The 144179-nt window shown below is 38.7% G+C and overlaps 1 protein-coding gene across 2 annotated transcripts; it reads right to left on the reverse strand.

Moving 5' to 3' along the window:
• Window positions 1-23820: 23820 nt before the first annotated feature.
• On the reverse strand, window positions 23821-110889 carry RDX (radixin). 2 transcript variants are annotated; one of them, XM_010595444.3, is made up of 15 exons: window positions 110778-110889; window positions 92631-92706; window positions 86322-86405; window positions 85228-85314; window positions 81325-81420; window positions 80576-80850; window positions 58229-58312; window positions 57872-58018; window positions 55442-55538; window positions 49819-49982; window positions 42902-43032; window positions 32092-32252; window positions 30570-30662; window positions 28009-28251; window positions 23821-26732 (listed from the first exon to the last, which is right to left on the reverse strand). In XM_010595444.3, exons 2-15 carry the CDS (start codon window positions 92640-92642, stop codon window positions 26568-26570), a joined length of 1839 nt encoding a protein of 612 aa, XP_010593746.1. In that variant the 5' UTR covers window positions 92643-92706; window positions 110778-110889; the 3' UTR covers window positions 23821-26567. The 2 variants fall into 2 exon arrangements, with proteins under 2 accessions (XP_010593746.1, XP_003415669.1); XM_003415621.3 differs by lacking the exon at window positions 85228-85314 and having other exon boundaries at window positions 23822-26732.
• Between the last annotated feature and the right edge of the window lie 33290 nt (window positions 110890-144179).

Here is a 144179-nt window from a genome sequence, read left to right on the forward strand (position 1 = left end):
AGAAGGGGAACGGAATGTTACTGAGGAAAAGCAATGATAGATTGTACAAAAAAAAAAAAGTGGGTCTACAAACTCAACACTCCGACCTCAGCCCACCTATAATTACTTTTGGCCTCAAAAAGAATCTAACATGGTAAACCTTACAATATTCAGATCCAGAAATATGACGTAGACATAAGGTCATGGTATCATGACATAGTCATATATACCTTTGTGACATGAATCACAAAAGAAATAACAAGTTGAGCAGCCCGTGGGGCTTATGTGCCCAAGGAATGAGTTTGCCTCATTTATAGCAGCTCCATAATCTGCTCAGGCCACTTCCCACCCCAAAGATCAGGGGGTACAGCGTGGGGGGTGGAAAAGAGGTCTTCAGATCAGGGCTAACACAGCCTCCTAAACTAAAATCACTGAGAGCCTCAGGGAAGGGGCCAAGCCTGCAAGGTTAAGGGCAAGAAGCCTGTGGGTATGCACACACCATCTTGTGCCAGAGACCTTTGTGGCCGACGAGTATTTTGGATACAGACAGGCACCTGAGGCCTAAATTCTATCCCTGACAAAACTAATCAGCTTCATCTCATCCTTGGCAATCTCTAATTCCTCACCACCATAATCCCATAGAAGTCCCTGCATGGTACAAGCTGCTAGTGTGCTTAGCTGCTAACTGAGAGGTTGGAGGATTCGAATCTACCCAGAGGCTCCTCGGAAGAAATCCTGGTGATCCGTTTTCAAAAAATCAGCCATTGAAAGCCCTATGGAGCACAGTTCTACTCTGACACACATGGGCTCACCGTGAGTTAGGCACTGATGAAGAATCCCTAAGGACAGTGGGAGAAGGACTGGGGACCCACTCAGAAGTCCCTGCCCTTTCTGTTAGGTCAACAACCTTATAATCAGTTATGGAGGCCCCAGCAGTTCTTCCAAGGCTGCCAAACAAGTGGCATTTCAAGGTGAAGGATGTGGCAATTGCCAGTGCCCTCGATCCCTTTAACAAATTCATCTCTGGATAGTTCAATCTTTTCTGTCACTTGATCTTGACTTTTCTGGTGAGTCATGCAGAAACTTTCTTCTTCCTTCTTATGACAACAATAGCACAAAGTCAAATTGGTTCCAAGGATTCATCTTAAAAAGCAAATGAAAATCGATGAAAAATTGTAAAACATCAGGCAAATTCTGATTTGGGAAATCTTACCAATTAGCAAACAAAATGGAAAGAATTACATAAGCGGATTCCTTTGCTGGAAAAGACAATTTAAAGATGAAGACCTCAGAAAAATACTGTTTGTGACAATATATGGGATATTAAGAACATGTTTTAACCAAGGATTTTTGCTCAAATGCCGGGAATCAGACCAGCTGGAGTCTATGAATTCGCAATCAGCTCACGGGTGTGTCACAGGCGCTTCAACTAGATTTGGAAACAACGAACCTGTCTTGGTGGTGGCATGGAATGTCACCATCTTGCCTGAAATTGAACTCACTTCAGAACAACCCAAAACTCAAGGCCAACCAAGGAAATCGTCTCTAAATATTCTTTACCTGAAATGAACACATATGACCACTTTTTGATGTCACAGGAAAAAATCTAAAAACAAACATTTGTTAGAATGAACATTTATTACACATGTTAAAGTATTGTCTCAGATGTATTCACATATAGCTAGAGTTATGTTTACAGAACTTTGGGAGGCTTAGTCAACAAGTCGGGGGAACTCAAACGTACATTTAAGATCTACAAGATAAACTGCATTGCTGTGGTTCTATTTAGAAATGCTGTTAGTCGCCACCAAGTCGATTCTGACTCATGGCGACCCTAAGTGTGCAAAGTAGAACTGCTCCACAGGGTTTGCAGGGCTGTGACCTTTTGGAAGCCGATCATCAGGCCTGTCTTCCCAGGTGCCTCTGAGTGGGTTCGAACGGACAAACTTTCGGCCAGTAGTCCAATGTTAAATGTTTACACCACCCAGAACATCTTTTATTTGGAAATAGGATGGATCAAGCTGTGTCTGCCAAAGAAGTTAAAGAAGTTAAAAACAACACATTATCATGGCGAGTCATGTTGCTCAGGGATTTTTAAATCTTACCAAATTGATGCCAATGCATACAACTATGTTAACCTGACTTATGAACCGATTCTGGAATTATTCCTCTCAATATATATGCATGGCATTTCACTGTTAAGTACATCTGAATTTGGAAACAAGAAAAGGACTTGTACTGAAATACCTTGATTCTCACTCCACATCAGCAGAGTTCTTTCACTAAGGACAGCACGTTCTAAAGTGGCGGGTCCAATCAGCTCATTGAGATGAACGATAGGACCTTATTTTCATAAACTCTAACTGACCTCTAAATTATTAAATTGGAGGAAGATGCTCTTGGTTGGCAAAGAGCCCAAGAAATGCCAACTACTGAGACAGAAGCTGGGGGCAGGGGGTGGAATTAGAGGGTGTCATGGTTGGGGCTGCTCTCAGTCGGCTCCTTTGCCTCAGAATCCACTACTAGATTAAGGTTCCTGGGCTGTGGGTGGACAAATCCAGGCGTGATGTGGTCTGAGCAGCATCCTGGCAGTGGAAAGCGTGGGCAGGTCTAACGCGAAGGTGAGCTGGCCCTGGCCGTGGCTGCCAGTTGTACTTACCTAGCAGTGAGGGAGGGAGCCTTCGTCCTAGCTGTCACATTTGCTTTATGCTGCTTTGGCAAGAGCGTATCTGGAACAATGCATACAGTTTTGGTCCCCACCTTTCAAAAGAGACATTCAAGAGGTTAGAACGCATTCAGCAACAGAACACAGGAAGGAGCCAAAAGGGAGAGAGGTAGGCTGCCTTCCTAGCCATTCAGCATGCCAGGAACACCTTTGTCACCCTGGATAATGTAGGGCCTGTTGGGTGACCAAATTCCCAAACCAGTCTCCTTCCTAATCTTTAAACTCTATTTTTTTTTAATTGGCCTTTAAAACTCCATTATTAGAATGTAGAAATAAGAATAACTTTAAATCTCCCTTTTAAATAAACGCTAGAATTCTAATATTTGCAGCAGCTCTGCACAAATTAATCCATTTCACAAGTCACCGAAGCCAAAAGCATCAGAGCTTTGCGTCTGAATAAGCTGAAGACTAAGTTTGTACTTTATTTGAAGTACTCTCTTGATTAATCTACAAAAACAAACCAAACCTATTGCTGTCGAGTAGATTCCAACTCATAGCGACCCTGTAGGACCCAGTAGAACTGCCCCATAGGGTCTCCAGGGAGCAGCTGGTGGATTCCAACTGCCGACCCTTTGGTTAGCAGCCAAGCTCTTAACCACAGTGCCACCAGGGCTCCTTGATTAATCCAGGCTCTTTTAAATTTCTTTCAGGCACCAGCCAGATTTATGGACTCAAAATACTTTGTAATGCCTACTTGAAATCAATAGTTTCTAACTTTGAACGAGCAACTTATCAATATATTGTACCTGCCTATGAATGACTGGGGTGGGTTAAGACAAACAAACAATGAAAACTACCTCTCCTGTAACCATGTTGTCATTGTCATGGCTAAAGAGACCAATGTTAGCCCTACTTTCTCTGACCTGTTTTCTTCAGCTGACTCACCTGTCATTCTCTGAGGTAGCCCTTAGCCCCATTGCCTTCGAGTCATTTCATACTCATGGTGATCCTACAGAACAGAGTAGAACTTCCCTATAGGGTATCCAGCGCTGTAGTCTTTACAGAAGCAAACTGCCACATCCTTCTCCCAAGAGTGGCTGGTGGATTAGAACCACTGACCTTTTGGTTAGAAGCCAAGCCCCTTAACCACTGTTCCACCAAGGCTCCTCGAGGTAGCCCATAAAAAAAGAGATATCAAAAACAAAGTCAGGATTAACTCAACAAAGCAATGGCTGAGGTGGCCAAGCTTATTTATATATCAGTTCCCTGACTGAGGGGAATACTGCCTACAGTATTTTCTATACTAGTTGGTTAAGCAATTAAGATGCAGTCACAGGCAGTCCCTAGTGTACAGACAGGTTATGCACCAAAAGAGCACCTGCAGTGGGCTGTTTCCCATAGAAACCATGTTACGGAAGGTGGTTCAGTTTCCGGGCCGTTTAGCCCATAATGAAAAATTGAGCCTTTCCAGTAAAATATAGTAGAAACCCAAAATTTGGCAAATCTAACAACAAATGAACTCAGGAACAATGAGATTTATTAACCATTTTTTAATTTTTTGTTAGTACTTGAGCTTCACGTTAAACTGGGCAGAACGAACTAGAAGATGATTAAGTGGTACTTGAAATTTAAGAACATTTTAAAGGGAATTTCAAGTATTCTTGTCCAAGGACAAGAAAAAAATGGCACTTTATTGTATCAAATTTCATGGCCAAACCCATAGCTTTTGCTTTCCTTAGTCACCAGCACCGCTCTCACCATGCTTAATCATGATTGCGGTAGACTTACGCTTGTAAAGGGACGAAGGGACAAAGAGAAAAGGAGGGAAAAGACAATGATTTTCATTAGCATACCGGGAACATTTAGAAGAGCAAGAAAAAAGATAATGGGGGAATAAAAAGGACAAATGTAAAGTACAAGGAAGAAAACATTGAAACGAGGGGTTGACGGTGATAACAGAGGAAACCACATGGATACACGTTTCTCTACGAGGGAGGAAGATAGCAAGTCAGATTTGTCACCAGGTGGCGCTATCAGATCAGAACACTTTGAAGCCCAAAACGACAATTGAAGGGGACGGAGGGGAGAGACACTGTACATACCAGTGGGATATTCCCAGTACAGGTGGCTCAGGATTTGTGGAATGCCACGCCCTAGGTTAGGACATATATCAATTATCCCAGGAATGAAAACTTTGTTTAACATTAGAAAATTGCTTTATCTAATTCAATGTATTTACAAATTTTTTCAAAAGCACACACACGATTATTTCAATATATACAGAAAATGCATTTGATAAATTTTAAGCTTTATGCATATATATATTTATTAAATATATTTATATATATATTTAACATGAAAAAGAACACATACCAAACATATTTAGTGAACCCACAGCAAACATACTTAGCGACAAAATATTAGAAGCATTCTTCTGAAATCAGAAATGTCCTTTATCACCACTTAGGTTAAACATGGCATTGAAAGTTCCAGCCAAGTCAACTAAAGAAGATAGGAAAAGGAAGAAAAACTTCGATAGATTCGGAAGAAAAACAAACTGTCATAATTTGCAGAAGATGATTATCTATGCAGAAAGCCCAAAAGATTTCACAAATTATTAGAAACAAGGGAGGAAAGAATTTCTTAAGCAAGATACAAAACAAATCCACAAATAATAATGGAATAGATTTATAAATTAATCTATAATAAAATTTAACACTTCATCAAAAATCATAAAATGGGAACTGAAAGAAAATACCTGTAAAACATTTCAATGTCAAAGGAAACGGGCAAAAAATAAAACCATCATTTCAAGGAAGAGTAGGCATGAAAGGTCAATAAAACCCAGTCAAAACCGCACTAGTAGTCAAGAAAACGCAAATTGGATGCGCGATAAGATGTCATTTGAAACCTATGGAATTGGCAGACGCTTAGAAGCCTGGTGGCATCAAGAGTGGTGAAGATGCGGGATGACAGAATCTTCGGCCTGCTGATGGGAAACGAGGACTTTGGAAAACACTCCGGTGGTTACACAGCCAAGTGGAAGATGTGTGTGCCCTGTGACTCAGCAATGCCCCCCTCCCCGCAGCACCAGGTCCCTGCACTGGAGATACCACTGATCATATTCCCTGCGAGACACATACAAGAATATTTATGGCTGTGTTGTTTGCAAATTTAAAAATACTGAAAACAATCCATCAAGACAGGATGGGTAAACAAATTACAGTGCGTTCATAAGATGGACACACCCAGAGCAGTGAAAATAAATGAACCACAGCTATATTCATCAAAACGGATGTGTGTGTGCAGGTGTGCAGGTGTGCAGGTGTGATGAAACCATTCATATAAAGTTCATATCGACACAAAGCTAAACATTCTATTGCCTAATGTATTGCCAAGGATAACACGATAGAGGAGGAATCTGCATGTCAAAATTACCGGCAATGCAGTATTTTTTAAACCGATACGTGGGTATCTATTCTACACATACAACGAAAACAACAAACCCTTTGCCATCGAGTTGATTCCATCTCATAGCGATCCTCCAGGACAAATTTCCCCCGGGCGGATTTCCTCCCCAAACATCGCTGCAAAACAATCTCTAGTTTTCACCTGTTTAAACCAGCCAGAGTGTGAGGGGGCATAAATGCTACAGCGGATGGGGAAGGTGTAAACTTGGCTTCAATTATCTTTGCTCTTTGAACCATTATAATTTCAAAGGCGTCAAGAGAACCATCGCTGTGGAAAAGTCAACAGTTACTCTAAGGCCACTGAGTAAAAGAAGACACTGTTACTCTCACAGTGCTGGGCAGCACACCTCCTGTAATCCGTGTTACTTATTAAAATACTTGAAGAGAGAGAAGCATAATTAATAACATTTCCCAGATGTTCTGCTTGCGTTATTTACTTTGTAGAAAAAAAAAAAAAAAAGAATCTGATTTAACTTTCCTTAGGATTCTTTAAACTATTAGATTTTTGACTGGGGGATTAAAATGAAAATTGCCTTCTTAAGAGTAGAAAATCATAATGATTGTCTATGCTTTTGGGTTGGTAGACTCTAATTATCAAATTAAAGTAGGGGTTAGCCAACCTTTTCTTTAAAGGTCCAGGTATTAAATATTTAAGGTTTCATGGGCCAGGCTGTCTGTCACAACTGCTCTGCTTTTGTAACCCAACCCAGCCACAGTCAATATATAAACTCGAGAGCGTGGCCGTGTTCTGATAATACTGTATTTATAGACACTGAATTCTGAATTTCATTTAATTTGCATGTGTCACAATTTATTATCCTTCTTCTGATTTTGTTTCAACCATTAAAAATGTAAAAACCATTCTTAGATCACAACCTGTATAAAAAAACGTGGCAAGTTGTTTTTGGTCCCAGGCTTTAGTTTGCTGACTCCTGAATTAAAGGATTTAGAGGAAAGAAAAAAAAGTCACATTCTTCCAAGGGCCGGTAGTATGATGCTGTCAGATGTCTAGAATTTTGATGTGACCATAAAAGAGTTTTTCATTTGTTGTAGTGAAGAGGTCTCCTTAAACATTTGAAAAACTTCGAGCAGTGGTTCTCCAGCTAGCGTGGATCGGGATCACATGGAGGCGCGTCCCTGAAAACACAGATCGCTGGGCTCCTCCCTGCGTTTGGTAGGTCACTGTGGGCCGAGAATTATAATCAAACATTCTAGTACATTCAATTCTGAAAACTAATTTATCCTTCTCCTCCAGAGACATTTACTCCGTGGTTAACAAATGACCAAGACTGTCTTGAAGGCTGCTGTGCAACTCATTCCCAGCCCTCTCGCTGTGGCCACCCTCCTCGACCCTCCTTCCTGTTCAGGCTGAAATTCACCAAGCAAGAACCTTCTCGGATCCTCAGCGTCTCGATTTTTTGGCCAGACTGAGTTCAGTTAAGATCACTGAAGTCCTGCTCACTGAGTTCCTGAAGTGCTTTAACACCTACTCTGCGGCCCGAAGAGGCTGTTTTCTATCCACATTCACCTTCACATCTCCAATTTCATTTCCTCCCCAGATTTCTAAGATCTCGTGAGCCCAGACCCTTCTTTTGACTTCAAGGGGTTCCAATCAGTGAAAAGAAAAGGACGTGCTCTTACTCTCACTACAGTCAGTCACGTATTTCACACTTCAGTCTTTAAGCCGTATTCGCCTCACCCTGGAAACAGGAGCGCCGCACTCTGACGGGCTGCAGCTACTATCGTTGTTCACTGCTGCAGAGTTGGCTCTGACTCGTGGTGTGAGCTTGTGTGTAGAAACCAAACCAAACTCATTGATTCCAACTCATAGCTACTCTGTAGGAGAGTCGAACTGCCCCACAGCATTTCCATGACCTTTTGGTTAGTATCTGAGCTGTTAACCACTGTGCCACCAGGGCTCCTACTTTATGTATAAAAGTACAAAATGCTGTCCGGTCCTGCACCAACTTCATGATCAATGGTATGTCTGAGTCCATTGTTGCAGCTATTTAATGCAGTGTTCAACCGACAGGGCTCATCGCCCAGCACTACATCATAATATTCTGTTGTCATCTATAAAGCTTTCATTGGCTAAGTTTTCAAAGTAGGTTGCCAGGCCTTTCTTCCCAGTTTGTCTTCGTCTACAAACGCTGCTGAGACCTGTCCACCATCGGTGATCCTGCTGTTATTTGATGGGGGCTGGTGGAGTTTTTTTTGTGGAGTTACCAACTCACACAAACAAGTTGCATGAGCCTGGTCTTCAATTTGATCTCTAGTTCGCTGCCACTGCCTATTCACAACTTACATTTAATATTTAAACCATTCTTCTTTGGCCTCTAAATTCATGGATACTTTCATTTGGAGTTATGCAGACAAGAAAATCTTCCAAAGAACACAGTCACATAAAAATGTCTCACTGGCTTTAAACTGGAAAGGCAGTGGTGGTTGAAAGGCCATGTGGTGAGTGGTTGAAAGGATATGGGCTTCCAGTTCAAAGAAAGCCAAAATTCAAATGCAGATTCACCAACATGGTTGCTTTTGAGCAGGTTACTAAGCATGTTTTCTTAACTGTGAAATAGAGAATTCACCTACCTACAAGGCCACCTGCAGCCATAGACACCTTTGTGTGGATTAGGAAAATGTGCCCCTTGCTCAGGGTAGGTGCACCCTATGCAGCACCAGGGTACACGGTTCTTTGGAATGCAAACTAAATTTCAACCGCTGCAGTGGTTAAGTGCCCAGCCACTAAACAAAAGGTTGGCAGTTCAAGCCCACCCAGCAGCTCTGCAGAAGAAAGAACTGGCAGCCTACTTTCGTAAATATTACAACCAAGAAAACCCTAAGGGACAGTTCTGCTCTGTCATATGGGGTCACTATGAGTCGCAATCAAGAGCACCCGACGCTACCGCCACATACTCTCACGTCAACCTTCTATCCCTCAATCTTCTACTGTGTTTATCTTTTTCTAACTTAATTCTAGTGTCAATGCTTCTGTCCTCCAGGGTCAAACTTCTCCGTGGACATTTGAACTAGACCCTCCAGGCTTCTTAGGACGCCTTAGGCCACCCCTTGTGATCTGGCTCCTGCAACCCTTTCCAACTTCATCTCACACATCACTCTCCTCTGAGTTCATGCAGCTCTGGACACATGGCCCTTTTTCTATTTCTTGAACAGGTTAAACCCGTTGCCACAAGGCCTTTGCATATGCTGTTCCATCTACCTGGAATACTTTAAAGCAAAGACTGTAAATTGGTAGTCAGTGGGCCATTTCTAGCCAATAGACATAATATGTTTGGCTGCATTTTCTAAAAGTTATTAAATAACCAGTACGTAAAATTTGGGAGATTTCACATAAAAAATTTATTTCAACTTATCTACAGCATTATTGTGTGACTACTTTAAAAAAAAAAAACAACAACCATTTTCTGGCTTATCAGATAAGATGGCAACACTAGGCCGATTGCAGCGGAGCTGGCGTCCTCTTTAGTCAAGTATGAGCTTCCCAGTCAGTTACAGACAGTGCCCGCCAGGCCCAGTGCACTCATAGGATCCCTTTGCTGTTTGCATTTACCTTCTCAATTCAAATAAAAGGGAGAGGACATAAAGGAAGCTAGCCTTCTTTTCCTTTAGGTGACAACTTGTATGTTACCTTCTCAGAGGGACTTTTTCTGACCTTTATCCCCAATTATCATCCCAGTATTTTTTCCCAACTTTGTCCTTTGTTTCTTTCATATTATTAAGTTGATATGAAATGGCTAATTTTACAGGTCAAAGGTGGTTGAATTTCAACTTCACACAATTCAACCTAATACTATATAACTTTTTATCGAGTCTGTTAACTTGTATTTTGTATCTTTCCTACGGAAACTAAGTCCAGAAGGCAAGAGCCTAAATCTTGTTCACTGCTTTATTCTCAATGCCTAATACAGTGCCTGGCAGGTACTAACCAAAAAACCCCAAACTCATTGCCATCAGGTCGACTCTGACTCACAGCAACCCTATAGGACAGAGTAGAACTGCCCCGTAGGTTTTCCAAGGAGCACTTGGTGGATTCAAACTGCTGACCTCTTGGTTAGCAGCCGGCCTTCTGGTTAGAAGCCACAGCTCTTAACCACTACTCGACCAAGGATCTTGGCAGGTACTAAGCACTAAAATATTTGGATGAATAAAGGGAAGGGCTTGTCCCATCAAAAGCTCCCTTGCAGCTCCAGAACACAAACAAAATCCATCTTAACCTCTCCTGAGGCCTCTGCAAGCAGCCCAGGTTATAAGTGGACGTTCCTAGCTCACAGCCCAGGGCAGTATTGCCAGTGTGTAGCACTATCTTGTATTCAGCTCTGGAGCTGGCTTTAGTCCCAGGCTCACAGAGCTGATGCCCCAGTTTTAACATGGGAAATCACTCCCACAGTGTGAATTTTTCTGGAACCCCTGTGCAAACCAGCACTGAGACAAATAATGAGGTATTCCTTGGGCCCTAAAGATAAAAAAAAAGTTTAAGCCAGAAGGAAATCCTTTTTGTTCCTCAAGAAACTGCTGACAATTACAAAAACTTCTATAGCCTTAGAGGTTGGTTACAGCTTGGTTGCTCCCAGCTCTTTGTATGCATCTTGTTTGCTTGTTTCATTGTCATGTAGTTATTTCTTAACTCTGTTTTCCCCTCTAGACCGTAGATGATGTTTTAAACTATCTTTGAATTCTTGGAACCTCAGACACTTAATGAATGAATGGATTAAATTACTGAAGCGACACATGAAGTGTCCCTCATGGAGCTTACATTCTAGTGGGAGGACACAGCCAATAAATAACATAAATAGGTGAAACATACAGTATGTTAGATAGAGCTACAGAGAAAAACAACAAAGAGAAATTGGTAGGGAACGCCAGGGAGGGCACAGCAAGGGAAGGCCGTATTGGGGTGACATTTAAGCACAATTCTGGAGATGACAAAGGAGCGAATCATGAAAATACTTGGGGGAAAAAAACACATCCCAGGCTGAGGTAACAGCAGTAGGAATGACAGGTTTAAAGAGTAACACAGAAGCCAGGATGACTGCACTTTAGCGAGAGGAGAAAGGAGCAGATATGGTCCTACAGCTACAGGGGAACCAGACTGTCCTGGGCTCTGGGTGGGTGGGAAACCACTGGACTTTGAGCAGAAGTGACATGATCTGACTTACCTTTTTAAAGCATCACCCAGGCTGCTGTCTTAAGAACAGACTGTAGAACAGCAAGAGAGGAATCAAACTGATTGGGAGACTCTTGCAATAACCCAGGAATCCTGGTGTGTAGCCAGGGTGATAGCCATGGAGGACGTATGAAATGGTCATGTTCTGGATATATATTTTGAGTGTTGAGCCAACATATTTATGGTTGGACTGAATGTGGGCTATGAGAGAAAAAGAGGAATCAACGTTACTGTCAAGGTTGTGGCCTGATCCCCTGGAAGAATGGAGCTGCCATTCATTACCTGACAAGAGGAAGACTGAGGCAGGTGCAAGCATGAGGGGATAAAATCTCTGACATAAGTTTGATATGCTTATTAGGTATCAACGTGGAAATGTCATGCAGACAATTAGATACATACGTCCTGAAGTTCAGGGGAGAGGTTTTGGTTGGAGATTTGAAAGTTTTCAGCATCAAGTATTTAAAGCAATGACACTAGATAAGATCACTAAAAGAGCAAGAGCAGATGGAGAAGGCCTAAGTCTTGGGACACTCCAGTTTTAAAGAGGTTGAGGAGAAAGCCTCATTTACTCATAAGACACAAACACATAAATTATTTGCCTACCGGGAGTAAACTGTAAACTATTTGCTGCTCAGGACAGACCATGTCTTTTTTTTTTTTTTTTTTTTTAATCTCTATATACTTAGCACAGGGCCAGGTACACACTCAATAAACATATACTGAGCAATACCTTCTAGGAGAGTCACAAGTAAAATCCTTAAAAGGCAAACAGAAGACAATAAAAATGGATTCCAAAGGACTTGGATACATATACCAATACCCATACCTCAGACAGATGAACAAAAGTACTATGAAAAAACAAAATGGTAGGAGTTGCTATTTATTAACATCTTCAATATGCCGAGCTATAAACCAAGTATTCCATATGTACTGTTATAATCAAGATCACAAGATCAGTAGTGTTACCTCGGTTTTTTTCAATACGCTGAGCTATAAACCAAGTATTCCATACATACTGTTATAATCAAGATCACAAGATCAGTAGTGTTACCTCTGTTTACCAGATGAGGAAACTTGAGCTCCGAATGGCTGAGTGGCTTCCCAAGGTCACAAAGCAGTTAAGTTGGAGAGCCAGGATTCAAGCCAAATCTGGAACTCCCAGACCCATGCAATTAGCACCACGTTAGGCTGCCTCCCACATATCCAGAAGACCCTCTGAATGCCAGAGTGGCTGTGAATCTAATGCGCTCTGAATTGATAAAAGTTCTGTAAAAACCCAACATTTGCTGCAGCAGGAGGAGCATCTGGGAAAGGATCTCTATGCTCCCAGCCTGCGGAGAACCCTGGGCCATGGAGCCTGGGATTTGACAACTGTCAGTCTCTGAGCAAGCCCAGAGTAACTATGCAGAGACACACGGCAGGGATCCGAACACAGCAGCACTGGGTAGCCGAAACACCAATGCAAAGATGGGGACCACTAATAGGCCTGGCCCCTTCTGAGCCTCGCCGGCACACAAGCTTAGATTTTATTGTGAAACACGTGAGAGCAAGAGGGGCAGACCACCAACCACTAAGACTGACATTCTTTCTATCTGATTAACATGAAATATCATTAGCACTTTTGAAACAAATCTAGGCTATAGCCCTAAAAGTATTTGTGGTCCAAGAAAATCATTTAAGAACCAGGCCAAAGTTCATAAGCGCAAGAACAGTATTTGACCTAAGCACTAAATTCTGAAATAAAACATCTTAACATCAGAAAGTTACATTAATAATACTTTCAATTAAAATAAAAGTATGTATATATCCTAACTTTAGTTTCAGTGAAAGTAAACATTACTTGGAAGAGGCTATGTTTAAAAAAGTGTAAGTTGAACTGCCTCCTTCAAATCAAATTTACACAATCAAATTTCTTTGAAATACTGTTGCTGTTGGGTGTCTTGGTAAAGCGCCTTATATTGTTAAATTGTTCTGCAATCACCTGAGCTTGTCACTTGCCATTTTAACAAAAATAGACAAATGAAAACTAAGCACTGAGGAATTGGTGACCAAAGAAAACTAAAACCCCAAAGGACCAAATTACACTTAAAAAACCCTATCCTATTGATTTACTTCTTTTAAAAATAGCATTTTCTGATTATGGAATTTGCAAATTCTAGAAGTTTTAAACATTGGCAGATCATTTTTACTTGGGCCCTCAAAAAGGAAGAAGACTACTATAGCTACACCACCTTTTAAGTAAACCTGATGGCAATCTGATTTATAAAAAGAAGTGTCTACTTTTCTTAGAAAGGTGCTTCACAACTGGACTAAACCAAAAGCAAAGAAGTTTCCTAAATAAACCGATGCTTCGAAGGCCAGAGTAGCAAAGGTGGGGGTTTGGGGACCATGGTTTCAGGGGACATCTAGGTCAACTGGCATAATAAAATCTATTAAGAAAACATTCTGCATCCCACTTTGGTGAGTGGCATCTGGGGTCTTAAACGTGAGCAAGCAACCATCTAAAATGCGTCAATTGGTCTCAATGCACCTGGAGCAAAAGAGAATGAAGAACACCAGAGACACAAGGTAATTATGAGCCCGAGAGAGAGAAAGGGCCACATAAATCAGAGACTGCATCAGCCTGAGACCAGAACTAGATGGTGCCCGGCTACAACCGATGGCTGCCCTGACAGGCAACACAACTGAGAATCCCTGATGGAGCAGGAGAGCAGTGGGATGCAGACCCCAAATTCTCCTAAAAAGACCAGACTTAATGGTCTGAGATTGGAAGGACCCCGGCGGTCATGGTCCCCAAACCTTCTGTTGGCCCAGGACAGGAACCAATCCCAAAGCCAACTCTTCAGCTAGGATTGGACTGGGCTATAAGACAGAAAATGATACTGGTGAGAAGTGAGCTTCTTTCCTCAAGTAGACACATGAGACTATGTGGGCAGTTCCTGTCTGGAGGGGAGATGAGAAGTTAGAGGGGGACAGAATCTGACTGAATGGACACAAGAATACAGGGTGGAGAGGAGTGTGCTGTCTCATTAGGGGGAGAACAACTAGGAGTATATAAAAAAAACAAACCAAACCCAGTGCTGTCGAGTCGATTCTGACTCATAGCGACCCTATAGCACAGAGTAGAACTGCCCCATAGAGTTTCCAGGGAGCGCCTGGGGGATTCGAACTGCCGATCCTTTGGTTAGCAGCCGTAGCACTTAACCACTACACCACCAGGGTTTCCAGGAGTATATAGCAAGGTGTATATAAATTTTTGTATGAGAGGCTGACTTAATTTGTAAAATTTCACTTAATGCACAAAAGCGTTTCAATAAGCATATTACTATTTAAATTAAAAAAAAATATGTAAAAGGGTACACCTACATCATTTAAGTAACAAATAGTTTGGAAACCTACATAGGAAATCTTACATAAACTGCACTCATCCACTTAACTATGACACAATTTCTTAAAGAGAATAAATACAAGCAGCATTTGTACAAGAATATTCATGACAGTGTTGTTTATAGTAACAAAGCCTGATAAAACTGCAAATGTTCATCAGAAGTTACAGGGCATCCACACCATTAAGCATGAGAGTACTTTTGTACTGCTGTAGAATGATATCCAAAATATCCTATCCAGTGAAAGAAGCGAAGTGCAAAGCAGAGGATACAGAAGGCTGTAACTTATGGAAACAACACAGGTGTGCCTGTAGTGGCTGAGCTGATCTCCAGAAGGATGCGCTAGTTGAAAGCAATAGCTACCTCTAGGGAAAGCTGAATGACCAAGGAAAAAGAAGGAAGACTTACTTTTCTTAGTACTTTATTGATCTACTGAATTTTGTTCCATGTTCATGTATTACCTATTTTTAAAAGAATTTAACGGCTTAATCAAGTTTTTTAAAATGAAGCTGAACAACTGGCTGGCTCATAAAATGAAGATTACCAGTGAGTACTGTACACCTTTAAAACATCATCTATATGAGACCAAATGGTCACCAATTACTCTAAAGCAAAGATGAAAGAGTAATTTGGTAGGGAAACCGGATTACTGGAAATGAAAACATCCAGAATGGAATGAGAATGCTGACACGCTGTGAAATATATAACCAGTCACTGAACAATTTGTGTAGTAATTGTTAAACGGGAACCTAATTTGCTGTATAAACTTTCACTGAAAACACAGTATTTTTAAAACAATGAGGCCTGTGGCTGCTAACCAAAAGGTCGGCAGTTCAAATCCACCAGGCGCTCCTTGGAAACCCTATAGGGCAATTGTACTCTGTCCTATAGGGTAGCTATGAGTCGGAATCAGCTCAACAGCAATGGGTTTGGTTTTAGCTATAAAACAGCTAAACACAAACTAACTCATCCTTGTTTTTGTTGCTAGGTACTGTCAAGTCAGTTCTGACTCACAGCAACCCTGTATTCAACAGAATGAAACACTACCCAGTCTGGTGCCATCCCCATCGCAATTGCTATGTTTGAGCCCACTGTTGCAGCCACTGTGTCAATCCACCTCGTTAAGGGCCTTCCTTTTTCACTGACCCTCTACGTTACCAAGCATGATGTCCTTCTCCAGGGACTGGTCCCTTCTGATAACTTGTCCAAAGTGAGACGAAGTCTCGCCATCCTCGCTTCTAAGGAACATTCTGGCTGTACTTTCAAGATAGATTTGTTCGTTCTTCTGGCAGTCCATGGTACAGTCGATACTCTTCGCCAACACCATAAGGCAAATGCATCAACTCTGCTTTGGTCTTCCTTACTCGCTGTCCAGCTTTCACACGCATATGAAGGGACTGAAGATACTTTGGCTTGGGTCAGGCAAATCTTAGTCCTCAAGGTGACATCTTCGCTTTTTAACACTTTAAAGAGGTCTTTTGCAACAGATTTACCCAATGCAACGCGTCTTTTGATTTTTCGACTGTTACTTCTAAAAGGGCGTTGACTGTTGACCCAAGTACAATGAAATCCTTGACTACTTCAATATTTTTCCCATTTATCATAAAGTTGCTTATTGGTCCAGTTGTGAGGATTTTTACTTCCTTTATGTTGAGGTGTAATTCACATTGAAAGCTGTAGACTTTGACCTTCACTCTCAGCAAGCAAGGCTGTGTCATCTGCCTATCTCAGGTTGTTAACGAGTCTTCCTGGAATGCCGATGCTGTGTCCAGCTCCTCAGATTGTTCGCTCAGTATACAGACCTGAATAAGTATGTTGAAAGGATGCAACCCTGACGCCCACCTTTCCTGACCTTAAACCGTGCAGTATGCACTTGTTCTGATCGCACGGCTGTAGCTGGGCATTCTGCGTGCCTTCCGGCCTGAGGGGCTCATCTTCCAGCGCTCTATCAGACAGTGTTCTGCGGCCATTCTTAAGGTTCTCGCCGGCCGATTTTTTTAGAAGTAGATCTCCAGGTCCTTCTTCTTAGGCTGGAAGCTCCACTGAAACCTGTCCACCACGGGTGACACTGCCAGTAAGTGAAATACTGGTGGCAGAGCTTCCAGCATCACAGCAACACGTACGCCACCACCGTTCAACAAGCTGACTGATGAGTGGTGGAAATCATCCTTCGTATTTGGTAAATTCAACACATAATCCATGAATACTGGAAGTTGACAAAAAATACACTTTTCCTTAAAAATTTTATAGTACATACTTTCCCAGTTATCTAAAAAAGTATCTTCTTTAAGCATAGCTGAAGATTATTTTCTTTAAACAAAAAAAAAAAAGGAGGGGATTTGGCAGCTACTTTCTGTAATTATTTTAATGCTTAAAAAATTCCTAATAAAAAGAAAACAACAAAAATGGAATATTCCAATTTCCTGATGTGCAGCTATGATACAAGATATTCCTTATATAAATGTACAAAAATCAACACGATCAACCTTTATTTGAGATTAATTAATTAGGCACAATTAATTACTGCCTAAGGTAACAGATTTTCTGATAGGTATTTGTATCTAAAGTAGAAAAATGATTGCGGTAAAAACTGGGTAACTCAATGGCAAGTCAGATAGTTAAAAAAGGTTCAAAGAAAACTTTCATATCCAGTCACATTTCAGTACTTGCTATTCTAATATGAATCATTATTAATAAGGTGGCTTGTGTTTAACAGACTTTATTATAAGAGCATTAGACACTTACGATACTTGATATTAAAGAATATTCCTTAGGGGTAGAGAACCAAGTTAACAACTCTAAAATACTGGCTGGCCTACCTACTGACGAATATATGTAACTTTCAGTACTCCCCAGCCGCTGTAATTTTACAAATCAAGCAAATATTTCCCAGTCTTATTAGTCATTATCATATTCTTGTTTGCTAAATAATAAAACCAAACCCATTGCCCTCGACTCTATTCTGACTCATAGTGACCCTATAGGATAAAACAGAGCTGCCCCACGGGATTTCCAAGGAGCAGCTGGTAGATTTGAACTGTGAACCTTTTGGTCAGCAGATGAACTCTTAACCATTGTTAAATAGCAAATACTAAACGATCTCTCCTTTCTAACTCCTGCATGTTTTATCTCTTTTTCTGGGGCTTGGTTGTGTCCATGTCTCAACTCCTTGACTTAACTACAATTTCCTTGACATAGTCAAAGGTTCTCATCTACCTCCCATAACTCTAGCAGTGCTTTGTTAATAACAGCAAACCTATTATCCATTAAGAAGCCCTGATGGTGCAGTGGTTAAGTGCTTGGGAGCTAACCAAAAGGTCAGCAGTTCAAACCCACCAGCCACTCTGCAAGATGCGGCAGTCTGTCTTGGAAACTCCGTCCTACAGGGTCACTTAGTTGGAATCAACTAAGTAGTAAGGGTTCGGGTTTATTATCTAACGATTGCACTGTAAAACACTGAAATAGTGAATGGCTCCATGAATGCATATGTATATGCATTATACCAAACCAAACCCATTGCCATCAAGTTGATTCCAACTCATAGCGACCCTATAGGACACAGAAGAACTGCCCATAGGGTTTCCAAGGAGAGGCTGGTGGATTTGAACTCCTGACTTTTGGTTAGCAGCCAAGCTCTTAATGACTGCGCCACCAGGGCTCCATATGCATTATATATTAGTCTTATTATTTTATGGAAAGGGGAATAAAAGCCATGTCTCCTTGCCTCAGATTCCAGCACTCCTTTTGTAATATCATGAAATTGAAAGCCTTTTAAATTTCTAATGTCTAAGAACTAAAGCAGAATGGCTTAAAGAGGTGGCAAAGAATATTTTCCTACCTCTAAAAAAAAAATTTTTTTTTTTTTATACATCACATGCAGACATCTAGAAGACTTACTTCTGTCTTCTGAATGTTTGAGAACATTCTAAAAAGTTTAATACCAGTAACCTCTAAAGAGACAGTTACTTTTCCAATGGGTACATTTTGTATACATTTTTTTTGGATAAAGACTTTGAGATATAGTCTACAGCTCCCGAATTCATTGTAAATATCCTTAAAATATCAGCTTACAGGAACACAATACAGCCCAATTTCAGATCTTATACCATCTTGTACTTAGGTTTTTACAAAACGGAGAAATCCTTTCAGGCTATTTTAACAATGCATATAAATTACTAGATAGCAGTGATTTTACTTTTGCATCTGCCAACGAAAACATTTTTACGTATTTATGACAAACTACTTTTTAATGAGGAGCCCTGGTGGCACAGTGGTTAAGCGCTTGGCTGCTAACCGAAAGAAGAGCAGAATGAAACCACCAGCTGCTCCACAGAAGACGTAGCAGTCTGCTTTTATAAAGATTACAGCCTTGGAAACCCTGTGGGGCAGTTCCACTCTGTCCTATAAAAAAGTCCTATATAAAAGTCCTATAGGGGCTTTTAAATGATGTTAATATTTCTTAGAAAAAAATAGTAAGTAATTTAACTTTTTTTTTTTTTAAAGGCTCCTAGGTGGTGGAAATGGTTAACACACTCGGTTGATAACCAAAAGGTTGGCGGTTCGAGTCATCCAGAGGCACCCTGGAAGAAAGGCTGGGCAATCTATTTCTTAAATATCTGCCATTGAAGACCCTATGGAGCACAGTCCTACTCTGACACACATCGGGTGGCCATAAGCCAGAGCCAACTTGACGGCACCTGGTTAAAAGTTCTCAGAAATGAAAATGAGCTATTATTAAGTATTGTATGTACAAATACTCATTAAATAATTAAAAAGAAAATAAACAGACCACTGAATTATGATTTCCTTTTGCATACATTGAAAGGTTTTATGTCTTTTGGTATAAAGTGCTTTTAAAACACACAAATTAAAAAGTCACAAAATTCCACGTTTAATCACTATCCAAAAGTAAATCATTATATTTCAAAGTTAATGAGGAAAAATCATCAGCCTATAACTTAGATTACCAAGATATTATAACTACCTATAATTAAAAACTTCTATGGCCTAATGGCACTAGTATATATGTATATGGCCTAAAAACTGAGAACTAGATTATATTAGGAATCTGGAGAGAACTAGCAAAAATAAGGAAAAATTTCTGAGATGTCATTTGGGCATAAGCAAATGTATCAAATCACACCTCTAACAAAAGTCAAGTTGGCGCAGCATAATCACATACGGTTCTCAACTTAAAAAAAAACAACTAGGAAAGTTTCTGGTCAACATGAGTAGTTCAGAGGCGTCACAGCCAGTCAATAATTGTACGTGTTTGTCCTAAGATAATCTTCCAGTTGTGTTTTGGTGCCTATAACCCCTTCATAATGATCTGAAAGAATTCTTTTTCAGGTTTCTTCCAGTCAGTACGTTATCACCATCTGGAAGCAGAAAAGAGACTGACAGAGCTGTTGGGTAACAGCTGTCGTAACTACCACAAGTGTCGTAAGTGATACTTTTCCAACTATATACAAGCATTAATAATTCAAAAGTACATGGATATAATCCTTGGTCAGACATTACATTTTAAAAAGATAACACTTGTGGAATAACAGTATCCATATCTGGTTCTGGAAAAATGCTCTTAGACAGTCTGATTGAGAACTACGAAAGCAACTGTAAAAACTAGAGTACAAGACAGTTTAAGACCTGGAATTAGAACCCAGAACCTAATCGAGTTATTCTTGGATGTCTTTAATTTCCAGTTCTCTTCTTGTGACACTAAAAAACCCACTCCCAAAAGGTCACAGATAAATGGAAATGGAAGTCTTAAGCATCCCAAAAGAGGTCATTAGGAAAATAAGCAGAAGAAAAAAAAATATTGCTACATACAGCAACCATGAGAGCAAATTACATCTACACGTTTCCTTTAAATTCTCAGAAGGCAGTAATATAATTCATTCCCATGGTCCCAGACCTTCTCTTGGCTACGTTATATGTAGTATGCTTCCTTTATCTTCTGTGCTTTCTAGTATACTTTACACACTGCTGTTGATGTTGTGTGCCACCAAGTCGATTTCCAAAACATAGTGACCCTATGTGATAGAGCTGAACTGCCCCACAGGGTTTCCTAGGCTGAAACCTTTACGGAAGCAGATCTTCAGGTCTTTTCTCCCATGGAGCCACTGGTGCATTCAGACTATTGATCTTTCGGTTAGCAGCAAGAGCTTTACCCGTTGTACCACCAGGGCTCCTTATACTTTACATAGCTACATGAAATTTTCAGGCAAGGTTTAGTTATTCTCTTTTTTAACTGTCCATTCCCAAAGCCACTGGGTGGGTTCAAAAAAAACTAAACCAACTCACGCAGAGAATTCAAGACTCCATAAACGCCTGGCCCAACTTACTCTAGCTTTACCAACTGACAGTACACAGTGACTCACACTGACTCTAACCTCAGTATGTAACAGTTCTGCTCTGCCTTTCTTTTTAGTGATACTGTCCTCATCAACAACTATTTTCCCCCTTTAAAAAAACATCAAGATTCAACTTCTAACTCCATTAAACTTTTCAACCTTTAATACCAAGAAAAATTAAACCAAACCTGCTGCTGTCGAGTTGATTCTGACTCATAGTGACCCTACAGGACAGAGGAGAACTGCCCCATAAGGTTGCCAAGGAGAGACTGGTGGATTCGATCTGCCGACCTTTTGGTTAGCAGGCGAGCTCTTAACCACTGTGCCACCAGAGCTCCATGTTTAATACAGAATTACCAATTACTATATTTGACTGGTTTGTCAGTTAGGTGTGAGTCCTTACTAAAGGTTAGAAAAACTTTTATAATTATCTTTTAGGATATCTTTAAATATTGACCAAACTTGTTGCCGCTGCGTCAGTTCCAGCTCACGGTGACCCTACAGGACAGGGTACAACTGCCCCATAGGGTTTCCAAGGGGCAGCTGGTGGATTTGAACTGCCGACATTTTGGTTAACAGCCAAGCTCTTAACCACTGGGCCACCAAGGCTCCTAAATATTGACCAGTGTTTAAAATTTGACCTATCAAATGTAAATTAATTTGGCAGAGAACAAGCATACCTGAGAAACCTATACTGAGTTTTCTTATTCCCTATCAGTCCGTAATTTTCCTGCTATTGCTCTTCCTTGTGTTTGTCGTAGTTTCCCTTATCACACAACTCTATCTTTTAGCAAAAACAGCTGATATTTAAAAGCAAGCAAATAATTATATAACTATAACAGCAACATACAGAATTGGAAAGCTAGACTTGAAACAAAAGGTATGGGTAAAGCCTTAGGAGTCTAAGACATGCATTACTGGGTCTAGAAGATAAAACATCATATTTAAGTTGAAAAAACTAAAAGGAATATCATGGCATATACTGTAACATAGCGCAAGAAGAATTTCATATAATAAATCCCGGTTTTATCAAAAGGATTTTTTCCAGTGACAGTCAAATAATCTCAGAAACTATATAACCCCAAATACCATTAAAAGGTGGACACTTGGCTATATACTTAGTAAAGATAAAAAGCTAGAAACAGTATCACTATTTTTGGGAGCAAACTGAATGACATGCATAAATACTGAAGTGAATCCAAGTTTTAAAGACAACCACTAAATAAAAGCAAAGAACAATTACAACAGGGTAATAAAAAATAAAAAAAATGAAATTCCACAGATGGAAGCAACTGGATAGATACAAGCACGGAGGAATCTGGGCATACAAATAACATGATCATTAATACGGTGGTGCTATTTTAAAAGAATCTGATATAGCAATAGATTTATGCAAATGATCTAAGAGCTAAGATAAACTAGTATTACCATCATCAGTATTGGCAAGTCCTTCTTAAACTATCTCCATAGTTATCATAGAGCAAAACAAAGGGTCACAGTTGTTCTAGTCTTGCTTCTGAGTCCTAGGACATAAAGCACTTAATAAAAAAGTACTGACTATACAAATGCCATGAAATAAGCAGCTGGAACCATTTAGTAGCTCAGGACTTCAGAACCAAACCATAAACCTGAATTTAAAGAATGTGCCCTGGGTTATGTCAGTCATGTCTTTTCCTTAAAAATATGTGGGAAACAATGACAGATCCTTCAACTCCTCAAGCAGTATATGCAGCCCCAAATCAGAAAGCTCTTGTATCAGAGAGCTGAAGGGAGCTCAAAGTTCCTGAGAGACAAAGCAGGGAGTCATGACCTTTTCAAAGGGGAAATGGAAGCTTTAAAAATCTTGAAAGATTGGGCATAGAGAAATTAGAAGAGATACGGGTATTAAGAAGTCAGTCCATTAAGGAAAAATTGGGAATTAGGATTATTTAATTGGAAAAGCCAATGATGAAACGTAATCTTTGAACACTACTGTGAGTCAATTTTTTCTAGCTACCAGTGTAGGGCAAGGAGTCAGACTGGTTTCCTATTTTATGAAGTTATCGAACCATCTGGAGAATTCAGCAAGCTTCTGAAATGTACTAGAGATTACCGTCATTCTACATGATGGACCACATCAGAATATGATATTATTCTCTAGTTAAAAAGAATGAAGAAATAAGGTACAGAATGTTTTTCTTTCTTATTAGTCAAACTTTGGTTTATTAAACATTTCAGTAAATTAATGCTAACGGCAGTAATTATATTTTAGTTTTAACTTTTAAAAAGACTAATTTTTTTAACCCTGAATACATGGAATGGGATGCTTTTGGATTTAAAAAGTTTATCTTACCATTTTCATTTCTAAAAACATCACCAATCAACAAGGTGATTAAAAGTGGGACAGAAAGTGATGGGAATTATTTTTTTAAACACAACATTAATACAGAAACACTTTTCTAAAGACAAGCAAAGTGAGTTCCAATAAAGTCTCAGATAACTGCAAATGGTAACTCTAGTCATTGAGGGGGAAAAAACCCTGATTAGAAAAGAAAACAAAATATTATTATATAAAATTCCCTTTTCTGACAGGAATAAAGAGGTTCCTACCTGGCCTTGAGAAAAGAAATAATAAAGTGAGAGTTAAACTTTATTATAAACTGAGATGATATCTGGCTTTTAAATTATTCATAAAATAGATTTATCACTTGTTTACTTAAGAATCTTCATTTTAAAAATTAATAAAAAGCTTTTAAAAAGGCAATTAACTTTTAGATTTATGGTAACTACCCTGTAATGTTGCTTTAAAATAAAAATATGCATTTAAATAAATGCACTTAGCACAAGGTTCTTTAAAGAACATGAGCATTTTGGTAGTGAGATGAATCAATGACAATGAAATTTTAACGTCCTCGGGAAAAAGAAGCAAAGAACTATACAATAAAAACAATGACTGGAAACCCTAAATTATTTTCTATTGTCAAGACAGTCTGTTTAATTTTTCCACAGAATTAGCAATCACTAGGACTCCCATGGAGCCCTGATGGCAGAGTGAAAGAGTTAAGTCTATGAAGACTGTGAAATTACTTGAAATTTTTCCGATCCATTTCTCATTTTTAAGACGTGATGATTCATGGCTCTAACAAAGACTACAATTTTCAGGAAATCTGCAAGAAATCCATGTTAAATAACAACAGTGGACCTTGAAGGCATGAGCTTTTGTCACTTTATTGTTAACCAATGACTGTTATCCAAAATTATAGATGTAATTATAATTTAATTGTACAGCACAAAATTATGCTAATGGTAAAAAGCCTGTTGGAATTTACCAAATGGTCAAGAACACATTTTTACATTGCTATATGAACATGTGCTCTCACTGCTAATGATAAAGTTATAATTGGTTTAATCACTATGAAAACCCATATTACAAATGGTTGTTCTGGTTTAGAAAAATTCACACAGGTTTAAAAATGGATTAAATCCATTTTAATTCTAATCTACAAATAGATTATAAACAGTAAATATAACTGATAGTTTTTCAACACTGATATCAAACTGAGGTAGCAATGATGGCGCACACAATTCAAAATCAGGGAAGTTAATACAAATCCGATGGAAACCTAGGTTTTCACCTTTAATGGCAATTGCTTCAGTGCTCTGGGAAAGTGAACAGTTACGTCTCAAAGCTCAAATCACAAGGTCACCATCTAGGGTTTGAAGCATGTGCGCAACCACTGCACAACAGTTACTCAAGGTTATCTTCTGTCCTACGAAGTTCAAAAAATATATTAAACGCAACCTTTCCTTTTCATAATGTCTGCCCAGATTAATCCTTTTAAAGTAAGCAAAATAAAAAGAAGCGCAAGAAATACTTTGACATAATTTGAACCTACTGTGCATGACAATGTTTAATAAAATGGCAATTTTAATAGATAAATGTAATTTGAATGCATAATACCAAATGGAAAGTAGCTGAACCACACAGAGAAAACAAGGCTTTCCTTATCTTCAAATCTAGGTGTTTTAAAATAAAGAAAATATTAGAACATGTTAACTGGAAAGATTTTTTCAGTAAGACAGACATAATTGAAATTAACATAACCTAAAATTAAAGAATTCTAAAACAGGACTAACAAACCAAATTTAAGTATTCTTACAGACTGAAAAAAAAAATGCACAATGATTTATAAACCAAATATGCTAAAATGATTATGTAATAATTATATCAAGAAATGAAGGTACAGACATCCTTCATATGCCGCAAGGGCAACGTCTCTTTCATCCTCTCTCTCTCACACACGCTCACACACACGCCCTCAGACATGCAACACCCCTCCAGGAAGACAGTATACCAGGAGAGTTTACAATTTTAGTACATATCAGAGTTCCACAATTCAACTCAACACAAAAGGGCAGTTAAAAATTTTAGCACTCTAAGATATTCTGAAGGAAAATGAAATTGCAAAAATATTCCTTCATGACAAAGTATTATTATTATGTACTATAAAACATATAGCTTACACACTCCATTGTGTTTGAACAACCAGTCATCGCAGGTGTAGTAATGAGGTAGTATACTCTGTCCCCTCCTTGGGACTACTGTTTTCATATGCTGTCCTTCCGTAAAGATCCAGGTTTTTCTTAATGATTAACATTAACTCCCAACAAATGTTTATTTTCTTTTATTAAAGCAACTGTTTTTCTGAATTAATCTGTGAAAGAACAGCACTATTCAAATCTTTCAGAGACAACTGTTATTTGCAGTAGTATTTTTATCAATAAATTTTCTCCTATGGAACTGCTACCTGCTGTCTACATCTTTTTATGAATCAGCCAAGAAAACCATCAAAAGATGGCAGGAGATGAAAGACCAAATGACCCAGCTGTCAAAGATGACTGTAGTAAAGTAAGCAAGCATCAAATTTCCAATAATATCATTGGAATTAAAAAAAAATTAACCACCAGCTGCATACTACACTATTAAAATGTTCTAATCCTTTTCATGACTCATAGCCACCTTCTACGCAATGATCAAAGACTGCCCACTCTTCCACCTACCCTCGTTTTAAACAATGCCAATGATCCGCATGATGGGCACGGCAGGATATGAGAAGGCACAGTCAGAAAATGTGGCTGAGTGAGAATACGGAAGGGGCAAGGGAAAAGAGAGTCCTCTATCTAAACACTTGTTAAGTCACCATTACCCTTCAAAAATGTTCTAAGTGCTCAAACCACACATACACAGTTGTCAGACATGATAATTAGAGTTAATATTCAACAGAAAAAAAAATGGAAAATGAAAAATATGAAAGAAGATGATGGAACACTGTTCTCCATTCCCTGGCCCCCAAAATAAAAACAACCCAAGTATGACATCGCGTTGCCTTTATGCCGAAGAGCTCCCCTTAAATTTCTCTCTTAGCCACCACAGTCAAACTGGTGTAAGTGCTTTGGCAAGGTGGGATGCATTCCATCACATCTGCAAAGGCCTGCTTTTCTCTGTTGGTGGTTCAGCTTATGAAGAACATGTACGCAAAATAACAGCTCTCACATTGCTTCAAACTCATCAATACGCTGCTTCGTATTGCCTTGGCGAATCTGTCGCAGAGTCTTGTACTTATCACGGCCTGCTTTAACGTTCTCAGCATGAAGAACGTCATTTTGCGTTTTCTTGGTTTCATCTCTGGCTTGGGCCAATTCTGAACTTAATGCCTATATTTAAAAAATAAAAAGTACACTTATTATTTTTTTTCTTAGATTTTAAAAACTTAGAAAAACCATTTAAAGACACAACAGTATATATATACCAAATCTTTGGCATACTAAAATCTCCACTGTAAAATACTCTTCTTTAAAGTAAGTTTTACTTTTAGCAATGGCAGGGGTGGTGGTTGGGAAGGAATACCCATAGCCTTTCATTTCTATAATCATCAACTATGTCTGCACAGTCTTCTACACTGGTTTAATTAACTTTCTCATCCAACACTTGAAGTGATTTATAGAAGGTTTACTGTAGCCACTATACATGTAACCAGGTGGTACAAAAGCAACACTCTCGGCTGCTAACCGAAAGGTTGGAAGTTCAAGTCCACCCAGAGATGCCTCAGAAGAAAGGTCTGGCAATCTACTTCCAAAAAATCTGCCACTGAAGACCCTACAGAGCACAGCTCTACTCTGACACACGTGGGGTCGCCACGAGTCAGAATCAACTCAGTGGCAACTGGAAACCGTCCCAGAGTGATGTTACTGTAAGATCTAAAATCAATACCATGAGAGCTTTTGCCAAAAGTCTTAATATATTTACTATAATTATCACCTTATTTTTTTCTTTATTAATATTTAAAGATTTCACCAATTCAAAAATTAACTGGAGAAAAGCTCTAGCTATATTAAAATTTCCTGTTTTGATCTAATTATATAATTTAATAAACCGTCCTTTTGCCATTACAAATCTGGACAAGTAATTCAGATTATGTAACATCTTAAAGATAGTCTATTCAATATCGCTGTTCTTCAATGTACGCTTTACTGTTTAAAAACAAAATTCATTTTTTTTTGAAACACACCACTACTTTCTACCTTTTAAAATGGGGCAAGCTATAATTAAACAACTCGCTTGTTAAGTCCTGATTACACTGATGATAATAAACATTTGGAAGGAAGGCCTGGCAATCTACTTCTGAGAATCAGCCATTGAAAACCCTACAGAACACAGTTCTACTCTGACACACATGTAGTTGCCGTGAGTCCGAGTCGATTCAATGGCAAAAGATACCGGTAAACATTTGCTCATGTGCGAATGATAATGAGTTCAAAGAATGGATGAAATGACTGTAGGTCAAGCCCTCACAAAGAGATCACATGGCCATCCAGTGTTAGTGTTAAAGGCTTTCGACTATCGTACCTCCCTTTTTAATAGGTTTGCCTGAACGGATGGAGAAACGAAAGCTAAAATTTAAATGTGCATACGACGACAAATTTTAAGTACCTGGAGTTGTTTCTTAACACGCTCATTTTTCTGTGTTTCCGTTACGCGTTCTTCCTCACTTCTATGGTTCATTACCCCTTCATTTGATAATTCGGCACTAGCCTCAGCATTGTTCTCATCATGTTCATCGTGCTCATTTTCTGTTGGAGGAATGACTGGTGGTGGTGGAGGTGGAGGGGGGGTAGACATCACAGTTTTTAACTCTTCTTTGGTCTTTTCCAAGTCTTCCTGGGCTGCAAAAGCCTGAACATTAAAAATAAATTCATGAACAACTTTCTCCGAAAATTGGTAATTAAAAGGAAAGAACCAAGCCTTTAACCTGCCTTCTAACAGGAACTGTATTTCAGGGTAATGAAAATAGGCCCTAATGATGAAAGCTATATTCTTATAGAATGATGCCAACAAGTAGAAGGAGTGACAAAATTAAAAAAACATTTTCAAATCCTGATAATTCTACCACCTGTCGGTCAGCGTATTGTACTGTGGTGGCTTGCATGCTGCTGTGATACTGGAAGCTATACCACCCTGTGTTTCAAATATCAGTAAAGTCACACATGGTAGACAGATTTCAGCAGAGCTTCCAGACTAAGACAGTCAAGGAAGACAGGCCCGGTGATATAATTTCAAAAATTAGCCAATGGGTCACAACAGAACATTGTCCAACTAGCTTGCTTTGGACACGCCATCAGAGGGAACCATCAGTGGAGGAGGACATCGTGTCTGGGGAAGTGCAGGGCCAGCGACCAGGAGGGAGACTTAGTGCGATGGAGTAACCCCAATGGAGGACTCAAACGTGCTGGCCGTCTTGAGGATGACACAGACCAGGCAGCATTTTGTTCTGTTGTACGTGAGTCAGAGTAAACTTGAAAGCAGCTATTTATTATCTACCTACCAAATAAAACTATTAGTTCTGACAAGGATTATCAATCGTTGCTAAAACTATTATGTTGGTGGGAAATAGATATTCACATAATGTCAAAGAATGCCACAGCTAATAGATTACTTTTATCCACGAGGAACAAATATAACCAGACAATGGAGAAATAAAGACTGCCATTATTCTAACCCAATGATCAATTAAAACTCACTAATGGTGGGTTTACTAGATATGAAATGTCTTCTGATAGGATACAACATGAAGTATCCAATATCACCAATGATTTGAGTGATCACAGTGTCCTGGTTTGCCTAGAGAAGTCTTGTTTTACATAATGTCCTGATGTAATTATTAGAACAACTTTTCTTGTAAAAATGTGTAGGTTTGGACAACCTACCCATGATGCATCTTAGCCAAAAACGTTTGAATTAAATGCTCATTATCTTATATGGCCCACCCTTCCGACAAATGCCTGATTTTTCATTTGTGTTCTTCAAACAATGGCAGTTTCATCTACTTAGAAACCTCTATTAGAAATCTCAGTATCATCTTCACTGCATCCCTCTAATTCAACTTCACATCCAATCATTTGGTTGCCACGCTCTTTTGAGTCTACCACAAAATATGTCTCAACACTTCCTGCTCCTCTTTATTCTCACTGCCACATCTTTTAACCAGCTGCCATTGAGTTGACTCTGACTCACAGAGACCCCATGTGTATCAGAGTAGAACTGTCCTCCATAGGGTTTTCAATGGCTGTAATCCTTACGGAAGTAGGCTGCTAGTCTTTCTTCTGAGATGCGTCTGGATGGACTCGAACCTCCAACCTTTTGGTTAGCAGCCGAGTGAGTTAATCATTTGCACTACTCAGGGACTCCTACTATATCCTTAGTTTGGATCTTTATCTCTTAAGTAACCCTAACCATTATCCCAGTCCATCTTTCACACTGCTTCCTAAGTTATATTTTAAAATTCTACCTGATTATGTTACAATCCTGTTTTGAAATCTTCAGGGCCCAAAAAACCAAAAACCAAACCCGTTGCCATCGAGTCGAGTCCGACTCATAGCAACCCTATAGGACAGAGTAGAACTGCCCCACAGAGTTTCCAAAGAGCACCCGATGGGTTTGAACTGCTGAACCTTTGGTTAGCAGCCGTAGCTCTTAACCACTATACCACCAGGGTTTCCCTTCAGAGCCCAATGCCTACAAATACACCCCACTTAACCCCCTGGCTTTAGTAGGGTATTTAAAACCTTTTACAACTTAACTTCCTATGATTTAACATTGCAGCCATATTTCCCAGCATTTCTGAGCATATACTCTAAGCTTTGCTCATTTACTGGTTGTCCTCAACACGCAATGAGTGTAATTCCTATACCCATTCAGTTCCCTCTGTCTTCAGTACCTAGCCACTCCAGATCCTTCCTACCCCTGAACCTAATTTATTATCAAACTTAAAAAGGTTTCCCCAACTCTACCTCACTCCATCAGAAATTAATCACATCTCTGTGTTTCCAAAGTACTTAGCTTGTATCAATAGATTTACTACAATATACACATTTATACACACGTTTCCCTGTCTGAATTGTCATGGTATATTAGATTCATCTCTGTATATTTCGCATATTGCTGGTAGAAAACAGGTATTCAGTAAATCCCAGTGAATGAACAAAAAAAATTACTTTGTGTTGCCACTCAGTAGCTTCCTCTTCCTTTTTCTTCTTGGCTTCTTCTAGAAGTGCAATCTTGGCAGTAAATTCAGCAAGTTCTGCTGCCTAAAATAAATAATTACCAAGATTAAAAAACTTAATATATTTTCAGTATCCCTGTGACATGTTATGTCAACAAAACTTTAATGTACATGCTCAGGCTGTTTTATATGCTTTTCTTTGATAGTCTTCCATTTTAAAAAAAAGGCAACATTTCCTTAAAATCTTACATAACTGTCCCATAGGGTTTCCAAGGAGCAGCTGGTGGATTTGAACTGTTGACCTTCCGGTTAGCAGCCGTAGTACTTAACCACTAACCACCAGGGCTCCCTTATTTATAGTAGGCGCTTCAAATGAGCTAATAATAAGACAAAGTGAAAAAAAATTTATTACTCAATAACAAGTACTTAATTCTATTTCAGAAGCGGGAACTTAAAATGAGTTAATTCAGGAGTTTTTTTTTTTTTTTTTTTAAACTTTTATCAATAAACTATTTGCTAAAGACTACTAAGAAAAAAATATTTTGACAGTGCTCTATAGTTTAAAGAGCACTTTGTCAAATAATCCATGTGATTTGATTCCTCAACAATCCTATTTAAAAAAAAAAACCCAAACCCATTGCCATGGAGTCAATTTCAACTCACAGTGACCCTATACGGACAGAACAGAACTGCCCCCATAGAGTTTTCTTGGAACAGCTGGTGGATTCAAACTGCTGACCATTTCGTTCTTTGGTTAGCAGCCAAGCTCTTAACCACTATGGCACTACAATCCTATTAGGTGGCACTATTCCTTTCTTCAAAATGAGGGAATGGAGGCTCAAAAAGATCCAAAGAGACACAGCCAAAATATGTGAACCAACATTTAAGTCCAGGATCATCTAAGGGTCATCCCTACTCCTTATTACATGAAATTCCACTATACAAACAAAAAACTCAACCAATTATGGCCTACAGTTATAGCACCTAGAATTTTTGTTGATTTATCTAAAGCAAAATGTACCCATTAGCTTATTGAAGAACCTGGCCAAATGCTTAGTGAACCTGAATCTTTTAATGACAATAGCCTCCATTTATAAATAAATTACAAGAAAAAAATTTTTGTTTTATATACAAAAACAAAACACAAACCCACTGCCATACAGTCGATTCCGACTCATAGCAGCCCTAGGGGTAGGGTAAAGCTGCCCCATAGAGTTTCCAAGGCTGTGAATCCTTATGGAAGCAGACTGCCACATCCTTTCTCCCGCAGAGCAGCTAGTAGGTTTGAACCACTCATCTTTTGGTTAGTAGCTGAGAGCTTTAACCACTGCACCACCAGGGCTCATCCTGTTTTACATAGATGGAAAAAAATTTTTTTAAAGCTCATTCCCAACACTTCATTATTAAGTTACTTTTATCTTTGATTTGCTTTCCAGAAGGTATAATATACTTAGTTTTAGAAGATTCGGTCTATGCTTTCATTTAAATTTTTCTTTCTCTAGAAGGGTGCTTACTAGCTGTTCCTGGTTCTTCATCTGGTCAGCAGCTTGTTTTTCTATAGCAGCCTTGGCCTCTTCAGCAGCTTGACGCTCCTTTTCAAGACGTTCTGCTGCTTCTTTTGCTCTTTTTCGCTCCTGGTCCAGCTCTAAAGCTCTTCTAGTCTGTTCTTCCAGTTCTGTCAAATATATGTTTATATCCCCACAAAAATGATTAGCTACACTTATTATAATTATAGAAAGTCAAAATAGTAGCAAGGAATCTCATCTCTAGTTTCTAAAATCATATATGCAAATGCACAAATACCTCACTCTTACTTTGGCAAAAGTCTAACTAACCATTTTAAAAAAATCTACTCAACTCAAAAATAAAAAAAATTCTTTGTAAGTCAAGTCAGTCAGAAAGCTAGAAGCAGTAACTTTATTTTATTTTTAAAAATAATCTCTCCGTTTAAAGTTTTGATCTGAGTAAACAACTGGCCATCTGCTCTAGATATCTGTAAGACTTAGATAAGTAAACTAAGGAAATTAAGGTTGAAAACAGTATCTACTAACCCAAAATAGGAATTTTGATATGAATTTTTGAAATTTGAATTATTGGTAAATACAGCATAGCGAAAATAATGGATATTTGGAGATGAATGACATATTTTAACCTTTAAGTGTATAGATCATAAGACTGTCTTTTCTTATCCCAGTGAACTGAACCGCAAAAGAAATATTCCCACTAATCCACTGCCATCTAGTCGATTCCAACTCATAGCAACCCTGTAGGACACAGCAGAACCGCCCCATAGCGTTTCCAAGGCTGTAAATCTTTATAGAAGCAGACTGCCACATCATTTCTCCCACGAAGCAGCTGGTGGGTTTGAACCACTGACCTTACAGTTAGCAGCCAAGTGCTTAACCACTGCGCCACCAGGCTCCTAAAGAAAATATTACTAGCACAAAACCAGAACATTATAAAATGAGAATTTAAAAGTACTTATTTTAAGCAATTCTCATTTACTATAAAGTAGGTTTTGTGTCAGAAAACAACAAAATGCAACCTACTAGTGGGTGTTATCATGTCCCACATAGAATGACGCTTCTTTATACTTTAGAAAGATAAAACCTATATGTCATGAGATTTGGAAGCTAACTATCATATAAAAGCTTCTACTCTCCATTCTTAGTTTGGCCTTACTCAGAACTAACTTAAGTAGTAACTGCAGTTAAGCCTTGGGAGGGTTTCAGAGAGCTGGGAAAGAAAAACGACTCTTTGGTTAGGTTTTAAATTCTTGATAAGAAAACAAAGGCAAAATTCTATGTGGCCATTTGTCTATAAAGATGAAGTGTGTATAACACTAGATGTTAAAAAAAAAAAAAAAAAAAAACCCACAGCTAAATTCCAGGGCTACTCATTTTAGATTTGCCTGCTAAAGTGTGGCTAATAGAGCTAGCCTAGCATTTCTTTCCACCTGGTTGTCAGCTTATGATCATCGTTTTTCCCATCTGGTTGATTTGCATAAAAAGTAAGCCCCACAACGCTCATGGTCTTACCATTCATCTAAATAAGCAAGCAAATAAAGTTTACAAATAAAAGCAATGCTTTATTTTCTCTTGTAATAAAAATTCTTTCTGTACCATAAAATAAGAGAAATAAGTTTGGGTTACAAAGCTAAATCATGAAATAAATTAATTCCCAATATTAATAATTTTCTTATCGTCTTTTTATAATAAACATCCATTTGAAGAATTATGGTCAAGGCAATGGCTCTACTGCGGTATACTAACAATTATACAAACGTCTAAATTTTTTTAATTGTTGAAAAAGAACTCTGAAAACATCAAATTTACTCCAGTCTCTTCTAGAAAGGATAAGAATTTCCCATTTTTTTCTATTCAAATTACCTGAGTTAGAAGAGGGGTTGGCAAACTATGGCCTATGGGCCGAATGCAATCCACTGCTTTTTAAAAAGAAAAATAAGCATTTTACTGGAACACAGCCACCCTCGTTCATTTACATATTGAATATGACTGCTTTCATGCTACAAAGCTGAGTTGAGTGGGTGCGAAAGAGACTATATGGCCTGCAAAGCCTGAAACATTTACTATCTGGGCCTTTACAGAAAAAGTTTGCAAACCCATGAGTTAGAATATTTCTATGAAACAAACATGCCTCTGGACCAGTGATTCACTTATAATCCCCGCAAAGTGGGATCAGATCAGAAAGGTGAATAATATACCAGTTTTTTGCTATCTGGTTTAAAAACTCTAGGACTTGAAATTTTTGAGGTCTGGCATGTGGGAAGAGGGTACTGAGGAGTCTGGCTTACTTAGAGTATCAGCTCTTTCAGGACTAAGGTTAAAGTTTGAGAATTAACTCCTTCTCTCATTAATAGTATATTGATAAAAACGGTTATGGTGTCTAATTGGGAGTGGGTGAGAAAAGCTGCTCTAAATTCAAGCTAATAAAAATTGTAAATGCTTCCCTTTCTCAACCAAGCATTATTTGACTTTGACGGATCTAAGATTTTGTGAGCCAAATGATCTCTTAATTTGTATTTCCCCAAGTGCAAAGCTTGAAAGCTATGTAATTGTAGCAGCATTAGTGAAATATACATTAATAAACAAGATCTACCAAAAGGACTATGGATTTTCCTTCTTTCCAGTCAAAGGCAATAGTTCATTAACTGTCACCTTTTTTACCTTGGGAAAACTATTTCAAAAGAAAAGCAAATAAAAGTTCCATAATCAAAATTCTTAGAATCATGGAGTAAAGAGTATGATCACAAACTACTCATTGGAAAAGCAATTTTAAAATATTCGTACTACATCTAAACAATAAAATGGGGATTATATCACGGTAAAAAAAAAAAAAAAATCATCTCTATATATGAATCTGGAGTGATTTTTCAAGGTATATTGTTAACTGAAAACAGCAAGGTGCTAAAGATATATTCAGTATGCTACTTTTTTGTGTACAAAAGTAGAAACAAGAATATGTTTGTGTGTATATTATGTATCTACTTATTTTGCATATAAAAACTGGCATTTGCCTATACCCAGCAGAGGGGAATAGATGCAGAGTAGAATACAGCAGCCTGAGACATTCAGAGTTTGGAATTACCAAGAAAGCCAAGGCTTGACAGGCTAAGATCCTGAAAAGAGTGAACAACAGAAAAGTAAGCCAAATAACTTGTGTTAGTTCTCCTCAAGATGTTTGCCAGCTCCTGAACTGCATGCATATGGGATAAGACACTATGAAAACAAGCAAAAAGCAGCTGTAATAGGCTAAAGACCTGAGTGATCAACACTCTCTTGTACCTGGGGAGTCAAGGGCTGGCGTTTAGGGCCCTCTAAGTTTTTTTTTTTTTTAAGATTAAAGGGCTCTATAAGTTTTTTTTTTTTTTTTTTTTTTTTTACTAACTACTCTAGTGGCTCAGTGGTTAAGAGCTATGGCTGCTAACCAAAAGGTCAGCAGTTCGAATCCACCAGCTGCTCCTTGGAAACCCTATGAGGCAGTTTTACTCTCTCTTATAGGTTAGCTGAGGTGGAACAACTTGATGGCAATGGGTTTTTGTTTTTTTTTTTGGGGGGGGGTTAGTAACTAGTCTTTCAGATGAAACCCCCAAAGGGCTATAAAACTAGTAGTGCGGAAAAATCAGAAAGAGATCAACCTTAACAACGCCTGAAACTCAGTTCAACTCCATCGAGGTAATCTGCACATAATTTACCTGTCAAAAGAAAATTAAATCCTCTCTATAAAGGAAAACAACACTATGCAAAGTCTCTATAGCTTTTCATACACAATGCTGAGCATTCAACCAGAAATTACCACACGCACCAGGAGTTAGGGCCTAATGACCAAAAAGCGGGGAGAGGGAGAGAGAGAGAGAACAAATACTGGATTTAAGAAATAAAGATGTTAAAGCAACTAAAAAAAAAAAAATTAAACATAACAAAGGAAAAACAAAACACTGCAAAAGAAATATAATCAATGAAGAAACAAATAGAATATGAAAAGACAATAGTTAAAATTAAGAATTCAGTCAATAAGTTTAACAGCAGATTAGATACTTCAGAAGACAGAATGTATGAACTGGAAAATACTGAAAAGAGAATAAAAAGATATACAGGACAAAATAGAATGATCCAACGTACATATAAGTCAGGTCCCAGAAGGAAAGGAGAGAAAAAAATCAGAGCAAAAGTAACATAAATATTCATAAAAAAGCAGCTTCATATCTTACTGAAGCCATGATGCTGATATCATCAGAGCAGGGTCATCTATCACTGGAATTATAAATGAACAGTAACATGAAACAACTACTGCTCATCTAAACCTGTTAAAAAACTTGTTGCCATTGAGTCAATTCCGACTCATAGCAACCCTACCGAACAGAGTAGAACTACCCTAGAGGGTTTCCAAGGAGCGCCTGGCGGATTCCAACTGCCGACCTTTTGGTTAGCAGCCATAGCTCTTAAACCAATATGCCACCAGGGTTTCCACTGCTCATCTAGGAAAGATGAAAAAGTAAAGTGTGAGAATGAAAGACTAAAGAAAAGTGACAACAGTGATTTTCAAACATTTCACAAAGACCCTCTGCAGAGGATGCCAAGGACCAGAATCTTTATTATAATTTATAAAAGTTCAATTCATCAGTCACTTCCTTATGGTTATGAATACACTCTCCTTTGCAGCCTCCTAAAATTTTGTTTTACCTTTCACATTAGGTCCACAATCCCTCCATAGAGAAACACCTACTAAAAATTAAGAGAACTTAGACAGGGGCCCAGACACTACTAATTTTATTTTCACTGAACAGTGAGCCAGTAGAACCATGCATTGGAAACAAATACCTCCCCAAAAGATAAAATATCTGTAACCACCAAAACTGCAAATATGAAGTGCATGTGGAGCTCTCCCTGTGGCTGAGAATGAAAGATTAAGAAAATCTAAAAAGCCAGACTTGGAGGCAGGAGGGAAGATCCTCAATAGAAAAGCTGAATATAAATGCCAACTTCAGAAATAAATCAGAGTTCTGAAACTTGTCACCACATTCAGAAACTGCTACCACATCCTCAATGTGCAAAAGCAAACACACTGCAAATATTATAAAGAAGCATTCCAACAGCTGATCTTCCTGCCTTCGACTTTCCATCTCCAGAACGTCCTCTCTGGGAGTTCTCTATTCAGAAAGGAATTATAAATAATCAGAATGGAGGCTATAGAAGATGGAAGGCGAAGAAACGTATAGTTAACGCAACAAAACATGAGAAACTGGAATGATCTAAGAGATGCATCACCCAGTCAAGCCCTAAGAGAAAGGGTTGTTGTTAGGTGCTGTCAAGTTGGTCCCCAACTCATGGTGACCCAATGTGTTACAGAGTAGAACTCCTTGACAGGGTTTTTTGGGGGCTGTTTTTATCTTTACAGAAGCAGTTCGCCAGGGGGGAGAGAGGGTACATACTTGAAATATGCAGAACACCCAGGCTACTGACAAAGGAATCCAGCTTTGGCAGATGTTAAACTCTTCTAGAGGTTCAGTTTACCCTGTTAAAAATTAAATGGCTACCTAGAGTAACTTTTTCAAGTAATTCCTTTTCTCAGCTTCACAGTTATAATTTATAAAAGCATGCTATGTGTAACAGTTAACAATTAATGCCATGCCCAGTACCCAGTGCCGTCGAGTCGATTCCGACTCATAGACTAATGCCATAAGAAAATGTAAAATCAAAGTAACGTGGAAGCTTTGAAAACTAACTATACACATTTTGTTGTATACCTATTCATCATCAGACATCCACTATAAACCTTTCTAGATACAACTATTAATCGAACAGTGTGACACTGGCAACAGGACAGACAGACAGATAAGTGGACCAGAGCAGGGTCCAGAAGCAGACCCAGACATATCCAGTCTTCCAGATTCGTGACAAAGGTAGTACAATGGGGAAGGGATAGTCTTCGCAATGAATGGTGCTGAGTCAACTGGATATCCATATTGGGGAAAAAAAAAAAAAAATCTTGACTTCTACAAGTATCTGTTACATATGGATTACGCACCTAAATAAAAGGGAAAACAAAGCTTCTAGAAGGTAGAAAAAGAGAACATATTCACAGCCGTACGGAAAAGAATGATAAATTGAACTTAAAATTAAGAACTTCTCTTCATCAAAACGACAACATCAAGAGAGTGAAAAGGTAAGCCATGGAGAGTTTTTTTTTAAATGCATGTTGTTTAAGTCCTACAAATCTGTAAGAAAAAGACAGATAATCCAATTTTGTACCATGGGCAGAAGACTTGAAAAGGCACTTCACAACAGCATTTGCTAAAGTGCTCAAGATCATCAGTAATCAAGAAAATGCACTGTACTCACCAAACTCACCAGAGTGGCTCAAAAAAAAGGTTAAAAAACAGTAACAAGTGGCAGAAGTAGCGGAGAAACTGCACTTTGACTGGCTGCTGGGCAGTGAAAGCCGACACAATCACGTCAGAAGACCGCGGGCACCATCTCCTAAACCACCGGAACACACGCACGGCCTGTGATGCAAAACTCTGCTCGGGGATACACAGCCCCCAAATCAGGACCTAAGTATAACAAACCCTATGGAAAAGAACGCTCACGGCAGCCTTATTTACAATAGCCAAAACATGGAAATATCCCAAATGTCCATCGTCAGCAGAATGCAGACACTGTAGAACACACACACAACAGAATGCTACGCAACAATGGAAAAACAAATTCCAGCTACATGCATAAGTATGAACAAAAAGAAGCCACACACAAGAATACATGTTTCATTTATATGTAGTTCAAAAATAGGCATGGCTATTCTAAGGCAAGACACCAAAAGCAGAAGTGACCCAAAAAGAAAAAACACATTCAAATTACTAACTTTTAACCTTCAAAGGGTACTATCAACAAAGTGAAAAAACAACCCAGAGAATGGGAGAAAATATTTGCAGAACATGTATCTAATAAAGGACTTGTATACCCAGAAGAGATAAAGAACTCTTAGGTTATTTATCTTTTTATTGTTGACTTCTAATTGAAAAACAGGCAAAAACTTGAACTGATATTTTTTCCAAAGAAGACAGACAATGGCCATAAGCACATGAAAAGATACTCAATATCATTAGCCATTAGGAAAACACAAACCAAAATCAAAATGCGATACCACTTCCCACACATCGGGATGACTACAATCAAAAAGACGAATAATAACAAGTGCTGGAAAGGATGTAGAGAAATCATAGCCTTGCAGATAGAAATGTAATGTATGGCCACTTTAGAAATCAGTTGGGCAGTTCCTCAAAAAGTTAAACAGAGTTATCATATGACCAATAATTCCACTCTTAGGTACACACAAAACATACGTCAACACAAAAACCTATATACAGATGTTCGCTGCAGCACTATTCACAATAGCCAAAAAGTGGAAACAACCCGAACGCCCATCAGTTGATGAATGGATAAATAAAATGTAGTACAGCCATAAGATGGAATACCATTCGACAATAAAAAGGAACCAAGTCCTGATACATGCTACAACAAGGATGAACTTTGAAAACATTATGCTGTGTGTAAGAAGTCTGTCAAGATGACATATTATAGGCAAACATACAGAGACTGAAAGTGGATTAGGGGGTTGCCTAGGGCTGGAGCTGGGGGAGAAGGTTGGGGAAAGATGGGAGCAACTGTTAAAGGGTACATGGTTTCTTTTTTGAGGTGATCAAAGTGTTCTAAAACTGATTGTGTTAGTTGCACAACTCTGGATATACCAAAAACATTAAATTACACACTTCAAATGAGTGAATTATTATGGTATCTGAATTATCTCTCAATAAAGCTGTTTAAAAAAAAGACTAAACTCTATGATGATATAAGCCAGAATGCTGCCTACCTCAGGGGCAGAATAATAACCACAAAGGGACACAAAGGAGGTTTCCCTGAGTACTGGTAATGTTCTAGACCTTATAGGAGGTACTTACAGGAATAAATTCACTTTGTAAAATTCTTCGAGCCTTACACTTAAGATGTGTGCACACTATTGTATATGTGCTACTTATTCAATGAAAAAATGTTTATTTTTTTAAACACAACAATTTTAAAAAATATCACAAAGCTAAGGTAGGGATTATTACTTCCATGTAGAAATTCATAATCTGAGGAAATTTGACAAGTAAAAAATTACTGGCTTATGATCATATTCTAAATTAATGACAGAATTAAGGCTTGGCTCCTAATTGTGTAACAATGTATACCTAAATTAGATCCCCCCACACACCCACAACTACTACCCTTCACATTATGCTTACTTCCTTCATAGTACTTGCCACAAAAAAAAAAAAAAATGATTTTGTTATTCCTCTGTCTTACCTTAATAAAACATAAGCTCCATGAGAGCAGGGGCCTTTATTTAATACTGTAACGCCACTACCTAGGACAGTGCCTAACACATACTACATGCTTAATACACATACAGAATGAATGAAATCATTGTATCTCGACTCTTTTCTATGTCTTCTTGATGGTGGGAATTTACTTCAATATTTGTTGGAACAGCCATTGAACGTAGGCCCGACCATATTATATCTCAAATATAGTCACCAATATATCTTAAATCTGGTTAAAGGAAAAAAAGATAAATGAAATTAAATAATTTAACAATGATGTATTATGGAAACGTAAAATGGCAGATTGATTCCATTTAATGAATTGTGATTTATTTGAAATAATGATTTCAACCATAAAATTAAACAAAATGGCAATAACGAAGTACAAAAAAGTTCCTTCTACAAACAAAAAAATTACAGGTTAATCTACCCACTAAATATCACGACTTATACATGGCCACAGTTACTGCAGCTAGGTAAGAATTCAGCATAAATTAAGACAATTATACAGAAGTTAGGGCAGTCTAAGAAAGCTTTATTTGAAATTCAAAATGAAAAACAAGTTGGATGTCCTCTGCTTTAAGGTCACTGATTTGAAACTGTGTCTTGATAAACATGTTCTGTGTTCTTTCTTATGTTCTATCTTCCTTATACTCTTTAATGCTTCTTTGCTTGAGGACTTTTCTGTATGTAAACCATTAGTATTTTTATTATACATCCTAAATAAATGAGATCGAAAGGCTTAGTAAGAAGTTATTCTCTCAGAAAAGGTGTTATGTAAATGAAAAAGCACTATCATTCAATCTTTTCTTTAAAATCAGAGCACTATTATAAATTCTCCTAAACTTTTTTTAACATACTCTACAAATAAGAGATTTTTTATTACAGCATTCTCTCCTTTGAAGTACTGCTTACACTACTCTCTGACAGAATACACTACCCCATGTTATTTATATATTTATTTATATATCATTTCTGTGGACGACATAGACTTCATATATACTCCATGTATCCTGTATGTCTGTATTACTAGAATACTGAACAAAAAAAGCACTTTATAAATGTTTATATGGACAAGATTGTTTAAAAAAAGAAACCTAAAGTGGTAGAAATAGCATCAAGCTGGATTTCAGGAAACAAGTCTGCCCCTGAGTTCTGGACTTCAAGCCAGTCTCTTAGCTACCTTAGGTCTTTGAACTAAATAGTTTCTAGGTCTTTTCTAGTTCAGAGAAGCGAGGCTTCTAATGAAGTCAGAATAAAATTCAGGATCTTCTCTTAGAAATATTATTTCCAGTCCTCTTGGAACTGAAATGGTAAACAAGTTTGTGAATTAACAGCAATCCTTGTGACTTCTCTCTCTAGCTACTCACATGGAAAATTATTCTATCCACTGCTCAAGAACATCTCCCTAGCAAGGCAGCCTGGTATAAGGAATAAAAAATAAGCTTTAAATAAAACTACCGGCTATTGCTGATAGAACCGAATGGCTGATTCTATTATTTCGTATTAAATCTAGTTTTGTCAGTAGTGAGATTTCACGTTAGCCCTTGAGATCCTACTGTGTAGGAAGAAGCAAAACATCTTACTTTCTTTGCTTAACACATTTTGACTTTTGTTCTCCCCATCTCCCCATTATTTGTTGTTTGTGAATAGTAAACACTAAAGTTACCAAATATAAACCACCCTTTATAAATCCAATGTATCTTGTATTTACATTGTAGCATCTTCATTACAAACTGCCTAGGAGGTAAGTTCTTCCAAACATGTTAAAAGAAGAACAAACAATACACAAAACACTATGTGCTGTACTATCTTCCAATATAGTGAAATCAAATCTTTTTCAAGGGTTGGGTTCCAAAGCCCATTTTTTTAAAGTTTATGTAATCATCTGAAAAACCCGCTGCCATCAAGTCAATTCTGACTTATAATGACCCTACAGGACAGCGTAGAACTGCCCCACAGGGTTTCCAAGGAGCGGCTGGTGGATCCAAACCGCTGATCTTCTGGTTAGTAGCAGAGCTCTTAACCACTGCACCACCAGGGCTCCTTATGTAGTCACAATTAAAGTTCCTTGAAGTACTTGAATGTCCATTTATTGCAAAAATGCTTTTGTTTAAATGCTATGAAGCACTGAATATGTATTTCTGTTTCTGAAACCCTGAACAATAAAGTATAAATAAATATATACAGTCACATTATACGAAAGTACAAATGCAAAATATTTGCATGTTTAAATAAAGAAAAGAAAAAGAACACACAGGTACTGCATAGCTGAATCTGCCTTAGTCAGACATGTTTTTAATGTGATTCTGTTAAATATAAATCTGGCAAAATTAAAGGCAATTATTCTATGTAAGACAAATAAGAGTTAACAGTAATAAGGAAACATACAATATGACAGAGCAACAATTTTGAATCCACTGTCAAAAAGAGATATTTACCTTTCTGGGCTTTCATTGTCTGTTCTTCAATTTGCCTTAGACGTTCCATTAGTTCTTCCTTTTCACGTTCTATTCTTTCCTTTTCCTTTTCTGCTATTTCTCTTTTCTTCTTTTCATTCTCTAATTGTGCCCTTAAAAAGAATCACAATTGCTCTGTTACAAATTAATAAAGAGAAATATTATTCACGTAAAATCTGAGTACCGTGAATCAACTAAGAAGAAACAGTATAATACGGGTTTGTGATGGGCTGCTAACCTAAAGATCGGCAGTTTGAGCTCAGCAGCTCTGTGGAAGAAAGGCCTGGTGAACTTCTTCCATAAAGATTACAGCCAAGAAAACCCCACGGGGTTGTCATATGAGTCAGAATCGACTCAATGGCAACAGTTTTTTTTGTTTTTCATTATATTCAGTTGTGTTCAAAATATCATTTGGTTAAAAATACAGGCCTATGTTTTATATCAGAAACCCTGGTGGTGCAGTGGTTAAGTGCTACGGCTGCTAACCAAAGGGTCTGCAGTTCAAATCCGCCAGGCACTCCTTGGAAACTCTGTGGGGCAGTTCTACTCTGTCCCATAGGGTTGCTATGAGTCGGAATTGACTTGACAGCACTGGGTTTGGTTTTTGGTTTTGGGTATGTTTTATATAGGAGCTCTGGTGGCGCAGTGGTTAAGCACCTGGCTGCTAACTGAAAGGTTGGCAATTAGAACTCACCCAAAGGCTCTCTGGAAGAAAAATGTGGCAGTCAGCCTCTGTAAAGATTACAGCCTTGGAAACTCTTTGGAGCAGTTCTGTTCTGTTCTATACGGTCACTATGAGCCAGAATCAACTCGATGGCAACAGGTTTGGTTTTTTGGTATGCTTAATACATATTCATATGCATATACACACAAGTGCTGGGTTATAGTGTGTTTCTTATTAAGAGGTCACAAATTATATGCACAAAAAAGAGCTAATTGCAGTTGCCATACCAAGAAAATCCCTTCTTTAGTAGGAGCCCTCTGCTGGGAAAAAAAAAACAATGGCTTGATGGAGCACACAGAGGGAAGTGCCTTAAAAGTAAAAACAACCTGGAAGGGCAACAATTTTCAATCAATAAATTATTCTCAAAAAAAATTTATAAAAAGAACCTAAGTTCTGATAAATATGCAACAACACGGATGAACCCTGAAAACATTCTGCTGAGTTTAAGTCAGATAAAAAAAAGTCAGATACAAGAGATCCCAAAGAATAAAAAAAATGACAAATGCATAAATACGGAAGTTTATTAGTGGTTACCAGAGGCTGAGGAAGGGAGAATGGGGATTTATTATTTAAGGAGTACTGAGTTTCTGTTGGAGCCCTGGTGGTGCAGTGGTTAAGTGCTAGGCTGCTCACCAAAGGTCGGCAGTTTCAACCCACCAGCTGCTCCGCGGGAGAAACATATGGCATTCTGCTTCCATAAAGACTTACAGCCCTTGGAAACCCTATGGGGCCGTTCTGCTTTGTACTGTAGGGTTGCCATGAGTCGGAAGTGACTCGACAGCAGTGGGTTTGGTTTGGTTGAAATGTCTGTTTGGGGTAATAGTGGTGATGGTTGCACGACATGGTGAATGCAAATATCACTGAACTGTACACTTAAAATGGCAAAATTTTACATATACATATACTACCACAATATTTATTTTTTAAAAATGAGTTATACAAGTTTAATGTCTCATTTATGCCTAGATAAAAGTTGACAAACCAGTTTTATCTCCTTTGAAAATTCTATTAGAATAACAGGTGTCTAACACTGTTTTAAGAAGATTATCATCGGAGTTCAGTGGGAAAGAGGGCCTTTATCATTCAGTTGCATCTGCCATGGCCCTGATGGGATTATTTCTTTTAAATACAGCCAAATCCATTCATTAAACATCCATCAAGAGCCTACTACAGATCAAACTCTATGTTGGGGAAGAAAAATACAAAGATAAGTAAGAAAGAAACTGTTAATCATCAAGTAATACTGTCTTAGTTAATTACATAACTATCCGTAAGTTTAATCACTATTTAAGTCATTAACGTGAATAATTTTTTCTTTTACTAAAAAATAATCAATTGTGACTTCATCTCTGAAACTCATCTGAATATGCCTAAATGTTCCCAGAAAGACCTCGCTGCCACCTGGCGTCAATTCTGGATTTTAGGCACAAAACCATGTAGTTTCTCAACTGCCACTTTCACCATAAAGCCTCTTGTGATTATGCTAAACCACTGATGTGAATACTTGTATTTAGAGTATGGGTTTGCAAACAGTCATTTTGCCCAGCTGTTCCATTTCAAAGACATAAATATTGTATCAATAAACTACAAATTTTCTGTACTAACATGCAAAAAATAAACTATTTTAGAATATCAAACTTTTTTAAAAAACTGCAAATGAGTCCAACTGCATTTTTCTTGAGTTAAAATTAAAAAGTATAATTGATATTCAGACATATTAATATCAAGTTTTTATAATATAGTGTTTATTGAGCACTAGTAACTTTGCTAAATGTTACTATTTCTCACAACAACACTAACGTAGAACTATTATTTTCACATCACAGGCAAGGGAACTAAGATTTAGAAGTTCTTTGTCCAATAGTATTATTTGTCAGAAGAGGATTCAAACCCAGATTTATCTAGTTCCAAAGTGTGTGTTCTTCGTATGACATCCAGCTGCGTCCTAGAGGGACAGAGCGTCCTGAGTGATACGGGTAGACAGCCACGATACAGAAACTCTATAACACCTATAACTGATATGTGACTATCAGACTCCAAATTGTAAACTTGAGGCTCTCAGCTTCTAAATCTGGTAACAATTTCAGCCATATGAAAATGTTCATGCATTAGAGAGTAAGTCATTATTTATGCTGGATGCAAACAACTTAAGAACAAAGACAACAACTTAAGAACAAAGACAACAGGGAAAAACAACCAATGATACATTAAGATCATACTCACTGCCAAAAGACCAGATATGAGAGCTATGGGGAGAGAATATGGTGGCCACATAGACCAAGGTATCGTAGGAATGAGGCCTCCTTGTTGCCCTTTTCCAACTACTGCTGCTGCCTAAGAGATTCCAGCAGCACCCGCAGCATGCCTCTGCATGCCCCCCTGTATGTCTGCTGGCTACTCTGACAACAGGCTTGACCAGAACAGTTGCCATTTTTCTCTCCCTGATCTGCAAAGCAGGGAAGAAATGAAGACTTGGCATGCCATTTCTGAAAGACTGCCAATCCCTCTGTGGCTAGAATATAAAACACCCTCTAGGCATTCAAATGAATTAAACAGTTATTGAATTCCTACAGTTAATAAATGCTTGCTAATGAAAGGCTGTAAAATTTATCCAAGAGAAGAACCAACAGATTGTTGCTGTGCCAAGAGAGAAATTTAAAGTCTTCCACTTCTGTCAAGGACTTAAGAGTAACTCAGAGTAAATACGAATGGTGCCTATTAACCCCATACTACATGTACTAGAAACCATGCAGCAATCTTCTTTATGTGCTGGAGTGAAGAATATGATATAGGAACTGTACACAAAATAATCCCATTTAACTCATGATGGAAGGTTTTAAAGAGACAGTGGGATCTTTCAAAGGGAGGAAAAGATGACAAAAAGAGAGACTATAAAAAGTTTTGCCTCTGAGAAAGTAGATGAAAAGGCTAAGAGGCTACGATGATTAAGAATACATGAAGTTCATGCTGCATATATTCCCACACAAGTAACAAACCACATACGGGGCACAGTCACAGAGGATTCCTAGACATACCCAAACAATCTGCAGGACTGGTTTATTGGGCCAAAGGCTTGGGGCTGTAGTCTTGAGGGACAACTCGGTCAATTGGTGTAACAAAGTTCACAAAGATAATGTTCCACATGCTAGTTTTCGTGATGTCTTGGTTATCTAGCGCTCCTATAACAGAAATACCACAAGTGGATGGCTTTAATAAAGGGAGGTTTATTTTCTCACGGTCCAGTAGGCTAGAAATCCGAATTCAGGGCACTGGTTCCAGAAGACTTTCTCTGTTACCTCTGGAGGAAAGTCCTTGTCATCAGTCTTCCCTTGCTTGGTCTGGGAGCATCTCAGCACAGGAACCTCAGATCAAAGGACATGCTCTGTTCTCTGGCACTGCTTTCTTGGTGGTATGAGGTCCCCATGTCTCTCCGCTTGCTTCTCTTCTTTTGTATCTCAAAAGAGATTGGCTGAAGAGACTATCTAATCTTGTAGATCTCGTCAATATAACTGCCACTTTTTTTTCTAATCTAGGTAATCCATCTCATTACATTATAGTGATAGGATTTACAACATATAGGAAAATCACATCAGGTGACAAAATGGTAGACAATCATATGATACTGGGAATCATGACCTAGCCAAGCTGGCAGATATTTTTTTGGACACAATTCAATCCATGACAGGTGAGTGGTGTCTGGGGTCTTAAAAGCTTGCAAGCAGCCATCTAAGATACAACTATTGGTCTCTACTCGCAAGGAGCAAAAGAGAATGAAGGAAATCAAAGGCTCAGAGAAGAAACTAGTCCACCGGACTAACGGCTCACACAAATCACAGCCTCTTCTAAGCTGACCAGACAAACGAGGTGGTGACAGGCTACCACTACCAAACATTCTGATCAGTGACACAACAGAAGGTCCCAGACAGAATGTGAGAGAAATGTACAACAAAACTCAAATTCCTAAGAAAGGTCAGACCTACTAGACAGACCTACTAAAGGAACCCTGGAAACAATCACCCTGAAGTACACTTTGAACTTAGAATTGAAGCTATGTCTGCAGGTCACTTATCAGCCAAATAATAAACTGGCTTATAAAATAAACAATATCACCTGTGAGTGATGGACTCCCTTAAACAATTAACTACATGAGACCAAACGGTCAGCATTTACCCCCCAACCCCCCAAAAAAAAAGTAAAGATGAGAAGGCAAGGAAGGGAAAGGAACCTAGATCAATGGAAATAGAACAAACAGAATGTAAATAATGAGAATGCTCGCAACTGTAAAAACTGTAACCAATGGCATGGAACAATCTGTATAAAAATTGTTAAAGGGGGATCAAATTTTCTGGGTAAACTTTCACCTACAACACAGTACTATTTTTTTAAAAAGAATATATAAATATAAAGTCCAATAAAGAACTGTTTTTAAAAAGCATGTAAGACTAAAGCCAGTGTGATCCTAAGTCACATGAGAGCAGTTAAGAAAGGGCAGAGCCCAGCCAAAGTAATAATCCAACTTAACATCTTTAATGGTGCGATCAGGAATTATTACAAAGCTCCTATGCCTAAGAAAAAAATGTTCTGATTCACAGACAATTTGAAGGCAGTGATATACCTCAATTACACAAAACGTTTAAGAAAATTATGTATCATTAAACACAAACACTACAAGTGTAAGTAGCAAAATATCATCTAGCAGAGAGCCTATTTAATTACTAAATACAAATCATATTATTGTCAGTAACATTTTTTATGTATTTAAAGTTCTTTAGTTTTGGTTCTTCAGGATTTACTCTATTTCTTAGATTATTATACTGTTCTACAGAGATTTCCTTGATAAGTTTAACTTCAGTTTGAGCTCTAAATTTTTTTCAAATAAGACATGAGGTCTAAATTAATCTAAAATCTGATTCAAGTGCTGTATTTCTGGACCCAGTAATCTGGTTCCAGGGTTGATGGGGCCTTATTAAATGTCTTTCCATTTCAAAAACTCTCAATTCAGTATATTTTTTGAAAGTCTAAAGGAACCACAGTGAAAAAGATCAGTTTTGGTAAGTTCTCCTACTCTTATCAGGTGAGTTCTACAGTATCACTGGCATTGATTCACAGGAAAATATTCAGCACATCCTTATCCTGAAAAATTAAAAAAACCTGTCCCGGCAAAACAAATAGAAAAACAGCCGACTAATACACCTCGAACCATGTCTGTCAGTGGGAAAAACAGCCAACTAATACACCTCGAACCATGTCTGCCAGTGGGAAAAACAGCCGACTAATACACCTCGAACCATGAGTGTCAGTGGGAAAAACAGCCGACTAATACACCTCGAACCATGTCTGTCAGTGGGAAAAACAGCCGACTAATACACCTTGAACCATGTCTGTCAGTGGGAAAAACAGCCGACTAATACACCTCGAACCATGTCTGTCAGTGGGAAAAACAGCCGACTAATACACCTCGAACCATGAGTGTCAGTGGGAAAAACAGCCGACTAATACACCTCGAACCATGTCTGTCAGTGGGAAAAACAGCCGACTAATACACCTTGAACCATGTCTGTCAGTGGGAAAAACAGCCGACTAATACACCTCGAACCAAGTCTGTCAGTGGGAAAAACAGCCGACTAATACACCTCGAACCATGAGTGTCAGTGGGAAAAACAGCCAACTAATACACCTCGAACCATGTCTGCCAGTGGGAAAAACAGCCGACTAATATACCTCGAACCATGAGTGTCAGTGGGAAAAACAGCCGACTAATACACCTCGAACCATGTCTGTCAGTGGGAAAAACAGCCGACTAATACACCTTGAACCATGTCTGTCAGTGGGAAAAACAGCCGACTAATACACCTCGAACCAAGTCTGTCAGTGGGAAAAACAGCCGACTAATACACCTTGAACCATGTCTGTCAGTGGAGAACAAGCATGATAACAGAAAAACACATCTGTGAAGTTATGAAAAGCTATTTCTCACAAATATGTCAAGATTTCTAACCTGAAAATTATACATCCTCATTTTAAGAGGGGATAGTGACAATACCTTCCTTCAACTTCAATACAATGAAAATAATGTAGAAACATAAATTTAGGATAATTTAAAGAAACTGAGTAGTCTTAAATTTTAGATGCCCTACTCCTATCCCTCAAGAATAGAAGACTGTAAATTCCGTACCTTTCCAGCTGTTTCTGATGTTTCTCCTCCCTGGCCTGGGCCTTCATCTGCTGTACTTCAATGGTGTCAGGCTTCCTCCTTCGCATGTAGAGTTCATGGTTTCCCATACATAACGCCAAAATCCGCTTATTGATTCTTAGACGAGGTGCATAAAAAACAAAATCCTAAACATAAAGTATTCTCAATTAAAAATCTTTGTGAAGGACAGTCTCTTATACAAACTTGTACTAAGTTTCAAATGTGGTATGAATTCTAAAATCTCAATTAAAAATCTTTGTGAAGGACAGTCTCTTATAAAAACTTGTACTAAGTTTCAAATGTGGTATGAATTCTAAAATCACATTATATATAGCATAGGACGCATAAAATTTCCTAACTCCTGGGGAGTATGCCATACTTTCATATAACTGGTTCCTCACCTTTTCATGCCCCATCAGTTTTGTAAGGAGGTTAATATTCTTATCCTCTCAATCCATCACATGAAACTTATTCTTTTTTCTCCTCCAAAGGTAACTAAGAGCACCTGTTCCTAGTAAGAGGTTTGTTTTAATTTTTGCCTTTTGCCACAAATCTCAAAATTGATCTTTGCTTCATGGCTGTGGAGTTTTTTAATCTAGAAATGTTTTCCTTACCTTTTTGTCTTTTCAATAACTAACAGAGTTAAAATACTAACATACACCCGACACTAAACCAGCTGCCATCCAAGTCAATTCTGACTCATGGTAACCCCACGTGTGGTAACCCCACGTGTGGTAACCCCACACATGTCAGAGTAGCACTGTGCTCCATAGGGATATCAATGGTTGATTTTTCAGAAATAAATCAGCAGGCTTTTCTTCCTAGTCTGTCTTACTCTGATAAAACCTGTTCAGCATCAGAGCCACCCACAAGCCTCCACTGGCAAATGCGTGACAGCTGTGCTTGAGGCGCACTGGAAATCTAACCTGGGCGTCCAGCACGGAAGGCAAGAATCCTACCCCTGAACTATGACTGCCCTCATACTCGACCCTTGATGTACCAAAAAAATCTATTTAAACATACCTATCTTATATCTGAGAGCCCTAGCGGTGCAGTGGTTAAGAGATCGACTGCTAACCGAAAGGTCAGCAGTTCAAATCTACCAGCTGCTCCCTGGAAACCCTACAGTGCTGTTCTACTCTGTCCTATACGGTCACTATGACTCAAAATTGACTTGATGGCAACAAGTTTGGTTTTTCTGGCTTATCTTGTATTTTAATTTCACTTTTAGAAATTTTGAACATTAAAACAAAAGTTTAATAATTTTTATCTTGTAAAAAAAACTAACCTCAGAATAAAGGCTCAGCAATCTACTTACAAAGAAAAAAAAAATCAGCCACTGAAAACCCTATGGAGTTGGGGCCAACTTGACGGCAACTGGTAAGCAGTTAACTGTCTTAATCATCTATTGCTTCTGTAACAGAAATACCACAAGCGTACGGCTTTAACAAAGAGAAATTTATTCTCTCACAGTCCAGGAGGCTGGAAGTCCAAATTCAGGGTGCCAGCTCCAGGGGAAGGCTTTCTCTGTCTGCTCTGGGGGAAGGTCCTTGTCATCATTCTTCCCCTGGTCTAGGAGCCTCTCAGCGCAGGGACCCGGGTCCAAAGGACATGCGTGCTCTTGCCTCTTCTTGCTTGGCGGTAACAAGGTCCCCCTGTCTCTCCACTAGCTTCTCTCTTTTATATTTCAAAAGGGATTGACTCAAGATACAATCTGATCTTGTAGATTGAGTCCTGCCTCATTAACATCACAGAGATAGGATTTACAACACACAGGTAAATCACACCAGATCACAAAATGGTGAACAATTACATAACACTGGGAATCACGGCCTAGTCAAGTTGACACACATCTTGGGGAGACAATCCAACCTACAACAATAACCAACTAGAAAATTTTGCCAAATATCTCCTCATTAAATAGCAACAAAACTTAAAAATATCTGGAAATAAGACAAGGATGCCCTTTATCACCGCTCTTATTCAACATCGTACTTGAAGTCCTAGCCAGGGCAATTAGGCTAGACAAAGAAATAAAGGGTATTCAGATTGGTAAGGAGGAAGTAAAGCTATCACTATTTGCAGATGACATGATCGTATACATGGAAAACCCTAAGAAATCCTCCAGAAAACTACTGAAACTAATAGAAGAGTTTGGAAGAGTCTCAGGATATAAAATAAACATACAAAAATTACTTGGATTCCTCTACATCAACAAAAAGAACACCGAAGAGGAAATAACCAAATCAATACCATTCACAGTAGCCCCCAAGAAGATAAAATACTTAGGAATAAATCTTACCAAGGAAGTAAAAGACCTATACAAAGAAAACTATAAAACTCTGCTACAAGAAATTCAAAAGGACACGCTCAAATGGAAAAACATACCCTGCTCATGGATAGGAAGACTCAACATAGTAAAAATGTCTGTTCTACCAAAAGCCATTTATACATACAACGCACTTCCAATCCAAATACCAATGTCATACTTTAAGGGAATAGAGAAACAAATCACTAATTTCATATGGAAAGGAAAGAATCCCCGGATAAGCAAAACATTACTGAAAAAGAAGAAGAAAGTGGGAGGCCTCACCCTACCTGATTTCAGAACCTATTATATAGCTACAGTAGTCAAAACAGCCTGGTACTGGTACAACAACAGGCACATAGACCAATGGAACAGAATTGAGAATCCAGATATAAATCCATCCACGTATGAGCAGCTGATATTTGACAAAGGACCAGTGTCAGTCAATTGGGGAAATAATAGTCTTTTTAACAAATGGTGCTGGCATACCTGGATATCCATTTGCAAAAGAATGAAACAGGACCCATACCTCACACCATGCACAAAAACTAACTCCAAGTGGATCAAAGACCTAAACATAAAGACTAAAACGATAAAAATCTTGGAAGAAAAAATAGGATCTACCCTAGGAGCCCTAATACAGGGCATAAACAGAATACAAAACATTACCAAAAATGATGAAGAGAAACCCGATAACTGGGAGCTCCTAAAAATCAAACACCTATGCTCATCTAAAGACTTCACCAAAAGAGTAAAAAGACCACCTACAGACTGGGAAAGAATATTCAGCTATGACATCTCAGACCAGCGCCTGATCTCTAAAATCTACATGATTCTGTCAAAACTCAACCACAAAAAGACAAACAACCCAATCAAGAAGTGGGCAAAGGATATGAACACACATTTCACTAAAGAAGATATTCAGGCAGCCAACAGATACATGAGAAAATGCTCTCGATCATTAGTCATTAGAGAAATGCAAATTAAAACTACGATGAGATTCCATCTGACACCAACTAGACTGGCATTAATTCAAAAATCACAAAATAATAAATGTTGGAGAGGCTGCGGAGAGACTGGAACTCTCATACACTGCTGGTGGGATTGTAAAATGGTACAACCACTGTGGAAATCCATCTGGCGTTATCTTAAACAGTTAGAAATAGAACTACCATACAAACCAGAAATCCCACTCCTCGGAATATACCCTAAAAATACAAGACCCTTCACACAAACAGATATATGCACACCCATGTTTATTGCAGCTCTGTTTACAATAGCAAAAAGCTGGAAGCAACCAAGATGTCCATCAACGGACGAATGGGTAAATAAATTGTGGTATATTCACACAATGGAATACTACGCATCCATAAAGAACAGTGACGAATCTCTGAAACATTTCATAACATGGAGGAATCTGGAAGGCATTATGCTGAGCGAAATGAGTCAGTTGCAAAAGGACAAATATTGTATAAGACCACTATTATAAGATCTTGAGGAATAGAAAAAACGGAAAAGAACACATACTTTTGTGGTTACAAAGGGGGGAGGGAGGGAGGGAGGGAGGGAGAGAGCTTTTTATTGATCAATCTGTAGATGGGAACTGCTTTGGGTGAAGGGAAAGACAACACTCAAAACAAGGAAGGTCAGCCTAATTGGACAGGATTAAAAGTAAAGAGGTTTCCGAGATAAAATGAAAGCTTCAAAGGATAGCGAAGCAGGGGCTGGGGTCTGGGGAACTTGGTTTGAGAGGACTTCTAAATCAATGGGCAAAACAATTCTATTATGAAAACACTCTGCATCCCACTTTGAATTGTGGCACCTGGGGTCCTAAATGCCAACAAGCAGCCATCTAAAATACATTAATTGGTCTCAACCCACCGGGAGCAAAGGCAAAGGAAGAACACCAAGGTCACACGACAACTAAGAACCCAAGAGACAGAAAGGGCCACTTGAACCAGAGACCTACAATATCCTGAGACCAGAAGAACAAGTTGGTGCCCGGCCACAATCGATGTCTGCCCTGTCAGGGAGCACAAGAGACAACTCCTGAGGGAGCAGGAGACCAATGGGATACAGACCCCAAATTCTCATTAAAAGACCACACCTAATGGTATGATTCCGACTAGAGGAATCCCAGAGACAATGCTCCCCAGAACTTCTGATGGCACAGGACAGGAACCAACCCCGAAGACAAATCATCAGGCATGAAAAGGACTGGTCAGTGGGGGGGAGAGAGATACTGATGAAGAGCGAGCTAATTAAATCAGGTGGACACGGGAGAGTGTGTTGGCAACTCTTGACTGGAGGGGGGATGGGAAGATAGAGAGAGAGGGAAGAAGGTAAAATTGGCACGAAATGAGAGACTGTAAGGGCTGACTCAATAGGGGGAGAGCAAGTGGGAGAAGGGAGTAAGATGTATGTAAACCTACATGTGACAGACTGATTGGAATGGTAAATGTTCACTTGAAGCTTAATAAAAATTTAAAAAAAAAAAAAAAAAAAAATATCTGGAAATAAACCAAACAGTAAGAACAAACCAGCAAAGTCTTTTTGGAAAACAATTTGGTGGTATGTATCAGGCTTTTTATCAGGCTAGGTGAACCACAATAAGATCAGGGCTATGTACTGTTAGTCTTTTGATTCCGTTACTTTGTGACTGCAGGAGAAAAGAAGAAATATATCTAGGAATTATTTTTATACTATTTTTAACATAACTGAAAAGTAGTTATTGAGATATATGCCCCCAATCATTAATGGCTGTCAATAAATACTCCTATTGCAATAAAAGGGCAAGAGACCAGAGATTCCGTAACTTTAGAGCAGTGGGTTTTTGGTTTTTTTTTTTTTTTTTTACCTTATTTATTATGAAACATTTAATAAATGCCATGTACCTACACTTAGCTTAAAAAAAAAGTTACCTATATATTAAAAGTTCCCATATATCCCTCCTGATCCCATATTCTCCATCACATAGCCTCCACTTTGAGGTAAACACTATTCTGAATTTCATGATTATCTCCATGCATTTGTTTATATCATATATTAATCTAAGCAATATAGTATTGTTCTTCCTATTTTTTTAATTTTATAAAAGTTATTTCATACCAGAAAAAAAAACTAAAATCTTATTTCTTAAATAACCTTCATTTCATCACTGGGAAAGTTAAATTGTGGAAAGCGAATGTGCCTCAGGAACAATCCAATAAATGAACAATGTCATTTTTCAAGTAACATCACAGCAAACTGACAAATTATTTAGAGTTAATAAATTAAAACATATGGAAGATTACTTACAGGTGCCTTTTTGTCGATTGGCTTTATAACAAACTTTTTGTCATTAAATGAAATATTTCTTATTTCACTCCAAGGAAAACCAATTTTAGGTGTTAACCTTCAAAAATGAAAGCATCCCTTTATTTAAAGACAGTGAAGAATGTACAAAATTCATAACACCTTTCTGGGACCAATGTAGCTGAATGAACATTCTTAACAGTTCCAGATTCCCAAAGTGTATTCAACTTTACTCCTAATAAACATAACTCGTAACATACAGTTGGTATTATTTTTCAGGGAAAATATGAAATAAAATCACATGAAACAAAAAATAACTATTTAAAGAGTTCATAAACGTGTCATGAACCTTAAGAGCATTATAGTTATTTTCTTAAAATTACCTAGAAAAAATAAGCTGGTGACCAGAGTATACAACTGGGCTTCCTGGGGTTTGTACTGGCTTTATTTAGTTTTTATTCTAAAAATAAAGCCTTTATAACTCTTCATATGAATTACGGACATAAGTTACTGAATAAAAAAAAAAAAAAAATTTCCTTTCTATTTAGTTTTAAAATGTTTGGATATTTGTAAGTATAATAAAAACATTGACTTTTATATTTTAAAAGGATGAATTATATGACATGAATTATACTGCAATAAAAACATTTTTAAACACACATACACAAATGTTTGGATAAATGGAAAAGCTGGAATGAAAACTCTAAGATTATACAACAGTTGTCCTCATTTTACCACCTTATCCACAAAGATTTAAGGAATCAGACCAGAGCAAGTAATTTTGTTTTTGTTTTTCACATACTGTAGTGTTTAAGACACCCATCAAATGTATCACTCTTGTCCTAGTGACAAGAGTGACAAATGACTGAGACATCTATGCTGGCAAAAAGGTATCTTTTAATCAGGCTTCTGATAACAGCATGAATTTCTACACATTTATATTCTTATTAATTTTTAAACAGGCTAGGAACAGCAGCACAGCAAGTAATTTCTAAATAAATATTCTTTACTCAATACACACGTTATACTGGCTTCTAATGGCCACTGGGATAAGCCAAAGTTACATACTTAATATTATACTGCATTTATGTGCTGCTCTGAAAAAACTCTACAGCAATTTCCTCACGTAATTCTCACAACGATCTTTGGAAGTGAAGTGAGCCTGGCAGTTATACTCACTCCAGAGAGTTAATAACTTAAGTGGGGCCACAAAGGTAATTAGTAGCAGGGCTGGTAAAAGAACCTGCGCCTTTTAAGTGGTATCCTATTTTGAGTAAAAAATAAAAAAAATTTTTTAAAAATTGGGTGAGGGGGGAATACAAGTAATAAACAGTTTTCATGTAAAAAAAAAACTGCACAGGATAGAGAAAGCAAGTCCTCTCTGTCCACCAACCCCAATGGCATTCTGTGCTAACCCCATTTCATACTCCCCATCTTTACCTGTATTCATATCTGTAATAGGTGCTCTAATAGAAACCAATTCAATAATTTAAAAAAGAAAAAGATTTGGTTCATGAAAATTAGTCTTGAAGACATCTTTGCTTTTCAAAATTTTCAAAATTTGAATGATATAATATTTTAACATTTTTTGTAAACTTAAAGTGTTGGGATAAAAATTAGTAAAATGCTCTCTTTTGGAGTCATTGTATATGCTGAATCACGATGCCCCTGGGGTTTCCATATATGCGTAGAAATATTTATTTTATTAAATATATGTAATAATGAAAATGAAAGTCCTGGAGCCAAATCAGAAGGAGGCATTACTGGCAAACTTGGGTGACTACGTAGCACGGTAAATAAATTAAAGAAAGGTGTAAGCCAACTGTAGCTATCATTCCTGAGAAGTGCTGTAAGAGCTTGATGTGTTTTATATAAATCTAAAAATATGTAATCAATTTCAAAATATACTTACATTTTTTACCACGCATAATACAGGGATATTCTACTTTATGCATATCAATAAATAGTCAAAATAATTCCTATACATAACATAAATTTTCCAAAAAGTATTATGAAATATAATAAATAATACATCTATTATTTTCATTCTCCCGGTGCTCCTAATTTCTTATATAACTAAAATTTCAACCTATTTGCCAGGCATAACAACATTTAAGGAATCATTCTTTACCTATTGAGGGAACAAATTTTAAGCTACTGGACATAGAGGAACTCATGAAGCACACTTCAGATAAAAACGAATCATTCTATTTGATATATTTATCAAATGAGAAAACTCTGAAACTGTTAAGATGCTGAGAAAATGAAACTACGATATCTAAAAGTCTATGCGGCATTACTAATCTTTTTTCATTTTAAAAAGCAGCAGTAAGGTAATCAAGCCAAAAAACAACTTTTACAAATGAGACTGAAGATTAAAGTCATTTAGACCACTGAATAATGACTAGTTCACTATGCAATTAAGTTACTTACTTGTCATCATGCTCATAAATATTCAGACCCAAAGCATCAACACCTAGCCACAATTCAGTTCCCTTTTTATTTTTTATTTCAAAATAGTTGACTCCATACATTTCTAGATCTTGTGCAATCTTCAGGTATTCCATCATAGAATCTTCCCTGTTGAAATAAAATAATTACTATGTATTTAAGTAAGATTATCTAATACTGAATTGAAATTTTAAAATCCCTTAGATTAAAATTTGGTGTATTTATTGTGTTTATTCACATAAATAGAATAATCTTTTGGGGATGATAGAGTGCCAAATTTTATAAAATAAAAATACTTTAATTTGAGGACATACACAAAAAAATTAGCCACTCAAATACCTTAGCATTCCTCTGTGTTCTTCATGCCAGTTCTGTATTCTTTCTTCCCACTGTTCTTTTGTCAGTTTGTGCTGTTCCAAAACACTACAAGGAAAAAAGAAAAAACCTATGAAAATGTCGCTATGATTCAAAATCAACAGTCTTTTAGAAATCCAGGAATCTTCCTGTATCCTGACTATGGTGGTTGTTGCATGAACCTATATACGATAAAATTGCACAGAACTTCATAAAAAAGAAAACTAACAAAGCAGTTCCCATCAAGTCAATTCTGACTCATGGCTCTGGGCAGGTGTGAACGACCAACCATGCAGTTAATAGTCAGCACTTAACCATTTGTACCACCTAGGGACTCAGAGAACTAAATACATATACACGAATGAGTGCATGTAAAACTCGTGAAACCTGAATAAAATGGGTAGATTGTATCTATGTCGACACACTGGTTTTGAGACTGTACTTACATACCCATGCAAGATGTTAACCACGGGGGAAGGCTGGGACAAGAATATGTGAGATCTCTCTATTATTCCTACGAATGCATGTGAATCTGCAATTATCCCAAAATAAAAAAGATTCTAGGATTCTTAAATTATTTTAAATAATATATGCTTTAAAAAGTTATTATTATATTAAAAAAAACACACACACACACACCAAACCCGTTGTGGCTGAGTCGATTCCGACTCACAGAGACCCTACAGGACAAAGAAGAACTACCCCCGCAGGGTTTCCAAGGAGCAGGCTGGTGGATTTGAACTCCCAGCCTTTTGGTTAGCAGCCAAATGCTTAACCACTGTGCCACCAGGGCTCCTATTATTGTATGGATTATTTAAAAAAAAAAAAAAAAGTTGTTATTATACAGACATTATATCAAATGTTTCAAATAAATTACTGGGCAAAAAAAAAAAAAGAGGGGGCATTCATATGTTAATAGAAAATTAGAGTCCTGATTAAAAAAATCAGACTTTTGGGCTCTTCCTTTATGTATTTGCTTTTTTGCTATTAATTTTATTGCTTTATATAGGTAATACAGTGAAGTCTACAGTTAAACTTGCAAAAGCCAAAATGTGCGTAAGGCAGACATTTCTCAGGGAAGGAAAGGTCAAATATTTTCCATTAAGAGAGCAATAAAAAAGTGGTTAAGACTGCACCTTGTCAAAGGTGCAAAACTAGCAAGATCCGGAAAAACAAGGCAGTCCAGTCAAGTTCGGGCTCTCCCAGGTTTCACTGTATAAACGTATGATCTTATTTTCCACAACTAATATTTTAACACCAAAGCAGTAAAGTCAGGACGCGTAAAAGTATTATTTATCTACTATGCATACTATGGAGCTGTGGAGCGGAATGGTTAAGAGCTCGACTGCTAACCAAAAGGTCGGCAGTTCGAATCCTTCAGCCGCTCTGTGGAAACTCTACGGGGTAGTTCTCCTCTATCATACAGGGTCACTGAAAGAGTGGGAACCAACTTGACGGGACCTAACAACAAGAAGCATACTATAAATTATGTACACCTGCTGCTGTTGTTAGGAGCTGTCCAATTGGTTCCAATTCATAGCAACCCTATGTTCAACAGAACAAAACACTGCCCAGTCTTGAGCCATCCTCACAATTGTTCTTATGCTTGAGCCCACTGTTGCAGCCCCTGTGTCACTCCATGTCCTTGAAGGTTTTCCTCTTTTTCATTGACCCTCTACTTTAAGAAGCATGATGTCCTTTCTCCAGGGACTGATCTCTCCTGACAACATGCCCAAAGTATGTGTGACGTAGTCTTGCCATCCTCGCTTCTAAGGAGCATTCTGGTTGTACTTCTTCCAAGACACATTCGTTCCTTCTTTTGGCAGTCCATGGTATGTTCAATGTTCTTCGCTAACACCACAATTCAAAGGCCTCAATTCTTCTGTCTTCTTATTCACTGTCCAGCTTTCACATGCATATGAGGTGACTGAAAATACCATGGCTTGGTTCAGGTGCACCTTAGTCCTCAAGGTGACATCTTTGCTTTTCCACATTTTAAAGAGGTCTTTTGCAGCCCATTTGCCCAACACAATGCGTCTTTTGATTTCCTGACTGCTGCTTCCATGAGTGTCAACTGCGGATCCAAGTAAAATGAAATCCTTGACAACCTCAACATTTTCTCCGTTTATCATGATACTGCTTATTGCTCCACTCGTGAGGATTTTTGTTTTCGTTACGCTGAGGTGTAATCCATATTGAAGACTGTGGTCTTTGATCTTCACCAGTAAGTGCTTCAAGTCCTCTTCACTTTCAGCAAGCAAGGTTGTGTCATCTGCATAACTCAAGTTGTTAATGAGTCTTACTCCAATCCTAATGCTCCGTTCTTCTTCATATAGTCCAGCTTCTCAGATTATTTGCCAGCATACAGATTGAATAGGTATGGTGAAAGGACACAACCCTGACACACACCTTTCCTGACTTTAAACAGCTTATATACATTATCATATATACTTGTGTTTCAGAGGGAAAGAAGACAAATCATTTTTTTCACAACTATATGCTCAGTGCCAGTACTGAAATGGTCTCAAAAACTTTAGAGTGAATAAATGAAGGAAAATACTGCAATTCTCCTCTATCTTATAAAACATCTTCATAAAACTTATAAAATTTTTATGAAACAGAACACAGAAAAACAATTGAAAGAATTAACAAGACCAAAAGCTGGTTCTTTGAAAAAAATCAACAAAATTGATAAACTACTGGCCAAACTGACAAAAGAAAAACAGCAGAGGAAGCAAATAACCCGAATAAGAAATGAGATGGGCGATATTAGAACAGACCCAACTGAAATTAAAAGAATCGTATCAGATTACTATGAAAAATTGTACTCTAACAAATTTAAAACCTAGAAGAAATGGATGAATTCCTAGAAACACACTACCTACCTAAACTGACACAAACAGAGGTAGAACAACTAAATAGATCCTTAACAAAAGAAGAGATTGAAAAGGTAATCAAAAAACTCCCAAGAAAAAAAAAGTCCTGCTCCTGAAGGCTTCACTGCAGAGTTCTACCAAACTTTCAGAGAAGAGTTAACACCACAACTATTAAAGGTATTTCAGAGCATACAAAAGGGCGGAGTACTACCAAACTCATTCTATGAAGCCACCATATCCCTGATGCCAAAATCGGGTAAAGACACCACAAAAAAAGAAAATTAGAGACCTATATCCCTCATGAACGTAGAAGCAAAAATCCTCAACAAAAATCTAGCCAATAGACTTCAACAACATATCGAAAACATAATTCACTATGACCAAGTGGGATTTATACCAGGTATGCAGGGATGGTTCAACATTAGAAAAACAATTAATATAATCTACCACATAAATTTTTTTTACCACACAAATAAAACAAAAGAATCACGATTTTATCAATTAATGCAGAAATGGCATTTGACAAAGTTCAACACCCATTCATGATAAAAACTCTCAGCAAAATAGGAATTGAAGGAAAATTCCTCAACATAATAAAGGGCATTTATACAAAACCAACAGCCAACATCACCCTAAATGGAGAGAGCCTGAAAGCATTCCCCATGAGATCGGGAACCAGACAAGGATGCCCTTTATCACCACTCTTATTCAACATTGTATTGGAGGTCCTAGCCAGAGCAATTAGGCTAGATAATGAAATAAAGGGCATCCAGATTGGCAAGGAAGAAGTAAAATTATCTCTATTCGCAGATGACATGATCTTATACACAGAAAACCCTAAGGAATCCTTAAGAAAACTACTGAACCAATAGAAGAGTTCAGCAGAGTATCGGGATACAAGATAAACATACAAAAATCAGCTATATTCCTCTACACCAACAAAAAGAACACCGAAGAGGAAATCACCAAATCAATGCCATTTACAGTAGCCCCCAAGAAGATAAAATACTTAGGAATAAATCTTACCAGAGATGTAAAAGACTTACACAAAGAAAACTATAATACACTTCTGCAAGAAACCAAAAGGGACTTACATAAGTGGAAAACATACCTTGCTCATGGACAGGAAGACTTAACATTATAAAAAATGTCTATTCTACCAAAAGCGATCTCTACATTTAATGCAATTCCGATCCAAATTCCAATGACATTCTTTAATGAGATAGAGAAATAAAGCACCAATTTCATATGGAAGGGAAAGAGGCCCCAGATGAGTAAGGTATTACTGAAAAAGAACAAAGTGGGAGGCCTTACTTTACCTGATTTTAGAACCCATTATGCCGCCACAGTAGTCAAAACAGCCTGGTACTGGTACAACAACAGATACATAGACCAATGGAACAGAACTGAGAATCCAGACATGAATCCATCCACATATGAGCAGCTGATATTTGACAAAGGCCCAAAAACAGTTCAATGGGGGAAAAGACAGTCTTTCTAACAAATGGTGCTGGCATAACTGGATATCCATCTGCAAAAAAATGAAACAAGACCCATACCTCACTCCATGCACAAAAACGAGCTCGAAATGGATCAAAGACCTAAATACAAAATCTAAAACAATAAAGATCATGGAAGAAAAAATACAGACAACGTTAGGAGCCCTAATACATGGCATGAACAGTATACAAAACACTATTAAGAATGAAGAAGAAAAACCAGGTAACTGGGAGCTCCTAAAAATCAAACACCTATGCTCATCCAAAGACCTCACCAAAAGAGTAAAAAGACTACCTACAGACTGGGAAAAAGTTTTTAGCTATGACATTTCCGATCAGCACTTGATTGCTACAATCTACATGCTACTGCAAAAACTCAACTACAGAAAGACAAATAACCCAGTTAACAAATGGGCAAAATGTATTGAACAGACACTTAACTAAAGAAGACATTCAGGTAGCTAACAGATACATGAGGAAATGCTCACGATCATTAGCCATTAGAGAAATGCAAATCAAAACTACAATGACATGCCATCTCACTCCAACACACCTGGCATTAATCCAAAAAACACAAAATCATAAATGTTGGAGAGGCTGTGGAGAGACTAGAACACTTATACACTGCTGGTGGGAATGCAAAATGGTACAACCACTTTGGAAATAGATTTGGTGCTTCCTTAAAAAGCTAGACATAGAACTACCATACCATCCAGCAATCCCACTCCCTGGAATATATCCTAGAGAAATAATAGCCTTTACACAAACAGATATATGCACAGCCATGTTCACTGCAGCACTGTTTACAATAGCAAAAAGATGGAAGCAACCAAGCTGCCCATCAACAGATGAATGGATAAATAAATAATGGTATATTCACAGAATGCAATTCTACGCATCGATAAAGAACAGTGAGGAATCTGTGAAACATTTCTTAACATGGAGGAACCTGGAAGGCATCATGGTGAGTGAAATTAGTCAGTTGCAAAAGGACAAATACTACATAAGACCACTATTATAAGATCTTGAGAAACAGTTTAAACTGAGAAAACACTCTTTTTTGATTACAATAGGGGGGAGGGAAGAAAGGTGGGAGAGGAGCATTCACTAATTAGCCAGTAGATAAGACCTACTTTAGGTGAAGGGAAAGACAACACGCAATACAGGGGAGGTCAGCACAACGGGACTAAACCAAAAACAAAGAAGTTTCCTGAATAAACTGAATGCTTCGAAGGCCAGCATGGCAGGGGCAGGGCTTTGGGGATCATGGTTTCAGGGGACATCTAAGTCAAACGGCATAATAAAATCTATAAAGAAAACATTCTGCATCCCACTTCTGCGCCCCACTTTGAAGAGTGGTGTCTGGGGTCTTAAACGCTAGCAAGCGGCCATCTAAGATGCATCAATGAGTCTCAACCCACCCGGATCAAAGGAGAATGAAGAACACCAAGGGCACAATGTAATTACGAGCCCAAGAGACAGAAAGAGCCACATGAACCAGAGACAGGGTGCCCGGCTACAACCGATGACTGCCCTGACAGGGAGTACAACAGAGAACCCCTGAGGGAGCAGGAGAGCAGTGGGATGCAGACCCCAAATTCTCATAAAAAGACCAGAGTTAATGGTCTGACTGAGACTAGAGGGACCCCGGTGGTCATAGCCCCCAGACCTTCTGTTGGCCCAGGCAGGACTGGAACCATTCCCGAAGCCAACTCTTCAGACATGGATTGGACTGGACAATGGGTTGGAGAGGGATGCTGGAGAGGAGTGAGCTTCTTGGATCAGGTGGACACTTGAGACAATGTTGGCATCTCCTGCCTGGAGGGGAGATGAGAGGGTAGAGGGGGTTAGAAGCTGGCAAAATGGACATGAAAAGATAGAGTGGAGGGAGGTAGCGGGCTGTATCATTAAAAAAAAAATTTTTTTAATGATACAGCCCGCTACCTCCTAATTTGGAATATGTAGCAAGGTGTATATATATTTTTATGTTAAGAGACTTATCTAGCAAGGTGTATATAGGTTTTAATGTGAGAGACTGACTTAATTTGTAAACTTTCACTTAAAGTACAATAAAAATTATAAAAAAAAAAAACCTATAAAATTTTTATCTAAAAACCCATCTCCCTGCCACTAATTTTATTCTTTTTCAGGACTGAACATCTTTCAAGGACTGTCCATACTGACTCTTTCATTTCCATACCAGGCATCTAACTGCCCCAAACTGCAATCTGGCTTTAATGCCCAAAACTCTACTGAAGCTGCTGTTTAAGGTCACCAACAATGTCCTTATTGTGAAAGCCAACAGACACTTCAGTTCTTCTCCTACTCAATCTCTTTGTACCATTTGATGCTGCGGATCGATCTCTGCTTAAGTCATTCTTTCACCATGGCATAACACTCCTCCTCTAATATTCTTAACCCTCTGGTCGTTTTTGCTCAGTGCATTTTATAGACGCCTCTTCCTCTGTACTTAAAAGCTGATGTCCAAAAAGGTCTGTCCCAGGCCTTTTTCTCTTTCTGTATGTACTTTCAGGCACCCTGGTGGCACAGTGGGTAAGCGCTCGCTGCTAACCGAAAGGTTGGCAGTTAGAACCAACCAGCCGCTCCACAACAGAAAGACACAGAAGTCTGCTTCCATAAAGATTTACAGCCTTGGAAACCCTAAGGGGCAGTTCTACTCCGTACTATAGGATTTTTAGGAGTTGAATTCGACTTGACAGCAATGGGTTTGGTTTTTTGTCGTATATGTGCTTTCAGGCTCATCTCTTTCATCCTTATGGGTTAATTTGCATCTATTTGCTGAATACTGCCCAAACTGTACCTATAGTCCAGACTGGTCTCCCAGATCTGGGCCCACATATCCAAATGAATACTAGATTCTCTCTTGGTTATACCACAAATATTTCAAACTCAAGAGGTTCAAAACTGAATCCACTCTCATGCCAAGTATATTCCTTCTCCTGTATTCTTTATCTTGGTAAAAGGTATTACCAACCACCCAGATGCCCAAGTCAGAAACGTGGCATGTAAAACTTCAGGTTTATCTAGTTCTTTTTAAAGGACAGAAATATCATCTGGTGGAACTGATTATCCCTATCACCAAAGAGCTAAACTACTGTGCGAGAATAGTCTGCTCACGTGAATTTTTCAAAGCTGGAGTTAAACATCCATCAAAATCGAATTATTTTTGTTTCATTTATGATCGAGCATCAGATAACCTTTTGATTACTGATTTTACCCCAGGTGCTGAGACACTGAGAAAGAGAATGCTATGTACCATAAATAGAAAATGCCAATCACTGTGAAGGTATTTTCTCCATTCTATACCAAAAATTAGTATTCTAACTGCAGTTAAATGAGTTCCTTTATGTGGCCTTGGTTCTTTGAAAAAATAGCTTGAGATCCTGATTTTTGCCCTAAGCCCTGAGAATTTACCTTTACCCTAATTTTCTACCCCAGAGGGGTTGTTACACTTTCTGGGAAAGGTACAAACAACTTGGTTGGATACTTTTTGTCTGGTCCGGAGAAGTTTGTGGATATATGCGGCCAACCCCACAGAGGATTTTTTCAGACAGAAAGCAGCAGGAAGAGAAGTAAAAGGAAGAAGACAGAAGAAGAGAGGGCAAGGAACCTCCTAAAAGAACTGTAACACACAGGTCAAGAACTGTAACACCAAAGATAGCAAGAGGCCCAGAAGGGGCCCTGTGGCAGAGTCAGCAGCAACAGGCCTAGAAGGGCCCTGTAGCAGAGTCGGTGGTGACAGACAGCAGGGCCAAGAGGAGCCTGTCCTGAGGTGGCTGAAAGGAGGTCTGTACGACTGAGAGGAGCTAAGACAGCTGTCTTGCAATGGAGGCAGAGGTGTGCTCTCTACTTTGGGGGAGCCTTCCAGACTCTGCCTATACGTTTCCTGATCCCGACCCTACACTGTACCTGTTGATCCTGATCCTGAGTTGTACCCTGTTACTCCCTCAATAAACCACTTAACCGTTAAGTATCATCTGTGAGTTCTGTGTAGTCGCTGCAATGGATTATTGAACCCAGAAGAGAAGTAGAGAGTGCCGTGGGAGAGATGGCTGGTGTCAGAATTGGTAAAAAGAGTTGGAGAATGGAGCTATGTTTGATCTCCACCTCACAGAGATTAGCCTCGGGCTGACGACCTTGATTCACATTATCCCCCGTGAAGTTAGATGGGTTCTGACGATGCTAACACTATCTAGATTTTACGAGTTGGAATTGACTTGATGACAACGGGTTTGGGTTTGTTTTTGTTTTTTTGTATTAATCAGTATCTTTTAAGCTTAGATAGCCTGAATCAGACTCCCCAGAGACTATCAACTCTGGAAGAACAACTGAGTTTCTGGATTTAAAAAGTGGAAGACAAAATATTGAAGACATGCATACTACCTACCATAAGACTCTAACTAAAGCAGTTCAGTTACCTCCCTTCTTTTTAGATAGCGTGGGTGAAAGAATATATGTATTTAAAATAAAGGAATTGTGTAATGAAGAAAACCAAAAACAAAAGGGAAAGATTAGTCCAAAGGACTAATGGACCGTAACTACCACAGCCTCAACCAGACTGAATCCAGTATAACTAGATGGTACCCAGCTACCACCACCAACTGCTCTGACAGGGATCACAACAGAGGGTCCCGGAGCTGGAGAACAATGGAGAACAAAATTCTAGCTCACAAAAGAAGACCAGACTTACAAGTCTGACAGAGACTGGAGAAACCCCAAGAGTATGGCCCCTAGACACCTTTTTTTAACTCAGTACTAAAGTCACTCCTGAGGTTCACCCTTCAGCCAAAGATCAGGCAGGCACACAAAATAAAACAAGACTAAATGGGCACACTGCCCAGATGCAAGGACGAGAAGGCAGGAGGAGACAGGAAAGCTGGTAATGGGGAACCCAAAGTCCAGAAGGGGAGAGTGTTGACATGTGATCGGGTTGGCAACCAATGTCACAGAACGGTATACGTATTGTTTAATGAGAAACTAATTTGCTCTATAAACCTTCATTTAAAGTATGATAGAAAAATAAAAATGAAATATATAGAAAACTTCAAAAAAAAAGTATTTAAGTATGATTCCAGTTTAAAAAGTTTTTTTTAAATCACATGACTACTGTCATCACTTCATCTAGCCTCAACAAAACCACGAATGATCTACCACTGAAAAAACAACTGTGTTGTACCCGTTGAGATAAGCATGCCTATTCTTTTATGAACAGTTAAGATATCTTTCAGGTCATTCTGATTATACGTAACATTCACTTTGTGTAATGACTTTAAAATCTAACTTGCTGTGCATTTTACTGTATATAAATTATAACTCAATTAAAAATAAAAAGTAATCCTTGACCGAAATGAAATTCTACTGTTCCAGTCCATCTATTACTCAAGTCAATGCTTAAAAATCTGAGACAAAGGCGGGGCCAAGATGGCTGACTACGTAGAACTACTGCAGATCCCTCTTGCAACAGAGACTCAGAAAAACAAGTGAATCGATCACCTACATGACAATCGACGAACCCTGACCATCAAACAGAACTAAGGAGTTGACTTGAGTGACAGGAGCAAAAAACCCCGCAGTGAAGTGGTGACCGCTTCTGGAATCGGCGTCCCCCACCACAGCCTTGAGCCCTCATGGTTCCCTGGTGCCAGAGTGGTTGGGCTGATCACAGCTTACTGAGACGGGACAAGCATGGGAAACAGCCCTAACCTCTAACCCCTGGAGCAACCTCAGCACAGACTCAGAAAGCGCAAGTAGGCTGCACACTGACACGGCTGACAGGAGAACGAGAACCCACGGGGAAGCAGCGACTGTTTTCGGAGCCTGAAGCCAGTGTCCCAGTCAGAAAACCTTGGCACTGGGCTTTGGACTAAGCGCTGAGATCATCATGGCTTCCTAAGATGGCACAAGCACCGGATACAGCCCTAAACCCCTGGAGTAACCTTGGCCTGAAACCTAGCCGGCGCACGCAGGCTACACACTGACACGGCTGACAGGAGAAGGAGAAATCATGGGGGAGCAGTGACTGCTTTTGGAGCCTGGAGCACAGCGTCCCAGCCAGAAAACCTTGGTGCTGGGCTTTGGACTAGGAGAGGAGGAGCTGATCACGGCTTCCTGAGACTGCACAAGCAGGGGACGCAGGCCTGACCCTCGGGAGCAATCTTGACCCAGCCAGCACACACAGGCTAGTGCCCATCTGGAGTATCAGATAAAACAGTCATCACCAAGCAAGATAAGTAACTTTGTCTATTTTGTCTAGTTACTCTCTCCTATCTATTTGATCCCTCCCCTCCTTGCCCCAGGCGGCTTCATTAACATTGGAATTTCCTGGGCCAGGGAGTGAAGTGCTGGGCGGGGGGAGGGGGGTTCTAACCCATTCTCCTGGACTGAAAGAAGCAGCACGTAACAATCCAGGAGAGAAAAATCCTTCCCTGACCTCCCACCAGCTCCAGCCAAGCAAAAGAGATCTGCAGTCTCTGGCTTTCATCCCTACAGGGAGCCAGGTGGCTATTATAATGCAAAGGCAATTCTGATAGACATCTGACTGTAACTGTTTTAGCTAAACAGTGGAAAGACAAGTTTTGGCGGTCTGATACCTCTCTGTCTATTAAACAGAGCTCTCACTGATCCACTGCAGGGAACTGAGGGCTAAAGTTCCACCCACACCACCTAGCCACCAGCTAACGGGGTCTGAGGATACTGGCGCCTACCAATCTTTAGAGGTACGTGCACTGGGTGCCTAAGGTACAGCAGCAGAGCCCACTCACCAAGATGCTCTGGGAATAAGACACTCCTACCTCACTGGCACATGGCGGAAGGCTGTCAGCATCCTGCCCTCGAAGTGTGACCTCCTGCCGCTACTAAAATCTGGTGAATACAACCATCACCATTACTTCTCTAAGTTAATAGTTGACAGCCTACACCACACACTAGGTGACCCACAATCAGCACACCGAAACTAATTCTATGCAAGAATAGTGAATGGACTCATAGGCTCATATACCAGGTAACAGCTCAAACCAGCTGGAAATAGGACATAAGTGATTCATAGGCTACAACAATCAAGACAGCACAATCTAGTAGCCCATCTGGGTATACTGAAACAAAACAAAACAAGAAGATAAGACTCAGTGAGCAAATATAAAATAAATCATTACAATACCTTATAGATGGCTCGGAGACAGCAGTCGATATCAAATCACATAAAGAAGCAGACCATGATTGCTTCTACAAATCCCCAAATTAAAGAATCAAAATCTTTCCCAAATGAAGATACAATCCTGGAATTGCCAGATGCAGAATATAAAAAACTAATATACAGAATGCTTCAAGACATGAGGGATGACCTCAGAAATGAAATAAGGCAATCTACAGAAAAGGCCAAGGAACACAGTGATAAAGCAGTTGAAGAAATAAAAAAGATTATTCAAGAACACAGTGGAAAAATTAATAAGCTGCAAGAATCCACAGAGAGACAGCATTCAGATATCCAAAAGATTAACAATAAAATTACAGAATTAGACACCTCAACAGAAAGTCAGAGGAGCAGAATCAAGGGACTGGAATGCAGAGTGGGGGAGTTAGAGGATAAGGCAATTGATATCAATATAACTGAAGAAAAATCAGATAAAAGAATTGAAGAAACCTTAAGAATCATGTGAGACTCTATCAAGAAGAATAACGTGAGTGACTGAAGTTCCAGAACAGGGAGGGATAACAGAAAATACAGAGAGAACAGTTGAAAGATCTGTTGGCAGAAAACTTCCCTGGCATCGTGAAAGATTAAAGGATATCTATACAAGATGCTCACTGAACACCATACAAGACAGATCCCAAAAGAAAATCACCAAGGCATATTATCATCAAACTTGGCAAAACCAAAGATAAAGAGAATACTTAAAAAGCAGCCAGGCTGCGGAGAGATTGGAACTCTTATACACTGCTGGTGGGAATGTAAAATGGTACAACCACTTCGGAAATCTACCTGGCATTATCTTAAACAGTTAGAAATAGAACTACCATACAACCCAGAAATCCCACTCCTCGGAATATACCCTAGAGAAATAAGAGCCTTCACACAAACAGATATATGCACACCCATGTTTATTGCAGCTCTGTTTACAATAGCAAAAAGCTGGAAGCAACCAAGGTGTCCATCAATAGATGAATGGTTAAATAAATTGTGGTATATTCACACAAAGGAATACTACGCATCGATAAAGAACAGTGACGAATCTGTGAAACATTTCATAACATGGAGGAACCTGGAAGGCATTATGCTGAGTGAAATTACTCAGAGGCAAAAGGACAAACATTGTATGAGACCACTATTATAAGATCTTGAGAAATAGTATAAACTGAGAAGAACACATTCTTTTGTGGTTATGAGAAGGGGGTGGGAGGGAGGGTGGGAGGGGTTTTTTACTGATTAGTTAGTAGATAAGAACTACTTTAGGTGAAGGGAAGGACAATACTCAATATATGGAAGGTCAGCTCAACTGGACTGGACCAAAAGCAAAGAAGTTTCCAGGATAAACTGAATGCTTCGAAGGTCAGCGGAGCAAGGGCAGGGGTTTGGGGACTATGGCTTAAGGGGACTTCTAAGTCAATTGGCAAAATAATTCTATTATGAAAACATTCTGCATCCCACTTTGAAATGTGGCGTCTGGGGTCTTAAATGCTAACAAGCGGCCATCTAAGATGCATCAATTGGTCTCAACCCACCTGGATCAAAGGAGAATGAAGAACACCAAGGTCACACGATAACTATGAGCCCAAGAGACAGAAAGGGCCACATGAACCAGAGACTTACATCATCCTGAGACCAGAAGAACTAGATGGTGCCTGGCCACAACCCATAACTGCCCTGACAGGGAGCACAATGGAGAACCCCTGAGGGAGCAGGAGATCAGTGGGATGCAGACCCCAAATTCTCATAAAAAGACCAGACTTAATGATCTGACTGAGACTAGAGGAATCCCGGCGGTCACGGTCCCCAGACCTTCTGTTGGCACAGGACAGGAACCATTCCCGAAGACAACTCATCAGACATGGAAGGGACTGGACAGTGGGTAGGAGAGAGATACTGATGAAGAGTGAGCTACTTGTATCAGGTGGATACTTGAGACTGTGTTGGCATCTCCTGTCTGGAGGGGCAATGGGAGGGTAGAGAGGGTTGGAAGCTGGCAAAATTGTCACGAAAGGAGAAACTGGAAGGGCTAACTCATTAGGGGGAGAGCAAGTGGGAGTATGGAGTAAGGTGTATATAAACGTATATGTGACAGACTGACTTGATTTGTAAACGTTCACTTGAAGCTCAATAAAAATTTAAAAATAAATAAATAAAAGCAGCCAGGGATGAATGAAAAGTCACCTAAAAAGAAGAATCAATAAGTTCAGACTACTCAGCAGAAATCATGCAGGCAAGAAGGCAATGGGATGACATATATAAAGCACTGAAGGAGAAAAACTCCCAGCCAAGAATCATATATCAAGCAAAACTCTCTGCCAATACGAAGGTGAAATTAACACATTTACAGATAAACACAAGCTTAGAGAATCTGCAAAACCAAACCAAAGCTACAAGAATTACTAAAGGAAATTTTTTGGTCAGAAAATCGATAATATCAGATACCAACACAAAACAAGGTCACAGAATAGAACGTCCTGATATCACCCCAAAGGGAAATCACAAAAACAAAATAAGATTACTTTTAAAAAGAAAAAAATGCTCAAAACAGGGAATCATTGAAGTCATTATGTAAAAGATCACAATAATCAAAAAGAGGGACTAAATACAGGAGGCACAGATCTTCCATATGGAGAGGAAAACAAGGCAATATAGGACGATACAAGTTAGGTTTTTACTTATAAAAATAGGCGTAAATATTAAGATAACCACAATTCCATACTTCAAAGTAAAAACCAGGATAAACATAACGAATCAGCAAAAATGAATTCAACTACTATGGAACTGAGGAACACACAATTTACAAAGAAAAACTTCTCAGCACAAAAAAGGGGAAAAATGAAATTGTCAACAACACACACAAAAAGGCATCAAAGTGACAGCATTACATACTTATCTATAATTACGCTGAATTTAAATGGCCGAAATGCACCAATAAAGAGACAGAGAGTGGCAGAATGGATTAAAAAAACACGATTCGTCTATAGGCTGCCTACAAAAGATACATCTAAGACTCAGAGACACAAACTAAAACTCAAAGGATGGAAAAAATATATCAAGCAAACAACAATCAAAAAAGAGGAGTGGCAATATTAATTCCTGAGAAAATAGAGTTTAAAGTTAAATCCACCACAAAGGATAAAGAAGGGCACTAAAGAATGATTAAAGGGACAATTTACCAGGAAGATACAATCATATTAAATATTTATGCACCCAATGACAGGGCTACAAGATACATAAAACAAACTTCAACAGAACTGTAAAGTGAGATAGACAGCTCCACAATTATAGTCAGAGACTTCAACACACCACTTTCGGTGAAGGACAGGACTTCCAGTAAGAAGCTCAATAGAGACACAGAATATCTGATTGCTACAATCAACCAACTTGATCTCATACACTTATATAGAACACTCCACCCAACAGCTCCACATGGAACATTCTTTAGATCACATATTAGGTCATAAAACAAACCTTTGCAGAATCAAAAACATCGAAATATTACAAAGCATCTTCTCTGACCATAAGGTCATAAAAGTAGAAATCAATAACAGAAAAAGCAGGGAAAATAAATCAAGCACTTGGAAACTGAACAATACGCTGCTCAAAAAAGACTGGGTTATAGAAGACATTAAGGAGAGAATAAAGAAATTCATAGAATGTAAACAGACTGAAAACACTTCGTATCAAAACCTCTGGGACACAGCAAAAGCAGTGCTCAGAGGCCATTTTATATCGATAAATGCACACATACAAAAAGAAGAGCCAAAATCAGAGAACTGTCCCTACAACTCGAACAAACAGAAAAGAAGCAACAAATGAAACCGTCAGGCACCAGAAGAAAACAAATAATAAAAATTAGAGCAGAATTAAATGAATTAGAGAACAGAAAAACAACTGAAAGAATGAAATAAGCCAGAAGCTGGTTCTTTGAAAAAATTAACAAAATTGATAAACCATTCGCCAAACTGACTAAAGAAATACAAGAAAGGAAACAAATAACCCAAATTAGAAATGAGATGGGCCATATCACAACAGACCCAACCAAAATTAAAAGAATCGTATTAGATTACTATGAAAAATTGTACTCTAACAAATTTGAAAAACTAGAAGAAATGGATGAATTCCTAGAAGCACACTACATACCTAAAGTAACACAATCAAAAGTACAACAACTAAACAGGCCCCTAGCAAAAAAAGAGATTTAAAAGGTAATCAAAAAACTCCCAACAAAAAAAAGCCCTGGCCCGGACGGCTTTGCTGGGGAGTTCTACCAAACTTTCAGAGAAGAGTTAACACCACTACTACCAAAGGTATTTCAAAACACGGAAAAGGATGCAATACTACCTAACTCATTCTATGAAGCCAGTATAACCCCGATACCAAAACCAGGTAAAGACACCACAAAAAAAGAAAATCACAGACCTGTATCCCTCATGAACATAGATGCAAAAATCCTCAACAAAATTCTAGCCAACAGAATTCAACAACATATCAAAAAATTAATCTACCATGACCAAGTGGGATTTATGCAAGGTTGGTTCCATATTAGAAAAACAATTAATGTAATCCACCATATAAATAAAAGACAAAACCACATGATCTTATCAATTGATGCAGAAATGGCATTTGACAAAGTCCAACACCCATTCATGATAAAAACTCTCAGCAAAATAGGAATAGAAGGAAAATTCCTCAACATAATAAAGGGCACCTATACAAAGCCAACAGCGAACATCATTCTAAATGGAGAGAGCCTGAAAGCATTTCCCTTGAGATCAGGAACCAGACAAGGATGCCCTTTATCACCGCTCTTATTCAACACTGTGCTGAAAGTCCTAGCCAGAGAAATTAGGCTAGACAAAGAAATAAAGGGCATCCGGATTGGCAAGGAAGAAGTAAAATTATCTCAATTTGCAGACACGATCTTATACACAGAAAACCCTAAGGAATCCTCCAGAAAACTACTGAAACTAACAGAAGAGTTCAGCAGAGTATCAGGTTACAAGATAAACATACAAAAATCAGTTGGATTCCTCTACAGTGACAAAAAGAACGTTGACGAGGAAATCACCAAATCAATACCATTCACAGTAGCCCCCAAGGAAATAAAATACTTAGGAGTAAAATCTTACAAAAGATGTAAAAGACTTATACAAAGAACACTACAAGGTACTACTGCAAAAAACTAAAAGGGACCTAAATAAGTGGAAAAACATACCTTGCTCATGGATAGGAAGACTAAACATTATAAAAATGTTTATTCTACCAAAAGCCATCAATATATACAACGTACCTCCGATCCAAATTCCAACATTTTTTAATGTGATGGAGAAACAAATCACAAACTTCATATGGAAGGGAAAGAAGCGCCAGAGAACTAAAGCATTACTGAAAAAGAAGAAGAAAGTGGGAGGCCTCACTCTACCTGATTTCAGAACCTATTATACACCCACAGTAGTCAAAACAGCCTGGTACTGGTACAACAACAGGCACGTGGACCAACGGAACAGAATTGAGAATCCAGATATAAATCCATCCATATATGAGCAGCTGATATTTGACAAAGGCCCAGTGTCCGTTAATTGGGGAAAAGATAGTCTTTTTAACAAATGGTGCTGGCATAACTGGATATCCATTTGCCAAAAAATGAAACAGGACCCATACCTCACACCATGCACAAAAACTAACTCCAAGTGGACCAAAGACCTAAACATAAAGACTAAAACGATAAAGATCATGGAAGAAAAAATAGGGACAACCTTAGGAGCCCGAATACAAGGCATAAACAGAATACAAAACATTACTAAAAATGACAAAGAGAAACCAGATAACTGGGAGCTCCTAAAAATCAAACACCTATGCTCATCTAAAGACTTCACCGAAAGACTAAAAAGACCACCTACAGTTTGGGAAAAAAATTTCAGCTATGACATCTCTGACCAGCGCCTGATCACTAGAATCTATATGATTCTGTTAAAACTCAACCACAAAAAGACAAACAACCCAATCAAAAAGTGGGCAAAGGATATGAACACGCACTTCACTAAAGAAGATATTCAGGCGGCTAACAGACACATGAGAAAATGCTCTCGATCATTAGCCATTAGAGAAATGCAAATTAAAACTACGATGAGATTCCATCTCACTCCAACAAGGCTGGCATTAATCCAAAAAACACAAAATAATAAATGTTGGAGGGGCTGCAGAGAGACTGGAACTCTTATACACTGCTGGTGGGAATGTAAAATGGTACAACCACTTCGGAAATCTATCTGGCGTTTTCTTAAAAAGTTAGAAATAGAACTACCGTACAAGCCAGAAATCCCACTTGTCGGAATATACCCTAGGGAAATAAGAGCCTTCACACGAACAGATACATGCACACCCATGTTTATTGCAGCTCCGTTGACAATAGCAAAAAGCTGGAAGCAACCAAGGTGTCCATCAATAGATGAATGGTTAAATAAATCATGGTACATTCACATAATGGTATACTACGCATCGATAAAGAACAGTGACGAATCTGTGCAACATTTCATAACATGGAGGAACCTGGAAGGCATTATGCTGAGTGAAATTAGTCATATGCAAAAGAACAAATACTGTATAAGACCACTATTATAAGTTTTTGAGAAATAGTATAAACTGAGAAGAACACATTCTTTTGTGGTTATGAGAAGGGGGTGGGAGGGAGGGTGGGAGAGGGTTATTTACTGATTAGTTAGTAGATAAGAACTACTTTAGGTGAAGGGAAGGACAATACTCAATACAGCGAAGGTCAGCTCAACTGGACTGGACCAAAAGCAAAGACGTTTCCGGGATAAACTGAATGCTTTGAAGGTCAGCGGAACAAGGGCGGGGGTTTGGGGACTATGGCTTAAGGGGACTTCTAAGTCAATAGGCATAATAAACTCTATTATGATAACATTCTGCATCCCACTTTGAAATGTGGCATCTGGGGTCTTAAATGCTAACAAGCAGCCATCTAAGATGCATCAATTGGTCTCAACCCATCTGGATCAAAGGAGAATCAAGAACACCAAGGTCACACGATAACTATGAGCCCAAAAGACAGAAAAGGCCACGTTAACTAGAGACTTACATCATCCTGAGACCAGAAGAACTAGATGGTGCCTGGCCACAACCCATAACTGCCCTGACAGGGAACACAATGGAGAACCCCTGAGGGAGCAGGAGATCAGTGGGATGCAGACCCCAAATTCTCATAAAAAGACCATACTTAATGGTCTGACTGAGACTAGAGGAATCCCGGCGGTCATGGTTCCCAAACCTTCTGTTGGCCCAGGACAGGAACCATTCCCGAAGACAACTCATCAGACATGGAAGGGACAGGACAGTGGGTAGGAGAGAGATGCTGATGAAGAGTGAGCTACCTGTATCAGGTGGATACTTGAGACTGTATTGGCATCTCCTGTCTGGAGGGGAGATGGGAGGGTAGAGAGGGTTAGAAACTGGCAAAAGGGTCACGAAAGGAGAGACTGGAAAAAGAGAGCGGCTGACTCATTAGGGGGAGAGTAAATGGGAGTATGTAGTAAGGTGTATATAAGCTTACATGTGACAGACTGACTTGATTTGTAAACTTTCACTTAAAGCACAATAAAAATTATTTAAAAAAATAAAAAGCTAGAAATAGAACTACTATACGATCCAGCAAATCCCACTCCTCGGAATATATCCTAGAGAAGTAAGAGCCTTTACATGAACAGATGTATGTACACCCATGTTTACTGCAGCACTGTTTACAACAGCAAAAAGATGGAAGCAACCAAGGTGCCCATCAAAGGATGAATGGATAAATAAATTATGGTATATTCACACAATGGAATACTACGCATCGATAAAAAACAGTGAGGAATCTGTGAAACACTTCATAACGTGGAGGAACCTGGAAGGCATTATGTTGAGTGAAACTAGTCAGCTGCAAAAGGACAAATATTGTATAAGACCACTATTGTAAGATATTGAGCAATAGTTTAAACTGAGAACACACCCTTTTGTGGTTGTGAGGGGGGGAGGGAGGGTAGAAGAGGGTGATTTACTGATTAGATAGTAGGTAAGACCTACTTTAGGTAAAGGGAAGGACAATACTCAATACAGGGGAGGTCAACACAACTGGACTAAACCAAAAGCAAATAGGTTTCCTGAATAAACTGAATGCTTCGAAGGTCAGCAAAGCAGGGGCAGGGGTTTGGGGACTATGGCTTCAGGTGACATCTAAGTCAATTGGCAAAATAAAATCTATTAAGGAAACACTCTGCATCCCACTTTGAAATGTGGCATCTGGAGTCTTAAATGCTAGCAAGCGGCCATCTAAGATGCATCAATGAGTCTCAACCCACCTGGATCAAAGGAAAATGAAGAACACCAAGGACACAAGGCGATTATGAGCCCAGGAGACAGAAAGGGCTACATCAACTAGAGACTACATCATCCTGAGACCAGAAGAACTAGATGGTGCCCGGCCACAACCAATGAGTGCCCTTACAGGGAACACAACAGAGAACTCCTGAGGGAGCAGGAGAGCAGTGGGATGCTGACCCCAAGTTCTCATAAAGAGACCAGACTGAATGGTCTGACTAAGACTAGAAGGACCCCGGCAGTCAGGGTCCCCAAACCCTCTGTTAGGCCAGGACAGGAAGCATTCCCAAAGCCAACTCTTCAGACATGGATTGGACTGGACAATGGGTTGGAGAGAGATGCTGATGAGGAGTGAGCTACTTGCCCCATGTAGACACTTAAGACTATGTTGGCGTCTCCTGTCTGGAGGGGAGATGGGAGGGTAGAGGGGGTTAGAAACTGGCAAAATGGTCACGCGAGGACAGACTGGAAGGAGGGAGTGGGCTGACTCATTAGGGGGAGAGTTAATTGGGAGTGTGTAGTAAGGTGTATTAAGTTTATATGTGAGAGACTGACTTGATTTGTAAACTTTCACTTAAAGCACAATGAAAATAATTAAAAAAAAATCTGAGACAAAGTATCCTGAACTGGAATAGCAAGCAAAACCAGAAGAATATAAACTAACAAGTATCTCACATTCCTGATTCTCAATTCTTTTCATAAACAATGTTTTATTCTACCTTCTTCTAAAAAAAAAAATTTTTTTTTTCTTCTAAGGTAACTATTATTACTATATTAAAGGGCAGAGCACAATATTTAGTAATGGAACTTTAAAGCTACTATACTTAATTGCACTTTCTACAGCATTTTTTATATCAATATATAGTACAGCTTATTAGCCAAAAATAAATCTTAATGCTTATAACCAAAATAAATTAATGAAAGTGGACATGAAATAGCTTGTCTTTCTTCATACCAGAGCTTTGATTTGGCTAAGGAAGCAAAACTAGAACCAATCCGAATTTTTACAGTTTGGGTGAACTGGAACAATACCCTGAACAAGAAAAATTACAGGCTGAAGCCCTGGAACAGGAGACAGAAGAGGCGTAATGAGTCCTTTCAGGAGCCTGACGTGTGAGATTCGATTATTGGCAGGATGAGACCGGATTACTGGTAGGACTGTGGAGAGCGACATACAGCAGCATGTGTCGGCCTCCAGCTTTTAACGGAGCACTGCTGTTTCCAACTCTGCTCAAAATCCAAGAGACAAGAGATTTGGTTGCTATGTAACGCATATGCTGCTCTTGTTTTGCAACACGGAGATTAGGTTGCTAACTGGGCTTCGACTTGTAATTTTTCCCGTTTCGGTTATTGTTCCAGTTCACCCAAATTTTAAAAATTCAGGTCTCTTCTGGTTTCGCTACCTTGGCCATGACTGAACTGGGACAAACCAGTTCAAAGCCCTGCTTCATATACTTAGTACTTAAGTAAAAAAAACTACAGCTAAGAGCTTAAATGCTACTAGAAAGTGGTGTAAAATTGAAATCTTAAGTTAACAGGAATATAAGTTTTGCATTTACATAGAAATTTTTTAAAAGTTCGAAAATTTGGACTAAGAATAGTTACAACCTCTTTACAGGTTCTAAAAGACAGATCATAATGTACCTGGTAATACCAGGGACATGTGTGCCACTACAATTAAGAACTGAGATATTTAGAAGTAATATTTGATTCTGTGTTTTCTAGATTTCATAAGTAACAAGCAATTAACACTACATCACACTTTATAGTTAAAAGTATAAACCACAAAAGTCATGAACTATAAACTGCATGTATTTTAAAGATTTAGACCCTGAGGCTGTCAGGTTATTCACCTAAGGTTATGTAATTAGCAAAGGATAGAAACAGAACTCAAAATCTAGGTTTTCTAATGATTTTCTTCCTAAGCCATGCTATTTTAAAATAATTGTTATAGAGGCAGCAAGCTGCTGCAAATAAGAGCTGAACACTAGACTAAGAGTCTGAAAATTTCATGGAAAAAGCCTTTTAAAGAAATTAGAAACGTAATCCTTTGGAGGGAGCATAGCCTGCCAATTATTATTCTCAAAAGCATTTATAAAAGCACCTATGTGCCTGTGTTAGAATTTTTCCTAAGCAGTAACAGTGAAATCCTCCCTCAGCCCAAGTTATCACTACCTTCATTTACTGCTTATCCTACAGGAATAAGGGAAAAAGTACAAGAAAACTTAGGTAACTGTAGACTGTATATAGCTGCTGGGTCATGCTTTTAGAAAGTATGCTCTCTGATCCAAAAATCTCCAAAAAAATTCTATTTACAAACTTCTTGAATATAATTTTTTAAAAATACAACATGAAGGCATGTTTCACTTACCGTTGGGGTAGGAGTCTATCATTAGCCAGGTAGCCTGGTTTATGAATCTCTTTGTTATAATCTCCATACTTGGCTTGGACAGCATAGGAAGCCAACAGAACTGCAGTTTCTGGTGGGCAATATATCTCATCGTTTAAAATGGCTTCTTTAACTTGCAAGAAGAAAAGTCTCTGGGTTATTTCTTGAATTAATTCCTCAGAAACATCTTCAGGAAAGAATTTAGCTCTAAACTTGAACTGTAAAGGATTCTCTTTTTTAACATCTTGCTGTGTCACCTGGAATAGTAATTTTGAGTATGATCAACAAAAATCTTAGTTTCATGATAACTGAACATATTCACCTCAAATTCTTTTTGGAAGAAAGTAGGATTTGAAATTTCTAAGTATGGTTCTAGTTGGTAAGATTCAAAATTAGTTTAAAAAAAAGGTGAGAAAAAAATTCTATGCTAAATTTCATGAATATGACCTATAATTCACAAATTATCTAAAAACCAAACTGACAACTTATCTTTATATTCCTGGCAAATGTTTAACTCACGTCAAAGTACCATACAGAATACCTACTTTAAAGAAATATTTTTTAAGTGCTAAGATTTCATATAGGAAAAGTATTTTTTCTAAGATGAAAAGTTGATGTTATCTTACTGAATTAAAAGACATGACACCTCCTAATGATTAACATACAGAAAATTTCAAGAGGAGGGTTGGAATGTTTTTCTGGCAAATTAACTTAATGTCATCATATTTTACCTTTTTATTTAGTTTAAGCCAAGTAGAATAACCTTTGCTGTCCACGTACTGCAGCCCAAAAAACCAGACCTCACGCAAACCAACTGTTTTAACCACCTTAAAAAAAAAAGTCAATTTTAGTTCAATACATCATAACTAGGTGACACTGTACTTCAAAAGAGCAAAATTACACAGTTATTACAGGTATATTCCTTTGCCACAGAAATAGACCTTTCCTAAACTGAACTTATTAAACAAGGGAACATTTGTAAAAACTTATATTCCAGTTCTCTATACTCAATTTTCAGGGCCACTTCAATCCCCGTTTGATCTACTTTTTCACAGCTTCTCTTCTCCCATCATGACCTCAACAAATCACAAGAACAGTTTGGGAAACAGATACACCAAAAAACAAACCAAACCCAGTGCCACCAAGTCAATTCCGACTCACAGAGACCCTATAGTACAGCGTAGAGCTGCCCCATAGAGTTTCCAAGGAACGCCTGGTGGATTTGTACCACCAACCCTTTGGTTAGCAACCATAGCACTTAACCACTACACCACTAGGGTTTCCAATAGATACACAGTTATCATAATTTCACTTCCCTATTTTATTTCTACAACTACCTGGGGAGTAGACAGGGCAAATATCATTTTGCTAATAAGGAAAGGGTCTCTGAACACATTTAAATGCCATACCCCAGGTTACCCAGCTGGTGACTACATCCTCATTTCCTTTCACTCACCGTATCTTCTGTGCTCTACTGCCACTGAGCAGGAAACCATTCTTGGAATATTCCATAAATTTTACTACTCTACACACCTCTGCTCATGCTATTTTTCTGCCTAGAATGTTTCTTCTGTATTTTTACTACCTTTTGAATAATTTATTCTTCAAAGCCCAGCTGAACCAACATGCCTTCTGTGAATGAAGCCTCCACTATCTTCTAGATATAATCAACCACTTGTTCCCTGAAGTTCCCACAATACTTTACATTTTGATTAGAACATTTATTTTATCACATCATCTTTAGCTATATTTTTAGTTAAATTGACTATATACAATTTAAGGACGGAGATTATTTTCTTATTCCTCTTACTATCAATGCCATCTCACAGGATGATGAGTCTGTAGTAGGTACTCAAAAGCATTAGAGTAAAGAAAGTGGTGGAGCTGGAACACATACCCAGGATTATGCCCACACTTAGAAAAAGCGCATGTGGCGGGGCGGGGAGGGGGATCCCTATTTAAAACAAGAGAAATGACCCAGAAGAGATGAGAGTTTATTAACATTTTTAAAGCTTTACAACGACTTTGTATTAGTTCTTAAATGATAAACATTTTTTACTTAATTTTTTTTTTTTAATCCAGGTTTTTGGTTCAAGATAGCATACTGAACCGTTCATTTTACTCTCTCCCTCAAAAAACTTAACTGAAATTATACATATACGCACAAGCAAACTTAAAAATAAGAAAAAACATTAAACTATACTAGGAAATATAAAAGGCTACCATCAAAAAACCAAAAAATGAGAAATTTCTAGAAAGTATGGAATATATACAGGCTCATAGTGATGGAAAAACTTCCTCTAGAAGCTGTTGCCTGCGGTCAACGGCAGATTTCGACTCAGAGCAACCCTGCTGGACGAAGTAGAGCTGCCTCACGGGATTTCACAGGGCAACCCTGGTGACACAGTGGCTAAGAGCTACAGCCACTAATGCAAAGGTCAGCAGTTCGAAACCACGAGGCACTTCTTGGAAATTCCTACAGGGTTGCTATGAGTCGGAATCGACTCGACGGCAATGGGTTTCGGGTTTTGTTTTTTTTTTTTTTTGGTAATCTTTACAGGAGCATATTGCCAGGTCTTTCCTCCTGCGGAGCCACTGGTGAGTTCAAACTGCTGACGTTTTGGTTAGCAGCCAAGCGCTTAACCATTGTACCAACAGGACTCCTTTTTCCTCTGGAAGCACTCTTAAAATTTCTGATCATATACCTTTGTACGTAAAAAATGCTTATGCATATAACTACAATAAATGTATATTTAAAAATTATTCGCATATACTATTGTTTATAAAGGATACGCTAAAAAAAATTTAGGAGAGGAGAGATAAAAATATAAACCAGCCTATTAATTTTTCTTCCTTGCATTCTAACAGATCATCTTGAGTACTCCCTGAGGTATAATCCCACAAACAGAAACTGGAAGAGGAAGAGTTAAGGAAGAGTCACTAGGGAGCAAGTCAAAGGACTTTAAGCACTCAACCAGAGGTACCCTCCATCCCCCACATACAGCAGCTGGCCTCAAGCTAAAAGGATCAGAAGTGAGGGGCTCTGCTACACATGGACTCAGATAGCTATGTACTCTCATTTGAGGGGACCCCTACTTCCAGGTCAGCTCCTGACCTGATCCTGACCCTACTTACCTGCCAGCTTGCCTCACACACTCACCAAACCCAAGATGAAGCCTGCTTTTAGATCCTTGCATTCACGCTCAAGGAAAGTTGCTAGGAAACAGAACAATGACTAAAAAATTGTTGAGAGTCCAAACGAGCAACAATATTCATTAAGCTAAAAAGACCTTCGTTTACAATATGAAATACATATACATATAAAAAATATATACATAATCGAAGTATCAAACATTGTTTTTTACATAAGGTTTTTACATCTATGTTTTTTGCATAGATTCTCATTTAATTTTCCTAACAACCCTCTGAGGGAGTAATGTTATTATCTTCCTTACTGATGAGAAAAATTAAACAAAAAGAGTAAATAATTTGTCCGAGCTCAAACTACAGGTAGAGCTCTACTGCAGGCAATGTGGTTCCAGAGCCCACACTTTTAAACCACTATAAAAAAAACTGTTTCATTTTCCCTGTTATCTAAACCATTCTATGAATATTTTATTTCTCATATCTAATACCAAAAGGACCTAATTGCTGATTAGTTTTGGCTTCCACAATTTGCTCACTATGAGTAACGCTTTTTTTGCCGTGAAGTACAATAAATGCTAACTCCGTTCATTTTTTTTCATTCTATGTTTAGAATATAGAGAGACCATATGCTAAAGCAATCAACAGAAGTGGGTATTAGTTCACAAGGTAGAATACCTATATGCAGCTGCTTATAATTTTGCTTTAAAAATTTGCACACACACCCCAACGCCCCCCCCACAAAAAAAAAAGCTCTTCCAAAAAGACCTTATCAGAGCTTTGAAGTTCATTAATTACCTAATCAGGAGATTAAGTATACTATTTGTCAAGAGAAGAGACTACTTTCCAGGAAATTTATTTCATCAGGTTTTGGATCAGTAAGAGATGGAATGACATCTAATAAAACGAAAATATCTAATACATCATTTATTACTGTAATGGTAAAAATTCTCTCTTTAAGATCAAGTTAATCTGACCACAGACCTTTGCTTTCCTGCTCCTATGTGAGTCTGTTCTCTTCTAAGCCTCGCGCCACACAAGATGCATCACCTTCTCCTCTCTTTTGCAATCATCCCTTCTTATTCACTTGGCCTCTGGGTACCAAGCTCTTTCCTCTTTTTCTCAGTAAAACTTTATTACTTACAACAGTGGTTCTCAACCCTGATTTAGCATTAACTGGGGAGCTTTAAAAAAATACTGACAGTCTAGAGTAGGCCCCAGACAATTAAATCACAATCTCTGATTTCCAAAGTTTCCAAACTTTGCCCTTGTTATTTAAACTCCACAGGTGATTCTAATGTGCACTCAAGTTTGAGAAGGACAAGATCAAGAGCCCAAGTTCCTTAAGATGACATACATGAACCTACTATTCCAACCTCTGCCTAGCACACGATAAGCCTATAAGCTGCTATTAGATGTCTACCTACAGCCTACAAGTCCCCATGCCTTTGCTCCTTCTAGGATCTCCACACATTACACTACTTCCTTACCTGCCTAATTAATGCCTCTTCATGCTTTAAAGGTTCTGCTCCAAGATCACGTCTCCAAGGACTTTCCTCATTACCCTCCACCTTCACCTAGAGGAAATAAAATTATCCCTCCTCTGTATTCCCATAAAGGAGCCCTGGTGATGTAGTGCTTAAGCACCTGGCTGCTAACCTAAAGGTTGGCAATTCAAATCTACCAGCAGCTCCACAGAAAAAGATGTGGCAGTCTGTTTCCGTTAAGATTACAGACTTGGACACCCTACAGGGCAGTTCTACTCTGTCCTATAGGGTTGCTGTAAGTCATAAATGATTTAATGGCAGTGGGTTTGGTTTTCAGTTGGGTATTGCCATAAAGATCATCACAATCATACTATTACCTATGTACGCGTCTGCCCCTCCCTCTACTTTATGAGTTCACTGCAAAGGAGACCAATGCTTCATTTATCTTTGTAACTCCACAAAGATATGCCTGTCACGTAACAGACACCAAATGTTTGCTGAATGAGCAAATCATTATCTTCAAGGTGCTAGATCCAAGTTCCTATTCTACCCAAGCACTATTCCCTAAACACGCCAGCCTCCTGTGTCTGTTTTTTCTGCTACCAGCAATAACCACGTCCTAGTATTTCCAGTTATTAAAATTCTATCCATCCTTCAAGGTACAAATCAAAAAGCTCCTACCACACTGGCAGAGTGATAGTTACTGGTTCTAAATTCCTATGGCAGTTTACCTATAATCTTCCCCAGCAATGACACAGCCTGACTGGCACTGAAGTTATTTTTAATACTACCATCTTTACTAACAAGTAGATCCAAGGACGATGTAGAAGATACCTGTATCTCTTTCAGTTCCCATTACAATGACTTACATAGCAGATGTTATATAAACACCTGTTTAATAATTTTTTTTTTAAGTTCTATCCCACAAATTTAGGAATAACAAAGAATATCCTTACAGCTGCTGAAGATATCTAAATAGGTCCTGTGAAAAATTCCCAGTGCTACACTGTGGCATTATCACAAAGGTCTAGGAAAACAGAGAAAGAAGAACACAATAGCATTCACACTCTGGTACCCTTCGTGTGGTTAAATAATACCTGGTCAAAAAGTTGTTTGCCAGTTGTATTGGGCTGAATAGCAAATTCCAGCTCAGCGTCCATTGTAGTTACTCGTACGTTGATCTGTAATAAACACAAAAGGGATTATCAGTAAGAAACAGTGTACTTAAGTATTAGGCATGAGAAAATACTTCAATCTGACTTATAAACTGGCATAATATGCAAGCCATAAAGACCAACTCCAAAATTGTATCTAATATTTTTCTTATTAAGATTGATAAGACAATGCTCCCCAGAACTTCTGATGGCACAGGACAGGAACCATCCCCGAAGACAAATCATCAGGCATGAAAAGGACTGGTCAGCGGGAGGGAGAGAGATGCTGATGAAGAGTGAGCTAATTATATCAGGTGGACACTGGAGAGTGTGTTGGCAACTCTTGACTGGAGGGGGGATGGGAAGATAGAGAGAGAGGGAAGATGGCAAAATTGGCACGAAACGAGAGACTGAAAGGGCTGACTCAATAGGGGGAGAGCAAGTGGGAAAAGGGAGTAAGATGTATGTAAACCTACATGTGACAGACTGATTGGAATGGTAAATGTTCACTTGAAGCTTAATAAAAATTAATTAAAAAAAAAAGATTGATAAAAATTTGATTTTAATCACAGGAAATCTTAAATCTATTTGAAAAAAACAGAGGTTATGAAATTGTCTTGAAAAATATTTATTGACTACTTAACATATACTAGATGCTAGACCATAGGCTTTCCATGTTCTCATTTAGTCCTTGCAATTGTACTAGGAGATGTTATGTTCATTTCTAGAGAAACTGAAAGAGTTTCCATTACTTTTCAAGGAACGCACAGATATCAATGGGCAGAGCAGGTATTTAAACTGAGCTCTAACTCCAAATTCTCTGAATTCCATTCACTATCCCATATTTTTTTGACACAAAAGACAGACACTATGTTTTACTCACACTGCAGTGAATTATTCACTTTACAAAAAACATTCAACTATAGGCCATTATTTGCTAAACTGTTTTAAATAATTGTCCCCTGTGAACACCTCTGTAATTGGATACCTCATCAAAAACTTAACATCTTAACCAAAATCATTTTTATCCCAGACTAGCATCTTCACCTAGAGTTCACCATGATGTGGTCCAGAGCTGTCTTTTTAACTTTAACTGTAAACTAGACTTCTCGTTCCCCATGTTTATCTTACCCATTCTAATAACTACAGCTTCTGCACATGTTGTGGCTTCTACCTAGAATACCCTAATTAAAAAAAAAAAGTGTTTATAATTTTCTCTATAAAAATCATGTTAATCATCTGTTAGACATTTCTTCCCTATATCATTGTGGTTTGTAGCTACTGTACACAGAATGAAATTTCAGTCCCCAACCCAAAATTCTGACATTCATTCTAAAAGCATTTACAACTAAAGTTTATTAGTAAATTTCAAGCAAAAACCTGACATGAAATGATGTGAGGCTATCTGAGGAAATAATTTATCCCACTCATAATTAATATTCACATATTTATCTATAAAAATATTAATATTTTTGAGGTGATGCCCCAGAACATACTATAATGGCATATACACGTAATATACTGTATAACCAAGGACCCTAGGTGGTGCAAAAAGGAGCCTTGGTGCCAAAATGGTTAAAGCGCTTGGCTACTAATCAAAAGGTTGGTGGTTTCAACTTAGCAGCCAATTCCGGGGCGGGGGCGGGGGGGGGAGGAATGTGGCAGTCTGCTTCTACAAAGATTTACAGCCTTGGAGACCCTATGGTGAAGTTCTACCCTGTCCTTTAGGGTCACTGTGAGTCGGAATCAACTGCACAGCAGTGGGTTTGGTTTTGGTAGGTGGTGCAAATGGTTTGCACTCAGTTGTTAACCCAAAGGTCTTTCGCAGCAGTGCTATGAAAGAAAGGCCTGGCAATCTACTTCCATAAAGACTAAAAAAACGAAACCAAACCCACTGCCGTCGAATCGATTCCCCATAAAGACTACAACCACTGAAAACCCTATGGACTGCAGTTCTGTTCTGCAACATAAGGGTTCACCATGAGTCCCAACTGACTCAATGGCAACAAGTTTGGTTTACATTGCATATTCACCTTTTTAAAATCCAAAAAATTCTTAATTTTGAAACTTATCTATCTTTAAGCATTTCAATTATAGGACTGTGAACCTGATAATGTATTTTTCTTAAATGGTTTTCTGTTTTTGCTTTTGTATACGAATGCATTGGTTTTATACTAATGCTACTACCAGCTCCTTTGCCAACTGTTATAATGGGACCATTAATATAAACCAGAAGTAGGCAGGCTTTTTTGTAGGCAGGCTTTCTGTAAATATTCAAACAGTAAATATTCTAGTCCAATAGAATTATACTTGAGCGCATGCCTACTGAGCTACAGTACATTTTTCAATCTCTCCTGCGATTAGCTATGCCCATGAGACTAATTTCTCACCAACAAAACCTGAGCAGAGGTGATATAAGGCACTTCCGGGCCGAGGCATAAAATAGTGTGCTTCCCGATGCCCTATCTCCTCTTCCTGCTGGCTGGAGCTCAGACGTGGCAGTGACTCATCTTCACCTATACAAACCATAGTAATGCCCTAGGCAAGAGGTCCCCTAATTTGATGGTCTCAAGGTCCCTCTGCCCTCTTAAAAATTACTAAGCACACAAGAAATTTTTGTTCATGTGGGTTATATCTATCGATACTTACCACATCATGAATTAAAACTGAGAAAATTTAAAACGTATTTACTAATTCACTTAAATAGAATAATATACTATTTTGTTAACATAAAAGACATTATGAAAAATGCAAATATTACCCATAAATATAACGTTTAATGAAAAAGTGCTCTAAGTCAGCTTTAAGAGCCTTTTCATTTGATCCTAATAGTAATCATTTGAGGTATTCAAAACACTTTTAATCAAGTCAACTTTTTATTACAATCAAAGAAGTAGGTGTACACTTAAGGGGCAATGAGTTAACGGGGGAGGAACAATTCAGAAAAAAAAAGGGCAAGAATATAATCTATGTCACTGAATTGTACATGCAGCAACTATTGAATCAGTGTATGTTTTACTGTGTATATTCTCAACGACAAATAAAAAGTGAAAATAATAAAACTCACACACACACAAAAAAGTTTACAAAAGTTGTCATATGACCAATTTAACCATATCTACTTTTTTTTTTTTTTACTGTTTTGAACTGTGTCCCCCAAAAATATGTGTTGTAAATCCTAACCCCTATATCTGTGGTTATAATTCCATTTGGGAATGGGTTGTCTTTGCTATGTTAATGAGACAGGATTAACGTAAGGTATGTCTTAAGTCAGTCTCCTTTGAAATATAAAAGAGATTAAGCAAGCAAGCAAAAGATGCTGAGATGGGGGAAGACAGATGCTGAGTCACATGAAGATTTCCCAGGAGCAGAAGTTCAAAGAGACAAGGACCTTCCCCCAGAGCCAACAGAGACAGAAAGCCTTCCTCTAGATTCAAACTTCCAGCCCCCTGAACTGCGAGAGAACAAATTTCTGTTTGTTAAAGCCACCCATTTGTGGTTATTTCTATTACAGCAGCACTAGATAACTAACACATATACTACGTATAAAGCTGGGCCAAGAGGATGTGTAAGATACACAGACCGAATTAAATTTCTTCAAGCTTAGTGTTTCGGAAAAATAGACTTCTTTTTTATTCATGGTAGCGGGATGGCTAATTACATCCTTACCCAAAAAGTATAAAGAGGAAAAACTAAGCCATATGACTGACTATAAATATTCTGAAACATTTTCTTCCAGAATTTGTAATGCATTAGCAACAAATATTACTGATATCCAATTGTTTTCGATCCTTACTCTAAGGAACGCTAAATAAACACCTGCCACTCAATTATACTGGCAAACAGGTTTCCAAAGCAATTGTAAACTTCAGGATTCCCACCAGCAATGTACAGAGTCACAGCTGCTCCACATCCTCACGGACACTTGTTATTATCAGTCTTTTTAATGTTGGTCCTTGTGAGGGATATAAAGCGGTATCTCACTATAGTTTAAATCTGTATTTCCCTGATGACTAAAAATATTAAGAATCTTTTCATGTATTTATTGGCTATTAATATAACTTCTTTTTTAATGTAACTCTTTTGTGAAGTAGCTGTTCAAAGTTTTTGTACATTTTTTAAACTGGGTTGACTTACTGAGTTGTAAGAGAACTTTATATTGCAATTATTTTCATTTTTTATTGCTGTCTTTTCCCCCCTCATTGCCATGGAGTTGATTCTGACTCATAGTGACCCTACAGGACAGAGTAGAACTGCCCCACTGCCCCACCGGGGTCCCAAGGAGCAGCTGACCTTTTGGTTAGCAGCTTAGCTCTTCCAAACACTGCTCCACCAGGGCTCTTTTCAAAGAGCGGAAGGTCTTCATTTTGATGAAGTCTCATTTTTTTCTTAATGTTCCAAACTTTCTGTGTACTAAGAAATCTTTGCCTACCCCATGGCTGCAAAATTTTTTTCTAATGTTTTCTTCTAGAAGGTTTACAATTTGGGCTTTAGCATTTAGGTCTCTGATCCATTTAGAGTTAATTTTTGTGTAATTTATAAGAGAAGGTCCATGTTCATATTCAATGGGATAACCTGTTGTTCCAAAACCATTCGCTGAAGAGTTTAATTTCTCCATTAAACTTCAAGGCTCTCTTTTCATAAATCTAATGAATGTGTGTGTGTGGGTGGGTGTGTAGGTGTATTTCTGTTCCATTAATCCTTTTATCTATTCTTTCCCCAATATTACACTGTCTTATTTTTGTAACTTCATAGTAAGTATTAAAATCCAGGGGTGTTAAGTTCTCCACCTGTGTTCTTTTTAAATTTGCCTTAGCTATTCCATATAAATTTTAACATTTCCATATACATACTACAATTATCTGATCAGTTTTAATCAAAGAAGTCAGCTGAGATTCAACTGAGTGGGACGGCATTAAATCTACCAATAAATGTGGAGAGAACTGACATTTCAATATTCAATCTCTGATCTTTAAGCACTGTATATTTTTCCAAATATTTAGGTCTTTAGTTTCTCATAGCAAGTTTTCAGGGTACAGATCTTGTACAGCTTCTGCAAATTTTCTAAGTATTTTATGTCTTTGATGCTTTTACAAATGGAATTTTTCTACTTCATTTTTGAATTTTTGCTGCTAGTATATAAAGAATACAATTAATTTTTTTTTACACAGCCTGTGCCTGTTAACCTTGCTCAATTCAGTTATTAGTTCTACTACCTTGCTTTGTAGTTTCCTGAGGATTTTTGACATAATCAATCATATCACCACCAACAGAAAATTCTACTTCTTCCTTTCTGATTTTTATTCATTTTATCCATCTCTCCAACAATGCATACTTTATTACCAGCTGAGACTTTAAAGTAATTCCAAAGTGATATCCATGCCAGAAAATACCAGTAACTACAGCCAAATCGTTTTCTTAAAAGAGGTTATTGGCCAAAAGAAACACTGAAAAAATACTCCAGTTTTGTTAGATGAAAAAAAAGAAAGGACATTTACCCTAAGGCAATGGAAGTAAACCGTAATCTGGGAGAACCATATAATTATAAAACTAAGTAAAGTCATTAAACATATATTCTTTAAAAATCTAAGATTACATATAATTTCGGCGTAGATATCACCAGCATCAAAGCAAGAATTATGAGAAAATTAATAACACATTGATCCTTCTGATCTCACATTATCTCCTCCTGCTTAACAGTAACAGTTACCGTTTACTGAGCACTGAATGTTCATCTAATTCTCACCATACCACCCTGATTAAGGAGCTATATACGAGGAAATTAACAGCTGCTGAGCTTGATGTAATTTAACAAAGGTCACTTAGATTAAGTGGCAGAACCAGGATAACAACTAAGGCAGTCTGATCCCAGAACCCATGACTACAATGTGACCTTTTTTACTGGCCCACCTAATACTGTGTTCTGGCCACGTTAATCCAAAACAAAATTCAGATTATCCCAACAATTCTACCATAATATATATTTTTCTTACCATAATGTTTTGTCTTGTTTCAGAAAGAACTTTGTTGTTGCTGGGTGCCATCAAGTTGATTCCAACTCACAGCAACCCTACAGGACAGAGGAGAGCTGCCCTATAGGGTTTCCTAGGCTGTAATCTTTATGCTGGTGGGTTTGAACTACTGACTTTTTAATTAGCAGCCTAGTGCTTACCCAACGCACTGCCAGGGCTTCTTAAAAAGAACTTAGAGCTACTTTAAGTAAGTACTGTCAAAAGTAATAAATACACTTACTGGTTTCGGCATTTTGCTTCTCTTTTTGTTAACTTCTTTAAAAATTCTGCCCTTTTATAAATTCTGTTGTCACCTTCTGTTAAAAGAAAAGAAAGCATAACTGGTCTATCATCTTTTTATACAACGCATTTATTTTAACTACAATTTGTATATAAGATTAAAACATTTTAAAACATGCATTTAATACAGAGCACTCTTATACTACGTCAAGGTACTGTAACTTTCCTTAAGAAGATTAAAATCTATGGTTTAAAATACCACGCATCTCAAATAAGATATTGTAAAGCATACTGATTACCGATTAAAAGTTTTAATGTAATTACAGACAACATGTAGCAAGGACCCATGGTTGCTATGGACTCAAAATGCTGTCTCCCTCTAATTTGAGTCAGGTTCATCTTTAGACCCAGCCTGATACAGAGAGAGACAGTAAGGTGGGGATAGGTGGATTCAGATTCTAGAGAGCTGACATTAGGAAACCATTTCAACCTTTTTCTCTGCACTGCCAAGGACAAAAGGCAATTTTCATTAATGAAACATAAAAAAAAAAAATTATTTTTCTTCTTGAAAGTTTGAAGATTCAAACAGAAAAAAATGTAAGAGTAGCTTATTCACCTAAAGTGTATAAAACAGTCATATTTCTGTATACTAGCGCCTTGCATGCTACTTTTCTGCATGCTAGTGGCCTTCACTGATCAATTTAGAAATTGCTCTGAAGACAAATGTTAAATTCTATCTACTCCCCAAGACAAGAGAAGTAAACTTTAGTCCAAGAGAATCATCATGCTGTCTTAGGCTAAATATTCTTAGTAAGAAATGCCTAACAAAACTGTGGAATTTTCTTTACAAACCAATCAAAAGACCTAAAATTCTTACTCATTATTAGTTGTCAAGAAGAAATGATTAACGTTCCAATTTGAAAGCTACAGTGAGAAGTACTATATTAGTTACCTGTGCATCAGTTATCTAGGTATTATCTCTGCCAATAAACTTTATTAGAGTAGAATCAAATTAACATACAATTCTGTGCTTTAAAACTATACCATCATAGAGAAAAATAAAGTCCTGATACATACTACAACATGGATGAACCTTGAAAACATTATACTAGGTGAAATCAGTCAGTCACAAAAGGACAAATATTATATGAGTCCATTTATGTGAAATATTTAAGAATAGGCAAATGAACGTACAGGGATCAAAGTCTATTAGCAGTTTACGGGGGCGGAAGGGAAGAGGGTGGGAGAGTCATTACTTGGGGGCACAGAGCTTCTGTTAAGGGTGATGGGACAATCTGGAAACAGGTACTGGTGATGGTTGCACAACATGGTGAACCTGATGTCACTGAACTGACGATATAAAAAACTGCTGAGATGGCAAATCTGTTATTATATATTCACCACAATAAAAAATTTTTATGTAGATTAAACATTTCACAAACCTACTAAAAATACAGAATCGTACATATAAAATGGGTGAAATTTTACAGGATATAAATCATACCTCAATACCAATGAATCAGAATCAACTCGACAGCAAAAGTTGTTTAAAATTTTTTAAAAAATCAATTAAAGAAGTTGTAATTAACAAAACTGAAAAGTCTCCAAGTGCAAATAAAAATGATGCGTTGAAGTAAGGTTTTTTTCCCCTAAATTTTACTCTACCACATGCCAATAAGGGAACTTCCTCTTGAGATACTTATCTGACACACTCTGGGCTATAAAATTCAGTTGGAGATATTAAACACCTCATCTCTCAACTTGTTCCTAGCCTATTCCCTGTCTGTCTACACTATCTACTTTCATGAACCTAAATGTCCTTTAGTCCTATCTTCTACTTCTATCTTCTCTGCTTCATTCCGACAACGACTGTGTCAGTTAAGATTCTTATCACCTCAGGTCTTGCTTTAAACAGCCTCCAGGCTGACCTGCTTTACACATCACTTATAAGCTAATAAATCACAAATCTCTATTTCCAGACTTGCTTGGCCAAACATAACATGGTCAAAACATTTAAATCCCTTCTCCATCACCAAATGTGTTTTGGAAAGTCTTTGTAATTTATATGTTTCTAGAAAATAGTCCAATTTATGCAAATCCTCCAATTTAATAGCACGAAGTTATTCATAGTATTCTCTTATGATTTTTTAAATCTTACTACGTCTGACGTTATGATCCACCCCCTTTTCATTCCTAATACAGTTCATTTCAGCCTTTAGTTTGTCTTGGTTAATCTTGCCAAAAGTTTGCATATTTTATGTGATCTATTTATTTTCTTTTTTTATTACTTTCTGTTCTTATCCTTATTATTTCCCTTCTCCTTGCTTTGGCTTTGCTAAAGCTTTCTAATCCCTAGAACTGAAAGTTTACCTAAGTAATGTCCACTCTTTCTTCTTTTCTAATACATGCATTAAGGTCATAAGCTAAATGTGCCCAAATATAAGGCAACTCCCAATATAAAATGACCCTATTTTGTCAGAGAAATTTATTTTAAATAAACTGTTATCATTTGAATATGTAAAATAGTCAAGTGTGCATAACATTTGTTTATTAAGCATATCTGAATGTTAAAGACACACGGCCTATAAAATATCAATTCAGAAATACTGTTGGCTTTATCTCTCATTTCACAGAACACTTTTATTCAAACTCGTATAAATTAGATACAAATGTCTGAATCAAATTGTAGGCCACTTTCTGAATCACAGTTTTCTAGATTGTATAAGTTACTCCTAGAATCAGATTATATTATCACTAACAATTTATCCCAAGCTACAACTAATCATTGATATAAAATATGACAACTTTTTTTCCTCCATCTGTACTACAGGAATGTATTTTAACATCCACATTGTCACCACTGGACTTTTTCAGGTTTTTTTTTTTTTTTTTAAATCAGGTGAGCCCTATGAGCTTTCCAAACTTACATGAACTACAGGCATTTTAGGTCAATGTCCCTTTCTTAAACAGTACCTTTGTGCGAGAGAGAGAAATCTCCTTTTCTGGGGAATATTTTTTGAGAAAAAAACCTTGCCTTGTATTTGAAACTAAATCGTATTTCCAACTATTACTTTAATATAGTCTTACACAAGTTTTTACATGTAGTTCTTTCACTGTTGTTCAACTCTTTCAGTTTCTAGTCATGATTTCTAATCACTATTAAGAATTTTTTTAAGTTTTCTACTGAAATAGAGGCTTGAGGGGAGCAGAGTGCCGTCTTTTTATTTATTTCTTTAAGTTTACTGTACTATAGTCAAAGAATGTGCTATAGAGGACCGCTACTCATTTAAACTTCCTTTATTTTTCATACTTGGTCAGTTTAGTTTCTTTTAAGACTGTTTCAAGTAGAGATGAAAAAATGTATTTTCTACATTTGTGAAATTAGATTAAGCTAGACCAGGTTTTTAACATTTTGTTCATAGGCTCTATCATTACTCATTTTCGTCTACTTAATCAATTTGGGAGAAGTGTATTAAATTTTCCCAATTATGAATGTGGATGTTATTTTCTTCTTGTAAATTGTCAGTTTCTTATTTATGTTTTTTAGGCTATGCTACTAAGTGAGTACTACACTGTCCTATAGGGTCGCTATGAGTCAGAATAGACGCGATGGCAGTGGGTTTGGTTTTTTTTATTAGGTGAGTACAGGTTTAGAACTGTTTTATCTTCCCAGTTTAAAGTACTGTCTTTCATTAAATAATAATCGCATACAGAATTCTAAGCTGACCATTATTCTATCAGCATTTTGAAGATATTTCATTTTCTTCTGGCACCTGTTACTGCTGATGAGAAATCTGCTGTCAACCCAACTCATTTCTTTGAGGCAATCTGCCATTTCTCTCTCATTTCCTTTAAGAATTACTTTCTTTCATGTAGTTGAGATTTGCTTTTACTTATCTTGCTCAGGATTTAATAAGCTTCCTAAAAGACTCATGCTTTCCTTAAATTCTTAAAAAATTTTCACCACTGCCTCTTTACCATTCTAATTCAGAAATTCTTATTAGAAACATACTGGATATATTCTCTAATTCATGCCTACTTTTTCATACATTCCATCTCTTCATTTCTTTTGTGCAACATTCCTCCAATCACTAATTCCCTACAGTCATTTCTTATCTGCTGTTTACCTGTCCATTAGATGAAAATCTCAGTGATTCATTATTTCTAGAAATTCTGTTTTGGCTTTTGGGTTTTTTAAATAATGCCATGTTCTTCCATAATTTGTTCTGAATCCTCCTTTTATCCCTATATTTATTCTACAACTGTTTGAAATTATTCTATTTCCCAATTCATTATGGCTTGTTTCTTCATGGTATTTGTAATTTTAGATAGAACGCTCTTGTCCTTAACCACCCACCACTCACTCCAATGAGTCCTACAAGCCCCTAGTTGTATATGCAACCCTATGAAACATTTCAGATTTACTCCTACCAGAGTACTAGAAATTTTAATGGTTGCTAGAACAATTTTTAATTTATTGATTTAGGGTTCCCTTACCATATCAGACCCTACAGCCACACCCTTGGAGAAGTGTAGCAGATACTCATGTGAACTTCTTCATCTACTGATAATAACACTTACTAAACCACATGGCTAGTGTGCCATTCCTGCCTAACCTCTCAGCAGCAAGGAAGAAAAAAGAAGTAATTATATGCCAGATTCAACTGGCATACAAACTAAGGTAAAGCACTCAAATTATAGAAAAAGTATTTCTCAAAACATAGGCAGGTAAATATCAAGTATGTAGGCTTGCAGAATTTCTGATGTTATGTATTAATCAAATACAGAAACCAAATAAAAATAGGGTTTCTTTCTTTTCCCTTAAGAAATAATTTGTTCAAGTTTTCAATGTTAGAATTACTTCAAATTATATTCCATAGGAAAGGTTCCTTCAAGCAAAATACTCCATAAAAATTTTAACCTTAATAAAAGAGCTCTGCTAACATAAAAGAACAAATATACCAAAGGCCAGCAGATACAAAACCAGGGTGTCACACAAGCTAATTAAGCTTTCAAAATCTCCTACAAGCCTAACTGATCTACATGAATTGTTGGGAAGTGGAATATGAATTGTTGGGAAGTGGAGGGCCTAACAAAAGTCTTAGCAAATAAGGATACGATTCACTTCTAAATAAAGATCCTAAAAAATATGTATTTTCAGATATTTTTGTCTGAAGAATCAAGTCAGTCTTCACCCTATTTTATTTCAATTAATTATAAATTATCTGAGAAGAATAATGAGGCCCTACCTCCAGACTAATACAGAACCAGGATGAAAAGCCTGGGGATCTACTTACAACGATCCATCAGTGAAAACCCTATAGCTCACAATAATCAGATCCTGTGGAGAATGAGATCTTAGAAGCCAACTCAACATGATAGCTAACAACAACAATCTCCTTATTTACCAATCACACATAAGGCAATTACTTACAACACTACCTTGTATTGATAAGAGTATAGTTTTCAATGTTTGTTCTTATACGTTATTTAACTTTCTACTAACAATAAAAAACTGAATAGCCAAACTAATAAGTCTTTGGACTCCTAGAGTCCAGAGCTTTACCATACCAACCTGTGTTTCCCTTTTTGATATTAAAAAGTGCAAATAACTTCATTTATGGAAATTTACTCAAAGAAAATAGTAAACGTGTGCAATGAATAGTATACAAAGATTCTAAATATAGTGTTATTTATAAGTATTTATGTAATGTTGGGAGTTGAGCTAAGTGAATCATGGCACATCCACAGGCTCTGCTAGACTATAATACAGCCAACAAAAATGTTATAGAAAAGTATTAAGACGTGGCAAAATAGTCACAAACTATTAAGTGAAAAGTCAGATTATAAAACATACATAAAGTATATTTTTTAAACAGTGTATGAAGAAACAAGGCCAGAATGATAATACTCCAAAATATTAAGTCTCAAGGAATTTGAATGACTCTGTAAATTTCTAAAATGAAAACACAGAACTCTTGTAATAAGATAAACTAATTTCTTAATAAAAAAAAAATAATTTTGACTAAATAAACAGAAGTTGGAACTATACCTTCACCATACCATTTAATAAAATCTAAGTAGGTTAATCCATTTTTAAGAGACTAAAAAATAATTTTAGTTTTGGAGAAGAAACATAATATGACGAAGGATTTATAGGTTCTGATTAAAACAGATAAATGTATTTTAATCATAGGTAGAATAAAATAAATACCAAAATAAAATAGAACAGAAAAATATGCAACAGCCCTAACAAAAAGTTACTATGCAAAATAAATAATTACATAAAAGCATCGCTCAATCCCATTAAGTGGTTAAAGGAGAAACTCTGCACAAACAAATCTTATGTAAAAAATGCACACAATCACACTACTTATTAAATCTATAAATTAATATAACTTTAAGGTATAACTGATTATATACTCACTAAACTAGCAAAATAGCAATAATGGTACACACATCAGTGCTGATGACACTATGTAGACAAACATTTCTGGTACCAACATTTGGCCCCACGTTTCTAGAGAGTAAGCTGCCAACATATAACAAAAGCTACGAGGCTTTTTTAAATGAAAACTCAGCTTCTGGAATAAACCCTCAAGGAAATAAATATAAATCTGTACCAAGATATTCTCAGCAGCACTCTTTATAACAACCAATGTTTACAATCACAATTAAAGAAATGTTGAAGCTATGTGATAACGTGAAGACTATTACAGTTTTGTTTTTTTTTTTAAACAGTATGAGACAAACTGTGTCAACATTTACATTAAGAACAGGTAAAAATGCAGAATACGCAGCCACCCATTACATCCGTGTAAAAATACAGGTATAGTTACAAAGGATACTGGATATATGGAATTGAGCATTTAATATTAATCAGAGTCTTATTTTTGTTAAGTTCCTAATTTAAAAATATCAGATGACAATTTCAAAACCATATTTCACTACAAATCTTTGTTTACATATTAGTTTAGTGCCTTATATATGTAAGGACTCTGCCTTAAATTTTTTAAAAACAAAATTATATATAATTTTAATTAAAAATTAAGTTTTTTACCAATTTAGTGATTACTAAAAAAAAAAAAAAAAGAACATAATTGTAACCTCAGCGGAACAATTCTAGTATAATCCTTCTATGATTGTATTAGTTTGTTTTTTTTCTTGAAACTGGCCTACGTTAGAAGCAAAATAGACAATCTAATTTTTATTAAATTGAAAATAGCTAAATTTAAAAACAAACCTAGATATATAGTTATTAGATCCACTGGTGGATGTTACTATTTAAAACGTTAATAAAGACGCATGTCCTGGGGCTTAACCTATAATTAATCCATCTTGAAAACTAACCTTTTTTTCAGTGCCTTCCTTTCTTCTCTAAAAAAATTATATATATTACACTTCTGAAAGGTCACTGCCTTGAAAACTCTGTGTTCTACTCTGCGCACGTGGGGTTGCCAGGAGTTGGAACTGACTCAACGGCCACTAACAAAGCAATGTATGTAAAACATACGTAACGATAATCGACTCTTCTTCCCTCATAATACTAAGTGTTGAGAAAAAAAAATCACCCCCTCCTTCCCTCTTCCTAAATTCCTTGAAGTGGTCTCATCTGCCTCTTTTCCATACTGACACACACAGAAGCAAAGCGCATGCACCCAACAGCGGCAGCAGCTACACACCAGCCAAGGAGTCTTGAGATGTTGCCGGTATACACGTTTCCCATTTCCAGAAAATTATGTGCATTAAATATGTGCTAGAAACAGTGCCACATTTTAAAGACAAAACATTCATACAAAACATTGTCTTCTTTGTCCATTAACTCGGAGGGTGGCCCTAAAAACATGGAAAAACAGCCTTCTGCTTAACACAGTGAGCTCTATTGAACAAACACAAGGCTCTCCTGCTGGTCAGGTGGCAAAACAGGTATTGTTAGGTCTAGTCCATACTGGACCTACACTGACTGTTCCATAATTTATACCACGTTGCCTAAGTTTTTTAAGATAATCTTTTCCCCAAACCTGTATTTTTTTTTTTTTCTTTTGAGACTTAGTACCAATCTCTGAACACAACTGTGGTCTCCCTACAGATCAAAAATTTAGAAAAGAACTCTGCTAAACTTCTGGGGAAATGGGCAGAAGTATACCAAAGTGAAGAAGGGTAAAGCTGAGACGGTAACTCTGGCAGTCACCTCTACACAATAACAGCATCCAGCCAAAACCAAAAACCAAACCCAGTGCCACCGGGTCGATGCTGGCTCATGGCGACCCCACAGAACACAGCAGAGCCGCCCCACAGAGCTTCCAAGGAGCGCCTGGCGGATTCGAACTGCAGACCCTTTGGTTAGCAGCTGTAGCACCTAACCGCTCCGCCACCAGGGTTTCCGACAGCCGCCCTTCCCCCTCCATCGGTCCCTCTTGTGAAGTCTATAGATTCCTTCCTAGAAGAGTGTTTTCAAATGTTTAAAATAATGAAATTATAAAAGAAACCAATTATACTAAAACAATTATCAAAGTATAAAAACCACATTTATGATATAGTAACATACATGCTTCTTTATTAACGTTTTAAATAAAGTGGAACTGATAACTAAATACTATGTAATGATGAGTATAAATGTCATTTTGAGATCTCTGCAACAACTGTAATGTGTTATGAAAATATCTGCAATTGCTACTGGAAAGTATCTTTGGCTGTTCTAACACTACTGTGATTAGTTGGTTACACTCTTAAAGAAAGAAAATGTGTAAATAAAGACGTAATTTTTTTCTCCAACCAAGTTCACAGACCCTTTGAATTTTATCCACAGATCTAAGGGGTCTGTGGCTCTTCAGTTTAAAACCTCTGATATACAAAAACTATGCTTATTACATTTTTAGCTCAGTGTTAAATAATACTGAATACTGAACAGCCATAATACCCTTTTACCTATATACAGCATCAGGTTAAGCAAAGGGGACAGGAACTTTTAGCTCCATTCTGCAACTAAAGAAATAGGCCACATGTAAGGACCAGGCTAGTAAACGGAGGGAATATTTGCAGAATGCTCAATAGGCACTTTACCTACATTACCTCACCTTCTCAATAACTGTCCTTTCTCTCCTTGCCCGGGCATGGGAGTAGAAAAATAAATACATTTTCATTTGCAATTATAAACTTTAAAAGAATTTAGTTTTTTTTTTATAGCTTGAAATTAAATGCTAAAAGGTAAGAAAGCTAAATCCAGTCCAAACTCTTCATTAAGGAAGCATTAAAAAATTATATAAAACAAATTTAATAAATTATAAAAAATTCTATGTAATAAATGCTCAGAACTGGAAAAACAAAGATGGTTCATGTAAATCATCTCTGTGACAGGAAAGACGCGAACACTCAGCATGACGAGGAATTCTCACAAGTAACTCTATGCTATACGTGTTACAGAACACCACGTATTATGGTGGCTTATCTTCAGAACAAAACAGAGTCAATGTATTTCTTAAGTATCTTTAAAATCAGACAATAAATATTCTCATATGTAGTCAGTGAGGCTATATGGGAGCTCTCTTTTAAACATCATTAAACTTCTAATTTTCTAGACATTCAATTCCTGTTTTGAGAAACTACAGCAGTACCCAGCTAGAAACAGGGCCTCAAATGTTTGTTGATTTTGTTGGTGAATTAAGCTTACATATAATATGAACTTGAATTTTCTTGATTTATTATTGTCAAGGGCAGTTTTCCTTATTTTTTATGCTGTAAAATGACTAAGCTAATAAGCAACAGACTATGAAGACAGCAAACATGAACATAAAAAAATTCCTCCCAACTAGTGGATAATTCAGGTCTTTATCATCTCTATCCAAGACTATTTCAAATAAATCTCATTTGTCAATCAAATTTAAAAACCAGAGATGTTAAAAAAAATATATATATATATTATTCCAAATTCTCATGGAATCCAGACTTTCTGGAGCCATGAAGGCTGGATGAACTCCCAAAACTATTGTGCTGAGATAATTTAAGCCTTAGACTAAAAATACCCTGAACCCACTGCCGAAAACCAAACCCACTGCCGTCGAGTTGGTTCCGACTCATAGCAACCCCACAGGACAGAGTAGAACTGTCCAATACAGTTTCCAAGGAGCGCCTGGCGGATTCGAACTCCTGACTTCTTGGTCAGCAGCTGTAGCACTTAACCACTAGGCCACCAGGGTTTCCAAAATACCCTGAAGTCTTTTTAAAACCAAACAATAATTTAGGTTAACTAGTAAAGAATGTCTGCCTGAGCGTTATGCTCTTTTAAGATCTATCTATATGGGATTAACGAAACCCTGGTGGCATAGTAGTTAAGAGCTATGACTGCTAACCAAAAGGTTGGCAGTTCAAATCCACCATGCACTCCTTGGAAACTCTAAGAGGGCAGTTCTACTCTGTCCTATAGGGTAGCTATGACTCGGAATTGATTCAACAGCAACAGGTTTGGTTTTTTCTTTTTTAATATGGGATCAAAGTGACAAAGGCAACTCAAAACATTAGATAGGAACCTTAGGAGGCACTGAATTTGTGTTAATGAGGGAGGAACAACTCAGAAAAGGAGGATGAGAATGGCTGCACAGTGTCACTCATTGTACATGCAGAAACTGTTGAAGTGGTGTATGTTTTACTGTGTATATTCTCAACAACAACAAAATAAGTGATTAAAAAATTTTTTTAACAAGATAATTTGACAGATTTATTTCTAACTCCATCACTGCATGTTGCTTGTTGATGAGGTCTGAAATAGTAAGCCCTCTGTTGTTAGCTGCCATCGAGTCAGTCCCCAAGTCACAGGGATCCTATGAGTAAGCTATTTAGATATATACGCACACTAAATTCGCTTAATAGTCAAACTAAGTTTTCATAGTTTCTCTAAGACTAGAATCTAGAAATAGCTTAAATATCAAGAGTCCTCATGATAGCTAATAGTTAGTCTATCACACATACTTAAAGGCCAACAGTACGTTCTACACTCAATTAACCACAGCTAAGATTTCCTATACCCTCTGTTCCCCTGTTATTAAGGCCCCACAGCTAAGATTTCCTATACCCTCTGTTCCCCTGTTACTAAGGCCCGCTACACTCTACATTTTGTACCCTCTGTTCCCGTTATTAAGGCCCGCTACACTCTACATTTTGTACCCTCTGTTCCCCTGTTATTAAGGCCCGCTACACTCTACATTTTGTACCCTCTGTTCCCCTGTTATTAAGGCCCGCTACACTCTACATTTTGTACCCTCTGTTCCCCTGTTATTAAGGCCCGCTACACTCTACATTTTGTACCCTCTGTTCCCCTGTTATTAAGGCCCGCTATACTCTACATTTTGTACCCTCTGTTCCCCTGTTATTAAGGCCCGCTATACTCTACATTTTGTACCCTCTGTTCCCCTATTTATTAAGGTCCGCTACACTCTACATTTTTTTTTGTTCCCCTGTTCATTAAGGCCCACTATACTCTACATTTTGTACCCTCTGTTCCCCTGTTATTAAGGCCCACTACACTCTACATTTTGTACCCTCTGTTCCCCTGTTTATTAAGGACCGCTACACCCTACATTTTGTACCCTCTGTTCCCCTGTTTATTAAGGCCCGCTATACTCTACATTTTGTACCCTCTGTTCCCCTGTTATTAAGGCCCGCTACACTCTACATTTTGTACCCTCTGTTCCCCTGTTACTAAGGCCCGCTACACTCTACATTTTGTACCCTCTGTTCCCGTTTATTAAGGCCCGCTATACTCTACATTTTGTACCCTCTGTTCCCGTTATTAAGGCCCGCTACACTCTACATTTTGTACCCTCTGTTCCCCTGTTTATTAAGGCCCGCTATACTCTACATTTTGTACCCTCTGTTCCCGTTATTAAGGCCCGCTACACTCTACATTTTGTACCCTCTGTTCCCCTGTTATTAAGGCCCGCTACACTCTACATTTTGCACCCTCTGTTCCCCTGTTATTAAGGCCCGCTATACTCTACATTTTGTACCCTCTGTTCCCGTTATTAAGGCCCGCTGCACTCTACATTTTGTACCATTGTCAGAGCCAACACAATGGCAACTAACAATAAATGCCTTACTCGTGTGCTCCAATTATTCCCTGTGCTAGTAAGGATTTCTGGTTACAAGCGACACTCCGGTTCATGTACTGAGAGGATATCCGTTTACAGAAAATAAAAGACAGAACTCCCACATCACAAAAGACTCTGCTTAGAACACTGCTGCACTGAGTATTAACCTCAGTTTATACACACCACTACAGTAACACTTTACACACATTACCGTCTATAATACAGCATACCTACCTCCCCATTCGCTACAGGGTCGCTACGGGTTGGAATCGACTCGACGGCACTGGGCTTGGTTTTTGGTATCTCCCCACTACAGTGTCAATGTGAACTCCTCACTATCTTACTCATCTTTCTATCCTGAAATGCAAAGTACATGGCACACAACTGTAACTGTCTGAATGTAAGAATGATACCCTAAAGCAAGGGTCTAAAAACTTTTTCTGTAAAAGACCACAGATAGGTAGACATTTTAGGTTTTGTGCGTCATATAGTCTCTGTTGCAACTACTCTGCCGTTGCAGTAGGAAAGCAACCATAGGTAATATGTAAACAAATAAGCTGTGACGTGTTCAAATAAACCTTTATTTACAAAAACAGGTAGCAGGCTAGATTTGTTTGTCAAGCCTTAAAGTACTTAGCAGGTGTCAAAGTTTTTCATTCCATAAGTTAAACCTGATACCCAGGAAGATGTGAACTCAGGTATTCATGCTGAATTATGTGTGATTTATATCAGAACAATCTTGGATTTGATTTCGGATTGGGATAATAATGAACCCAAGGCATTTAGTATATAAGAAAAACGATCTAATGGGAACAGAGTTAAAAGGGCAATTTTATTACCTTTGCTAGTGATTAAGGTATGGGATATGCCTCAATCTTGGCCAAAGAGACTGGAAAGACATCTGCAGGCAGGGGGCGGGGGGGTGACAGTTCTGGAAAAGAGACAGTCCCCCTTATTCCTTTAGATATTTCTGTGTTAAGATGGGATGTTAGTCCTGCTGCAGCCATATTGGGATAAGGGGAAACCAACCTTAGAGCAAGGCAAACAGGGAGGACCGTAGAGCAGAGAAAGTTAGAAAGAGTCCTTGATGCCATTATTGAGCCACTCTTGAGCCTGTGGACTTCGTTATGTAAGATGATAAATTTCATTACTGTTTAAGTCAGTCTGAGGATTTTGTTATTTGCACCCAAAAGCATCTTAAATGATCTAAGCATTCAGAAGAAATGACTGCTCATTTCACAATTTTAACTTCAAGTTTTCAAGTATCAATAAAAGGAAGTATGTGAGGTCCTGAAAGCCCTCAGGTATTACCTAAAACCGAAAGAAAAAATTGTCTAGAAGTATTCAACTTTATAAACTCTATAGTCTTGGAGAAAATAGTAAACAATGCAGTACCTACTTATTTAAAACATCCTTTCAACATTTTTTTTCTCTAAATCAGGGGTTGGCCATTTTTTTTTTGGTAAAGTGCCAGAGAGTAAATACTTCAGGTTTTGCAGGCTATATAGTTGCCACTCAACTCTGCCACTATGGTTGGAAAGCAGCCACAGACAAAATGTAAAGAAAGGAATGGGCATGTCTGTGTTCCAGTAAAACTTGACTTACCAAAAAGAGGCAAGCAGGCTGGGTTTGACCCATGCTCTAAACGGTTAACAGTAAAGAGAGTATCTTTCATAAACCAATTTTACTAGGGCTCAAAGTAGTTTATTTCAAATGTACATGTTATGTAGAAAAAAAAAAAGTAACTAGCATTTCTTGAAGATTCTATTCATATACATCAGACCACTGGATATAAAAAAAGTCTAGTTACCTTGTTTATACACATAACTAACCTCTATAAAATTTAGAATTATACTGTTAAAAGGTCTCTGGTAATACAGCAGGAAATAAATTCCTCATATGCAAATTTATAATATCTAACTATTAATATATCTAATCATTTTAAATTACTACATTTGTAAGGATTTCTGTTCATACTGGCTATGGGTTTTTGGGATTCAAGAAGAAGAAAAAAAAGTCCTACACAATCCCTAACCTAAATGAACCCGTCTCTCCCAAGGAGCGGAAACTAGAGTTCACTATTAGATGGAATTAAGAAACAAAGAACTAAATTATATGGACATTTTCCTTCCTAACAGTTCCCAGGTACAAAAATACTCATATGAATACTTCACTACCAAATATCATAACCCCTTTTTAAAGGACACCATTTTTCACTGTCAAATATATACTATATGCTATAAAGGAAAAAAGGTAAACTTTCAGTCATTAATCAAGAAAATCTGCATACGTGCATATACACGCTTTTGAGAATTAGTATAGAAAATTCTATTGTAATTGCATTTAAATGATGAAAATCTGAGAAATACTATTTACTTCATGTTTAAAACAACTAATAAATACTTTGAATGTCTGGTACAAAATAATCTTATTTCGGGGAGGGGGGCAGTAGTGGTTCAGTATAGAATTCTCCCCTTCCATTTGGGAGACCTGGGTTCCATTCCTACCACTTGTCTGTCAGTGGAGGTTTTCCTGTTGCTGTGATACTGAACGGGTTTCAGTACAGCTTCCAGACTAACACAAACTAGGAAGAAAGGCTTGGTGGTCTACGTCCAAAAAATCAGCCAGTGAAAACCCTATGGATCACAACGGTCCATCCCATTGTGCACGAGGTCACCGTCAGGGGCAACTCAACCACGGCTAGCAATAACAACCTTATTGTAACAGACTTTAAAACTAAAATCACATATAAGAGATACAAAGTATGATGTTTATCCTTGGGTAAGTATTGACGTTTTCTATACACAAGGAATTACTAACACCAGTTCTCTATGGGAAACAGTACTGGGAAGGCAGTCTGGAGCGTTCTGGGCAAGGAGTGCTTTTTTCACCTTACATCCTTCTGGGTTTTTAACTTTGCCACAAAATGTATCATTTTTATTATTTTTTAAAAAACGGTTTAAAATATATATTGAATACAAATTAATATTAAATATACAAGGAGCTAATATGAATGTGTAATATGAATAGGAAAAGCAGGACGTCTCTGGAAGAGACCAGAAGTTGAGGAATGCTCTGGGGTCAACTGGCCACCTCTACCACCAAGAGGAGACCATATCCGGGCTGCAGAGTCGGGGAAGTTCTCAGACTTAAAACAGCCTTGTAAAGGTGGAGTCTAAGGCAACTCAGCCCAACTCCACTGAATCCTGTACCCCACAGGTATTATCAGGGTAGTTAAGTAGTTCTTGGTCTGCAGGGTTCCAAGTCATCCAAGAAAGGGTGACTTCCTTGACTTTCCAGATTCAGAGCAGTAACATGAAATTATACTAGCGATACATACCCTGCCAGGTATGTCCCACCAGTACAGCTCAGTTCAGTCTTCACGACTTGCACAAAACATTTTTTTAGGCTTTGGCGGCATATGGGCAAGAGTGGTAAGAACTGCCTCTACCTTTAAATGGTGTTAAGTTAAACGGTGTTAAATTAAAATGCATTATGTTAAAAGTTGCTGAAAAAACAAGATTCCTACCATCATTTCACATTTCAGACAATACATTAGACTACATAAATTATAAATATAGCGAACTGAAAATACACAAACTTTCATTATAACAGTCTGCCAAAGATAAACATAAAATTCAATTCTGCTTTTGGGAATGGTGAAGCAATAAACTAATCACCCTGATGCCCCATGCCTTGGACTACTAAGAGCTAGAGAGTGAAAGAAGAGCAAAATCTGTCATTTCTTCCTACCACAGGAAAGAGACTAATCAACTTCCAGTTAAGTACATGGACACAATTCCCAAAAGAAAGGACAGGCTCAAGGTACCTCCCACACACCTAAATTAATCACATTCATTCTACAAATATTTGAGTCTCTCCTACATGCTATTCCAAGTGTGGGGATCAAGGAGTAAACAAAACAATGTATAACCCACAAGGGCAAGAATTTAAGCGTTTTAAATGCCATGATCAAATTATGTCTCATTTAAACAAAGCTAAGGAATTACTACATACATCTATTCATTTCTTACTAATATCAACTCTTTATTAAGCTCCATCCTATATACAGAAAAAAAACTAAGAAACAAGAATCAATACAATCCTTTTTACAGCATACTGTTAACTTCAAAAGCTGTGTTCTACATTTTCATATTTGAGCTAAATTATTAGTTTCTCGAAGTTAAAGCACACCAGTGAAAGCAACGGAATCCTGGAGGTAAAAAAACCCTGCAACCCTGAATATTAATTTATCTTCTCAAATCTAATAATGCCACTTTAGCAAACAGATTAAGCCATTATTTATCCAACAAAATGAACGGGGCAATTGTTTACTCAGAGCTCTGTCAGTCGTATGAAAGAGTATTTAGTGTTCTAAAAAAAGTATGCTTCGTAAACAACAGATTGCCAAGTCTATGTCAAAATACTCGTTTATCAAATAAACCGTTATTACCTTAGACTTTTTCATGTTCATCATGCCAGTCTTAGGGCCACAGGGCTGCCACTGAGCACCTCATTAAAATGACGTCCACGAAATCTCAAGTGTATTTTAAAACATATTTTTGATGAAGCTGACTTTTAAAACATTTCCAACCTCTCCCGTTAAGGAAAGAAACACCAAACATTCGGAACGTTTCAAGTAACACGACAAACCCGTACGGGACGTGATGCATTCTACTTGAAGTAATGTAATGCCCTGAAGTTGGCCCAGGAATTGAGTTGGGGTCCCTTGAAGGGATCTGAGCTGTCAGCCCCGGGCTGGCTAAGGCTGGAAGGCTCCGAAGGGATCTGAGCTGTCAGCCCCGGGCTGGCTAAGGCTGGAAGGCTCCGAAGGGATCTGAGCTGTCAGCCCCGGGCTGGCTAAGGCTGGAAGGCTCCGAAGGGATCTGAGCTGTCAGCCCCGGGCTGGCTAAGGCTGGAAGGCTCCGAAGGGATCTGAGCTGTCAGCCCCGGGCTGGCTAAGGCTGGAAGGCTCCGAAGGGATCTGAGCTGTCAGCCCCGGGCTGGCTAAGGCTGGAAGGCTCCAAGATGGGCCGCGGCCGCAGCCGCAGCCGCAGCAGGTAGGGCGGCGGCGGCCTGGGACGCGCGGCCTTCACAGCGCGGGAGCGCTCTGCGCCCCAAACCCTGTAACGCAACATCCCCTTCACGCTTTCTAGTAACTCTACACCCTTACTTCCACACTGGGGACCAGGGAAGAGTAAGTTCTAATAACTTCTTCCCTACACTGCAAAACGTAATCCTTCCTACACTTACTGTTTGTATTCTACAAACCAGCCTAGAGGGACATGCGAGCCCGAGGCCGACAGCCGGCGCCGGACCCCGACACTCTGGGACGGGGAGACGCACGCCGGCGCCGGAGGCCGACCCCGCGCCCGGAGCACAGAGAAACGCCCGGCTGCAGGCAGACTCTGGCTCGAACCCGGCACGTCTGGGACGGGGAGACGCACGCCGGCGCCGGAGGCCGACCCCGCGCCCGAGCAGAGAAACGCCCGGCTGCAGGCAGACTCTGGCTCGAACCCGGCACGTCTGGGACGGGGAGACGCACGCCGGCGCCGGAGGCCGACTCCGCGCCCGAGCAGAGAAACGCCCGGCTGCAGGCAGACTCTGGCTCGAACCCGGCACGTCTGGGACGGGGAGACGCACGCCGGCGCCGGAGGCCGACCCCGCGCCCGAGCAGAGAAACGCCCGGCTGCAGGCAGACTCTGGCTCGAACCCGGCACGTCTGGGACGGGGAGACGCACGCCGGCGCCGGAGGCCGACCCCGCGCCGGAGCAGAGAAACGCCCGGCTGCAGGCAGACTCTGGCTCGCACCCGGCACGTCTGGGCCGCGGCCCTGCCACGACTCGGGCAGGGCCTCGTGGCTCTCGCTGGACTCAGGAGCGGCCCGGCCCGGCCGTTACGGCCGCGGGGCCCGAGCTGACGGGGCGCGAGGCCCTCGAGGCGCCGCCGCCGCCACCGCCGGGCAGCGCGGTCCCCCGCAACTTGGGGCGGCCACCTCGGCGTCTCGGCCAGAGCCCGGGAGCGGGGAGCGGGGAGCGGGGGAAGGGAGGGCAGCGGCGGCTTACCCCGAGACCAGGTGACACCTTCCGCCCAGGCGTGTGGCTGGGGCGCTGGGGCGCGGCACCCGGCGTCGCGGTCGCGGAGGGAGAGAGAGGCGGCGGCGGGAGCCCCGGGCCGCCGGACACGAGAAGCGCCGCCGCTACCGCAGACAGCTCCGCAATATGGCCGCCCGGCGACTCCTCGGGGGGAAGGCGGGGCTGCCCCGTGCCCCCCGCCTCCCCCTGCCGCGGCCGGAGCGCCAACGTCGCCGCCACAGCCGCCGCCACAGCCGCGGGAGCCGCCCCGCCGCGCCCGCCCGCCCCGCGCACCAGCAGCCGGCCGCCTCACGCTGGGCGTCGCCCGGGGGTCGCCGTCCCGGCGGCAGGGAAGCGCGGGGGACGAGGCGGCGGATCCGAGAAGCCTCAAGGGAAATGGGGCGGACGGGGTGGAAGGAGAAACCCTTTCCAGAGAGGACTGGGCTGGAGAATAGCCTGCTGTGAAGGGAAGAGGAGCCGCCTAGCCGAAAGCGCGGAGTGCATCGCCTCCCCCCACGAGTGGAAACTTAAAACGCCCGCTGGGGCCCGAAAACTCACGGAGGGTGCTTCCGCCGCCCCCGAGGAGGAGGTCTTCCCAGAGGAAATCGGGAAACAGACCGAGCGTGTGACTTGGCTGTTGAGCTTGAAAATCCTGGAGTAGAAGAGAGAAACGGGCCTACCTTAGAGGAAATTACATTTGAAACAACAAACGTTTATTTTGGCTTCTTTTACCCCACTTGAAAAACTTGGTTTTTCAGGGGTAGTATTTAAATTCCACCAAAACCACGATAGATATGGCCCCAATCGAAAGTGCAAATCTCGCGTTATGAACAATGACTTTCTTTAGCAATTGGAAGTAGAAAATGTTTAAGTGGGATTCCGAAGAGCAACCAAACCTAAATTATCCTAGATTAGAGAAAGTTAGGCATTTGATCGTTAGTCTAACTTTAGCCCACTCGAGTCAGTGGTGGATACTAGATACAAAGCTGACTTTTCGGTCTGTGTCCTGTCATCTACTCCACTCCCCCCTCTTCAGTAGTTTACTGGGACGCAAAAACGAAACTTTCTAAGAGTATATAAATGTTAGTGCACAAAGTCAAATTAGCTTCGTTTGCCCTGTGTTTGCAATGCTTTCTATAGTTTATCTTTTATGAACAAACTTCAGATTCAAATAACAAAACCTCAGAAGCGTACTTAACTTTTTTATAGAACAAATAATTCATATCCTTCGGGCCTTAGCACTTGCTTGCTCTGTGACATTCAGTAGCTTTTCTAGGAACTCTTTCCCAGATCACTTTCACTAAGCTCCGTCTTCCCGGAGTTTGCCCCATTGCCCTTTGGGACCTCTCTGAACTATTAGGAAGCCCAGGAGACTCACTGGTTAAACTCAAAGGCCTTTAGATTGCAAATTCCTCAAGGATAGGAACCAGGTGTGTACTTTGTAACCAAACAAGTTTTGTGGTTCTTGTTGTTAGGTGCGATCAGGTGGGTTCCTACTCAGAGTGACCCTGTGTACAACAGACAGAAGGAAACACTGCACAGTCTTGCACCATCCTCACAATCGCTATGCTTAAACCCATTGTTCTTGCCACCTGTCAGGCCAGCTCGTTAAGGGTCTTCCCCTTTTTTCGATGACCCTTTACCAAACATGATGTCCTTCTCCAGGGACAGATCCCTCCTGATAACATGTCCAAAGTATGTGAGACGTAGTCCCACCATCCTTGCTTCTAAGGAGCATTCTGGTCGTACTTCTTCCAAGACAGATTTTTTCGTTCTTAGAGACCACCAAAATATTACTCCCTGGACTTCTCCTCTGGGCACAAGAATTGTCCAGATAATTGTTCAATCTTTCACATCACATTGCATGCAGAAAGTATCATGTAAATTCCTAAATAATACACTACTCAAGCAAAAGTATACAACATACTTTTACAACTGAAAATGAAGGATTCACTGTTGTTTGCCTTGAACCAGACACTGGGGTGAAGTAATTTTACATGATTATCTCTTTTAATAATTATAACAACCCTGTGTTTGAGGTAAATGCTATTACTGACCTGTGTTTTTATTTTTTAACCAGTGAGCCTCAGAGGGATTAAGTAATTTGCCCAGTGTAACACAGCTCGGAAATGGTAGAACTAGGAAGTGGCAGAGCTCTGACCAAACCCAGTTATATTTGACTTAAGGCTAATATTTTTATCCTATACTCTACAAAAGCAAACAGACCAGAAATCCTAACACTTCAATTGGCTATCTTAGTAGCAAGTATTTAGGTAAAAGATAAAGTTAAAAACTGGTGAGATGAAAAGGTTACTCTCAGACATTGTGAGTTGGTATGTAAGCTGAAACAACCTCTTCAGAAAGCAGTTTGGCACTGTAATTCAATTTCTTTAAATGTTTGTACTCGTTAAACACATACTCCCATATCTGAAATTCTTTCCGAAGGAAAGAATCTGAATTAGAGAGCAAAGGCTTTACTCATAAAACCTATCTTATGATATGATTTATAAAACACGAAAAGTAAAAATATGGCAACCAAATGTCTAAAAAGTAGCTAGTGTTTTATGCATCAATTTTAAACTTACATAATGTATATCACAAGCAGTTTTTTTTAATAGTATCGATGAAAGAAAAAAAAATTACGAAACTGTCCATACAGCATGATTACAGGTATGATTATAAAAAACAACAACAAAAACTACTAACTGCTGGAAGAAAAAAAGATTGAAACCCATATTTGTCTCAGGATAGTGGCTCTATGGACATTAAAAAAAAATGTATTCCATTTTTCTCTGTTTTCTATATTTTAGATTTTTTAAAAAATTATTTTAAGTTGAGTTTTACTACAGTATGCCTCATCAATTATACGAAAGCAGCAAAGCCACTGTTTCCTAACTGTGAAGCTCCCCTGAAGAACTATGGTGAAATGAGTTGATAGAATTTTATGGTCAGATTGAAGTTTAATGTTGATTGCGAATGTAACATAAGCTCATGTGTGCATGCGTACACATACACACACGCATCACTGTTTTATTTGTTCCTTACATCAAATACATACACCTTTAAATGAAACAGTAGAGCTTCAATTTAAAATTTTCTTTCCCATTTTTATTCCGAGTACTTTAGGTTTGAGGAGCCCTGAGGGCATGGTGGTTAAGAGCTCAGCTGCTAACCAAAATGTTGGCAGTCTGAATCCACCAGCTGCTACTTCGAAACCCTATGGGCAGTTCTACTCTATAGGGTTGCCTTGAATTGGAACCAATGGCCACAGGTTTGGTTTTTGGTTTTCAGATTTGAAGGAGGAAAAAAAAAAAAATCATGTACGTTTGCTGAAACTACGTTTTTTAAGAAAAAATTCTGAAGACATTAGTTAGCAGTTAGATTTTTTAGCACATAGCACATGATATGTAATGCAACACACACACACCCCAAAACCAACCTATTACAGTCTATTACTAAGACTTCTGTACTAAAACCTTGCTCTACTCTATCCCAATATATTGGGTATTCTGAATTCTGGAATTCCAATGATAATTGCAAAGCATTTGTCTCGCTAGCATATATAAAAAGGCCTTGAAAAATGAAGAAAATTCATTTTTGCAAGAATGCTTTATAAATGGAAGTTTTTGTTTGCGTGTTTGTTTTTTAACTAGAACAAACATTTATTGATTTCCAAGCCCCAGGCTTGTTTGCATTAGACTTGGTTCCTGCCCTCTGGGTTCACTAATGGGCAAGACAGACAGTGCTGTGCAATTCGAGCTGTAATATAGACACGTAGAGTCAGGGGAGACAGAGAAGAGGACAATTACCTCTGCCTTGAGAAGAAAAAGCCACACAGAGGAGGGGAGATAAAGGGATGAGTAGACGTTCTTCAAGAAGGGAAATAGGGAAACACAATCAGCTTTGGAGACTGAGTGGCAAGGTGGGGTTGATGTTTGGATATAAGGATGTTTGTAATCAGAGGTTTCTAAAAGATAAAAAAGTTGAGATCCATTTGGGAAGGGCAGACTTTGTCCTTCATCTTTTTTGGAGATAGGAATCTATAAGAGGTATTAAGGAGAAGAATAAGGTGATCAGATTTATATTTTAGAAAGTAACTGGCAACCATGTGGTTGACCTGCCAGAGATGTTCAGTGAAAGTGGGGGTGGATGCTAAGGTCACCAGGACACTTTAGATAGTTTGCTATAAAGGCCCTGGCAAGAGAGGATGAGGGTCTGAACTTTTGGGAGGTTGTGAGGATGAAAAAGAGAAACTAGAATCAAAAGGTATTTTAAAAGATTTGGAGGTAGACTATGAGAAGTCAAAGTAAAGGAGATGTGAAAATGATTTTGGGTTTCCAAGGAGTACCGTTAGCATAAATGGAGAGTGTAAAAGGAGGACTGAGGGATCAAGATGATTAGATAGGTTAGGAAACTGCTGAATTTTGAAGTGTCCCTGGGTGGCATAAGTGGCTAATCAGGTAACTACTAACCAAATGTTGGCTGTTTGAACCCACCCAGAGGCACCTCAGGAGAAAGGCCTGGTGATCTGCTTCTAAAAGGTCACAGTCTTGAAAACCCCACGGAGCTCAGTTCTACTCTGCCTACGTGAGGTTGTCATGAACCAGGATCTATCTGACAGCAGCTGAGATTTTTTGTTGTTGTCATGGGCAATCTAGGAACAGATGTATATTTAGTAACTGGAAATATATGAGCTATAAGAACTATGATAAATAAGACAACCAAAAATACTTGTTAAAGAAATGAACATAGGTAACATGTTAAAACAGGCCTTTCATGTCCAACTTTTTCTTTGGAAAACATAGTTTGCTTCAAGTCAAGGATGTTACTATAGTATTAGATATTAAATGAATCTGAAACATCATAATATACTAAAATGTTTATCCATCAAAATGTACTCATTCACTAATTGAAAAAACTGTAGCACTCTAACAATGCAAAATCACAACTATTTTTTAAACCTATACAGAAACACCAAAGAGACTTTTCTATTATAAACAATATTTTGTACTATGGGCACTATCTTGCACATATAACTAAATATATAATTCACAAAGCATTCACCAGTGTAACAGCCCTCAGTAAAAATAGACAAAGTAAACAAAACTATCTTATCATCCACTCTGTATGCTTAGCAAGGCATTCAAATCTAATTGCTGATATAAGCTATAAAACTTCAGTGCAGTCAATAGAGGTTTGATAGCTAACGTACCTAAACTAAGAGTCAGGAAGCCACGGGTCTATTCCTGCCTTTATTGTCTCTCTATCTAAAATCAAATTACATAAGTACATAATTCATAATATGTTCACAGATATGAGCATATTAGTCTTCAACAAAGAAAAGGTAAAAGTTATCACTTTATCTTCTCTGCGTATATAATAAATCCAATTTAGTTTGTGACAAATGGCAATAACATTTCAGAGGGAAGTAGCGAACACAGTGGAAGGAATCTATAACCTTGGCTTTATTCCCAATTCCTGCCGACAAGTTACTAAGTGACCTTGAAGGATTCAGTGGCCTATTCTGTAATTTACTTGTAACAATGTTAAAAGAAGAGCATGTTATATCTATTGTGCCTTTACCAGGGATTGTTTTACGACATCATAGATTTTTAGGACTAGAAGAGAACCTCAAAGAGCACTGACTATCCTCTCCAACATTATTGTTAAATGGCCATCTTATCAACAGTGGTGGGGGAAATAAGCTAATGAATGAATAAATATTCACCCTGAATTTTGGCACTAATTATATTCCAGTGGGAATATATATTGGGGTTTCAACTTGAGATGACAAAATTGTGTCCATTTTTTGACTGATTGAAGTTTAACCATGCATTTATTTACTCTGTCATTCAATCACTGAACAAATATTTATTGAGCATTGACTGTGTTGCATACTCTGTGCTAGGTACAGGGAACACAAGATTAGTAAGACTATTACTCCATCAAGAAGCTCAGTCTACTGGGAGGTACAATATCTCAAGCAGAAAATTATAAAACCATCGGGAAAGTGCCCTAGCTGAGCCCTCTTTACTGAGTTCCGGACTCACATATTCATTTCCTGCTTGGCTCTCCACTTGATGTGAGTGAAAATCTCAAACTCAACATGCCCAAGACTGAACCCACCATCTTGTCCACTAAACCTGCTCCTCCTCCTCTATACTCCATCTCAGTTGATGAAACCATTGTCCAACTAGTCATCTATCGTGGAAAACTAAGCTTCAGCCCCCACTTTCCATTAGTTAGTTACCAAGTCCTAGTAATCTTACATCTTAAAAAGTTGAGTCCTCCAACGCATTTCTCCTCTTTAACTTGTTACCACCATCTTAGCCCAGTGGATGCTGGTAAGCCTTCGAACTGGAATCCCAGAACTGTGTTCTATTCCGCTTAAGTTCATCCTTCTTGGAGTGCCTATTCCTTTAGGTTGCTGGGAGACTTAACTAAAGAGCTTAGCACAAGGCCTGACCCACAATAAAAGCTATTGTTTTTATACTAGGTTTTTTGTTTACATACTAGGTTAAGAAGGAGCCCTTTGGTGGAGTGGTTAAAGTGCTCAGTTGCTAACCAAAAGGTCAAAGGTTCGAACCCACCAGCCACTCTGCAGGAGAAAGATGTGGCAGTCTGCTTCCGTAAAGATTTACGGTCTTGTAGAAATAGAAATACCATATAATCCAGCAATCCCACTCTAGGAACATATCCTAGAGAAATAAGAGCTGTCACATGACTAGACATATGCACACCCATGTTCATTGTAGCATTATTCATAGCAAAAAGATGGAAACAATCTAAGTGCCCATCAACAGATGAATGGATAAACAAACTATGGTACATACACACAATGGAATATTATACAACGACAAAGGACAAAGGTGAATCTGTGAAACATCTCACAACATGGGTGAATCTGGAGGACATTATGATGAGTGAAATAAGTCAGTCACAAAAGAACGACGTCAGAACAATAAAAGAGGGAATAAACGGTGTAGGTATAGTACTTTCTAATGAAGAGGAAGGCAAGGCGATATCAAGTAACAATAGACTGGTTCAAACCTAGGAAGATAAGGGTAAATTTCAAGGTAACCACACAGAAAGTTAACAAACCTACTCATCAAAATAAAGAAGAAAAACAAAGTCTCAGTAAAAACAAAAGAAATGAAAAAAAAAAAATCCAGAAACAAAAGGAATTCACAGGAGACTAAGAAGAACAAAGAACAAATATTGTATGAGAGCACTATTATAAAAACCCGTCAAAAGGTTTATACACAGAAAGAAACAATCTTTGATGGTTACGAGGGAGGGGAAGTGAGGGAAGGTAAAAACACTAACTAAAAAATAGATAAGTGGTAACTTAATAAAACGGTGCACAATACTGGGGAAGCCAGCACAAATTAACCAAGGTGAAGTCACAGAAGCTTCAATATACAGTCAGACCCCCTGAGGAACTGAATTACTGGGCTGAGGGCTGGGGACCATGGTCTTGAGGGACATCTAGCTCAATGGACATAGTTTATAGAGAAAATGTTCTACATCCTACTTTGGTGAGTAGCGTCTGGGGTATTAAAAATTTGTGAGGGCCGTCTAAGATACGCTTACTGGTCCCACCCCATCTGGAGCAAGGGAGAATGAAGAAAACCCAAGACACAAGGGAAAGATTAGTTCAAAGGACTAATGGACCACAACCAGCACAGCCTCCACCAGACTGAGTCCAGCACAACTAGATGGTGCCTGGCTACTATCACCCTGATAGGGATCACAATAGAGGGTCCTGGACACAGCTGGAGAAAAATGTAGAATAAAATTCAAACTCACAAAAAAAGATCAGATTACTGGCCTGACAGAGACTGGAGAAACCCTGAGAGTTTGGTCCTCAGACACTCTTTTAACTCAGTAATGAAGCCACTCCTGAGGTTCACTCTTCAGCCAAAGATTTGATAGGCCCATAAAACAAACAATAATACATGTACCTCAACTGTGTATATGGGACTAAATGGGCACACCAGCCCAGGGGCAAGGACGAGAAGGCAGGAGGGGAAAGCAAAGCTGGATGGATGGAAATGAGGGACCCAAGGCTGAGAAGGGGAGAGTGTTGACACATTGCAGCATTGGCAACCAATGTCACAAAACAATATGTATATTAGTTGCTTAATAAGAAACTAATTTGCTCTGTAAAGCTTCACCTAAAGCACACACACACACACACACACACACACACACACACACAAGATTTACAGCTTTGGAAACCCTATGGGGCAGTCCCACTCTGTCCTATATGGTCACCATGAGTCAGAATCAGCTCCACAGCGCACAACAACAATAGATGATGCAAACAATTTGCACTCAACTTACTAACCTAAAAGGTTGGCAGCTCAACACAACAGTGAGTTCTGGACTTAGCAGGAGAAAAGTGTGGAGCAGAACTCAAACTCACATTAAAAAAAAAACAAACAAACCAGACTTTAATGGTCTGACAGAGACTGGAGGAGCCCTGAAACTATGGCCTCCAGATGCTCTGTAATCTAGAACTGAAACCATTCCTGAAGCCCACTCTTCAGACAAAGATTAGATGGGACTATAAAACAAAAAATAATACATATGAGGTGTGTGCTTCTTAGTTTAAGCAGATACATGAGACCAAATGGGCATCTCCTGCCTGGAGGTAGGCTGAGAAGGCAAGACGGAACAGGAACTGGTTGAATGGACACAAGGAACCCGGGGAGGAAAGGGGGAGTGTGCTGTCACATTGTGGGGATTGCAATTAAAGTCACAAAACAACATACATATAAATTTTCGTATGAGAAATTAACTCGAGCTGTGAACTTTCACCTAAAGCAAAAAAAAAAAAAGTTGGCAGTTCAAACCCACCCAGCAGTTTCACAGAAGAAAGGCCTGGCAATCTGCTTCCGTTAAGATTATAGTAATGAAGGCCCTATGGAGTGGTTCTACTCTATAACACATGGGTTTGCCATGAGTCAGAATCAACTTGATGGCAATGGGCTTGGTTTCGGTTTTATTTATCAGGAAGTATAAAGCCAGGGAAACGAAAGTGAGGGAAGAAGGGAAGTGAGGCAGGGAAGGAGGGAGGGCCAATACCAGGATTCTTTATTCAGTGGGCCCTCGCTTTATATCAAGTACATCTGATTGTTTGATTTTATACAGTCATCAGAGTGAGTGTGAATAACTGCATCTCAGAACAGCCTGTTCGGATGAGAAAGAGAGAAATTCAACCACTGGCTCCCATCTCCTATCAACTAAAGTTTCCCCCATCAGGGATTAGATTCTTTGCAATTCCATGCGGTATATGCATGATCACTGAGCAGGGTCTGTAAAGTCTCACCCCCCCAGCATCAACAGTAGACATGTGACATAGGAAAGAAGGGGAGTCACCATTTCATTGTATCTGGATGATGCCAGGGTACGTGCAGAGTTAATGACTGCAGCAGCAGCAGCGAGACCAGGGTCAGAGGTAGAGGCCTAGAGACAGAGGAGGCTGAAAGATCTGAAAAGATGTCTGGTGCAGTGAATATTCAGCAGTCCCTGTCACACTACTCTTAATTTGAGTACTGAGATACTTGCATACTATATTAGTAAAATAACAACAACAAACAGCAGAATAATCATAACTAGCATTTAGTAAACAAATGGCCTAGGCCAGGCAGTCTTCTAAGAGCTTTATGGGTACTGTTTTGTTTAATCCTCATAACAAACCTAGAAGGAAAGTATTTTTTTTTTCTTTTTGCATATGAGGAAACAAATGGAAGTGTTAATATAGCTGCTAAGGGGAGGCAAGGGGGTTTGGGGGAGAGGAGGGCTCAGGTAATCACCCAGAGCTTGCTTGCCGCTCTGCGGCAGAGCCTTAATAATTTCAAAACCAGTATGAGATTACAAACAGGTATTTTTGGGAAAAGAAACTTCATGGTCTTAAAGAAAATATCAATCTGACGGGAAACGCAAATGGATTTTTCTTCTCCACTGTAGAGTACAAAAATCAATTTCTACCTAGGAACTAGAAGTGCCTTTGGTGGCAAGGTTCTTCCGCCAGAGCAAATTTCTGAAGAGATCTCCTTTCCAGGCTAGTCGCCTATTCGTTGTTTTCTTCCAGAGAATCCAAATCTGACCCCCATCTGAGTTTTCTTCCTTCTTTGTGCTGAAAACCACATGCTCATTGTCTTAGTCATCTAACCCAGCCTAGTGCTGCTGTAATAGAAACACCACAAGTGTACAGCTTTAACACAGAGAAATTCATTCTCTCACAGTCTAGGAGGCTAGAAGTCTGAATTCAGGGCATCACCTCCAGGGCGAGGCTTTCTCTATCTGTCAGCTCTGGAGGAAGGTCCTTGTCATCAATCTTCCCCAATTGAGGAGCTTCTCAGTGCAGGAACCCCGGGTCCAAAGGACCCACTATTCTCCTGGCTCTTGTTTCCTGATATAAGGTCTCCATGTCTCTCTCCTTGCTTTCCTCTCTTATTTCTCAAAAGAAATTGACTTAAAACACAACCTAACTTGTAAATTGAGTCCTGCCTCATTAACACAACTGCCTCTAATCCTGCTTCATTAGTATCCTAGAGGTAGGATTTACAACACATAGGAAAATCCCATCAGATGACAAAGTGGTGGACAATCACACAATACTGGGAATCATGGCCTAGCCAAGTTGACAAATTTTGGGGGGACACAATTCAAACCATGACACTCATTTTCTCCCTCCCTTCCTCGTCTCAATGCCAGAAAATAACTCTGTTTGAGCATTTCTGTTAAAATATACAGCTTACAACAGAAGAAAAGCAAATGGGAGGTTAAAATAATATCATACAAATATTTCAAACTAATAAGCAGCCTTAAAAGCTTGATAGTTATACCAATTTTTCCTTAGATGTGACTGTAATTTAGTCAGACTTTCTGAGGTTCCTTCTTCTGTTTTTCTGGTGCATTATTTTGGCTAAAGTTGGATCTAGTCAATCAAATTCCTTGGTCTCTCACCCACTCCAAGGGCTAGAGCCTCTGAGACCTCCTTTCTTAGATAAGAAGGCATCATTCCTCTTCCCATCCTACACAAAACCAAAAAAAAAAACAACCAAACCTGTTGCCATCAAGTCATTCTGGCCCATAGTGACGGTACAGAACAGAGTAAAGCTACCCGATAGGGTTTCCGAGGAACAGCTGGTGGATTCAAACTGCCAACGTTTTGGTTAGCAGCCAAACACTTAACTCGCTCTATAAAGCTGTGTGGGAGAGAGCAGGAATAAGGAGGACAGGAAATAGGTTAACAAAGGCTCAAATACAACTTGCGTAAATCTTTTTTTTTTTTTAAATAATTTTTATTGTGCTTTAAGTGAAAGTTTACAAATCAAGTCAGTCTTTCACACAAAAACCCATATCCGCCTTGGTAAAAAAAAACAAATTTTTTTTTTTTTTAACACACTCCCAATTACTCTCCCCTCCCCCCCTTTTTTTTTTTTTAATGAGGCAGCCCGCTCTCTCCCTCCACTCTCTCTTTTCATGTCCATTTCGCCAGCCTCTAGCCCCCTCCTCCCTATCATATCTCCAGGCAAGAGGTGCCAACATAGTCTCAAGTGGCCACCTGATCCAAGAAGCTCACTCCTCACCAGCATCCCTTTCCAACCCATTGTCCAGTCCAATCCATGTCTGAAGAGTTGGATTAGGGAATGGTTCCTGTCCTGGGCCAACAGAAGACCTGGGGGTCATGACCACTGGAGTCCTTCTAGCCTCAGTCGGACCATTAAGTCTGGTCTTATGAGAATTTGGGGCCTGCATCCCACTGCTCTCCTGCTCCCTCAGGGGTTCTCTGTTGTGTTCCCTGTCAGGGCTGTCATCGGTTGTAGCCGGGCAGGATGATGTAGTCGCTGGTTCATGTGGCCCTGTCTCTTGGGCTCGTAATCACCTTGTGTCCTTGGTGTTCTTCATTCTCCTTTGATCCAGGTGGGTTGAGACTCATTGATGCATCTTAGATGGCCGCTTGCTAGCGTTTAAGACCCCAGATGCCACTCTTCAAAGTGGGATGCAGAATGTTTTCTTAACAGATTTTATTATGCCAATTGACTTAGATGTCCCCTGAAACCATGGTCCCCAGACCCCTGCCCCTCCTACGCTGGCCTTTGAAGCATTCAGTTTATTCAGGAAACTTCTTTGCTTTTGGTTTAGTCCAATTGTGCTGACCTCGCCTGTATTGTGTGCTGTCTTTCCCTTCACCTAAAGGAGATCTTATCTATTGTCTAATTAGTGAATGGTCCTCTCCCACCCTCCCCCACTCATAACCAAAAAAGAATGTTTTCTTCTCAGTTTAAATTGTTTCTCAAGTTCTCGTAATAGTGGTCTTATACAATATTTGTCCTTTCGCAACTAATTTCACTCAGCATAATGCCTTCCAGGTTCCTCCATGTTATGAAATGTTTCACAGATTCCTCACTGTTCTTTATCGATGCGTAGTATTCCATTGTGTGAATATACCATGATTTATTTACCCATTCATCCATTGATGGGCACCTTGTTTCCATCTTTCTGCTGTTGTAAACAGTGCTGCAATGAACATGGCTGTGCATATATCTGTTTGTGTAAAGGCTCTTATTTCTCTAGGATATATTCCAAGGAGTGGGATTGCTGGATCGTATGGTGGTTCTATTTCTAGCTTTTTAAGGAAGCACCAAATCAATTTCCAAAGTGGTTCTACCATTTGACATTCCCACCAGCAGTGTATGTGTTCCAATCTCTCCACAGCCTCTCCAGCATTTATTAGTTTATATTTTTTGGATTAATGCCAGCCTTGTTGGAGTGAGATGAAATCTCATTGTAGTTTTGATCTGCATTTCTCTAATGGCTAATGATCGTGAACATTTCCTCATATATCTGTTAGCTGCCTGAATGTCTTCTTTAGTGAAGTGTCTATTCATATCTTTTGCCCGTTTTTCAATTGGGTTGTCTTTTTGCAGTTGAGTTTCTGCAGTATCATGTAGATTTTAGAGATCAGGCGCTGATCAGAAATGTCATAACTAAAAACTTTTTGCCAGTCTGTAGGTAGTCTTTTTACCCTTTTGGTGAAGTCTTTGGATGAGCATAGGTGTTTGATTTTTAGGGGCTCCCAGTTACCTAGTTTTTCTTCTATATTCTTTATAATGTTTTGTATACTGTCTATGCCATGTATTACAGCTCCTAAAGTTGTCCCTACTTTTTCTTCCATGATCTTTATCATTTTAGATTTTATGTTTAGGTCTTTGATCCATTTTGAGTTAGTTTTTGTGCATGGAGTGAGGTATGGGTCTTGTTTCATTTTTTTGCAGATGGATATCCAGTTATGCCAGCACCATTTGTTAGGAAAAGCTGCCTTTTCCCCATTTAACTGTTTTGGGGGCTTTGTCAAATGTCACCTGCTCATATGTGGATGGATTTACGTCTGGATTCTCACTTCTGTTCCATTGGTCCATGTATCTGTTGTTGTACCAGTACCAGGCTCTGTTGACTACTGTGGCAGTATAATAGGTTCTAAAATCAGGTAAAGTAAGACCTCCCACTTTGTTCTTCTTTTTCAGTAATGCCTTATTTATCCGGGGCCTCTTCCCCTTCCATATGAAATTGGTGATTTGTTTCTCCGTCTCATTAAAGAATGTCCTTGGGATTTTGATTGGAATTGCATTAAATGTATAGATCGCTTTTGGTAGAATAGACATTTTTATAATGTTAAGTCTTCCTATCCACGAGCAAGGTATGTTCTTCCACTTATGTAAGACTCTTTTGGTTTCTTGCAGAAGTGTACTGTAGTTTTTTTTGTGTCTTTCACATCTCTGGTAAGATTAATTCCTAAGTATTTTTTATTTTATCTTCTTGGGGGCTACCGTAAGTGCGATTGATTTGGTGATTTCCTCTTCGATGTTCTTTTTGTTGGTGTAGAGGAATCCAACTGATATTTGTATGTTTATCTTGTATCCCGATACTCTGCTGAACTCTCCTATTAGTTTCAGTAGTTTTCTGGAGGAATCCTTAGGGTTTTCTGTGTATAAGATCATGTCATCTGCAAATAGAGATACTTTTACTTCTTTCTTGCCAATCTGGATGCCCTTTATTTCTTTATCTAGCCTAATTGCTCTGGCTAGGACTTCCAGCATAATGTCGAATAAGAGTGGTGATAAAGGGCATCCTTACCTGGTTCCCGATCTCAGTGGGAATGTTTTCAGGCTCTCTCCATTTAGGGTGATGTTGGCTGTTGGCTTTATAGAGACGCCCTTTATTATGTTGAGAAATTTTCCTTCGATTCCTATTTTGCTGAGAGTTTTCTTTTTTTTAATAATTTTTATTGAGCTTTAAGTGAACATATACAAATCAACTCAGTCTGTCACATATAAGCTTATATATACCCTACTCCACACTCCCACTTACTCTCCCCCAATGAGTCAGCTCTTCCAGTCTCTCCTTTCGTGACAATTTTGCCAGTTTCTAACCCTCTCTATCCTCCCATCTCCCCTCCAGACAGGAGATGCAACACAGTCTCAAGTGTCCATCTGACACAAGTAGCTCACTCTTCATCAGCATCTCTCTGCTACCCATTGTCCTGTCCCTTCCATGTCTGATGAGTTGTCTTCAGGAATGGTTCCTGTCCTGGGCCAACAGAAGGTTTGGGGACCATGACCGCCGGGATTCTTCTAGTCTCAGTCAGACCATTAAGTGTGGTCTTTTTATGAGAATTTGGGTATGCATCCCACTGATCTCCTGCTCCCTCGGGGGTTCTCCATTGTGCTCCCTCTCAGGGCAGTCATGGGTTGTAGCCGGGCACCATCTAGTTCTTCTGGTCTCAGAATGATGTAAGTCTCTGGTTCATGTGGCCCTTTCTGTCTCTTGGGCTCATAGTTGTTATCGTGTGGCCTTGGTATTCTTCATTCTCCTTTGATCCAGGTGGGTTGAGACCAATTGATGCATCTCAGATGGCCGCTTGTTAGCATTTAAGACCCCAGACGCCACATTTCAAAGTGGGATGCAGAATGTTTCCATAATCGAATTATTTTGCCAATTGACTTAAAAGTCCCCTTAAGCCATAGTCCCCAAATCCCCGCCCTTGCTCTGCTGACCTTTGAAGCATTCAGTTTATCCTGGAAACTTCTTTGCTTTTGGTTCCGTGTATTGAGTATTGTCCTTCCCTTCACCTAAAGTAGTTCTTATCTACTAACTAATCAGTAAATTACCCTCTCCCACCCTCCCTCCGTCCCCGCCTCGTAACCACAAAAGTATGTGTTCTTCTCAATTTATACTATTTCTCAAGATCTTATAATAGTGGTCTTAAACAATATTTGTCCTTTTGCATCTGACTAATTTCGCTCAGCATAATGCCTTCCAGGTTCCTCCATGTTATGAAGTGTTTCACAGATTCCTCACTGTTCTTTATCGATGCGTAGTATTCCATTGTGTGAATATACCACAATTTATTTATCCATTCATCCGTTGACGGACACCTTGGTTGCTTCCAGCTTTTTGCTATTGTAAACAGAGCTGCAGTAAACATGGGTGTGCATATATCTGTTTGTGTGAAGGCTTTTATTTCTCTGGGGTATTATCCGAGAAGTGGGATTTCTGGGTTGTATGGTAGTTCTATTTCTAACTGTTTAAGAAAACTCCAGATAGATTTCCAAAGTGGTTGTACCATTTTACATTCCCACCAGCAGTGTATAAGAGTTCCAGTCTCTCCGCAGCCTCTCCAACATTTATTATTTTGTGTTTTTTGGATTAATGCCAGCCTTGTTGGAGTGAGATGGAATCTCATCGTAGTTTTAATTTGCATTTCCCTAATGGCTAATGATCGAGAGCATTTTCTCATGTATCTGTTAGCTGCCTGAATATCTTCTTTAGTGAAGTGCATGTTCATATCCTTTGCCCACTTCTTGATTGGGCTGTTTGTCTTTTTGTGGTTGAGTTTTAAAAGAATCATATAGATTTTAGAGATCAGGCGCTGGTCGGAGATGTCACAGCTGAAAATTCTTTCCCAGTCTGTAGGTGGTCTTTTCTTTTGGTGAAGTCTTTAGATGAGCATAGGTGTTTGATTTTTAGGAGCTCCCAGTTATCTGGTTTCTCTTTGTCATTTTTAGTAATGTTTTATATTCTGTTTATGCCTTGTATTCGGGCTCCTAAGGTTGTCCCTATTTTTTCTTCCATGAGCTTTATCGTTTTAGTCTTTATGTTTAGGTCTTTGATCCACTTGGAGTTAGTTTTTGTGCATGGTGTGAGGTATGGGTCCTGTTTCATTTTTTTGCAAATGGATATCCAATTATGCCAGCACCATTTGTTAAAAAGACTATCTTTTCCCCAATTAACGGACACTGGGCCTTTGCCAAATACCAGCTGCTCATATATGGATGGATTTATATCTGGATTCTCAATTCTGTTCCATTGGTCTATGTGCCTGTTGTTGTACCAGTACCAGGCTCTTTTGACAACTGTGGCTGTATAATAGGTTCTGAAATTAGGTAGAGTGAGGCCTCCCACTTTCTTCTTCTTTTTCAGTAATGCTTTACTTATCCGAGGCTTCTTTCCCTTCCCTATGAAGTTTGTGATTTGTTTCTCCATCACATTAAAAAATGTCATTGGAATTTGGATCGGAAGTGCATTGTATGTATAGATGGCTTTTGGTAGAATAGACATTTTTACTATTTTAAGTCTTCCTATCCATGAGCAAGGTACGTTTTTCCACTTAAGTAGGTCGTTTTTAGTTTCTTGTAGTAGTACTTTGTAGTTTTCTTTATACAGGTCTTTTACATCTTTGGTAAGAATTATTCCTAAGTATTTTATCTTCTTGGGGGCTACGGTGAATGGTATGGATTTGGTGATTTCCTCTTCGATGTTCTTTTTGTTGATGTAGAGGAATCCAAGTGATTTTTGTATGTTTATCTTATAACCTGAGACTCTGCCAAACTCTTCTATTAGTTTCAGTAGCTTTCTGGAGGATTCCTTAGGGTTTTCTGTGTATAAGATCATGTCATCTGCAGATAGAGATACTTTTACTTCTTCCTTGCCAATCCGGATGCCCTTTATTTCTTTGTCTAGCCTAATTGCTCTGGCTAGGACCTCTAGCACAATGTTGAATAAGAGCAGTGATAAAGGGCATCCTTGTCTGGTTCCTGTTCTCAAGGGAAGTGCTTTCAGGCTCTCCATTTAGAGTGATGTTGGCTGTTGGCTTGTATAGATGCCCTTTATTATGTTGAGGAATTTTTCTTCAATTCTTATTTTGCTGAGAGTTTTTATCATGAATGAGTGTTGAACTTTGTCAAATGCCTTTTCTGCATCAATTGATAAAATCATGTGATTCTTGTCTTTTGTTTTATTTATGTGGTGGATTACATTAATTGTTTTTCTATGTTGAACCATACCACCATACCTGGTATTCCCACTTGGTCATAGTGAATTATTTTTTTGATATGTTGTTGAATTCTATTGGCTAGAATTTTGTTGAGGATTTTTGCATCTATGTTCATGGGGGATATAGGTTTATAATTTTTTTTTTCTTGTGGTGTCTTTACCTGGTTTTGGTATCAGGGATATGGTGGCTCCGTAGAATGAGTTTGGTAGTATTCCATCATTTTCTATGCTCTGAAATACCTTTAGTATAGTAGTGTTAACTCTTCTCTGAAAGTTGAATAGAACTCTGCAGTGAAGCCATCCGGACCAAGGCTTTTTTTTTATTGGGAGTTTTTTGATTACCTTTTCAATCTCTTCTTTTGTTATGAGTGTATCTAGTTTTCTACCTCTGTTTGTGTTAGTTTAGGTAGGTAGTGTGTTTCTAGGAATTCATCCATTTCTTCTAGATTTTGAAATTTTTTTGAGTATAGTTTTTCATAGTAATCTGATATGATTCTTTTAATTTCAGTTGGGTCTGTTGTAATATCGCCCATCTCATTTCTTATTCGTGTTTTTTGCTTCCTCTTCTGTTTTTCTTTTGTCGCTTTGGCCAGTGTTTTGTCAATTTTGTTGATTTTTTTTCAAAAAAACAGCTTTTGGTCTTGTTAATTCTTTCAATTGTTTTTCTGTTTTCTGTTTCATTTAGTTCAGCTCTAACTTTTATTATTTGTTGTCTTCTGGTGACTGTGGGTTTCTTTTGTTGCTCTCTTTCTATTTGTTCAAGTTGTACGGATAATTCTTTGATTTTGGCCCTTTCTTCTTTTTGGATGTGTGCATTTATTGATATAAATTGGCTTCTGAGCACTGCTTTTGCTGTGTCCCAAAGGTTCTGATAGGAAGTGTTTTCATTCTCTTTGGATTCTATGAATTTCTTTATTCCATCCTTAATGTCTTCTATAATCCAGTCTTTTTTGAGCAGGGTATTGTTCCGTTTCCAAGTGTTTGATTTCTTTTCTCTGCCTTTCCTGTTATTGATTTCCACTTTTATGGCCTTATGGTCAGAGAAGATGCTTTGTAATATTTCAATGTTTTGGATTCTGCTAAGGCTTGCTTTATGACCTAATAGGTGGTCTATTCTAGAGAATGTTCCATGTGCACTAGAAAAGAAAGTATATTTGGTTGCTGTTGGGTGGAGTGTTCTGTATATGTCTACGAGGTCAAGTTGGTTGATTGCGGCATTTAGATCTTCCGTGTCTTTATTGAGCTTCTTTCTGGCTGTCCTGTCCTTCACCAAAAGTGGTGTGTTGAAGTCTCCTACTATTATTGTGGAGCTGTCTATCTCACTTTTCAATGCCAATAGAGTTTGTTTTATGTATCTTGCAGCCCTGTCATTGGGTGCATAAATATTTAATATGGTTATATCTTCTTGGTGTATAGTCCCTTTAATCGTAACATAGTGTCCTTCCTCATCCTTTCTGATGGATTTAAATTTAAAGTCTATTTTGTCAGAAATTAATATTGCCACTTGTGCTCTTTTTTGATTGTTGTTTGCTTGATATATTTTTTTCCATCCTTAAAGTTTTAGTTTGTTTGTGTCTCTAAGTCTAAGGTGTGTCTCTTGTAGGCAGCATATAGAAGGATTGTTTTTTAATCCATTCTGCCACTCTCTGTTTCTTTATTTGTGCATTTAGTCCATTTACATTCAGGGTAATTATGGATAGGTATGAATTTAGTGCTATTGCTTTGATGTCTTTTTTTGTGTGTTGACCGTTTCTTTTTCCCACTTGATTTTATGTGCTGAGTAGATTTTGTTTATATATTGTCCTTTCCTCACGTTTGTTGTTGTTGATTTTGTTTCTGCTGAGTCTGTATTTTTCCCTTGTATTTTATTGTGATGAGTAGGATAGTTTTTCTCCTTTGTGGTTACCTTATTATTTACCCTTCCAAATTTAAACCTAACTTTTATTTCTTTGTATCTCCGTATCTTCCTCTCCATATGGAAGGTGTATGATTACATTTCTTAGTCCCTCTTTATTATTTTAATGTTGTCTTCTTTTATATAATAACATCGCCGTTACCCTGTGTTGGGCTTTTTTTTCTTTTTTTAAAACCTTGCTTTGTTTTTTTGGATTTCCCTGTCTGGGTTGACTTCTGGATGCTCCGCCCAGTGTTGTAGTCTTTGGTTGATACCTGATATTATTGATTTCCTAACCAAAGAACTCCCTTTAGTATTTCTTGTAGTTTTGGTTTGGTTTTTATGAATTCCCTCTACTTGTATTTATCTGGAAATGTCTTAATTTCACCTTCATATTTAAGAGACAGTTTTGATGGATATATGATTCTTGGCAAGCAAGGTTTTTCCTTCAATATTTTAAATACATCATCCCATTGCCTTCTTACCTGCATGGTTTCTGCCGAGTAGTCCGAGTTTATTCTTATTGACTCTGCTTTGTAGGTGACTTTTCGTTTATCCCTCGCTTCTCTTACAATTGTCTCTTTATCTTTGGGTTTGACAAGCTTGATTATAATATGTCTTGGTGACTTTCTTTTAGGATTTACCTTATTTGGAGTTCGATGAGCATCTTGGATAGATATCTTCTCATCTTTCACGATATCAGGGAAGTTTTCTGCCAACAAATCTTCAACAATTTTCTCTGTATTTTCTGTTATCCCTCCCTGTTCTGGTACTGCAATCATCTGTAGGTTATTTCTCTTGATTGAGTCCCACATGATTCTAAGGTTTCTTCATTTTTTTAAATTTGTTTATCTGATTTTTCTTCAAATATATTAATGCCAAGTGATTTATCTTCGGGTTCAGAAATTCTAGCTTCTATTTGCTCAATTCTGCTCCTCTGACTTTCTATTGAGTTGTCTAATTCTGTAATTTTATTGTTAATCTTCTGCATTTCTGATTGCTGTCTGTCTGTGGATTTTTCCAGCTTATTAAACTTTTCATTATGTTCCTGAATAATCTTTCTAATTTCTTCAGTTGCTTTATCTGTGTGTTCCTTGGCTTGTTTTGCATATTGCCTCATTTCCTTCCTGATGTCTTGAAGCGTTCTGTGTATTAAACTTTTGTATTCTGCGTCTGGTAATTCCAGGAATGCACTTATATCTAGAAGATCCCTGGATTCTTTGTTTTGAGAGCCTGTTGAGGTGATCATGGTCTGTTTCTTTATGTGACCTGATATTGACTTTTGTCTCCGAGCCATCTAGAAGTTTTTGTGTTAGTTTATGCTTGCTTACTGTGTCGTAGCTGCTTACTTTGTTTTGTTTTGGTATACCCCTATGAGTTGCTTGCATGAGCTAGCTTGATTAGTTTCGCCTTTGGAGCTGTGGTGTCCTGTCCCTAGCAGGCTAGAGATGTTATCAGGTACATCGGTCTAGGAGTCCATTCAGTTTTCTTGTATGAATTCAGCTCAGGTTTCCAGGTAGCTGATATCAAGTGTGTGGTACAGGCTCTGTCCTACAGTCTTAGAGGGGCAGGTGTGTTTGGCGTATATACTGGTATCTGATTGCAGCAGGGGGTCATGCTCTGAACAAGGCAGGGGGGCTGAGAACCGACCCCCAAGAGTCTCTGAGAAAAATGTGTCTCTGTTCCCTAGAGCGTGCTGGTGGGTGGGTTCTGCAGAGGGACCATGGGCATCCAAAGTTTTTGGTTGTAAAGACTGGGAGGTACCAGCTATCTTTGCACCCCTGTCGTGGGTGGCTGGGTGACCTGAGTGGAGCTACCAGTCCTTAGGTCCCTGATGTGGGTAGGTGAGGACCTTGTTTAATAGGCAAAGCAATGTCAAACGTTAAACACCCACCTCTCCACCGCACCGCTGAAATGGTTGGAGTTTGCCAACAAGGGCCTATTCTCCCAAAATAGGCCCACACAGGTCCATGCAGAAGGGAAAGGTGCTCAAGTTCCACGGACGGTTTATGCCTGGACAGGAGCCGCTTCTGTCCTGAGCTTCCCCGATTAATGGAGCTAGCAAATTATCTTTTTCCCCCAGTTGCAAGTTTTTTCCTTCTCCAAGGCTGGGGGAATGGCTCTAGGTGCTCACCAGGGTCTATCTCAGGCCCAGGGATTCATCCGCTGAAGCCGGCTTGGGGGTAGGGGGGGTGTGGTAAAATATACACAAGTACTTAGCTTTTGCCGACAGTACTGATCTCCTCAGGTTCCAGAGGTGTGAGTGGACTGTGTGGCTGGCTGCTTCTTCTTGAGGAAACTGGGGCTGAACACTAGGACCAGCCCGCCGCTGCCACCACAGCTCCAGAATGGTGCCTGAGGGCTCCCCATGGTTCCTGTCTGGTAACTCCTCTCCACTTCTGAACGGCCTCTTCCTCCCCCTGCCCCTCAGTTCATTGTCCAAGCTTGCCTTTGATGCTCAGGGCTCCCAGCTTGTCACAAATATACTCTTTTCACTTGTTTTTTGGGGTCTTTGTTGTGAAGAGGGCTCGACGGAAGTTGCTGTCTATTCTGCCATCTTGGCTCCGCCTCAACGCACGTAAATCTTAAAAGAAACTCAGACTGCTCATTTTCATAGTCATTTCTTCATTCTTCACGTAGAAAAATGATCTAAAGCTCTTTTGAGAATAACACCCAAATCCAAGGTCTCTCTTCTTTGTTGGCATTCTTTAATTCTCCCCCTTTTTACTGGACTCCAAAGTAAAAACCATTTGTTTATTTACTAAGCACCTACAAAGCAGCAAGCACTGTGGAAGGCACCAGGGATAAGATACTTGCATCTGTCATTTCAATTTCACTGCCATTTCAACACATTTTTATAATATAGTGCAATATCTAATAATATGCACATTATTTTTCTCTAAATCGCCTTTTAGAGCATGTCTTTCTGAGCAGGTTTCTGGTAGACCTCACCCATAGGCTGTTTATTCATTTTGTCCTCAGATAGTATAACTTTTCTCTGTGCTTCTTTGCCATTTTTCGTTCTTAATGGCTCCCAGCAGCTGATTTAACACTGGGCCTATGGACTTTTGTCCTGCCTGAATTCCCTTGGACAAGGGCTGTCCAGCATCACAGACTGTCTGAGGCTAGACCATTGACACTTGTGATGAGTAACTATATGTGTCCACTTGGCTAGGCTGTAAGACCCATTGTTGTCCAGTTGATTCCAACTCATAGCAACCAAATAGGAAAGTATAGAACTGCCCTCACAGGGTTTCCAAGGAGCAGTTGGTGGATTCGAACTGCTGAACTTTTGGTCAGCAGCCAAACTCTTAACCATTGTTCCAATCTACCCAAAAATCCCAGTGCCATCAAGTCGATTCCAACTCATACACATTGTGCCAACACAGCTCCGTTAATATTACACACAAGTAAAATTTTGCTGAAGATCATTCAAAAGCAGTTGCAGCAGTACATCAACAGGGAACTGCCAGAAATTCAAGCTGGATTCAGAAAAGGACATAGAACAAGGGATATCACTGCTGAAGTCAGATGGATCTTGGCTGAAAGTAGAGAATACCAGTTGTTTACCTGTGTTGTATCGACTATGCAAAGGCGTTCAACTGTGTGGATCATAACAAATTATGGATAACATTGCGAAGAATGGGAATTCCAGAACACTTAATTTGTGCTCATGTGGAACCTGTACATAGACCAAGAGGCAGTCGTTCAAACAGAACAAGAAGATACTGTGTGTTTTAAAGTCAGGAAAGGTGTGTGTCAGAGTTGTATTCTTTCACCATACTTATTCAATCTGCACGCTGAGCAAATAATCTGAGAAACTGGACTACATGAAGAAGAACGGGGCATCAACACTGGAGGAAGACTCATTAACAATCTGTGATATTTGGATGACACAATCTTGCTTGCTGAAAGAGAAGAGGACTTGAAGCACTTCAGTATGGATTGGACCTCAACATGAAGAAAACAAAATCCTCACAACTGGACCAATAAGCAACATCATGATAAACGGAGAAAATATTGAAGATGTCAACGATTTCATTTTACTTGAATCCACAATCAAAGCCCATGGAAACAGCATTCAAGAAACCAAATGATGTGTTGGATTGGGCAAATCTACTGCAAAAGACCTCTTTAAAGTGTTAGAAAGCAAAGATGTCCCTTTGAAAACTAAGGTACACCTGACACAAGCCATGGTATTTTCAACTGCCTCACATGCATTCAGAAGCTAGACAAGGAATAAGGAAGACTGAAGAATTGATGCCTTTGAATTATGGCGTTGATGAAGAATATTGGTTATACCATGGACTGTCAGAAGAACAAACAAATCTGTGTTGGAAGAAGTACAGCTAGAATACTCCTTAGAAAGCAAGGATGGAGAGACTTCTTCTCACATACTTTGCGCATGTTATCAGGATGGACCAGTCCCTGGATAAGGACATCATGCTTGGTAAAGTAGAGGGTCAGCAAGAGAGAGGAAGACCCTCAATGACATGGATTGACACAGTGGCTACAACAACGGGCGTGAGCATAAGAATGATTGTGAGGATGGTGCAGGACCAGGCAGTGTTTCGTTCTGTTGTACATTGGGTCACTATGAGTCGGAACCAACACGATGGCACCTAACAACAATAACACACACATACATATGTATATATATGCATATACATATACGTTTAATATACACACACATGTGTCTATCCTAATGGTTTTCCTTTTCTTGAGAACACTGAATGATAGAGTGCTGGACCAGCAGGTACACGTTCATCACTTGGGTAGAGGTTAGAATCAGCAAATAAAGACCCAGAAGACTTAGCATTTTGTAGAATACACAAAAATGAAAAGGACTTGGCACTGGACCTGTGTCTTAGTTTTGTCCCTGATAGCACACAAAAATTAAATAAGAGAAATCTATCTATACTGTAAATTCTAGAGTGACTCTTCACCGTTTTAACTATTTATACTCTAAAAACTATACTTGATACTTGATATTTGTGGCTAAGTAATTGTCAATTGTCACCAGGTGACAATTTCTACTGGAAATCTAAGCAAAAAAAAAAAAAGCGAATTTGTCGTTTTACAAGTTATCCCTGTTCAACAAAAAAACTTGCAAAGTTGTTTGTGTATCAGAATCAGGGCCTATTTAAAGCATGTAGTTTGTATATTAGCAAAAAAAAGAATTGTTAGCATGGTTATGAGATTAATAAAGAAATAAATGACTTGCAATTTAATGAAATATTAATGAGTATCACATTGCTAATCTCACGAAAGTGATGCTTCAGTTTTTTCTTTTCTGCAACACTGACTCAAATCTTTTAAATAGGATGATCAAAACCCAAAACCAAACTGTTGCCATCGAGTCGATTCCGACTCATAGTGACCCTATAGGACAAAGTAGAACTGTCCCCAGGTTTTCCAAGGAGCGGCTAGTGGATTTGAACTGCTGATCTTTTGGATAGCAGCAGAGCTCTTAACCACTATACCACCAGGGCTCCAAATAGGATGAGATATCAAAATAAATATCAAGGAATTTCCTCATTTCCTTAAGTAGTGACAAAAATAATGGTGTTAAAGTGTAAAAGCTCCATAAAGTTTAATACTTCGAAGAATACAGATAGGCTCTCTCGTATACGTCTATATATTTCCAATAGCATGTAAGTTAGTACAATAGTCCTGAAAAACAACTTGGCATCATGTGTCAGGACTCCTAAACATATTCACAGCCTTTCATCATTAATCCATTTCTAAGAATCAAAACTAGAAAAATTACAGCATGGTTTATAATACATACACAAAAGATATTTCAACACAGCATTATATATAATACTGCAAACTTGAGAACAATCTAAATGTTCAAAAATAAGAAAAATTAAATAAATTATGGAACCTATACAACGTAATGTTTATTACGCAATAGAAAACTGTGTTTTTGAAATTATGTGATAACCTGTAAAAATGCTCATAGTAAAAAACAGGGTGGAGAGGAGTGTGCTGTCTCATTAGGATGAGAGGAACTTTTTGTACATAAATTTTTGTATGAGAGACTGACTTGATTTGTAAATTTTCACTTAAAACACAATAAAAATTAAAAAAAAAAGTCAGACTAGAAAAAAAGTTATTTTGGAAAATGTGGCAAATACACAAAAATATTAAATATATTAAAATATATTTCTTACCACTCAGAAATAACATCTGCTATTTTTTGTTTTCAGCTTCTTTCATGCATATATAAATACATTTATTTTTAAAAATTGCAGTTATACTCCATGTAATGTTTCATATCTGGCTTTTTTATTTAACACTATACTAACAGCATTTTAAAAAAATTTTTATTGTGCTTAAAGTGAAAGTTGACAAATCAAGTCAGTCTCTCACATAAAAACTAATATACACCTTGCCACATACTCCCAATTACTCTCCCCCTAATGAGACAGTCCACTCCCTCCCTCCACTCTCTCTTTTCGTGTCCATTTCACCAGCTTCTAACCCCCTCCATCCTCTCATCTCCCCTCCAGGCAGGAGATGCCAACATAGTCTCAAGTGTCGACCTGATCCAAGAAGCTCACTTCTCACCAGCATCCCTCTCCAACCCATTGTCCAGTCCAATCCATGTCTGAAGAGTTGGCTTCGGGAATGGTTCCCGTCCTGGGCCAAAGGAGGTCTGGGGGCCATGACCACTGGGATTCTTCCAGTCTCAGTGTTATTATTTTTTTTATTGTACTTTAGACAAAGTTTACAGAACAAACTAGTTTCTCATTAAACAATTAATACACATATTGTTTTGTGACATTCGCTGCCAACCCCACAGCATGTCAACACTCCCCCTCTTGACCTTGGGCTCCCCTTTACCAGCTTTCCTGTCCCCTCCTGCCTTCTCATCCTTGCCCCTGCGCTGGTATGCCCCTTTAGTCTCATTTTGTTTTATGGGCCCATCTAATCTTTGGCTGAAGGCTGAACATCAGGAGTGACTTCATTACTGATCTAAAATGGTGTCTGGGGGCCATACTCTCGAAGTTTCTCCAGTCTCTGTCAGACCAGTGAGTCTGGTCTTTTTTTTTTTTCCAAAATAACTTTTAATGACAAAATATTATTTAACTACATTTAGACACTTTAAATATAACCAATTTTGAAATGTTGGGTCAAGAATATACAACCTTGGCAATCCCACTCCCTGGAATATATCCTAGAGAAATAAGAGCCTTTACACGAACAGATATATGCACACCCATGTTCACTGCAGCACTGTTTACAATAGCAAAAAGATGGAAGCAACCAAGGTGCCCATCGACGGATGAACGGATAAATAAATTACGGTACATTCACACAATGGAATACTACGCATCGATAAAAAACAGTGAGGAATCTGTGAAACATTTCATAACATGGAGGAACCTGGAAGGCATTATGCTGAGTGAAATTAGTCAGATGCAAAAAAGACAAATATTGTATAAGACCACTATTATAAGAACTTAAGAAATAGTTTAAACTGAGAAGAAAATATTCTTTTGTGGTTATGAGGAGGGGAGGGAGGGAGGGTGGGAGAGAGGTGTTCACTAATTAGATAGTAGATAAGAACTACTTTAGGTGAAGGGAAAGACAACACACAATACAGGGGAGGTGAGCACAATTGGACTAAACCAAAAGCAAAGAAGTTTCCTGAATAAACTGAATGCTTCAAAGGCCAGCGAAGCAGGGGCAGGGGTCTGGGGACCATGGTTTCAGGGGACATCTAAGTCAACTGGCATAATGAAATCTATTAAGAAAACATTCTGCATCCCATTTTGAAGAGTGGCATCTGGGGTCTTAAACGCTAGCAAGCAGCCATCTAAGATGCATCAATGAGTCTCAACCCACCTGGATCAAAGGAGAATGAAGAACACCAAGGACACAATATAATTATGAGCCTAAGAGACAGAAAGGGCCACATGAACCAGAGACTACATCATCCTGAGACCAGAAGAACTAGATGGTGCCTGGCTACAACCGATGACTGCCCTGACAGGGAACACAACAGAGAACCCCTGAGGCAGCAGGAGAGCAGTGGGATGCAGACCCCAAATTCTCATAAAAAGACCAGACTTAATGGTCTGACTGAGACTAGAAGGACCCTGATGGTCATGGCCCCCAGACCTTCTGTTGGCCCAGGACATGAACCACACCCGAAACCAACTCTTCAGACATGTATTGGATTGGACGATGGGTTGGAGAGGGATGCTGGTGAGGAGTGAGCTTCTTGGATCAGGTGGACACTTGAGACTATGTTAGCATCTCCTGCCTAGAGGGGAGATAAGAAGGTAGAGGGGGTTAGAAGCTGGCGAAATGGACACGAAAAGAGAGAGTGGAGGGAGGGAGAGGGATGTCTCATTAGGGGGAGAGTAATTGGGAGTGTGTAGCAAGGTGTATATAAGTTTTTGTGTGAGAGACTGACTTGATTTGTCAACTTTCACTTAAAGCACAATAAAAAGTATTAAAAAAAAAAAAGAATATACAACCTTGGATTAGCAACGTTACATTATATACAAACAAACCTAAAAACTCACTGCCGTTGAGTTGATTCCAACTTATGAGGTCCTTGGTAGGACAAGGTAGAACTGTGCCGTGGGGTTTCCGAGGCTGTAAATCTTTACATAAACAGACTGCCACATCTTTCTCCTGCAGAGCAGCTGGTGGGTTTGAACCACCCACCTTTCAGTTAGCGACCAGGCAGCACTTAACCACTGTGCCACCAGGACTCCTTATGTGAACAAAGGGGGAGAATAAAAAGAGTAATGTTCAACAGGGCTTTTTTTTTGCTTTTTTCCAGGTTGATTAAGCTATAATTGCCACACAATAAACTGTACATATTTAAAGTATAAAATTTTCTAAGTATTGACATATTTATATTCTCATGAAACTATTACCACAATCAAGATAATGAATATGTCTATTAATCCAAAAAGTTCCCTGGTACCATTTGATTGCCCATTCTTGCCAGACTCAAGCAATATTTTTTTTGTCTTTCTTCTTTCTCCTCAAGATAATTAACTTGAGATTCATCTAGGTTGTGTGAATCAATTGTTCCTTCTTGTTGCTAAATAGTATTTCATTGTATGGCTATACCACAATTTGTTTATCCATTCGATTGTTGATGGACATTTTAGTTTTCTCCAGTTTCGTTTATTACAAATAAAGCTGCCATGAACATTCACGTATAAATATTTGCATGGACGTAGGCTCTCATTTCTCTCTCTGTGTGTCTGTCTCTGTGTATATACTTGTACCATCACCATCTTTCCATTTCCATAGCTACTCCTAGTTCATGGTCTCCTCATTCCTCACCTGGACTATTGCAACACCCTTCCAACTGGTCATTCAGCCACCAGATTCTTCCCATTTCTAGCAGATTCTTCACATTCTTGCCAGAAAATTCTTTTCTAAACAGACATTTAATGATGTCATTCCTGTTTAAAGCCTTCCAGGAGAGTTCCATCAGACTTTCAAAGATCTCAAGAATGTTACTTAAACCATTCTAGGGTAGAGAAAAGATAAGCTTCTAAAGTCTAAAAAGTCAGCATAGCATTCAAAAGGTAAAATTTGGGAAAAGCCCGTATATGAAAAAAGAATACTAAAACCATATCACTTAAAACATTATAAGAAAAAAATAAGGAGGACCGAAAACATCAATATCATTAGCACCTTCTCCCCAGAAGTTATATAATAAAACTCAAACAAGGTAGCACGCCCTTGCCAGTCCTCCACAATCCAGCCTCAACCGATTATTCCAGTTTTACTTTCTGTTGGTTCTTCCTTTCGGCAACCTCCTCCCTCGACTTTCACTGTTAGACAGCAAGAGTATTGCTTACATTTAACAAGCATTCTCTCAATGCCATGCCTTTGTTTATTCTCTTCTTTCTGCCTACTACAATCCCTTTCTCTTCCTGAACAAAAGTCCTATTCTTACTTCAATGCCAAGCTTGAAAATCATATCCTGTCTCTATATATCCTTGGATACATATATATATATATACCCAGAAAAACCAGTGCCGTCGAGTTGATTCCGAGTCATAGCGACACTATAGGACAGAGTAGAACTGCCCCATAGAGTTTCCAAGGAGCGCCTGGCAGATTCGAACAGCCAACCCTTTGGTTAGCAGCCGTAGCACTTAACCACTACACTACCAGGGTTTCCTGGTATATGTATATACATATATATCTATATATATATCTGCAAGTATATATAGACAGAGAGACAGCAGAGACATATATATATATAATTGTATTATAGTACGTAATTGTAGGTATAGACAATTATAGATATGTTGTTGTTAGGTTCAGTCCATTCAGTTTCAACTTGTAGTGACCCTACATACAACAGAAAGAAACACTACCCTGTCCTGCTCCATCTTCACAACTGTTACTATACTTGAGCCCATTGTTGCAGCTACTGTGTCAATCCATCTCGTTGAGAGTCTTCCTCTCTTTCACTGACCCTCCACTTGACCAAGCTTGATGTCCTTCTCCAGGAACTGGTCCCCCTGATAATGCGTACAAAGTATGCGAGACAAAGTCTCTCCATCCTTGCTTCTAAGGAGCGTTCTGGCTGTGCTTATTCCAAGACAGATTTGTTTGTTCTTCTGGAAGTCCATGGTGTACTCAGTATTCTTTGTCAACACCATAATTCAACGGCATCAATTCTTCTTCCGTCTTACTTATTCCTTGTCCAGTTTTGCATGCATATGAAGGTATTGAAAATACCATGGCTTGGGTCAGGTGCACCTTAGTACTCAAAATGACATCTTTGCTTTTTAACACTTAAAGAGCTCTTTTGCCCGATGGAAGAGAATTAAGAACCCAGATGTAAATCCATCCACCTGTGTTACTTGATCTTCAACAAAGCCCCAAAGCCCGTCAAACGGGGAAAAGACAGTCTTTCTAACAAATAGTGCTGGCAAAACTGTATGTACACCAGCAGAGAAATGAAACAGGACACATACTTCACACCATGTACAAAAACTAATTCGAAATGGATCAAAGAACTAAATATAAAACCAAGAACTATAAAGATCATAGAAGAAAAAGCAGAGTCAACGCTAGAGGCCCTAATCCATAAGGCCTAAATGGGCTACAAACTATAACTAACTATGCACAAACACCAGAAGATAAGCTAGACAACTGGGATCTACTAAAAATTAAACACTTATGCTCATCAAAAGACTTTACCAAAAGAGTAAAGAGAAAACCTACAGACTGGGAAAAAACTTTTGACTATAACAAATCCAGCGAAAGTCTAATCTCTAAAATCTACAGGAAAATCCAGCATCTCTTCAACAAAAAGACAAATAATCCAATTAAAAAATGAGCAGAGGATATGAACAGACACTTCACCAAAGAAGTTATTCATGTGGCTAACAAACACATGTAGAAATGTTCACGATCATTAGCCATTAAACCGAAAAACCAAACCCAGTGCCATCGAATCGATTCCAACTCATAGCGACCAAATAGGACAGAGTAGAACTGCCCCATAGAGTTTCCAAGGAGAACCTGGTGAATTTGAACTGCCGACCCTTTGATTAGCAGCCATAGCACTTAACCACTACGCCACCAGTGTTTCCCATCAGCCACTAGAGAAGTGCAAATCAAAACCACAATGAGATACCATCTCAACCCAACATTACTGGCACAAATCAAAAAACAAATCAGAGAGGCTACAGGAAGATTGCAACTCTTATGCACTGCTGGTGGGTACGACCATTTTGGAAAACAATATGGCACGCCCTTAAAAAACTAGAAATAGAAATACCATATGATCCAGCAATCCCACTCCTAGGAATATTATCCTAGAGAAATAAGAGCAGTCACAGGAATAGACATATGCACATCCATGTTCATTGCAGCATTAGTCACGATAGCAAAAAGATGGAAACAACCTAAGTGCCCATCAACAGATGCATGGATAAACAAACTATGATATATTCACACAATGGAATACTACATGAAAAAGAACAATGATGAATCTGTGAAACATCTCACAACATGGATGAATCTGCAGGGCATTACGCTGAGTGAAATAAATCACAAAAGGGCAAATATCATATGAGACCATTATTATAAAAACTCATGAAAAGGTTTACACACAAAAAGAAACAATCTTTGATAGTTACGAGGGTGGGGAGGGAAAAACACTAAATAGACAATAGGTAAGTGGCAACTTTGGTGAAGGGTAAGACAGTACACAACACTGGGGAAGCCAGCACAACTTGACCAAGGCAAGGTCGTGGAAGCTCCGTAGACACATCCAAACTCCCCAAGGCATCCAAATACTGGGCTGAGGGCTGGGGACCATGATTTCAGGGAACATCTAGCTGAACTTGCATAGCATAGTTTATAAAGAAAATGTTCTACATTCTACTTTGGTGAGTAGCGTCTGGGGTCTTAAAAGCTTATGAGCAGCCATCTGAAATACTCCACTGGTCTCACCCTGTCTGGAGCAAGGGAGAATGAAGAAAACCAAAGCACAAGGGAAAGATTAGTCCAAAGGACTAATGGACCACAACTACCACAGCCTCTACCAGGCTGAGTCCTGCACAACTAGATGGTACCTAGCTACCACCACCAACTGCTGTGACAGGGATCACAATAGAGGGTCCCGGACAGAGCTGGAGAAAAATGTAGAACAAAATTCTAACTTGCACACACACACACAAAGACCAGACTTACTGGTCTGACAGAGACTGGAGAAACCTCGAGAGTATGGCCCCTGGACACCCTTTTAACTCATTACTGAAGTCACTCCTGAGGTTCACCCTTTAGCCAAAGATTAGACAGGCCCATAAAACAGATTGAGACTAAATGGGCACACCAGACCACGGGCAAGGATGAGAAGGCAGGAGGGGACAGGAAAGCTGGTAATGGGGAACCTAAAGTCGAGGAGGGGGACTGTTGACATGTCGTGGGGCTGGCAATCAATGTCACAAAAATGTGTGTTAATTGCTTAATAAGAAGCTAGTTTGTTCTGTAAAACTTCATGTAAAGTAAATTAAAAAAAAGTATTCAAAACTCGGGAAAAAAGGGGGGGGTGGGGTCTTTTGCAGCAGATTTGCACAATGCAATATGTCATTTGATTTCTTGGCTGCTGCTTCCATGGATTTTGACTATGGATCCAAGTAGAAAGAGATCCCTGACAACTTCAGTATTTTCTCAGTTTTTCATGATGTTTTCTTTATGTTGAGGTGCAACCCATACTGAAGGCTGTAGTCTTTGATTTTCACCAGTAAGTGCTTCTAGTCCTCTTCATTTTCAGCAGGTAGGGTTGTGTCATCTGCATATTGCAGGATGTTAATGAGTCTCCCTCCAATCCCGAAGCCTCCTTCTTCTTCGTATAGTCCAGCTTCCTGGATTATTTGGTCAGCATACAGAGTGAATAAGTACGGTGAAAAGATACAACCCTGACAGACACCTTTCCTGATTTTAAACCACACGGTATATGCTTGTTCTGTTTGAATGACTGCCTCTTGGTCTGTGTACAGATTCCTCATGAGCACAGTTAAGTGTTCTTGAATTCCCATTCTTTACAACGTTATCCATAGTTTGTTATGATCCACACAGTCAAATGCCTTTGCATAGTCAATAAAACACAGGTAAACATCTTTCTGGTATTCTCTGCTTTCAGCCAAGATGCATCCAACATCAACGATAATACACCTTCCACCAGTTTGATATATGTATCAAACTGTTTTTCAAAGTTGCAGTGGTTGTACTATTTTACGTTCCTACAAGCAGTGTACGAGAATTCCAGTTGCTTTATATGTTTACCTACACTTGATATTGTCAGTCTTTTTAATTTCAGCCATTCCAGTTTGGTAGTGGGTGTATAGCAATAGCTCATTGTGGTTTTAATTTGCATTTCTCTAATGAATAGTGATGTTGAGCTTTTCATGTGCTTATTTGTCATCCATATATTTACTTTATTCATGTGTCCAATTATTTTGCCCATTTTTAAAACATTTGTCTTATTACCAATTTATAAGAAGTGTTTTTATACTCTAGATTTGAGTGCTTTGTCTGATAATAGCTTTGCAAAGATTTTCTCCCAGTTTGTGGCTTACCATCTCATTTCATTGATTGATTGTGCTCCAGGTGAAAGTTTACAGAGAAAATCAATTTCACAT

Source organism: Loxodonta africana, chromosome 7 (assembly GCF_030014295.1).
Source record: "Loxodonta africana isolate mLoxAfr1 chromosome 7, mLoxAfr1.hap2, whole genome shotgun sequence".
NCBI lineage: Eukaryota > Metazoa > Chordata > Mammalia > Proboscidea > Elephantidae > Loxodonta > Loxodonta africana.

What these genes read in the sequence shown, in the direction of transcription:
- RDX (XM_010595444.3), bottom strand. An exon ending in GGCTTAAACTAAATAAAAAG is followed by an intron (nt 80,851 to 81,324) that starts GTAAAATATGAT and finishes TTACTATTCCAG; the next exon opens with GTGACACAGCAAGATGTTAA. An exon ending in TGAAGAACCAGGAACAGCTA is followed by an intron (nt 30,663 to 32,091) that starts GTAAGCACCCTT and finishes TATTTATTTTAG; the next exon opens with GCAGCAGAACTTGCTGAATT.